At 41.1% G+C, this 144,179-nt stretch overlaps 7 protein-coding genes and 2 long non-coding RNA genes across 10 annotated transcripts in view; 8 read left to right on the top strand and 1 right to left on the bottom strand.

The window, feature by feature from the left end:
* Window positions 1–19,700: 19,700 nt before the first annotated feature.
* LOC134212940 (glutamate receptor ionotropic, NMDA 2B) lies at window positions 19,701–54,323 on the top strand. The gene is made up of 4 exons (XM_062691305.1): window positions 19,701–20,210; window positions 38,558–38,790; window positions 38,875–38,994; window positions 51,785–54,323. The coding sequence occupies exons 1-4, from the start codon at window positions 19,823–19,825 to the stop codon at window positions 54,200–54,202; spliced, it is 3,159 nt and encodes a 1,052-aa protein (XP_062547289.1). The 5' UTR covers window positions 19,701–19,822; the 3' UTR covers window positions 54,203–54,323.
* A 35,721-nt stretch (window positions 54,324–90,044) lies between these two features.
* LOC134212935 (uncharacterized) lies at window positions 90,045–91,277 on the top strand. The gene is made up of 3 exons (XM_062691290.1): window positions 90,045–90,693; window positions 90,765–91,010; window positions 91,085–91,277. The coding sequence occupies exons 1-3, from the start codon at window positions 90,588–90,590 to the stop codon at window positions 91,117–91,119; spliced, it is 387 nt and encodes a 128-aa protein (XP_062547274.1). The 5' UTR covers window positions 90,045–90,587; the 3' UTR covers window positions 91,120–91,277.
* An 898-nt stretch (window positions 91,278–92,175) lies between these two features.
* Window positions 92,176–94,543, top strand: LOC134207218 (uncharacterized protein K02A2.6-like). Its single transcript, XM_062682939.1, has 3 exons — window positions 92,176–92,851; window positions 93,049–94,037; window positions 94,232–94,543. The coding sequence occupies exons 1-3, from the start codon at window positions 92,176–92,178 to the stop codon at window positions 94,541–94,543; spliced, it is 1,977 nt and encodes a 658-aa protein (XP_062538923.1).
* A 3,628-nt stretch (window positions 94,544–98,171) lies between these two features.
* Window positions 98,172–98,853, top strand: LOC134212932 (uncharacterized). Its single transcript, XR_009979376.1, has 2 exons — window positions 98,172–98,524; window positions 98,680–98,853. It is a non-coding gene; the product is annotated as an uncharacterized LOC134212932 (long non-coding RNA).
* Window positions 98,854–104,268: 5,415 nt separating this feature from the next.
* Window positions 104,269–105,242, top strand: LOC134206770 (DNA excision repair protein ERCC-1). The gene is made up of 2 exons (XM_062682496.1): window positions 104,269–104,918; window positions 104,984–105,242. Exons 1-2 carry the CDS (start codon window positions 104,337–104,339, stop codon window positions 105,170–105,172), a joined length of 771 nt encoding a protein of 256 aa, XP_062538480.1. The 5' UTR covers window positions 104,269–104,336; the 3' UTR covers window positions 105,173–105,242.
* An 8,567-nt stretch (window positions 105,243–113,809) lies between these two features.
* LOC134206769 (protein aubergine-like) lies at window positions 113,810–127,458 on the bottom strand. Its single transcript, XM_062682495.1, has 6 exons — window positions 127,314–127,458; window positions 127,117–127,243; window positions 125,231–126,336; window positions 124,972–125,175; window positions 114,441–115,382; window positions 113,810–114,379 (listed from the first exon to the last, which is right to left on the bottom strand). Exons 2-6 carry the CDS (start codon window positions 127,240–127,242, stop codon window positions 114,115–114,117), a joined length of 2,643 nt encoding a protein of 880 aa, XP_062538479.1. The 5' UTR covers window position 127,243; window positions 127,314–127,458; the 3' UTR covers window positions 113,810–114,114.
* Window positions 127,459–128,200: 742 nt separating this feature from the next.
* Window positions 128,201–129,315, top strand: LOC134212924 (uncharacterized). Its single transcript, XR_009979374.1, has 3 exons — window positions 128,201–128,696; window positions 128,777–128,900; window positions 129,111–129,315. It is a non-coding gene; the product is annotated as an uncharacterized LOC134212924 (long non-coding RNA).
* Window positions 129,316–131,843: 2,528 nt separating this feature from the next.
* LOC134212919 (uncharacterized) lies at window positions 131,844–134,793 on the top strand. The gene is made up of 4 exons (XM_062691260.1): window positions 131,844–132,056; window positions 132,385–132,548; window positions 133,042–133,318; window positions 134,043–134,793. Exons 1-4 carry the CDS (start codon window positions 131,904–131,906, stop codon window positions 134,700–134,702), a joined length of 1,254 nt encoding a protein of 417 aa, XP_062547244.1. The 5' UTR covers window positions 131,844–131,903; the 3' UTR covers window positions 134,703–134,793.
* A 6,717-nt stretch (window positions 134,794–141,510) lies between these two features.
* The window catches only part of LOC134212909 (protein aubergine-like), a 9,415-nt gene continuing 6,746 nt past the window's right edge, over window positions 141,511–144,179 (top strand). Inside the window, exons 1-3 of one of the 2 annotated variants that reach the window (XM_062691238.1) lie at window positions 141,511–141,704; window positions 143,497–143,626; window positions 143,687–144,179. The exon at window positions 143,687–144,179 is cut by the window's right edge and continues 610 nt beyond it. In XM_062691238.1, coding sequence (XP_062547222.1) covers window positions 143,501–143,626; window positions 143,687–144,179 — 619 coding nt within the window. In that variant the 5' untranslated portion in view covers window positions 141,511–141,704; window positions 143,497–143,500. Of the gene's footprint in view, window positions 141,705–143,476; window positions 143,627–143,686 lie in introns of both variants that reach the window. The other variant, XM_062691246.1, reaches the window with a different exon arrangement.

The following is a 144,179-nucleotide window of genomic DNA, read 5'->3' as shown; positions in this document are numbered from 1 at the left end:
TGAAGTGCCGAACAGTTCCTCTAACACAATTATGAGATTGGAATGCATAAATAGTAACTTGGCTTAGAAATCTCATAATTTATAACTGTGGAATGCGATGTCAGCAAAGAGAGAGATTAAATTCCGGAATCAATCTTGAAGCATACTGAGATTGAAATAAATAAACATTAGACATACTCTCGTAATTAGGGGACGAATTCAAAGAACGTTATTTTTAATCTGAAAATAGAACAATGCCCTTGGAATGCTTTCCAATCGTATGTTAATGAACTTTAGCGTGAGGGTATGTAAGCGACGCTTTTGCGAGAGAAACCCCGCGAGAGAGGTCACTCTCGTTCACTCGCTACCACCCCATCTGATATGCGTCGCGACACGGACTGGGTGCTGGGTGATTGCAAGCGATTTTCCACTCGCGCACGGAAAACATTCTCTTTGTTTTGATTCTCCTGCTCACCCACACATGCTTGCTCGATGGGACGTCATACTGATGGATTGTTGGATTGAGAGAAAATGGAAATCCCCGCGCCGTGGCGGGGGGTGGTTGTTTACGATTTTAGCGTTGTCGGGGGGTGGCGGCGGGCGGATGGATGTCCTTTTTGCAGTGTGTGTGCTTGTATGCGTGTCGCATATTTTGAGTGAAGCCACGTGCGCGTTGCCGTGCGATTACAATTCGCGCCATCACGTGGCTGCCTGTGTGTGCGTTTGGGGGATTGCGTGCTTATGCAGGAGGACATTCGGTCGGGCGATAACGACGATGATTGTTTGTTGATACAGTTTGGGGCGTCCTCATCATGAAAATCTGGAAAAAAAAATTTAGTTTTGTATACCATTGGAGCGATGATGGCTAAGAGCCATGTATGGGTGAGTGCGAAATGAGACGATGCTGCACATGTTACGTTTCGACTCTCAGGTTTCGACAGAGCTCGATTGGTGCAACATAGTACTGGTGGATTTTTTTATTCCTGGCGAACAGAAACCGAAAGCCGGATGAAATCTTTATCAGTCTTTCATAATAAGCTAGATAGCGTTACGTCTAAATAATATTTGGATAAGCTGTATAATATTTGTCAATTTTCCAACACAACGGGTTAGCGGAACGGATAAACCGGACAATTGAAGAACGTACCAGATGCTTGTATTCGACTCTGGTTTGGACAAGCGATTTTGGGCTGAGGCGGCAGCAACGGTGGCGTATTTGATCAACCGATCATCGACAGAAGGCGAATAAAGTCACACCGTTTTAAGAATTCCCCGGTAGGAAGGCTGATGTTTCAAACCTGCTTGTGTTTGGATCGAATTATATTCCAAACATAAATAGGAAAAGCATTGAATGGCTTGAAACAGGCCACTTAAAAGAAATCATATTTCAGAGATCGCAGTATATTATCGTTTCAAAGATTGGAAGGTGATCATCATATCCATGTACGTTGGCAATATTTTTCAACAATCAAGTGCTTGTTGGCAAAGTAAAGAATCAGTAGAACTCCGAACTCAAAATAAAAGACTTGGGACAAGCCTAAAAGGTTTTTTGGACTGCGGGTTACGCAATCCAATGGCATGGTAGCCATAGATCAGAAACATTACATTGAGGAGCTGTTATAGTGGTTCCGGATGGATGATTCGGATCAGGTTGTCCAAGGCAACAGTAATGCGGATGCCGTCAGAACTCGGCGTTCAATTTATGGATGCGTGTTCATACAAAGCGGTGGTGAAGTTTCTTGGAGCTCGTACCGTACCGTTACCGTATCACTTTTCACTACCGAAGCCGAATAAGGCATTCTCTTCTGCAACCCAAGAAGCAGCTTGGTGGTCAAGAACTCCACCCGAGCAAAAATGAATAACTAATTGGTAACAAATTCTATTATTCGGTTATCTAACATTTTGATAACTAAACTTGTTATCATTTTGGTTGAATTACCGGCCGACATAATAAAAATGATACCAGAATTTTGTTCCTAAAATAACTAAATGACTACACACAAAAAAAAATCGTTGGTAAAACTAAAAGAATTGTTGGTAAAATTAAGAGAATGAGTGATTTTCAGTAGAAAGTATAGAATGCAAAGGCTGTACCAATGTACCAATGCAAAGACTCTACTTCAGCAAACACCAATTGTTTGTCAAAACAAAAGTTTTCTTCTCAAAATAAAATGTGGGTTTCTATTTGTAATTACTAGGGGCCCAACAAACATTCACTAGTTTAACTAACATCAGTGTGATGATTCAGTTCAGCACTGTGTTGAATTATGTCTGTACTATTTCTTATCGCAGCTTCTGTTCAGGCGTTGTTCACACAATTTTGGAGAAGTTATACAGCTACAACATCTCATTTTGAAAAACAACTTTATTACCTGATTCGTTAAACCTTAAATAAGCATTTTGCTTAGCCTTAATTCAACTACATGTAAATTCTTCGAAAAATATAACGCATTGAGAGTAACATGATCAAGATCTCAATTAAACGTATTGTAATTCATATAATCATTTTAAAATTTTCCTAAATCGGGTCTCGAACTGCTGACATTTGATTATCCGCCGGTAACGTTGCCATCCACGCCATCCTTGATTCGTATGTTATGGCTTACTCAATGCAAAACATAAATAATCGTATGGCTGAACATGAATCATATTTGGACTCTTAATCAACAAGTCAATCTGTCAAACTACAGTTTGTTAATAACTGTACAAGATTTTTATTTCAACCATTGTTCAGCCAGTCATAACCATTCAACACTGGAAAAAAATATAAGAAAATAATGTCAAAACGATGAAATAAAATTCGTCTCCAATGATGGGGTTTATGAAAATTTAATGAATTTATGTTCGACCTTTCTCGGATACTCTGAATAATCGATTGCGATATTATTCTGCCATCAATACCACACATGCAGCGAGTAAATAACTACACATATTGACATTTATTTACATATACAAAAACAGCTGGTATATAGGAAATCTGTAAGAGACATGCAATATGGTCGATTTTTTTTATGAATTTATTTGTGTTCGTTTCCTTTTCAACTTTACAACAACTGTATGAATTTTTTTCATTGCACCAGCAATTTAGTTCGTTATAATCTCCAAGAGCTTTATCCTAGATAAGAAATTAATTATGCATCACGAAACTGTTATGTATTGCCCCACGAATATAAAAAGCCCAAGTGTGAATGAGTCCAGCAATGTCTTGAAAATAAATTATTATTTTACTATCCAAATATCATCAATTCAAGCCATCACGATTTTCTTTCAAACGGAAAAAGCATAAACTATTATCATGTTTTCTCCCACTGTGCGATAGATGCGGTAAAGGTGAAATCCAATGGTTAAGAAGGACAACGGTTAAGAAGGATGTCTAATGCTCGCTTATTAATCTACAATTCAAACTCAATTTGACCACCCTTTTAGAGCATCACATCATAGTCGAACAGAGAATTTTGAAAATCATTAGTTCAGCACATTGATGAACTTCCCCCATGTGCTGAAATGTGATAAATCTAAAACGTTAGTTCGACTTCAAATAAATGTGGTAAACAAATAAATAGGCCAAGTCGAATATTAGTTGGACCAAATGCTGAGATGAAATCTGTCTAGCGAATTATTCAGCATCCATTTTATTCAGCTATGAAGATTACAAATAAACAATAATTCGACTTAGATGCTTATTTGTAGCTTGCTGTTGTTTGTTGGGGGTGCTCTCAAAACAACAGGATTCATGAGCTTTCATTTTAATTTAGCATTGTTAATAATACAATGTAACAATAAATGAAATAAACAAATTTATTTTTTAAATTTAACATTTTGTGTTTATTTTTTTCTCGAGTTCAGCAATGCGAAAAAAGTTGGAGGATTATTTCTGACAACTTTCGCAAAGACGCCATTTTGTTTTCAACAAATTTTGGAAAAAAAAATTCTTTCTCAGTTTTAGGTGAATTAATCGATAATAAAATTTTCTCAAATGATACCGAGTTCAGTGCGAGATTTCTCTTGTTTCGGACAGCAGAACGATGGCGCGATCGGCCGAAATATTGTGTTCTGCTTTGCGCGGCCGGTAATAAAAATCAGGTCAGTGCGAGATTTCTCTTGTTTCGGACAGCAGAACGACGATCGCGCGATCGGTCGAAATATTGTGTTCTGCATTGCGCGCCCGGTAGGCCGGTAGTTAGTTTGTACTACTTTTCGCGCCCGATTCATGGCTAGGTAAAATCACTGTGTATAAAGAATGACACGGTCGTATCGCTTATCAGAGTGAATCCAGATCCAACGATGCCTACCAATTAACTGATAATCCTTTCTGTGGTTTTGTGGAGACGCAGAGGTAAACACGGTCTTCAAATAGCAAAAACCTACTAATATTCCTTCCCTCTACTGACTACAAGGACGTGGCCGGCGCCGTTATTGATCATTTGAATTTTAGAGTCACTGAAACTTGCACAATGAGAATGCTTGAACAATCCCAGTCAATCATTCAGTTGATTCTTTGTGCAATTTCACTGATTCTGGTCAATCACGGAGTAGCAACCATAGATATGTGTAGTCAGTCAAAGCTAAAGCTAAGCTAAGCTAAAGCTAATAAAATTTTCTCAAATGATACCCCTTGATGTGTGCAACATACTATGCCATTTAAAACGATTTCATACCGAAAAAGCCTACGATCACGTTTTCGGGATTTTAACCACTGTGCAGTAGACCTCTTCATGTTTTCAAAAAGTATCAAAAATTTAACTAGTCAGCCCAAAATCACAATGCTTATGCTAGAATAAGCCGCCTGTCAAATTATCAGCTAATTCGGATAAAATTTTGAGGTAACTCAAGTCGATTTAGTGTTTTCAGCTATTTTCAATTTTGAAAAATCTAACAAGAGATAAAATGTCAAAAACTATCGCAACAACCTCTATACGGAAGCTTTTGGTGTGCTCTACAAGTCTTGTAAACATTGCGATTCGTTCCGTTCACGTTTTGACCATGTTAAAGTGATTTTCGAGCTTTTAAGTGCATAAAAACACGGTTTCCCCTAAAAGTCGTTGTTCTATGAAATTCTTGAATTCATGACAAATCATTTCTTATTTATTGTATTATTATTCATTTTTTTTCCCTGGACATTTGAGTAATGTAATTGCCAATGTGCGATTTACTGTTAAATTCTTAAAAATCAGAAGCTGAACCTTTCTCATAAATTTGCACGTTAGGATTTCGTCAAACAAGTTGTTCGAATAAAGAAGCTTTGATTTCACTTGTTACCACAGAGAACAGACGTTCATCTTCATTCGCGTGCTTGTGTAAAAGTTTGTACTGGTCATTTTAAAGTATGTCGTTATGCCCCCGTTGCGCGGTGCTAGTGTGCTGATAAATATGGTTAAAATTTGCCGTGTTTTACTTTTTAGCGCTAGTGTTCATTCCGAATTGCTCCTCGGCTCGCTCCTAGGTGGCAGCACTACATTGTTAATGAAGTGTATGCCAACGCTATCACTTAGTGGAATTGAGTTTTTATGTCGGCAGCCTGCGTTGGAGGCGCTGAGGTGCGATTTAAATCTTTACACACGTTTTTAACGAAATTTTGTTAGACCATCCATGTCTGTTTTCTGTGTTGTTACTACGGTGCACTTAATGGTAAAAGCATATAGACATATGGTGAAATGAACCAAATTTGGAAGTCGTTTGTTGTAAGCATCAAATATCATATGATTTGATTTATGTTTTGTTCGAATAACTTGTTTGAAGAAATCCTAACGTGCAAATTAATGACAAATGTTCAGCTTCTGATTTTTAAGAATTTAACGGTAAATCGCACATTGACAATTATATTACTCAAATGTCCAGGGAAAAAAGAGGAATAATAATATAATAAATTAGCAATGATTTGTCATGAATTCAAGAATTTCATAGAACAACAACTTTTAAGGGAAACCGTGTTTTTATGCACTTAAAAGCTCGAAAATCAATGTAACGTGGTCAAAACGTGAACGGTACGAATCGCAATGTTCACACGACTTGTAGAGCATACCATAAGCTTTCGTATAGAGGTTGTTACGATAGTTTTCGACATTTATATATCTCGTTAGATTTTTTTCAAAATTGAAAATAGCCCAAAAACACTAAATCGACTTGAGCCACCTCGAAATTTTATCCGAATTAGCTGAAAATTTGACAGGAGGCTTATTTTAGCATAAGAATTATGATTCTGGGTTGACCGGATGAATTTTTGATGGTTAAAATACTATTATTCTTCCATTTACTTCCACTATTAATTTTTGATACTTTTTGAAAACATGAAGAGGTCTACTGTGCAGCACCACACTGTAAACCGATTTCGGTGCTAGGTTTCATTCAAACTAAACCACAAACTTGCATTTCGCAGTGAAACGTTCCATGTTTTCATACGCATATATAAGCACTGTTGGTCCCATGAAGAATTAATCCGTGAAAAAATCTTGCTATTTGCTATTTACTAATTTGGAGAATCCTTTCGTTAGTTAAATCAAGACATCAGAAACCTCAACTCATTTATGTACAGTTGCCTCTCCACATGCCGATATTGAAGGGACCATCGAGATAAGGAGAGATCGAGAAATGAAAGGAAAATTGAAATGGGCACTATATTGAAAAAAGATCGTTGCTATGAAAAACGACAACAAAACAAATGTCATCTGTTGTTGTTCATGTGTTTGTTATTGTCCAAAAATCGACTATTAGCCTAGAAATATGAATATATCGACATAGGGAGAGAGAATCCTGTGCAAAATATGACCAGAACACATCGAGATAGGGAGGTTATCGAGATGTAGAATGACCAAATGTATGTAAATCGAAGGGACCGAGAAAACCATCGACATAGGGAGAGATATCGAGATATAGAACATCGAGATGTGGAGAGTCGACTGTATATACAGTCAAACTTCTATGAGTCGATGTTATATGACTCGATATTGACTTATGGAAGCATTTCTCGCTTAACTTTTCAAAAGGACCTAAGTAACATTTTTTTCATGAATTAATTTGAATAGCGCAATCAACAGAACAATATGAAAGGTATTGATTGCAGTATTCAAATTAATTAATGGAAAAAATGTTACTTAGGTCCTTTTGAAAGTTAAGCGAGATTTGTTCCATATTAGATAATATTTTCTGGGTTACTGTGATGCAGGACACCTTTCAACGGATATTCTATTCCATATTTCGATATTCATATGAGACGACCATTCCTTCAATATCGACAGATGGAGGTTTTACTGTAGATAACAATCTTGCCGGGGTTTGTATTTTGCATTCAAACCGTCAATAGTTGAGCATAATTCTGCGCACTCTATACATCAACTTCAGTGCGATCATGATTGTTTTCTCCACAACACACCAATAGGGCACTGCACGGACGAATATCTTTCTCTTGCGTTCTTCATAAATTTTGACGTTTACTGGCCTTGGTGTTTTCAAATTTCTTTGAAGTGAGAAAGGGACAAAGCAGTCCTTGCAGTGCCCTATTGCAATGTTTTGATTTTTCGTTAAAATTTTTGATTTTTTGTTAAAATTTTATGCTCCCTTATATATATGAACACTGCGGAACCGAAGATGAATTATATTGCCGTTCGTGAATTATATCCCCTCAAAGCAAATGCAACCTTATTTTCTATATATAGACATTGTCCTGCATAGTAGACGGTTAGTCAAGAGTATTCACCGTTCTTAAACGAGCACATGTCTTTGGACCATGCGTTTCGGAAGTTGCAAGGCAATGTTAAGTACCGTCAACTGGGGGGAAGATGATCATTTTTAGGACAAAACATGCAATAACAATGTGTGTTTACATTTTAAATCGAAACAAATATTTTCAAAACATGTACTGCTATACGTTGCAATAATCAACAACTTTAGTTTTCTGAAATGCGTTCGCATTTATTAAAATAAATTAAATTATCACACATTTTTTTGAGTAATCTGGTTTGGGGTGAAGTTGATCAAGACAGCTCTACTAAAATCATTATGACTTAGTAGCCAAACTGCACTAGGTTATTTGTATGAATGTTGAATTTACTACGTAAAGAGGTCTACGAAATCAATATTTGAAATGAAAATAGCGTCATTTATGACTATCTCTCTTTCTTCCACAAAATACATTTTCATGATTATAATCGAAAAACTCGGATTTCTACCTAGCGGTAACATTACTTGAACGGAGAATATTGTTGACTACCGTTTCATAAAAAATTTTGGCACTTTTGACTGACACATCAAATGATCATCTTCACCTCAATGATCATCTTCCCCCCAGTTGACGGTACTAATGTCATCCGCGAAACAAATAAATTGACTGGATCTGTTGAAAATCGTACCTCGGCTATTACACCCGGCTCTCTGGTCCGTTGTCGAGCGGCCGTCAACGAAGCCGGCTTGATAACTTCCCACGAACTCATTCCCCAAGTAACCAAAAGTTTCATTAAGAGTACGTTTTTCGCTTAAGCAGCTCAGTGAAGCTGATTAAGCGAAAAACGTACTCTTAAAGGAACTTTTAGTTACTTGGGTCACTAATGGTGACAGACGTCGGAAGATGATCTGGGATATCACTTTTTAGGCGGCATTAAGGATGGTGATCGCTCGAAAGTTCTCACACTCCAGCTTGTCGCCTTTCTTGTAGATGGGGCATATTACCCCTTCTTTCCTCTCCTCCGGTAGCTGTTCAGTTTCCCAGATTCTGACTATCAGTTTGTGCAGGCAAGTGGCTAGCTTTTCCGGGCCCATCTTGATGAGCTCAGCTCCGATACCATCCTTACCTGTGCTTTATTGATCTTTAGCTGTTGGATGGCATCCTTGCTGCCTTGACTTTCACTGCCTGTACTCTCAGCGTCATTCAGATGTTCCTCGTAGTGCTGCTTCCACCTTTCGATCACCACACGTTTGTCCGTCAAGATGCTCCCATCCTTATCCCTGCACATTTCGGCTCGCGGCACGAAGCCTTTGCAGAACTTGCGTGTTTCTTGAGAACGGCACAGCTGTTTCATCTCCTTGCACTCCGCTTCTCCCGGGCGGCGTTTCTTCTCCTGAAAAAGGCGGGTCTGCTCTCTCCACTTCCGTCTATAATGTTCCACGTCCTGCCGGATAGTTTTGGGCGCAGTTTAACCATCACCAGATAGTGGTCAGAGTCGATGTTAGCGCCACGATATGTCCTGACGTCGACGTTGATTATGCTGAAGTTGAAGAATCGGCCTTTATCCTTAACCTGTACATTCTCTAATCGATCGGCCACCGCGCGCCTTTGCATATCGCCCAGCAGTATGAAAGCTGTTCCCAGCTCGTGTGTGTTGCCGCAGCTCTGGTAGATGGTATGAATACCTCTAAACGTTCGCACCATTGATCCCTTCCAACAAATCTCCTGCAGCGCTACGATGCCGAATCCACGATCCTTGCGCACATCGGCGAGTATGCGTGTGCTTCCGATGAAGTTGAGAGATTTGCAGTTCCATGAACCGAGTTTCCGATCGCTATTCCCTTTTCGCGAGTGATCTTCGCCGATGGTTCCGGTCCGTACTCTCTTGTTGATTGTTCGTTGCGTGATTTTTTTTTGCTGGCTTGCAGGGCCTGACACCAAACCCCCTAAATTTCCGGAGGACCATTCCTCCTTATTCCCGGTGGACCATGGTGCACAGTTTCACTCGGACGATGATCAGCCGCCCCTAACATGGAAAACAGACGCTGTTGCGAGCCGATCCTGACATGGAGAAAAGACGCTCAGTAAGATTTGCACCTTATATGCGGGCAGCAGGGACTATGTCCAAGGGCTTGACGATCCCTCCCCAGACAATCTGCGAGTTGTGGGGCTTGCCTAGGATGTGGTGGGGTTTGACAGTGTGCCCTGTTAAACCTCTATAAAAAGCTGCATGTATCCGCAAGTAGGCCCCACTAAAGCGACCGATTGCCGCTCAAAGCGCACAAGCCCAAGTCCTGGTGTAAGGTGGGACGCTAAACAGCCCTGACACGACGGCCCTCCGACGAGACAGGAGGTTTGCGCAGGCCCAATAAGCCGCCTAGAAAACCAATCAATACGAACAATATAAGAGATAATGCGACTCGATATAATCGGCAAAGACCTAGGCGACGAATACAGGATCACAATTGGAAGCTTGGAACATGGAATTGCAAGTCGCTAGGTTTCGCAGGTTGCGACAGGATGATCTACGATGAATTACATCCTCGCAACTTCGACGTCGTGGCGCTGCAGGAGATTTGCTGGACAGGACAGAAAGTGTGGAAAAGCGGGCATCGAGCGGCTACCTTCTACCAAAGCTGTGGCACCACCAACGAGCTGGGAACCGGCTTCATAGTGTTGGGAAAGATGCGCCAACGCGTGATTGGGTGGCAGCCAATGTAACATTTCCCCGAATGGAACAATGAATCGCCTGCTTTGAGCGTACTTACAGCGGCACACTAGGAGTTAACTTTCTAAAATCAGTATGGCGAAAGACATCTAAGGTTCGATTTCTCAAAATTAAGCACCTTCATCGAAAAAATATTTGGTAGGTGTAGTAGCGGACACCTTCCTACATAACCGGTACTAAATAGTTTTTCATGAAAAGTTTCTAATTTTGAGAAAACCCTTGTTAGATGTCTTTCACCATACAAATTTCTGATGGTTAACTCATGCTGGCTATTTTGCGCATATACTATAGCGCTTGGATATGGCAGCGGCGGGTAGAAAATCAGCCACTGCTAATAATTCATTCCCCGAAAATAAAATACCTCTTGCAAACACATCTCGCAATCGACTGTATGCGTCCGAAAAAAGCAGCGTTCAAAGATACATTCAAGAGTGTCTTATTGGAGATTATCAGCTGAATAGCCCTTGGTAATATTTGTAGTTCTTGATATCAGAGTACAATGTTTTCTAAGGTAGTTTTTTTTCCTAAAATAGTATCAAACTGCAATTCCGATTGAAAGCCTTTTGATAAATATCATATCATCGGAATCAAACTCCTGTCCTGTATATACAGTGACCTGCATATTAAAAAGCCCACTTGCCGTTTTTCATACCAAATGGTCAACTTTGGAGATCTAGATCTCGATTGCGTGTGAACCAATTTTGCTGAAAATTTGACCAGAGCTCAGATATAACTTGAATTTTACCACACCTGAATCGACCATATTGATTCATAGGGTAAAAAATTATCGCGGTAATACCAAAGCGATTTTTTTGGCAAAAAAATGATTTTATAATATCTTGAAAACTACAACTCTTAGTGTACAAGTATATTCCGCAAACTTTTTTGTATTGCTAAAATACGCGTTTTTGCTGAATAAGTCATCAGTTTACAACCTATAGAATTTAAGATATTTAAGGTGATTATAGAATGAAGCCCGTGGTGAATTTCAAATTCACCACACGTTTATCTATATACATTTCCAAAAGCCCAAATCATGCGTAATAGTTTTCGTACAGTGCCGAAACTCAAATTATGATTGTTCAGCATAACTAAGCAAACGATCTTCCATTATTTCAGCCCCATACTCGTTATGGTTCTTTCATCTCGTGCTCTTGAAAAAATATTGGAAAAGCACGTGGTTTACAAAATGGCCGATTTCTGGCTTCACTCTATAATCACCTTAAAAATAATGTTTTGCCAAAAAAATCATTTTGGTATTACCGCAATAATTTTTCACCCTATGAATCAATATCGTCGAAACTCAGGTGTGGTAAAATTCAAGTTATATCTGAGCTCTGGTCAAATTTTCAGCAAAATTGGTTCACACGCAATCGAGATCTAGATCTCCAAAGTTGACCATTTTGTATGAAAAACGGCTAGTGGGCTTTTTATTATGCCGGTCACTGTACCTTCTTCAAATATATAAGGCAATGGTGAATGTGAATCCTTGTAAACAAAAATAATGCGTTTGCCCGGAAAGAGGCAATGATGAATGTGATTCCTTCTTTAAAATTAATGCATTTGCTCGGAATAATGCAATGGTAAATGTGTGGGTGTCTCATCAGATAATGAATGTTATTATTCGAACTTTAATAACATGTATCTGCCCTGAATATGATAATGGGGGATGTGATGCATTCTTTAAAAGAAGGCATTTTTACAAAGTAAGAAAATGCTAGATGTGGTCCTTCAAAAATAGGCGTTAGCTCGAAATAATGCAAAGATGAATGAATTTAGAATGAAAATAAGGACTAATCTGATCTCTTATTTTGATGCAGGCGAATTCGGCCAGAATAAGGACAAAAATATATATGAGGTCCCTTATTACGCAAAATGTATTGAATGTATTATATTTCACCGAAAAACATTTTGCCGAATTCATTTTCTCAAGATAGCATTAGGCAGTCTGTAACTTTCGCAGTGTGACTTTTGATGGATTCTACCTTTTTCAGAATGACCATTGGAAGAATGCCGTTTTTTCAAAATGTTACATTAAACAAATTAGCATTTTCTTTGATAAGTGTGTTGTAATGTAACAGCAGTTTTAAAACATATAATTCTATCTATCCTCTTTGCTTTATACCGGGTTCCTCAAATGTGTTCATTTGAGGAAGATATTATCACTTCCTTTCCCCTAATACCGGGCGATGCTATCATCTAAAGAAGGAATTATCTCCTACCGTCGTCTTATACCGAACAGACGCGTTTATTTTAAGAAGACATTCGCTTGGCTTTAAACCGGGCAGATGCGTTCATCATACCGAGCAAACTAATTAATTTAAAGAAAGGATTATCTCCTCACTTCGTCTTATACAGATCAAATGCGTACATTCAAAGAAAGCATTGCCTTCTTTCAGCGCATTGCCTTCATCTTCAATGGCTTTACATTCTATGTAAAGCATGGTCTGTTCTTCAACTTAGTGCTCTATTATTTTTCCACAGTTATCGAAAGCTTTCCGGTACCTGCCAGTTGCATGATTGTCTTGTGTAGCAAGCAGAGTGTAAAATAATCGAAAATTTTTGGTGACGTGCACCTCTCTTCACTGGTCAGCTCACTTCCAGACACATTCATAGTCGGCTCCAGACTGTCAATATTCGATTGAATATTAGTCATTGAATATTTATGTACGTTCTACAAATTGATAAATTATCTGAAATCTGAACAAGTTTGGAGTGAGTACAGTAGTTTATCATATAGAACTGAATCCGATTTTCATCCACGAGGCACTTTCAATGGTAAACAGCAATATAAACAATGCTAATAATTTTTTTTCCTACACACAGTAAGCACACTCAGTGACAAACGAATGAATGAGTTAGTGGAGTAGTCGTCTGACTATGTCATTCTATGTTTTGAATAATCTTGCGATGTTTGTCAAAATTCGGACTGAAGTTGCATCATGAAGATGAATATTTTAAGCTCTGGTAGCAAGTACAATGCATATACTGTACTCAAAGAGCCGAAAATGATTCCCACCCTGAAGCATCTTAGGCCGCACCGAGAATTGAATTCGCAACCTCCGGATCGGCAATCATACACTTTTGCTCGCATGGCTTACTTAATACTCATCGCCTTGTGCCACACTCAAAAAGAAGGGAGATGCATTCGGGGAATTGTTACATCTGGGGAAATGTTGCATCTGGGGAATTGTTACATTCGGGGAGTTGTTACATTCGGGGAATTGTTATTCGGGGAAATTGCATTCGGGGAATTGTTATTCGGGGAATTGTCGTACAATCGTGGCAAACGAAGATGGCGGTATGGTGATGGACCTGGAAGAACGCGCGCAGGACATAATCTTACCGGCTCCGAATCTCCAGGAAATCCAGGAGGAGATTGGCCGGCTGAAGAACAACAAAGCCCCTGGGGTTGACCAACTACCAGGAGAGCTATTTAAACACGGTGGTGAGGCACTGGCTAGAGCGCTGCACTGGGTCATTACCAAGATTTGGGAGGAAGAAGTTGTGCCGCAGGAGTGGATGGAAGGTGTCGTGTGTCCCATCTACAAAAAGGGCGATAAGCTGGATTGTAGCAACTACCGCGCAATCACATTGCTGAACGCCGCCTACTCTACTCTCCCAAATTTTATGCCGTCGACTAGCACCAATTGCAAGGGAGTTCGTGGGGCAGTACCAGGCGGGTTTTATGGGCGAACGCTCCACCACGGACCAGGTGTTCACCATTCGCCAAGTACTGCAGAAATGCCGCGAATACAACGTACCCTCACATCTAGACCAACATTTGAAAAGGGCGTAACAGCCAAAATTTATTCTTTCTGATTCCTCATCTACATATAAAGCTATTTATGTAGACGAAGAATCAGAAGGAATAAATTTTGGCTGTTACGCCCTTTTCAAATGTTGGTCTAGACATCATCTATTCATCGACTTCAAAGCCGCATATGAGACAATCGATCGGGACCAGCTATGGCAGCTAATGCACGAAAACGGATTTCCGATTTTGAAATTAATATGAATTTAATATTATGAATCACTATTAATATGAAAAATAATATGAATAATTTGAAAATAATATGAAATTAATATGAAAAATCATAAATGAATCAATTACGCTAAACATGCTGGTTCTCTACCATTACCTGAGCTCTAGCGCCAGTGCAGGACTTTGCCACAGACTACTACTACTTGTTGTGTTAGTATCAATGTCAGCACTAAATAAAAGAATCAAAAAAAGTAATCTATGCTTACAACCAAAAATAATGAAGCTTCTGGAATATGTCTTCGAAGATCCATTAATTGCGTATCGTAAAAAAAATGGCATTTTTATCCTCCCCTTCCCCTCTCCTCTATATTACTCTTTTTGTACGAAGAATTTTGAATCAGAATAATATTTTTTATGGATCGTCACACTTCAGGCCAGGGATGGAAAAAATCAAGTTTTCAAAAAATCGAGGATGATCAAAACTCTCCCGCGATCTTACTATTAAATTAATTATCCAGTGATAAAACTCGCCATCGATTAAGAATCGTTTGAAAATCGTATCTTGATTTGAAGCATTCACCGTTACATTTTGAACTCTTTTTCCTTACTACTATGAAACCATTACGCCAAATAGAAAATATAACGGGACTGTTGACAATTAGCTGATATTAGATTAATGATTGAATAAAAAATCTGTGTTTATTATTGTAATAATATTCATAAGTTTTCATATCCTGACCTTAAGTTTGCACTGCCGTATAGGATGGTCGAACAAACACACACATATGTATAGCTAGCATAGAACTGCGTCACTCTATTTCATAAATCAGTTCAGTTCAAATTGTACTACCCTGCTGTACGCACGTCGAAAATAAAGTTGACCCATACTTAAAACAATTATCGTTTGAGTACAAAATTTGAGAAGTTGTCGCCGGCGACAACTCGCCTACAGTTTTCACGTGAGAAGTTTTCCCATGGAAATTGCAATCATTGTCGTCTGATAATGATTCAGCACAACACTGTTACAGGCAACTGCCTCTCCCACTCCAAGTTTTACGTAATTTACAAATATATGCCCTTTTTTTTTTTTTTTATTTTATTTACGTGGTTTTAATAAATATATGCCCTAATATAATGAGTTATACTTTCGAATAAGTGAAGAGGTCAATACCCTCGAGAATCGGTAGCAAGTCGACGCCATCTATATTGACTTCACCAAAGCGTTGGATCGAGTGCCGCATTTATTGGCTGTTGATAAATTGGACAGAATGGGCCTAAGGGTGGTCGGTATTGGCCATTTTTGTCAAATACCTGTGTTCGGTATTTGATGGAGTCAATACCGGTAATACCGGTATAATACCGGTTTTGTGAAAATTTCAGGTTGTAAAAGAAAAACTTTGGTTTGGAGTTTTGGATGGAAAACATTTTTTGTTGACAAACTTCAAATGTTAAAATCATTGCTTGTTGAGCTGGGCAATGCGAAACTTAAGTAGACATTACGTACTGAGCGACTCATCTCCCAATCCGCATTGGATTTTGTTAGCAATGTTGCCAACTACTGAGAATGCCCTCTCTGGTTCAACCGAAGTAGGACGAATGGTTCCAAGACCATCGAAAATCAGTGTCAAATACTTGCCCAATTCATAGTAGGAGAATTCCTTACGGATTGTATGCAAGGATCCTGGCGTATTTGCCACCAGCAACGCTACAGTCTCTTCACAAGTTTTTCTTTAACCGATAAACCAGAAGAATATCCATAGAGGCATCTTCTTCGTATCGATCGTCAGGTATGGTCGTTGTCTTAGTTACAATGATCGCATCAGGAATGATTAGACCCTTCAAGGTCCTATACGCTTGCTTAATCAAAGTAGCTCTGGATGCCTCGAAGAAAATGCCAAAATCGTTTCTGATTAATCGCTTCAGGGCAGAATTATTGGAAAACGCAAAAATATCGGCGTATTTTTATCATCTCTCTTGGATTCATTACCCTAAAGCATCGAAAACGTGGCGGAAATATCTGTGGCTAGATTTGATAATAGTTCCAACGTAAAATGGAACGCCACGTCGGCTTCATATAGAGGGCAGGACTCACAGTACAGTAGCTCCACAACAGCTTGAACAGGTTCGGGCTTGAATTATTTCAGCGTACCTTACCTAACTCAAATTCTTTTCCGAATTCAGAACGGACATATTTTTGCAGATAATCGTTTTTCACAGGTGATCTCTGGAAAAGCATTATTACGGCTCGTACATTTTTTACAATTTCATACATTGCGAGAAAATTCTCAACGATATCAACAATGTCCATTTAAGAAAACGTCATTCGTACACTTGTCATAAGACGAGTTTGTACAATCCCATTGAATTCCACCACTTAATTGTATCTTGACAGATACGTATTTCGACCTCAACAGTAAGGCCGTCTTCAGTGTCTCGTACTTGACTCGACAGTTTGGCAGATGGCTAAGAGAATGAAGCAACAGATATGATTAATGACGATGTTTATCGATTTTTTGTTGTAGTGTATTAGTGTATATTTGCCCCATCTATGCTGGATTTCCTGTTTATATGGGACTGATATGCGATTACAGGCAGTTGAAGTGATATAAGTAGATGGAAATTATTCGAGATTTTTGATACTGATAGCAACATTTGAAATACCGAAAATACCGGTATTTTTCTTCTCTAATACCGGTATTTTCGGTACCCAAAATTGGCCGGTAATACCGGTATTACCGGTTTCGGTACTACCGGTTAGACCACCCTAGGGCCTACCCACCTGGCTGACTCGTTGGATATATTCCTACCTAATTGAGGGTAAAGCCTACGTGCGCATTAACGGAACCTGCTCCGATCCCTTCGCTATCTCTTCCGGCGTTCCACAAGGAAGTCACCTAGGTCCACTCATATTTGTGCTTTTTGTAAATGATCTTTGCACTACAATTAAATCCCCGAAAGCGATGTTCGCTGATGACTTGAAATTCTTTCGAGTTGTGTCATCATTGGTAGAATGCTGTGCTCTCCAAGCTGACGTCGACGCATTGGTAAACTGGTGCAAATTAAATGGAATGGAAATCAACGTTAAAAAATGCAATGTGATATCGTTCAGTAGATCGAGAAGTCCGTCTGTCTTCGATTATAATATGTCTGCCGCCAGTATCACAAGAGTCAGCACCGTCAAGGATCTTGGCGTCCAGCTAGATTCTAGGCTCAACTTCAATTTGCACATAACTACAACAACCGCCAAGGCGTATGCAATGCTTGGATTTATAAAACGGAACGCTCAGGAGTTTGAAGATATATACTGCTTAAAATCTCTCTACTGTGCCCTGGTCCGCAGTACACTGGAATACGCTGTCCTCGTGTGGGCTCCATATCATGTGGTGCAGAGTAATCGGATCGAGCGAATTCAACGAAATTTCATTCGATTTGCGCTTCGTCGACTCCCGTGGAGTGACCCCGTCCGCCTTCCACAATATGAGCATCGCTGTGGATTAATTCATCTGTCATCTCTGGCTAGCAGGAGAATCCTTCTTCAACGGTTGTACGTATTCGATATCCTGTCTCATAACATTGACTGTCCGACGCTGCTGAGTAATGTCAACATCAACGTTCCAGCGTGATCAACCCGCCATACAGATTTCCTACGTCTTCCAGCACACCGCACCGTTTTTGGACAAAATAACCCGTTTGATATTTGTTGTCGACGTTTTAATGAAGTGTATGTTTATTTTAATTATAACATGACCAAGTGTGTGTTTAAAAGTAGTATAATTAGTTAGTAGTATCTGTCTGTACGATAAGTTCGAAGACAAGTAATAAATAAATAAATAAATAAATAAATAAACCCCCTACAACCCAAATTTTTGTTTTCGCTCATTGTATTCTAATGATTTTTTTTACATTTTACCCCTTAAATTTACATTTGTATATACAAACCTTGCAAATACCAAAAAGAATCGATTATTAACAAAAATCTTTCAAATCGGTCAATCCGTTCGCTAGTTAAATCGTCAGGAAGGAAATTTCAACTCATTTTTATTATATAGAGAAGATGACAAAATAAGATGCAAAAGTAAGCCAAATGATCAATTTAACTAATTTCGGTTATCCCCGATGAAATAATTCCAAAATTGACCATTCAAATTCATTAGGAATTAATTCTGGAAGTCCAACTGCTAGTTTTACGTAAATGTCAGATAAAATTGCAATGCTTGCCTCTAAACGTGTAAAAAAATCTTGTTGGCCTATTTCAAAATGTGGTAAACTGCCTGGGAAAATCAGGTAATCTAACTTACTTTAGCGCTTGGGCCTAATGAACGATTTTTCGCATCTACATTTTTCTACGGATGCCCCCCACTGTGTCCATCATCGTTCCGCTCAAGGGAGAGGGAGCGGTTCGGTGAAGGTGGTTTCGTTACGACTGTTGCTAGCTTTGAGGCGCTTTTCCCTTCGCTGTATGGGTACTGGGCGCGAGTTATGGGTCCACATTATGTTCGGTCGTCGGATGCTGGATGCTGATGCTGCATTCGGAGAGTAGTAGTTTACACTCTTGCTCTCGCTGGCCTGTTGGCGCTGTTAGCGATACTTGACGTTACATAATTTATCTTTTCGCTTCGTCGAAGGACCTTCTTGGCGCTCCTGCAGACGGCGATGGGATTGCACAGCAAATAAAGGCGAAGACGAGAGACGCTGCTGGCCGTTCTCTGTCGTGCATCTCGCGCGGTGCTTTGACTTGGTTCGTCCTAGAGGAAAGACATTTTTGACAACCAACTGATAAGGGAGAGGCCGTCATCGTCGTTTGACGACGGAATCGTGTATATGCAAGTACATCGCTATACACGGGACGACGAGTGTGTGTGGTATGCTTTGAGGCGTTTGCACAGTGTCTTTTCTCAAAGCAGCAGTATTTTAGGCGATGGAAAGCAGGTGGCGTGTGAGACATATCTGACTTTTCGGAGCCGAGAGACACGACGACGACGACGGCGAGTTATCGAAGAAGGAACACTATCGCGCAACCAACGGTACAAGGAAACCCGAGAAGGGCAAACGAGAAGGAGAAATTTTCGCCTTTCAACTTTCTTTTCTCAAGTACACAAAAGAAGATTTTCCTTTTCTCGTGCGAAATTGTGCAGAAAATCTCGAAAAGAAGCATTTTTGTAGTTCCGTTTACGCCTGAAGTCATCGGGGAGTGTTTTCCACCGAGTGTGGTTAGTGCAAAATGGTTGTGAAAATTGTAATCGCAGTGTAGTGAGGATCCATCGTCAACAGCAGTAGCAAATAGCCTACTTCTAGGGGAAGGGAAGTGCAGCCAAGATGAATTTATAAGTGAAAAAGGAAATACGCCCATTTCTGATATTTCCGTTTTTTGCCTATCTCCTCACGGGCGGATGCTGAATGCTGGTGTCGGATGCAAATATAGGTGCCGTTGTGTTGTGTATCGGTGAAAATTGGAATCAAATTAGCAGCGAAAATGAATTTATTGGTTGCTTCCGTGGTGTTGCTGTTCGGTTGCCTAATATCGGGCGTAGAGCAGAAAAGCTACAAAGCAACAACGAACCGAGGCAGTGGCATCAGCATAGGTGGCAGCAGCAGCAAAGGCGCTGGCGATAGTAAAAACAGTGGTGGCAGTGGGACCACTTCCGGAGCGGGCCCAACCCGTATCACACGGAATCAGCTGAACGTCGGCCTGCTGGTTCCGCACACCAATTTCGGTCGACGGGACTATCTGCGTTCGATCAATACCGCCGTGATTGGTTTGCAGAAGGGGCGTGGACCAAAGCTGACCTTTCTGAAGGACCATGAATTTCAAACAAGCAACATACACTTTGACATGATGTCGCTCACGCCAAGCCCCACAGGTAGGTCATTTCGGCGTTCAATCGCGGGTTGAAGGTTGCACTTTTACATGCTTCATTAACCACCATTATTCCCCGCCATCCATTGCTGCCTCTTCCTACCCGTTTCCTGAAACTCCACCTCTCCCAGCGCATCTGTTTTCCACATAACTTGTCAACACATGCTCCCCGATTCCCCTCAATGCATACGTCCCTTACCGCCCCCCTCAGCCTGTGCTTCCGTGCCTCATCTGGGATCCATCTTCGCTCGTCACGAGAATAATTACTCTAATTTAACCTCCCCTCGCTGCGTCCCTTCCGTGTGACCCTTATCAATCTACGGCTCCCTTCCTCCATCGCGATCACACAAAACTAAAAGATTATTAAAAACGGCGGAACAGCACAGGTATGCCTGTCTATGCTTCGTGCACAATGGCGTAGCTAAATGGGGAATATTTATCCCCGTGCTCGCTTCGCCGTCATTATAGAGTTCAACACTAGCCATTGTGAAATGGGCGGGTGTGTGGGGACGAGGAAAAAGCGATGGCAATATTTGGTGTATAGAACAAATATCGGTGTTCGTGATGAGACTTAACGACGGTTTCTCACCACCAACTCAGCGCTGTTCTATGTCGTCTTATTATCGGGTTAATAAATTTTGATTCAAATATAGGGCTGTTACAATTACGCGGAATTTGCGATTTTCGGGGATTAAAACAGATACTTTATGGTTTTGGAGCTTCGTGGCAAATGAGTATATACATACAAATGTAATGCAGTAGTGAACGCACTATAGGATTCATCCTAGACGATTTAAAATGATCATCACTGATGTTTAGAGATGGAGGAAATCATCGCCAGGGGTTTCTCGGAGTGGCGTGGAAAATATTTCTAGACCAACATTTGAAAAGGGCGTAACAGCCAAAATTTATTCCCTCTGATTTTTCCTCCACATATATAGCCATATATGTAGACGAAGAATCAGAAGGAATAATTTTTGGCTGTTACGCTCTTTTCAAATGTTGGTCTAGATTTCAGTCTATAGCAAACCTGGAAAAAAACATGCTCATTGGTTAATTATAAATTCAATGGTCCCTTCTTGGAAAAAATATTTCAAAAATGATGGCAATGCATTTTAATCATGCTTATGCTCATTTTAAAAATGATCGAAAAAATGCGATCTATTCCCCTAAAGAGCTTTTTTGGCCTTTCTAATAAGATTTTTTCAACATATTTTATAATGCACGAAAAAGGCATATCATCAGTGCTAGGTGTATAAATTGGGTTTTTACCTTTCTCGTACAACAAAGTTGTACCGAAAGGCTATATGATTGCTCCAAAAAAGTACTTTTGATAAAGGGCCGGGAAACCCATAGTGTTATATACCGATCGACTCAGATCGACGAACTGAGGTGATGTCTGTATGTGTTTTTTTTTCTTCCTAGGCAATGGAGGGGGAGTCTGCTCAACAGACATCCTGGGTTGTCCATGCAGGAAGTGCGGGGTTAGGGATTACCTCTTACAGCAAACGAAGGAGACAGGACTACATCCCCGACCCGTTAAACCGTTTCTATTGCCGCCAAGCCCATCGTCTCTTCGGTACAACCAGAAAGTAATGCTTCAAAGGGGGGCCAGTGCACAACGCACCCTCGAGGTTAGCTGCGTGTCCTTGCAGCATCGAACATCGTAACTCGCTGTTTTTAGAAGAACACCATGGTATCGTGCCAGTGCATTGCCGGCCTTCCAGGTGGCCTTACCACGCCCTATGTCCTCGGAAGGTGGGAAGGGTCGACTTCGCGCCTGCTTCCCTCTGCACACTGGTATCAAGCATGATGATGCCGCGGGCACCCCAAATTGACCTCTCTGCGATAGGGTCTATTCGCCAACAAACAGAGGGACTTGCCGACGCGGTACCTACGCCTGCCCTGGTTGCCTGCCGAACTAGGTTGTCCGGAGTAGTGTCCAGACCACATGTGGCAAGCATGTGGTCACGCATTGCGCGAAAACATGGGCACCCGAACAACACGTGTTCCGCCGTTTCCTCAAAACCTGCGCACACCAAACACTCGGGCGAGGCCGAGCAATCCAGCTGCGTTACCTGCACTATGTTTTTGCAGCACGCTTAAACGCCGGGCACTTCGAAATCCCCATGGGATGCTTGCTGTTCACAGCTTTGCTGGAACAAATCGAACAATTGGGAGGGTTCGTGCAGCATTGTGCCTTATGTCCCTCCAATCCGCAGCGTCGGTAGATATTGCTTCTGTTAGGGCCTTTGCAGTCCCATTGCTTGTGCCCCGATTCCAGGCACTTGAAGCAAACATCGGGTTGCTTGTTATGCCCACAGGGCAAACCGACCATCCCACCTTGACGCTCCCTAACTTGACTACCTTGGAGGCGTCCGCTGCAGATAGCCGAATCAATGCTACCTGCGTCCCTGCCGGACCTTTCCGTAGCCAAATGGCTATGGTGGGCGTCTCCATTTCCCATTGTCGCTGCAGTGCCGTGACCACTTGACCAGCTCTTCGACTTCGGTGATCTCGTCCAGGTCTTTAACCCTTAGATTCACCTCCGTTGTGAGTGCCCTCACCTTGACCGTCTCGCCTAGGACTTCCTCCGCCAACTTCTTGTAGGCGGCGCCCTTTTGCGAGACGCCCCGCTTCAGCTCGAGGATCATCTCGCCCATCCGGGTACGTCTTATTCGACGTTATTTGACGTCACTCCTCATCGCCTTCAAGACGTCCGAGTACTTAGCCTCGTCCGTCTTGATGACTAGGGCATCGCCCCTGGAGCGATTGGCGCCTACCCTAGACTTCTTGCTACCCTCATTCGCCTGGGCCTTCTTTTCGGCCCTTGACGTCTTCGGTTTCCTCTTGTTCTTGACCAGGGTCCAGGAGGCGTCATTCCCCTCTATTTCCCTGGTCTGGGGCGGCTGAGAGTTCTCAGCCTGCCGTAACCCCTTACCACCGTCTTTCCTGGGTGGACGGACCTTTCCAGGTCCTTCCTCTCCCGGTTTGGGAGGTACCTAGCCGGGGTTCAGCTCCGTTGGAGCACGTCACTCCAGACGTGCCCGCGAATACTTGAGCCTCAGTCTGGGTAGACTTTGGCACCACCGTCTTCGCTGGCACGCCCTCGGTCGATTCGACCTTGCCCGAGTCCGCGAATCCTTGGGCCTCAGTCTGGGTAGACCTCGACTCCACGGATTTCACGGGTTTACACTTGGCCGTCCCGACCGCCCTCTCCAGCTTGGCGTCCAACATTGACTTTCGAAGTTTCAGCAAGCTCCTCTTGAGGTCCTTACTGATATTATGCTTCGATGACGCAAAGTCGATGATGACGTCCAGCTGTTCCGTCGCCACCTCGAAGGCCGAAAGCCCATCGCGTTTGCGGTTCATCGCCTTCACAAGCCATGGGCCGTCTATAACCTCTACCGGCGTAGCCTGGGAGATGGTTAAGTAACCCACGCTGGCGCTGCGCACCGAGCTGCCGACTTTTGCTTCTGGCCTCCTAGGCGGAGACCTGAACAACCCACCTCTTGCGAAGGGGTTGTCGCCTACACTACTACCACTAATTGAAGAATTGACTTGGTTTTCCATTTTGGTCCCACGAGTTGCTCGGGAAAAGAGGTCCAGCACGCCAGAGCCCAGCATGACGCGGTAAGGGACAATTACTGTGCAGGGTGCCCAGGTATCCCACAGGCTCCGTTAAAGGCCTAGCTCATTATTTCACCCCTGGCCATGCATCCCTTGGCACGGATCGCTTAACGCCTTGGGATTAGGGGTTAGGGACGATGGTCGCTGGCGGTCGATAGTCATCGGAAGACCCGTGGAAGCGTAAGATTGGAACTTGTGAGGACCAGAGCTGTGTAGGTCGCTCCTTCCCAGATGTCAACTCACCATTTCGCAGCCCCTATGTGTGTATGTATGTGTGTGTATGTGTGCATGTGTACAAATTTTGTAGACACACTCTTTGGAACTTCGCATTATTCGATTTACAACAAGTTGCATTCGACGGGGAATGCGGTCCCAATGTTTGCTATTGGAAATTCCCCCCGGAAAACTGGATACTGAAGACTCTTAATTGACTCTCAATTGATCAGATTTCGAAAAGGTTTTTATGTTGATCAATAATATGAACTTCAATGCATGTTCAAATGTGGTTTAAAGTCAATTTTCAAACTTTTATAACATTTATAAAAAAATATTGAAAATTTATTATATATTTTATTCCTCCGTGTTTTCGCTCGTATACCTTTGAAGAGTGATATAGTTGCAGTTTAGTATTTTTCTTCAACTAACCTTATTCAATAGAAGGTTATAGTGATGAATGTTACACACAAAAATATTTATCCAACTTATTACATGGAAAATAAAAAATTAACTCTAAAAATTTCAAGAATGTAATAAGTCAGCATTAAATAGGAATTTTCAAACTCTAAATAAGTTTAAAAATTCAAAAAAGATTGCTAGATTCAGAAAAGTATTTTGATTGGATAAAAAACCTGAAAAACAAAATTCTAAAATATCCACACTTTGAAAAAATTGATAATCGATGAAAATTGATAAAATCGCGAATTAAAAATTGTTAATGCCCAAATCGTGTTTAGATCGATTTTAGAAAGCAAAATAGTGATTTTGAGCGGGAACAAAAATTTGGGTTCTAGAGGGTTAAGGGCAAGCCTGCCGGAATCCAAAACTAAATTCCCTCGTGTTTTCAAAGTCACTCAATACGGATGCAACGCATAACTGTCATTTTCATTATTTAACGCAATCTTGTAACACAAACTCGTCTTATGACAAGTGAACAGAAGACCACAGTTTTTCTCCTTTCCTCCGTCACAGACAGACGAAAAAAAAATTAAAAAAAAACGAAATGTGCTCAGTACCTTTCAACATCATTTATTGACATTTGTGTTGCGAAAAACGCGAGGAGAAGGCTAGGACGTTTTGTGGCAGACATTTTGGACTGTATTGCGGTTGTCCTTAATCGAATCTGGTTTGAGTGCATTTTATTTGCGGGCTTGGTAGTCATATGGCTACTGCTTCTGCCTCATACGCAGGAGGTCGTGGGTTAAATCCCAGGTCCGTTCCATTCTCCTACTTTGTATCTTTCTCTTTATTTCTCATGTTCTAACAATCGCTAGAACTGTAAATGGACTTCCATACTGTCTCCGTTACTATTCCTATACCTTCAACTTGAGTATTCTAACAGTAATCTGCTAGAATCGGAAATGAACTTATATAGCTCGTTTCCTACATCCAATTAGAAATTCCATCAGTTACCTTCTCCTATCTATCACATTGGCAGCTCGTTCACCAAGACGGACCTCTGCCTCTCCAACCTAACCCATAAATTCCAACAAATTCCGCATGAACTCGTGGCAAGTGCAGAGGTATATTCGGCTTGCAGTGGGCAGTGATTGCATCATCATTTCCCCCCTTCCACATTGACTTGCATTCTGACGTGGCATGCGCCAGTATGACCTAACAAATGAGATCACCAGTACTTGTACATTGAAGATGTGTGCTAGTCCCAAGCAAACATCTGTTGGTTCCCTGTGCAAGAACAGCAAATCTGGTCATAATGGAGTTGCAACTACGAGCAGTCAATCAAGCTCAAGCTCAAGCTCAAGCTCTGGTTTGAGTGAGTAAGATTTGAGTAAGATTTCTCATGCATTTTCATGATTTATGCACAAGGCTTTCAATATCAGTTTAGCAGTTTTTGAAACTTTTAGGATGTGGAATGCATTTCATACATTTTGTCTCAATTAATACAAGTATACATGGGTTTCTTAATATTTATAAGAGCTGCTTGATATATCGCAACTTGTATTTGAATGCCTGACATAAAAAAAATTAAATCGTAAGTCGTGAACTTTTAACTAAATGATAAAATCTCAGGGTTAAGCTTGTTTTTTAGGCTTACGATAAGACTTTTAGTTATTGCAGAGTATTATGAAATAATAATAAGATTCTTTTCTAGATATTCGAAACTGACCATTGAAAAGATATTTGAGAAAGTATTTATTAGATTCCAGAAGAGATTTCTGTAGAAAAATATGAAGCGATTGTTATAATGTTTTCTGATTCGAAGTGTGATTCATAAATCTAAAATATTTTTCTATTACTTCAAAAACAGTGTTGGGATTGATATTTCTGAGATATTTTAAAGATCCGGAAGGTATCTATGAGTAAATCTTAGAATAGTTTAACTATTTTAGAAATGACTATTCTTTCTTATTCCACAACATAATTTAAATCTGTTCTTCGAAGATATAGGGGCCGAATTATATTGAATCTGGAAAACTAGTCTTCTGGACTTGTAAGGACACTCCACTGGAAATCTGGAAATGAATTTGCGAGTTTTGCGACGTATATAAATAATATCCAATTGACACAAATTTCTAACATCTATTTTGGGAAGGTTTTCAAAAGAATTATCGTTTAAACTAAAGCCGAATTAACGTGCATGCAAATCTGGGACCAGTTATCGCCCACGATTTCCGTATGTTTGTGATCGAAAAATGTATAAACTTTTTGAACGCGACTGCAGTTGGCAACCTCGTAGAACAGAAGCGTAATATTTATTTATTTAAATAATTTTATCTCTGATCTTGGTGTAATTATTTATCCAGAATGTAATCATTCTTCAAAAGAAATACGATTGATGGAAATTTAAATCTGAACATTTTGCGATAAGTTCGATACATTGCCGAACAAATTATCATAAAATTCGTAAGATTATGCCAACATTCAAAATCTGAATGCAGAAATATTGTTACGGTTTTAAAAAAAATCATTGATCTCAGAATAGATCCATGCAAAATTCTGTGCCTTGTTGAAAGTTGTGTTACGGTTTGTTTTATTTTGTTCGAATAATTATTAATTTTCGATTGAGTCTGTGTCATTTGTGTTAGATTTCGTCAGTTTTGTTAGTTGAGTCTGTGTCTGGAATCGAGAAGAAAGCCTCAATTTAGGCAATAAAATGTTAAGTAGTGAGTATTTATTACTTGGACTTATGCGATCAATTGAATTACGCTATCAGTAACGCTTTTGAAAATGCTGGGGATAGCTCGGGAAAGAAGTGTAATCTTTTTGCAGATTTTTTCCAGAAAGTCTATTCTACATTTTCTGAAAATGATCGTGACCGCGACTATTTTGCATTTATCCCAGACTTTTCAAATTATATTGGAGTGAATCAACTATATGTCCAAGACATTTTGCAGGCCCTACAAAGTTTAGATGCTTCAAAAGGTCCTGGTCCTGATGGAATCCATTTTATATTAATGAAAACCCTAGCAGTGGAACTAACCGCTCTATTATTTTGGCTATTTAATATGTCACTTGAATTAGGAAAATTTACAAATATATGTAAAAACTTATTTTTAATACCTATTTTCAAATCTAAAAAAATATTAGACATACGTAATTATCATGGAATAGCCACTATCTCTTGCAGTCCAAAACTTTTTGGGGCCATAGTAAACGAATAATTATTCAAACAAGTAAAAAACCGAATTACAGACGCACAGCATTGCAGGGCGTTCAAGTTCAACTAATCTTCTTGAATTTGTTGATTACACGCTTAATGCAATGGATCAAGGAAACCACGTTGAAGCTCTTAATACGGACTTTAGTAAAGCATTTGATCGCATAGATATACCTATGCTTCTATTCAAATGGAAAAAAATGGAATTGAGCCGGGACTAATTAAATGGCTTGAATCCTACTTACCTGATCGCCAATTGACTATAAAATTTTACAACAATAGATCAAAACCCATTCAAGCCACTTCCGGTGTCCCCCAGGGGATGTAATGTTAGGCCTGGATGCAACGTTGGCTCATCACGCAAATTAACCCTCTACAACCCAAATTTTTGTTTTCGCTCAAAATCACTGTTTTGCTTTCTAAAATCGATCTAAACACGGTTTGGGCATTGAAAAATTTTAATTCGCACTTTTATCGGTTTCACACTTTGATTTTTCAGAATTTTGTTTTCAAGTTTTTTATCCAATCAAATAGTTTCTTGAATCTATTGACCTTTTTTGATTTTTCAACATAGAGTTTGAAAATTCTTATCCAATGCTGACTTATTGCCTTTTTAAATTATCAGAGTTTTTTTTTATTTTCCGTGTAACGAATTGGATAAATATTTTAGCGTGTAAAATTCACCACTATAACCTTCTGTTGAATAAGGTTTGTTGTAGAAAAATACTAAATTATATATTTTAATTTTTTATAATTTTTTTTATAAACAATATTTTTTATAAATGTGTAGAACTTTGAAAATTGACTTTAAACCACATTTAAACATGCATTGAAGTCTATATTATTGATCAACACCAAAAACTTTTCGAAGTCTGATCAATTTAAAATTACAAAAAAAAAAAATCAAAATACCCCGTCTAAAGGAACTAGAGGGTTAATCAATAATTCAACAATAATACATCGTTTTGTAGAAAGATATTTATCAATGCTTCTTTGAATTTTTTAAGCTTTTTTTTAACACACATATTTCATTAAGTTCAACACGGGATTCTTTGAAAAAGTGTATCAAGCCCAATAAAGTAGTTTTTGGAATGGACTTACTTATTTTCGCACATTAGATGAACGGATAACAATCACACTATTTTAGCATTCATATTAAATTCACTATTTTCATTAGTCGTGTCACTACGATTATCCAAAAAAAAATTTAACAACATTAGAACACTCGTTGCCAAAATTCGGCTGATGATTTTCATTTGAAGCAGTGAATAATTGCCTACCTTAACCCATTGGACATTGTCCTGATGATGGGTGACATCGCACCCGAAACCGGTCAACAGATAAGGTAAATTTTAACTTGTTGACGATTGTAAGAACTATAATGCTACGTTTAGACAAGACAAGTGATTTGAGCAAGTCGCTTGAATCGAATGCGAACTGAACGTGTAAACACCTTAATTCAATTCACTTGAACGAAAAGAAAGTTGAACATGTTCAACTTTTGGCAAGTCAATTGAATTCAACTGAGTTGTTCAATTCACTTGCCCTGTCAAAACGTAGCATAAGTGTTATGTCTTGTCTCGCGTCGCGTTTCTTATGAGTGTAGTGTCGTTCTTACGTTAAGCACAAACCATAAAATTTGTCATTGAAACAGTATAGAAGTAATTTTCAGCAAGACGTATGAAAATTTGATATATACTTATGAGAAAGAGTTGTCCATAAATAACTATTTACAAGTTACATTTTCAAAACTATGTGTTATGTTCAATGTAGTTGTTTTCCGAATTAATCAACAATAGTTGAATTTACCGAAAACATGCAAACGCAATGCTCTTTGTATCTGAGTGTAGTGTAATCAGTGTTGTAAAATGTCATTTGCATTTTTTTTCATAATTTTCCCAGAACTTTTTTCAGTAGTTGGCTATCAATTATCAAGTATGGCGAACTTATAGCGCTTAAATATGGCTACAACTTTGTCTAACAAGAAATTGCTGTAAATATGTAATCTGGGGCGTGGGAGGCAAAATGTCATTCAAATGACATTATGTCAAATGACACGTGACATTTTGGAGAGATTTCACACTCTAGCCTCAGATGTTATATTTAGAGTAATGTACATTTGGACAAAAATATAGCACTACTCAAGCGTTATGCGTGCATCTAAAATTTTGAAGTAAATTTGGCTTCCGAAGAAAGTTATGAACAAATAAGTCAAATGACATGCAGATGACATTTTACAAGCCTGAGTGTAATTGAATGATACTGTGGCATAAAATATCTACAATACCGCGTGGAGTAGATGTATTGTACTTCGAAAACAATATTTCGATTAGGTAAATTTTGTTGATGGCCTATGTTGCTGAAATTCGTAAAAAGATCTTTTTGAATGTTGTTGATATTTCTGTTGAAAAATTTAAGTTCTGCGTGAAAAGACACCCGCGTTCAAGTGTTTCTTGCTCTGCGTTGGTGGGACGCCCGCAAGAAAAATGGTGTTATTGTATTGTATTATATCGGAATAATCACAATTCTGCGTGGTGGGACGCTCGCATTTAATATATTCTTCCTCTGCGCTGGTGGGACGCCCGCATTCAGTAGATTCTTCCTCTGCGTTGGTGGAACGCCCGCAAGAAGAACGGTGTTATTTTGGATCAGAATGATCACAATTCAGCGTGATGGGACGCCCGCATTCAGTAGATTCTTCCCCTGCATTGGTGGGACGCCCACAAGAAGAATAGTGTTATTGTGGATCGGAATGATCACAATTCTGCGTGGTGGGACGCTCGCATTCAATGTATTCTTCCTCTGCGTTGGTGGGACGCCCGCATTCAGTACTCTTTCTCTGCGTTGGTGGAACGTCCACAAGAAGAACGGTGTTATTTTGGATAGGAATGATCACAATTCTGCGTGGTGGGACACCCGCATTCAGTAGATTCTTCCTATGCGCAGGTAGGACGCCCGCAAGAAGAACGGTGTTATTGTGGATCGGAATGATCACAATTCAGCGCAGTGGGACGCCCGCATTCAGTAGATTCTTTCTCTGCGTGGGTGGGACGCCCGCAAGAATTATGATTTTATCGTGGATTCGTAAGGTGCTCTTGGAGATTGATTGCATTCAGAAAAGATATCCTCCCATGGTTAAGAACAGTTTGTCGATACTATTCCGGTTCGGTTTAGTATTTATTGCTGGTTGTTTGACATTTATATCTACACATTGAAATAGACGTGTGCTCAAAGAAAGTAAAGGTAGTATTAGTACTGATGATTTGTACTGGTAGCGAAGGGGGGTTATTAAAAATGGTGTTTCCATTGCGATTTACCACTGCACAGGAATGTCTTGGGAATGATTTTCCATATTTAGGTTGGGCAGTCCATAGTGTTTTTCAATTACGAAATTAGACGCTCGCTGTACAATAAGGCGCCGGAAGTGATCGTTTGATTCAAGATGCCTTTTTATCATAGTGAGAGAGTAACCTCATCATTAATAATGTGTCGGTAAATTTACAATGTTATGAAAACGAAGGGAAAGTGGTTACCTCCAATACATTTTTCAAATCATTATCTTCCACATAATGTACATATTCACATATAAGTTTTCATAACATTGTAAATTGATGTCCAAGTCGGGTGGTTTAATCCCCGGAATATAGACCATTAACTTTGATTGGACTGATGTCGATAAAGTAATTTTGTTCCGATGCCAGCCGTTTTTTTTTAAGAAGAGGGGAGATGTGTGGCGTTGGACAGGCCTATAACAATGAACAAGTCTAATATACTGTTCCTCAGTCACAGACTGGGTGCTGCGGATAGAGCCGCTTTTCTGCGCTCAAGCGAGTAGAGGGATATTTTGAAATCATTCCTATAAACAAAATTATTTTGCAGTTAGCCAAGTAACTGTCAAACATTTCTCGCTCTTCGAATTTCTCTTTCCACGCTGCATGAAGGCGCACAAATGCGCTAGACTCTACATGACTTTACGATTGTTTACATACATTAATGCTCCAATCAGCTACTGAATCTCGTGAAATTTCGTAACGAGTGCTTTTTAGTTGCATTCCTACTAATTTCCCACTCGAAATATATATTTTTTTTTCCTTGTCGGGTATATTTTATTACTGCGACCATTTTTTTGATCTATTGTAATATATTCCCCTTTTTTTCTTGCTATGTCATTATGGCGTATCGCTATTGGAAGTGATCGTCATTGTTTGACTAACAGCTTCTCCCCAACACGGCTCAGCTTTTCGAATGAAATGCACCACCGAATTGGGATTTGTTCTACCAAGCTCAAGTGGTTCTATAAGCCCCTTGGTGAAGAACTTTTGTCTTGTTCGAAAAATTGCCGGACAACGGCATAACAGATGCTCGAATCTTCTTTTTCTATGTCGCAGAAGCGACATAGATCATTCTGAAGTTTCCTATAAGCTTCAAATGATATCGACTCGGACAATGACCTGTAATGAGACCCGTATAAGTGCTTAGGTCTCTTTTAGATAATTCTAAGATGTTGCGAGTCATGGAAACATTCGGAGTGATAAAACGTTTCGATTGCCTGGCATTAGTTGCGTTCCTAAAATTGGTTTCTATTTTCATAGATTCCCATACCTTCAGCTCCATACGTAGAGAAGAAGTTGGTAAGCTGCAAAAGGTTCCGGTCATGTAAACCGACTTGATGATCCGAGTCTCGCCAGCATATCGGCTTTTCGTTACCATCTATTCCACAGTGTCCTGGAACCCAATATAGATTAACTTGGTTCCGACAAGACAATTTTTGGAGGGACTGAATGCATTCCCAAACTTGTTTTGAAGTGCATGTTGCCGACTTCAGAGCATTCAAAGCTGCTTGGCTGTCGGACATTACGCATATATTTGAGTGTCTGTACACAGATAAAAATATGTTGTGATTTTAAATGTATTTTCATGCACATATTTGGAGCATGCAAATAAACGTAACATTCAATCGATCTCACTATTCTTTTAAATCGAAATAAATTTAAACGGTGCTTGCTTGTAAAATTCAATCAAATTTAATTGAATATCGAATGTTAATTCGTTTGATGGGGTAACCTGCAGTTTTACACGTCGTTGAATTTTCAAAATTATTTGCTGTGTAGTTCCTACGCAAACATATTACAGAACACTCTAGAATTGCGTGAACTTCCGCTTGGAATACGGATGGCAACTTCCCATGGGAATCGATATGTCTATCCCAGGGCCAGTAACTCGAAATATATAGTAAGAATATTAGTTACAAATAATACAAAACTCAAACTAAGTTTATTTTTATTTTTTCCTTAAATAATAACAATACTTCTCAATATTAGATCAGAAACGAACATAACCACAATCTTCAATGTTTGGCTCCGGCACAATAGAAAATTTTGGCTTCAGTTTGACAACCAAATCGATTCTATCCGCACCACCCAGGTCACAGATATTAGCAGCCATGGCATGCAAGAGACACATTTGAAGTCAGTCAATTCCTTCTTCATCACGAGATGAGTCGCGAGTGCAAGCCATGTAACCATGATGGGTGATTCATATGTGCGATGTTGAATTGCACAATAATCAGCATATACTTCCAATCTTCCACTTAAGTCGCATGGTAGACTGTCCTGGGAGCCAAAGATTATTTAAGCAAAATTCATGCCCACTTAGCTTAGCTTAGCTTAGACTGACTGTACATATCAATGGTTGTTATTATTGAAGCAAAATGCTTGCCCACTGGCTATAAACTGGTATAATTGATCTTAAAAAAAAGTTTAGCATGGTCAGAATCCTCAAGGATAGATTTGTAGCAAATGCCTACAAACGCATAATTTTACATCTAAAATGTCCACAAGGACCTCAGCATCCAGTAATATACAAATTATACGTGGTAAAATACTTCCTTGGGTTCAATCCGTCAGTCATTTGATGAACAAAGAGATTCGTTTTATGTTATCCTTCGTCTTTCAACACAAAATTTCTACTCACCTTTTGTCACATTTTAACAGTATTCCATCTTCCGGGAACCTAACTGACGAGCTCGGTGGTCTAGTGGCTGCCGCTGCTGCCTTATAAGCAAGTGGTCGTGAGTTCAATTCCAGGATCGTCCCTTTCCTTCTTTGTATCTCTATCATACACACTTAGTTCAGCTCGGCATTTTTTGAATGTTTTTCCCGAGATCCGCACAGCCGAGCCCTCGGTTCGTGACTTTCTGCTGATATCTCAACTGGAAAAGCAATTTGTTTACTGCGGCACACGTCCAATCAGCCTTTATTTCAGATAACGAACTTTAACCGCGATTTGCAAAGCCGAGATCGGTGGAAAATTTTAAGTGTGTAGTTCTTTCTGTGTTTCACGTTCTATCAACACGATTCCTACTGTTATAACCTTCCACACTAACGATTCCAAAACCTGCCATGTAGGTGTCCAACTAACCATGCTTCCTCTTCTCCAGCATTCGCAAGGACGTGGCCAGGACAGATCTGGACTATTGCAGAGTGCATTGCTTCCATCTAAGAGATAGTGATTAGTTGAAAAAATATCTGTGGTAACGGATGAAAGTGATGCTACTCTCATACAATAGTCCAGGCTTGTCTTCTTCTTCTTATTGGCATTACATCCCCACACTGGGGCAGAGCCGCCTCGCAGCTTAGTGTTCATTAAGCACTTCCACAGTTATTAACTGCGAGGTTTCTAAGCCAGGTTACCATTTTTGCATTCGTATATCATGAGGCTAGCACGATGATACTTTTATGCCCAGGGAAGTCGAAACAATTTCCAATCCGAAAATTGCCTAGACCGGCACCGGGAATCGAACCCAGCCACCCTCAGCATGGTCTTGCTTTGTAGCCGCGCGTCTTACCGCACGGCTAAGGAGGGACCCCAGGCTTGTACCAACTACGAATTTGTGCGAATTGATCAATGCTAACAAAAACTCTTGTATAGCGAAATGGCAGAAACTTTTTTCTTTCTTTATTAACGTGAATTTTTGACTTTATAAGTTCTTCATTCGTGAATTGTACCAAAACCTGGAGCACTTGGCAGGAGGAGGAAGCACCCTCAGGCCCAACCGTGGAACCTTATATTGGCAAAATTGACTTAAAGTGAACTTAATAATAATATCTTATAACGTAATACTAGTACTTCCAAATTTAATTAAAAAGAGTTAATGAGTAAAACTGATTGACGAATGAAAACTATGGCGCAACAAAACAGGCAACATTGATAAAGTAATGCCATTCCAGGAAACGTAGTACGATGAAATCTAGAAATACTTTGGTGCCCAAGATGCGGGTCCTGATAAAATAGAGTGCGCTGCTCTCCGGAGTTGCTTGGATTGGCTTGAGGCATGACATTTACCCCAGAAGTCGCAAACTAACCTGATATTGCCTTTGATCATGAAATTAGTCTCACTGTTCTGCACAGAAAATCAAGAGAAATATATCTGGACGCTGGTGATCAGCTTTAGCACACTGAATTGTTGGAAAGCAGCATTTTCGGTCTTACATTGCTACGGGAAAGTAAGTTAAGCAACGGTGCCAGAAATCATGAAGTACGAGCCCTCCGCAGCTGACATTGTTGAAATTCGTAGATAATGTTGCGAGGACTTAATAGCTGAGCAGAATGGATACGTTTGCGTGCGTTTTGACAGTTTTTCGGTAGCTGTTACGATAATGAACTGATTCGGGGGGCTACAACCCATGATAAATTTCTTTATATAAGCCCCAATTGCTGGGGGACACCAATTCTGATGATGTATTTCAACTTGTTTTACACAGCTGTGTGTAAAAATATGGTCCCCAATATAAAATGAGCGAGAACAAAGCGTTTTATTAAACCCCATCGCAAGATTTTTTATGTATACAGGTTATCTGACTTGTCAATATCCCCAACTCAGCCATCTTGGATTTTTGTATGGAATTTATGCTCGTTTGTTTACGTTTTGCACTGAAAATGTATGTTTCCCCCCCGCGCTGGTTATTCCCATCTACTGATGAAGTCGGATAACCTGTACATAAAAAAATCTTGCCCCATCGGTTGGGGCCGTCTATCCGAATCATTTTTTTTCCAACTTGTATACAAGTGTGATAGTTTTGTTTTCATGGCTTGTTATGATTCGAAGAGGTTTTTGCCTCTCTTCTATCGTTGTTCGTTATCTATTGAGAGCGATTGCTGCAAACTCTGGTAAACACCCTTAGAAAGTAAAAGAGTCGTTACGCTTTACGATTTCCGGATCGGCGCACACCTTTGAATGTCATGATGAGAGTTATTGAAATTTTCTGCAATTTCGGGATTAGCCAGATAGGGTAAAATGCCCCCTAGTAGCGAAATTTTGCTCTTTTTGTCATAAGGAGTGGAAGTTTTCAACATATTATTTCTGCTTGACATCTAATACCAAGTTCTGCATCTCCTCTTCACGATACATACATAAAACACTCAAATACACGACGTTATTTGTTGAAATTAACATTTTAAAGTCTGACTGAATTCGCCCTATAGTAGACCCCCTGGGGGTCCATAATAGGAATTTGCTTCCCTATAGTCGACACTTCATTTAATTTTTATGTTCCATTTCGAGACATCCTTCTTCCCTATTATGGACCCCCCAAAATATTCCTATAATGGACACTCTCGTGTTTATTTTTTATAGAATTGTAATCATTTAATTTTACTTTCCATAGCATTTCCAATGCATGTAATCAAATCATAGGACTGTAAGGTAGGTTCTCCCGATGGAATTTCATAGCAAAATGTTTACATTTTGCTGTAATAATGCAAAATGGTTAGAGGGTCCACTATTGGTTGGGGGTCCACTATTGGGCACTTTACCCTATGTTTGTTAAGTCCCAACGTCGGTTCCTGCGATTTGCACTTCGGAAGTTGCCATGGAGGGATCCGATTTACCTACCAAGCTATGAGAGCCATTGCCAGTTGATCGATCTGGAACTTCTTCGTGCTAGGAGAAATACCACCCGGGCGATGGCGATCGCCGATATACTACAGGGAAGAATCGACTGCGAATGTATTCTGAAGCAGATAGATTTGAATGTTCGACCAAGGCAATAGCGGAATGCTTAGACCACCACTTCAAAGGACGAATTACGGACTACATGGGGCAATCGGTGGCTTGCAACGCATATTCAACAGAGTTGCAACATTGTTTGACTTCCATTTATCGCGTAATATGTTACGTCGGAGGTTTTTGACTTTTTTTAACACACCTAGATAGCAATTTTACTACTGTGACTTTTTTGGATTGATTGTGATTTCTAAATGTACTTTATATTTTAAGACCATCATTGGGGCCACACAGAGCCTGTTGATGTTGTAAACAAATAAACAAATAAAAAATGTTAACTGTCGCATAAGGCAAAAATACCCATACGAATTGTTGAAATGGAAAAATTATGGCAACATTTGCTTTGCCAGGGCAAATTACCCTTCTCCTCTATTCCATAGTTTATTTGGTCTCGGCGACTGATCCTGTGCAGTTGCTGTGTGTAATGTTCTGATTCCTAATACGAGATGGTTGTAAAGCCTGTCCACGTTAAATTTCGGACACCCACCATCCAATGCGATTTTTACAAACTACTGAGAAGATCAATATACATGACAGCTCAATCTCTGCGCTTCATGTGATAGTTCAGCATGTTTTCATTCTTGTCCAAAGTGATAAAATGGCTACAAATCAATTGGACATTGTCACAGTGTCCGAAATTTAACGTGGACAGGCTTTACCTAGCTGCTTTTCCGTAGATAGTGCTACTTCCAGGTGCTGTGTGTAGTCTTGAATCCGTCTGCCGTAGTCGTTTCAATAATTGGCTTCGTTCGAGTTCGACGCGTACTGTACACCATCTAAAATTTTGAGCACATGTACGTACATACATGTATATTGAATTTTCCATCGTGTAAATTTGATCGATGTAATTTCCGTTTCTCTGTCCAGTGATAGCTATACATGTGGTTGAATGTTTTTGCGAACGAAGAAGATGCTTTGAACTACCATTCCATAAGGGCCTACCAAATGTACGCATCGTTGGCTGTTTTTATTCGATACGGTGTTTAGATTATTCAGCCCATTTACCGGTTTGTACATTTCCCCTCTTCCTACCTGGTTTTTCCTATTCGTTTTTCCATATAATAATTTGGGGATGAACAAAATGCACCAAGCGTACGCGTACCATGGCTCAACCCTTATTTAGCCTCTGACGGAAAACGGTAAAGGAACTGTGAAAAGCCGGAGGTTAAGCACATACATTATGCACTATGCTAATGCATAATGCGAATCCATATGAGTTACTAAACACTGAGTAGCTATTTAAGCGCATGTACCTATTTTCAGCCTCTCTTTGAAACTTACAGATACAAAATAATCATAACTGGACAGCTAGAAAATTATTAATAATTGAGGGGGTCAAACGCAAACGTTTTAAGAAAAATGGGTGTAAAGTTTTTCAATATTTCTTCGCTTCATACAAATTGTATGGAGGTTTAAAAAATTAATCATTTTCTATGAATTTTCACATTTTTTATGAACATCGTACAAACTATATGAACATATTGCCGCAAAGCTCAAGAATGAAAGCATTTATTGCTGTAGTTTTATGATTTATCGACAAATCATCCAAAAAGAAGTTACTTTGCAATAATTTAGTACGATTTTTTTTACACGGTCGTGTAGAAAAATCCGTATGAAAACAGAATTGGGTGTTTTTTTAAATTCCGACGAAGAAGAATTCAAACTAACCCGACGGTCATTTTCGAAAAATTATGGAAGATGATTAAACAACGTAATTGGAGATTCTAATCATGTGATATACATTAAACCTAAAAAAACTCATCGAAAAAATAATGTACCTATTGCATCCAACATTTCTAATCTACGAATCATTTCGCTCCAGCGATCCTCAACACCTTGTGTAAGGAGTTCCTGCACGCGAACGTAACCGCCATCCTGTACATGATGAACTACGAAACGTACGGTCGCAGTACGGCCTCGGCTCAGTACTTCCTGCAGCTGGCCGGCTACCTTGGCATTCCGGTCATCTCGTGGAACGCCGACAACTCGGGCCTGGAGCGGAGAGCATCGCAGTCCACACTGCAACTGCAGCTGGCACCCAGCATCGAACATCAGGTGGGTGACTCACATCCGGACCCCTCCCGTTCCGTGTCGTTTTCGTTATGATGGCAGATAAATTATAAATGTTCTCATTTTCAGAGCGCTGCCATGCTGAGCATTTTGGAACGGTACAAGTGGCATCAGTTTTCGGTGGTAACGTCGCAGATTGCCGGGCACGATGATTTTGTGCAAGCCGTGCGGGAACACGTAGCTGCCATGGTAAGTCACATCTATCTGGAGATTCCGAAACAGCTCAAGAACTAAATTCATGTAGGGACTTATACAGCCGTGTGGCTTCCATAACAATAAGGGGGGCAATTCCTATGGAAGTGAGCTTATCGCCGGCGGCTGTAGTGCTGCTCCTGTCTCGTGCTCGTATGTACGAAACGCTCTACCTACATGCTTATTTGCGTTTTGATTATAAGAAGAGCATTGTGTAGCGCGCTGACTAGAGAAGCTGGGGGAGCTTTTCTTTTCGCAACCTTGCTTTCTTATTAGATGAAGGCTGCCGAGTGCTGGTGTTGCCGTGTGAGCCATGGCAGTACAAAGGGCATTTATGAGAAGAGAACACTCGACCTCGTTTGGATTTTTGGTTAATGTGATTACATTTTTAAAACGGTAACTATTATGATTTCCAGACGATTACTAATTGAGATTTCAAAATTTAATCCTGCTGGGCCTAAGATAGTGTGCCTTTAGCATTCCATTGCATGAAGGACATCTCAATTGCCTTTAAGTTTGGTTAAGAAAATTATTTTGAGCTTTTTAGTGGAATGTCTTCACATGTCATAATAATTCTACCACTTGATTGTACCTTGACAGATACGTATTTCGACCTCAACAGTCAAGTCAAGTACGAGACACTGAAGACGACTTTAATGTTGAGGTCGAAATACGTATCTGTCAAGGTACAATCAAGTGTTGGAATTAAATGGGATGATACAAACTCGTCTTATGCATAAGTTTGGTTTACGTTCGAATGCATTTTCAAACGAAAGTTGATCGACATTCTCTTTTACGTCACCAGAATAAAATAGGAAGACGATTCAGATGAAACTGCTCTGTTGTCCGTAAGAAGCATTAAGGGTAAATGTCTAACTTGTTTGATGGAATATACATGGGAACTCGTTCTGAAAAGTTTAGCGAGAAATATTCGAAGCTGTGACATCACCGTGGCTCTTGTTCAATACCAATCACGGTGTCTTCGGCGGTTGTTCACTATAACTTGTAGCAAATAACGAAGGGCTTCTGAAAAAAAAACTCTTTTGGGATTCTGAGTAGCGTCCGCTCGAGATTCTGAGCAAAATTCGTTTGAGATTCTAAAAAGAATCTGTCTGGAATTATGTACAGAATTCGTTTGGGATTCTAAACATAGCCGTTCAAGATTCTGAAATGAATCCATTCGGGACTCTGAACAGAATTCGTTCAGAATTTTGAACAGAATCCTTTTGCGATTCTGGACAGAATTCCGGTCGAGACCGAATCCTTTAGGAATTCATTTGAAATTTCGAATAGAGTCCGTTTAGGATTCTGTTTGAGATTTTGAACAGAATCCGTTTGAAGAAACAGAAACAGAAACTGTTTGCGTTTCTGAAAAAAATCGATTGATATATTCCGATCAAAACCTGTTGATGGTCAACGTATTTTCTGGAGGTAGTAATCCAGCAAAATTTCAGTTAAATTTCGCCAAGACCTAACTTATTTTGAAAAATAAAAGTATTCTTATTACGGAGCTGGGATTAAATACAAATTTGCTATTATCATAACCCGGGGCGATAACATCGAAGTATATTTGCTGTCGGCCTACATAACATCTATGTATGAAGTTATGAGATTCATTTATCATAATGATGACACTATTCAGGATACTTAAATAGTGCTACAACGTCATAGTGATATGAACTTGACAGACTCCCTAGTTCACCGAGATATTGAGAATGATGAAAAACTTTTCCTAGAATATAATGCTTATCAGTGGCCCACATGTAGTGTATTCTCAGAAAACCTTCGTGGGCCGCAGAAAAAGGCTTAGTAGGCCGCATGCGGCCCGCGGGCCGCACTTTGGGGATCACTGGGATAAAGTGTATTATTTAAAAAATAAAATGACATTTCTAAAACACTCCTTTTTCTTCTATGGCTCTTTATTCCAACTGGAACTTGGCATGCTTTTCAGCTATTCAAGTATTATATTAGCGTTTCCTCAGTTTTAAATTGAATGCTTTCTATGGCCGCCATTACATGACTACATATCTTGTGTGGCAAGTACCAATAAATTGCCAATAATTGCCAATAAATAAATCAGGGTATAAGCAATAAGGGAAGATCCATTAATTACGTTACGCAAAAAAAATAGTATTTTCAACCCCTATGTTACACTTTTTGTATGAAACATCTAATAATTTTGTATGATTCGTCACACTTTGCTCAACCCTTCCTCCTCCTCTAAGCGTTACGTAATTTGTGGACGCTCCCTAAACAAATATAAAAATTCCACAAATAAGGCAAAATTTCCATAAACAATAAAAAAATTTCCACAAAGCAAAAATAAATAAGCACTTTTAGAACAAACAAAAAATGCAATTATAAAAGGAGAATTTTTCATAAAGAAATTAAAATGGTTAAAAGGTTAAAAGACTATTATTCTTCCATTTACTTCCACTATTAACTTTTTTATGTATCAACAAGCAGATACGTATTTCGTTTCCTACTTGGAAACTTCTTGTTCCATAAATAAATCAATATTAGCATTAAACAATTACAAAATCCTCCACAAAATAAATATTTCTTTCCAAAAGTATTAAAAAATTTCCACAAAATAATCAAATAATCAATAAAGAGCAATAAAAAAATAAAAAATACAATAAAGTTGATGAAACGCTTTTAAAGAAGGAGTTATCTATAGAAAAATGCTCAGTTTAATTGCTCTTTTATATTTCTTTACGAAAACTATTGCTCTTTATTGTTTTTTTCGTGGAAATTTTTTTAATGGTTTTTTTTTTGCTAATATTGATTTATTTATGGAAATTTTGTATTTTTTTTCGTTTTGATTTCTTTACGGAAAATTCTTTTTTTTTATAATTGCAATTTTTGCTTCTAAAAGTGTTACTTTATTTTTGTTTTGTAGAAAATTCTTAATTGTTTGTGGAAATTTTGCATTATTTGTGGAAATTTAATATTTATTTATTGCTCATACCTTGATTTCTTTAATGGCAAGACGAGCGCGGTGGTCTAGGGGCTACTGCTTCTGCCTTATAAGCAGGAGGTCGTGGGTTCAATTCCAGGCTCGTCCATTTCATACTTTGTATTTCTATCTTAGTTCTACCGAAAAGGATTCCTACTCTTATAGCCTTTCACACAATCTCAAAACCTTCCGTGGCACCTATGAGAGGTCGTAGAGTTCTCTGCATCTTTCTTAAGTAGGTGTCCAACTAACCATCCTTCCCATTCCTCAGCATTCGCAAGGACGTGGCCAGGACAGATCTCGACTATTGGATAGTGCAAGAGATAGTGATTAGTCCCAAATCAATATCTGTGATAACGGATGAAAGTGATGCTACTCTCATAGAATAGTCTTGGCTTGTACCACCTATGAATTTGTGCGAATTGGGTCCTAAAGCCCTACCTCGTTTATAGCTGCAAACGATAGTGCATCGGTCAAGAATACTTGAACCGATGTTATAAAAAATCTGGTAAAAGTCTAAATCAGTAAAAATAATATTTTTATGTTTATTACATTTTGAGGCAAATATTGGCCTGTGTAACATTTCAGAATGCATCAACCATCAGCCCAAAACGTCAGGCCCATATATTAACTGTCAAAGGTTGAGTCAAGTGCCCTGCGGTGTTTTGCTAGTGCGTTTGAATCCTTACGTCAAACAAGACCGAAAATGTCGAGGAAGCATTTTTCATCTATTTTCAAATTCTAAATTAAACAATGTTAAGCAATGACGCGTTCAGGATGACTAACTTCATTGTTCCCTGAAATAAAATCGAATATCGGTTCTTCATTTTAGGACCCAATTGCTCAATGCTGAAGCTAATGCCAATACCTTGATTTCTTTAATGGCAATTTCCTAATTTTTTAAGGAAAGTTTCTAATTTTTCAGGGGAAGTTTTTATTTTAGTAGGCGTTTCTTCACTTATAAATACATGAGCTGTAAAACCAGGTATTATGAACCGGAATTGCGAAACTTCTTTTCCCAATCTACAGTAAATCGTGAATAATTTTAAACGGATAGAGAATATAATGTTGCTATTTTCAGCAAAATGTTCATTAAAAAATTCGATTATCAAAAGCATTATTATCGATTCCCTTTTTTGTTGGTTGAATAGAAAAATATATTTAAAAAATCCTCATTTCAGGGAATTTGAAATATCAGTACAAAATGTATAGACCTAAACGTATACAAATTTTACCCTAAAGTAAAGGTTCTAGGTGAAATGTAAAAATTACTAAATGGATGAGTTTCATTGAATTTTTTTTTAGTTATAACATTATTTCGAAGTTACCTATACAAATGCACTGTTTTCCGTAAAATGCGTCGGGCCTACCCCTAATCGTCATTTAAAGTAGTCGTAGAATAATTTTTCTTTTGTCATACCCTAAGCTTCCATTGAGTGCCCAACTTTGACCAATTTTGGACACCCTTGAGTATCTTGCGTGGCAAGGCAAGTACAATGGATACACTATTCCCAGGTAGTCGAGAATGTTTTTCACCCGAAAACATCCTAGACCGGATCGAGAATCGAACCTGCCGGATTGGCAATCCTTTGCTTACAAGGCTAACTGGAGACCCCTCTAAAACACTACTACACGAAAATATTGGTTTACGTTTTTCACGTAAGTCCATTTTCTAAATATTAAATCGAGGGCATTTTTCCATACGTTTGTGACTGATGGATCGAAATGGCTATCATTCTGGATTTGTATGGCACTTCAACGAAAAATACTGAAAAAACAATGTTCTAAATCCTTCAAAAGAACATTTTTTTAACCCAGGAGGAGAGTTTATATTTTCGCATAGTCGCTGTCGTCACTGTCCGGAACATCTTTTGTTGGCAAGGATAGGGGATCTAAATGTCAAAATGGAAAAATACATACGATTTGACAGGTAGGTACCCAACATGTTTCGGACAGCAGAACAAAGGGAACCGAAGCGACAATCTTTATCTGGTAACTAAAATATCTTTTGTCTATACCTGATTTTACAGTTCGTGTATGTGTGATAAAACAGCCTACTGTTCCTTACCAATGAAATCGGTGCTTTAATGACTATTATGCAACGTACACACCAGTCAAGCAGTTTGACGAACATTGACTCCGCCTCCAAGAAAACGCTTCGGTTGCTGCTTTGTTTGAACGTGTGTGAAGTTGTTCGAACAACCATTTGACAGTTGGCGGCTCGGTTGGAAAAAATTAAAACGGTTTGATTTTGGTTTGAGTTGTCGGGGGTGGAGTCAAGGATCGCCGAACATGTTTGAGCATTTGTAGTGAAGTTGCACAAACCCCCATATATTTTTTGATGGTTGGTGCTCAAGTTGACGCTTCGGTCGTTCGTGTGTGATATTGTTGGTCGAATAAATTGATTGTTCGTGCCGCTGTTGGTAGAACTTGATGGATGTTTGAATAAACGAGAGGTGGAGTCAATGTTGGTCAAACTGCTTGACCGTGTGTACGTTCCATTACGCAACTCAAATGAGTTGGATGAAATCCATGTGAACACTTTCTTGGGTGTTATAATGAAAAACCATCATCAGAACAGTAGTTACGTGACTAAAATTTGCCCAATTAGCTTGGGTGACTGTTCGAATAGTGTCGTCTACGTCGCGTAATAAATTAAAAGTGTGATGGACATGACCAGGGACATGACATCACAATTTTCCAAAGGCAGGTTCATCCAAGGATGCTACCGATCATTTAGTAATCTGGGTTCGATCATTTAGTAGTTTATCATTTTCAAAATGTGTTGTATGGTGAAGTTCGAGTGCGAAGGTTTCTCTACAACTCTGCTTAATGGTTTGTTGTTTGAATTTCACTAATAAGGGGCTGTCCATATACCACGTGGACTGGTTTTGGTCAGTTTTAGATAACCCCCTCCCCCAGCGTGGACAATAGGGTGCCAAAAAAACACTATGTTTAAAAAGTCATGGTGCTCAAGCCTTAAATGAATGATTTTCGCATGTAGATGTCCATTGCATCTGGAGCATTTCTGTAGAACAATTGTAAGTTCTAATAGTTCAGAGGTTCCGACAGAGCAATATTTAAAAAAAGCTGTTTTTTCGCACTTATTGCCATATATTGGCTATATGTGCCACATTTTAATCACTTTTTCAATCATTAAATATTTTTTGATTTTTCTGTGGATCATAATGAGTATCCTATACATGGGAATTCGGTTGGTATTATGCAATTATATGACATCTAGAACCATTTAAATATAATAAAAATGCAATTTTTTCTATGATTTTCGCAGAAAATCGCCTCGTATTCTTAGAATATTTTTTTCTCATGCTTTATCAAATATTATTCAAAAAGTATTTTTATAACGGAAGTTTTAGAGAGAACAGATTAAAAAAATAATGTAACCGGGCTGAGATATTAAAGTTTTAGTAAACCTTAAAAACCACGAAATTTGCTAATCTATCGAAATTCTACAATTCTCGGGTACTTATTCAAAAGGACGTATGTGATTTTGAAAACAAAGATTCAAATGTCGATTTATCCAATCTAATGGCACCCCCATGCAAACCAACACCACCAACAGGTAGCCGAAGGCTTCCCCTACCTGTCTATGATTATGGTTTGCTTGGGACTACTATCAGATTGGACAAATCCACGGTTGAATCTTTGTTTACAAAATCACTTACGTCCTTTTGAAAAAAGTACCCAAGAATTGTATGATATGTTTTACAACCCGACATTTTGGACATCACATAAATTAGTCCGTTCAACTCGTGGCTAAAGTATTTAATATATACTACTTTTAACATATGGTTTTGCATTCATGTTACATAAAACTTCAGCCTGGACTCATATCCTATTATTTGATGTAAAAAACGTTAAAATTGTTGAAATAAACACCAAACATTGTTGAATTTTGATAGATTGGAAAATATTCATGATTTATAAGGTTTACTAAAACTTGAATATCTCAGCCCCGTTTTCAATCTGTTTTCACGAAAACTTTTCTTATAAAAAATACTTTTTGAATAATGGTTTACAATGCACGTGAAAAAAATATTTTACGGACACTTGGTGAATTTCTGCGAAAATTATGTGAAAAAAAGAGCATTTCCATGATATTTAAATGGTTCTAGTGCTCATAATACTGCATAATACCAACCGCATGGTCATGTATGATACTCATTATGGTCCACACAAAATTCAAATAATAGTACATATACAATTTTTATTTTAGTTGCTCTGTCGGATCATTTAATTTTTTTTTATTTGAATTTTGGGTTGTTTTACATAAATGCTTCAGATGGCTTGAGCACCATGACTTTTCAAACATAGTGTTTTTTTTGGGACACCCTAGTGGACAACCACTCACATAAATTAAAAAAATAATAATGTGGATCGAGGACATTGGCTATACACCTCCTCCCCCCTCAACTGTCCACGTGGTATATTTTTACTCTTATTCACGTAAATTCTAAATTCACGTACTTATTATATCACGTTTATATATAATAACTAACGGCTAAACTAAATGATTGAAATTTTGTTATCATTTAGTATAAGTAATCGCAACTAGCGCTTTACCTCCGTTCATAGTGAAATTCAAGCAACGAATCATTTGACAGAGTTGTAGAAAAACCTTCTCACTCAAAGTCCACCGTACAACACATTTTGAAATTCAGCTTCTGAAATAAAATATTGATAAACTAAATACTAAACAATCGAACCCAGATTACCAAATGATCGATAACATCCTTGGATTCATCTATCGCGTCACGGTATGTCGACTGTCGAGGCACGATAAGAGGTGATTCAACTATGACGTCCACGGTGTCAGGCCATTAGGCCGAAGGCCATTTGGCCAAAAGTCATTAGGCCGAACGGTCATTAGGCCGAATGGCCATTGGGCCGAATTAGAAAAAAGAAGCAGAAAGTGAAAAATGAGAAGTGCTTTCTTCTTCCTCTTTTTCCCTTCTCCCTTCTTGTATCTTCCTTCTTCCTTCTTCTATCTTCTTTCTCCTTCCTTCTTCCTCCCTACTTCCTTCTTCCTGGTTCCTTCTTCCTTCTTCTTTCTTCCTTCTTCCTTCTTCCTTCTTCCTTCCTTCTACCTTCTTCTTCTTCCTTCTTCCTTCTTTCTTTTTTCTTCTTTCTTTTTTCTTCTTCCTTCTCCCTTCTTCCTTCTTCTTTCTTCTGTTTTCTTCCATCTTTCTTCCGTCTTCTTTCTTCTTCCTTTTTCCTTCTTCTTTCTTTTTTCTTCTGTTTTCTTCTTTCTTTTTTCTTCTGTTTTCCTCTTCCTTTTTCTTTCTTCTTTCTTCCTTCTTTCTAATTCATTATTCCTTCTTTCTTCTTCCTTTTTCTTTCTTCCTTCTTCCTTCTTCATTCTTCCTTTTCCTTCTTCCTTATTTTTTTCTTCCTTCTTACTTCTTCCTCCTTTTTATTTATTTTTCTTCTTCCTTCTTCCTTTTTTTTCTTCTTTTTTTCTTCCGTTCTACTTCTTCCTCACTTCGCACTAGTCACTTCTCACTCCCCAGTTCTCATTCGGCCTTGTGATCATTCGGCCTAAGGAAGGAAGGAAATGACCTTCGGCCTAATGATCCAGCATCGATATCCACTACTTTTTGAGATTTTTAGACCCCTCCTCCCCCCTCTGTCATGTCATGGGGGGGGGGATAAAATCGGGATATTCTTGCATCAGTTTCAACAAAGCTACGTATATTTTCGAACATTTTCAGGAATGTTAAAAATATGTTTTACTAGACAACGGTTCTTCAATATTCTTCAGGACTTGCGTATCTGGAAATAAAAAAAACCCTGATTAATCCACCAAGCGGTGATGATGCCTTTCTCGTGCAAATGAAAAATTGTATTTTGGCCGTAACTTCCGAGCCCATAGTCCGATCTGCCCAATTTTCAATAAGAAACAATGGGATAGGATTCTGTGTCGAATGCAATGTTGTAAGCAAATCGGTTAAGGATAAGTGCCTGAAAAATGAGCGACACTTTTGCCACATTTTTTTGAGTGGGTGCGCAGCACAGACATCACCTCAATTCGTCGAACTGAGTCGATCGGTATATAACACTATGGATCTCGGGGCCTTCTATAAAAAGTTTGTTTTTGGAGCGATCATATAGCCTTTACGTATACTTAGTATACGAGAAAATTACAATGACGACGACGTTTGGGGTCTCCAGTAGCCTTGCGAGCAAAGGCGTAGGATTGCCAATCCGGAGATGGCGAGTTCGATTCTCGGTCCGGTCTAGGATGTTTGAAACATGAAACATTCTCGACACCCTGGGCATCGTGTATCCATTGTACTTGCCACACAAAATACTAACCATGCAATGGCGAACCATTGAAAAGCTTTCAATTAATCTGAGGAAATGCTAATAGAATACTAAGTTGAAAAGCAGGCCAAATTCCAGTTGGAATGTAGAGCCATTGAAGAAGAAGAAGGTCAACGATGACATCTGAAGTCGATCATGAAAATTCAGAAAAATGAAATTAGTTACAGAGTCCTTGAATTTGACAAAGGATTCCGGCCCATGAAACGATTTTCTGTAGCACTGAATGATATTTGGCATAAAATTAATTGCCTAGTTATCTTTCTCAAATATTGAGGTTCTCTTTTAGTTTTGTGAGATGCGATCTAAGCTGTACTAAAGTATATATGAGGTGTTTCTGGACCTTACTTGATCTTTGGTAAGGTTCAATAAATCTCTATAGCCATTTCTTGCTTTCTGAAGCTCCCAAGATTTTCTAGAAAAGAAAATAGAAAATTATAAAGAGTCTCGGGATTCTGATAAAAAAAATAAAGCATAAAATATGATATCTTGTGAAACTAAACTTGCATTGCCTACAAAATAAATAAATTAGAAAAACAAACAAATTATTATTCGTTTGGTATTAAGGATGTTATGTCTGAAGTATTTTGCATATAAATTTTTGATATTATTTTACTTCTGATGCAAGGCAAGTTCATACCAATTTCTGTTATCAAGGTCGTCGCTTCTGTTTGGGAAAGGAAACGATTCAAGCTGAAAAATATTGTTTAGTGGCTAATCCAAGAAAATAACAAAGTTAATATTGCGCATTTTGCGCCGTGTTCGACTCCCATGCAAAAAACATTATCCCACCAAAATATGTTCCCACCAGTTTCTCCATATATGGATGACGTCTCCACTACAAGAAAGAGCTTTTGGGGTGTGAAAAAAGGTGCAAGAATGATGTTTTGGATTGTGCTTTCGCTAATTTCTATACAATTGGACGTGTGAGCATTTGTTTTGGTACTTCGACAAATTTGCACGGTAGTCTATTCTTCGGTGAGAAAAGCAATAAAAAGAGATTCTTTAACAGGCGTTCAATTTATTCAGCCTGTTGATTATTTTAGTGTTGATTATTTTAGTACGATTTGTGCATTTATTCGTGTTTTTTCTAATTATAGGTTATTTATTTGCTTATGTATTACAAGTGCTGTAAAATCGAGTTATAATTCGAATGTTTTAAACTTTTTGAAAAAAGGTATGAAAGTTATATGATTATGATTAAAGATTAATGAATAAACACGATAAATGTTTGATTAAGATTGATGATTAATGATTAAATTCAAAACAATTATACATAAATATAATAAATGATAAATGATTAAATGTAATATTATATGATTAACGATTAATGATTTAATCATGTTTTATGTATGATTATGATTAATGAAACATGATTTAAAAAAACCCAAATTTATCCCCAAGTGGTGATTATGCCTTTCTCGATTCGATATGTTGGATTCGAATTAATGTTGTAAATGCTGTGCTAATTGCCTACATCTTGGCGGTTAAAATATTTGATGCAACTCTATCACGCTGCTTATAAATTACTCAATAATTGAGTAATTTTTAAGCAATTATTATGAGAGTAATGGATTGCGTCATGGCTAAATTGATTAATGACTTAAAGTGTGCATGTAAACAGCGTATTTGTTAAAAGAAAAATAGAAATATTATTCAAATCGAATGAGTTATTAGCAAACAAAAACAATAGTGTCCAACTAGGAAAGTTTCTCCGTCGAATGAAACTAGTTGCACTCGAATCGGTCAAGTCCTTCTATATGAAACGTGTTTAACAATAAAAAATTCCCGGGGCTACACACACACACACACACACACACACACAGTCAGACATGTGCTCAGTTTTTCGAGCTGAGTCGATTGGTATATAACACTATGGGTCTCCGAGCCTTCTATCAAAATTTGGCTTTTGGAGTGAAATTATAGCCTTCTGGTACAACTTTGTTGTACGAGAAAGGCAAAAACATTATTCATTAAACATGATTAAATCTATGATTAATCATTAATGCTCTGCTTGGAACACACATGCTTTATCTTGAGCAGACCTTTTTCATTGAGGTGAAAAAGTCATTGGGAAAGTAGGACGGTATGTGGGGCGAGGTCTTGTTTAGAAAACTTACCATTCATTATAACTTCTGAACGCATGGGTCGATTTTAATATTCAACAGCAACAACAAAATCAACCTGGCAACTTGAAGGAAGGAGAAGTCTAGTTTTTTTTTTCGGAAATTCTATTGGAAATACATTTAAGAATTTCATCGAATTTTTTTTTAGAAATTATTTTCAAAAATATTTTCTGTTTTTCCTAAGGAAATTCCTTCGATAGTTTCTCGAAGTTCATTAGGAAATTTCTCCAGAAATTTCTTCGAAAATTTCTCTTTGGTATGAATACACCAAAAAATCATTCGGGAGCTCCTCTAGGAATAAATTAGAAAATTCCGTCAGAAATTCCTTTCGACATTCTTTCAGGGGTTCCTTCGGGAAATCCCCTGGAAATGAAGCCCTTCGCAAAATCCCGCCGGAATGCTTTCGAAAATTTATTAAAGAATGAATTAGAAATTCATAAAAGATTGGAAATCCTAAAGAAATTTTCGAGGATCTACTGAAAGAATTTTTGAAAGAGTTGCTAAAGAAGTATCCCGAGGAATGTGTAAAAAAATCTTAAAGGAATTTACGAAAGGACTCCCGGAAGAAGTTCCGAAGAAATTCTTGAGGGAAATTTTGAAAGAATTCAATGAATATCTTTCTTGAGTTTTTGAGGAGTTTTCTTTTAGAATTTCCTGAAGAAATTCATGAAATAATCCGAAGAATTTCTTAGAGAAATTTCATGAATTACTCCTAAAGGAGTCTTCTTCTTCTTCTTCTTATTGGCATTACATCCCCACACTGGGACAGAGCTGCCTCGCAGCTTAGTGTTCATTAAGCACTTCCACAGTTATTAACTGCGAGGTTTCTAAGCCATGTTACCATTTTTGCATTCGTATATCATGAGGCTAGCACGATGATACTTTTATGCCCAGGGGAGGTCGAGGCAATTTCCAATCCGAAAATTGCCTAGACCGGCACCGGGAATCGAACTCAGCCACCCTCAGCATGGTCTTGCATTGCAGCCGCGCGTCTTACCGCACGGCCAAGGTTGGCCCACAACCGATTTATGTGCTCACAAATCGTATCGTATATCTCTCAACCCTATTGTTGAAGATATGAACGGCTACGCAATCTTCAAAGATTGATAAGATGTATAATTGTATATTTGTCCAACGTTTCGACACGGAGATAGTGTCTTCCGCGTCTAAATGTTGATTGAATATACACTTTGTTCCAGTCCTTGATGACTGCGAAGTGGTTTTCAAATTAAAATTAGAATATATAGTCGATCCTTTAACATGTGTAATTATTATTATATTAGTTTTCGTGACATAACTAATAAGTTGCCCCACATTGAAATCCCTTTGACTAATAAATTTCCGTTTATCTCCCGACCAGGACCACTTCAAATTCACCATCCTCAACTCGGTCATCGTGTCCCGGCCGATCAACCTGGTCGAGCTGGTCAACAGCGAGGCGCGGGTGATGCTCCTGTACTGCACCAAAGATGAAGCGGTTGACATCCTGAAGGCGGCCGAAGACCTCAACATCGTCGGCGAAAACTACGTCTGGGTGGTGACGCAGAGCGTGATCGAGAACATGCAGGCGCCTTCGCAGTTCCCGATGGGTATGCTGGGGGTACACTTCGACACCTCGTCCAGTGCGCTGCTGAACGAAATCTCCAACGCCATCCGGGTGTACGCCTACGGGGTGGAGTACTATCTGAGCGACCCGAAGAACGCCGGTCGGGGCTTGGACACGCATCAGTTGTCCTGCGAAGACGAAGGGAGAGGCCGCTGGGACAGTGGAGAAGTATTTTTCAAATACCTGCGAAATGTGTCGCTGGAGGGTGAGCCGAACAGGCCGAATATTGAGTTCACTGCCGATGGGGACTTGAAGTGGGCCGAGCTGAAGATCATGAATTTACGGCCGAGTGTTAACAGTAAGGGGCTGGTGTGGGAAGAGATTGGTATGTGGAAATCGTGGCAGCAGCAGAAGCTCGATATTAGGGATATAGCGTGGCCAGGGAATTCGCACACTCCGCCGCAGGGTGTGCCGGAAAAGTTCCATTTGAAGATAACGTTTTTGGAAGAGGCACCTTACATAAATCTATCGCCGGCGGATCCGATTAGCGGAAAGTGTCTGATGGATCGGGGAGTGCTGTGTAGGGTAGCGGCAGACCATGAAATGACCGACATCGATATGGGACAGGCTCATAAGAATGGATCGTTTTACCAGTGCTGTAGTGGGTTTTGTATCGACTTGTTGGAGAAATTTGCGGAGGAATTGGGGTTCACGTACGAGCTGGTGCGAGTAGAAGATGGTAAATGGGGAACGCTAGAAAACGGAAAGTGGAACGGCCTGATCCATGAGTTGGTGAACCGAAAGACCGACATGGTGCTAACATCGTTGATGATCAATGCGGAAAGAGAAGCAGTGGTGGATTTTAGTGAACCGTTCATGGAAACAGGTATAGCAATTGTGGTGGCGAAGAGGACGGGAATCATTTCACCAACCGCATTTTTGGAACCTTTCGATACGGCTTCGTGGATGTTGGTGGGAATCTTTGCCATCCAGGCAGCGACGTTCATGATTTTCCTGTTCGAGTGGCTTTCGCCCAGTGGATACGACATGAAAACCGTACTGCAGAATGCGAATAATACCCCTTACCGCTTCTCTCTGTTCCGAACGTACTGGTTGGTGTGGGCAGTACTGTTCCAGGCCGCAGTGCACGTGGACTCTCCTCGTGGTTTCACGTCTCGCTTTATGACCAACGTGTGGGCTATGTTTGCTGTAGTGTTCCTTGCTATCTATACTGCCAACCTAGCAGCGTTCATGATAACAAGAGAGGAGTTTCATGAGTTCACCGGCCTCGACGACACCCGGTTGTCGCATCCGTTCTCACACAAACCCACCATCAAGTTCGGAACGATACCCTGGAGTCATACGGATTCGACCATTTCCAAGTACTTCAAGGAGATGCACTACTACATGAAGCAGTACAATAAGTCCAGCGTAGCGGATGGAGTGGCTGCCGTACTGAACGGTCAAATGGATGCTTTTATATACGATGGAACCGTGCTGGACTACTTGGTCCAGCAGGATGAAGACTGCAGGCTGCTCACCGTGGGTCAATGGTACGCAATGACTGGTTATGGTCTAGCTTTTAGTCGTAACTCCAAATATGTTCAAATGTTCAACAAACGGTTGTTGGAGTTCCGTGCAAACGGAGATCTGGAACGGCTTCGTCGGTACTGGATGACAGGAACATGCCGTCCCGGTAAGCAGGAACACAAATCCTCCGATCCGCTGGCCTTGGAACAGTTCTTGTCGGCATTTCTGTTGTTGATGGCTGGAATTCTGCTCGCAGCTTTGCTTCTTCTACTAGAACACCTGTATTTCAAATACTTCCGCAAACGGCTTGCGAAAAAGGACCACGGTGGTTGTTGTGCTCTTATTTCGCTATCCATGGGAAAGTCTCTGACTTTCCGAGGAGCCGTTTACGAGGCAACTGAAATACTAAGGCGACATCGTTGCAACGACCCACTCTGCGATACGCATCTGTGGAAGGTGAAGCACGAACTGGATATGAGCCGGCTGAGGAACAATCAACTGGAGAAGGCACTGGACGCACACGGAATTAAGCCACCGCAGATAAGGATTGCCTCGACGAACGACATCATCGGGGCTGGTCGGCGGGATAACCTGCACCAGCGGCCGACCATCCTGGGCAATCTGAGTCTGGGCGGTAGTGCGCAGGATTTGTACCGCTGGTCGTACAAAACGGAGATTGCCGAAATGGAAACAGTTCTGTAGAGAGCGGCGGATCGTAACGGAAATGGCATGAGGAATTTAGCCACCCTAATGGGACTACTAATAAGTGAATACTAAAACTACCAACTCTAAAGCTAAACATTCTACCACTTCTACCACCAATGGGCTAAACATACTGCAGAGAACCCACCCCGACCAGTTGTTGTGCGAAGCCAAACGGCAATTCAATACAGAATTCACCGAATATTAGCGATTATACAAGTACCGAGTGGCAGTCATCCCTGTCATCGCTGTACGACGTCATAAATAGAAAACGAAAATGCATTCAATAATGGTCGATGTCATCACGTTCACGGTTAACCAGTTGTTCAAGAAACCAGTATTGTCGCAGGTGCACAATGTAGAACTGAGCTCTAGATAGGATAACGGAAGCGGGGATTTAGTAACGAAGTTAACTGCCAGGAGACGGGTTAAACGAGAACTGAAGTGACCGTAAGACAGGTTTGTGGAACAGGAGTGAATCAATGTGCGTTGAATTTTATCCAACGATAACTTTATTTGTGAGACAATCCGTCTATTACACGGATGAATAAGTGAATTTTGACATGAAATAGCTGTCCTCATTTAAAATTCCTGGCTCTAGCTTGGGCTGATCCACTGCTACGTCTCGATACCCTTCCCTCCCGTCTAACAGATTTCCTGACACGAGTCTTTCTGGTTCCTCCTGGCGTCGAGGGTTGGCCACCAGTGGCTTTCCTTCTGGGATCCTTCTTCAGCTCGAACAGCAACTCACCCTACTGGGTGCGCCTAGTCCTCACCACTTCACCACAAGTCCTTGAGCTATGGGTCATCTCTCACCCTCCCTAAGAACTCTGCGTACGTCGCCTCATCGCTCAATTCGACTATTTAAGCGTCCCCCTTGACTCTCTCCCGAGGAGACCAACGTGTTTCTTTATTCTTCTGCTTCTGTTTCTTCCTCTGCAGCCATGGCTTTTCACGGTCTGCCAATCACCGTCATACCCGAGTAACATTTTAAGTTTTAAAACGCTTTTGAAGACCATAATTTACTCTACAAGAGTGTTATAAAACCAACATAAAACCAAAATGTTACTAGGGTACGCTGGTACAATCTTCCACGTTCCGCTGCTTCCTTGAATCTTTCTGCTCTCTTGGCGAGTGCCTGCCTTGCTTTTCCTTGCGAGTATTTCGGAGGCTCTTTGGTGCCTCAACTGCTGTATTCTCCGCAACTTCTTTCAGCACCTTTTCATCTGCTTTGGCTCTCCTGTTCCTTCGTTGTTTTTGTTGTTTGTTTCCACGTTGCAATGGTATCTACTCTGAGCCATTATCTCTACCTGTTGTGATCCCATGGGTGCCTATGTAAACAGTGAGGTCCATATGAGGGTTGACTCTGGTGCTTTATAGCACCGTGTTCAGAGCCGGATCGGCATAAATCAAGTATGGTACATCTGAACCTACTACCCACCTGCATAGGTGACAGGTTCTGAGCGTTACCGAATGCCTGCCAGGTTGTTTATCGGGACGGAGGAAGACAAACAGATGTAACACTTGAATTCAGTCAGCCACTTTAAGATTTGACTCTTAGTAAATCAAACAACTGAAGCGACGTTTTAGTTTTGCTGGGAAGCCTCCTTTCAAGAGGCTGGGAAGCCTCCTTTCAAGAGGCTGGGAAGCCTCCTTTCAAGAGGCTGGGAAGCCTCCTTTCAAGAGGCTGGGAAGCCTCCTTTCAAGAGGCTCGGAAGCCTCCTTTCAAGAGGCTCGGAAGCCTCCTTTCAAGAGGCTTGGAAGCCTCCTTTCAAGAGGCTCGGAAGCCTCCTTTCAAGAGGCTCGGAAGCCTCCTTTCAAGTAGTTTGGAAGCGTTCTTTCAAGAGGCTCGGAAGCCTCCTTTTGAAGAGGTTCGGAAGCCTCCTTTCAAGAGGCTCGGAAGCCTCCTTTCAAGAGACTCGGAAGCCTCCTTTCAAGAGGCTGGGAAGCCTCCTTTCAAGAGGCTGGGAAGCCTCCTTTCAAGAGGCTGGGAAGCCTCCTTTCAAGAGGCTGGGAAGCCTCCTTTCAAGAGGCTGGGAAGCCTCCTTTCAAGAGGCTGGGAAGCCTCCTTTCAAGAGGCTGGGAAGCCTCCTTTCAAGAGGCTCGGAAGCCTCCTTTCAAGAGGCTCGGAAGCCTCCTTTCAAGAGGCTCAGAAGCCTCCTTTCAAAAGGCTAGGAAGCCTCCTCTCAAGAGGCTAGGAAGCCTCCTTTCAAGAGGCGTGGAAGCCTTCTTTCAAGAGGCGTGGAAGCCTCCTTTCAAGATGCTCAGAAGCCTTCTTTCAAGAGACTCGGAAGCCTCCTTTCAAGAGGCTCAGAGCCTCCTTTCAAGAGGCTCAGGCTTCCTTTCAAGAGGCTCAGGCTTTCTTTAAGAGGCTCAGAAGCTTCCTTTCAAGAGGCTCAGGAAGCCTCCTTTTAAGAGGCTCAGGAAGCCTTTTTCAAGAGGCTCAGGCCTCCTTTCAAGAGGCTCGGAAGCCTCCTGTCAAGAGGCTCAGAAGCCCCTTTCAAGAGGCTCAGAAGCCTCCTTTCAAGAGGCTCAGGAAGCCTCCTTTCAAGAGGCTCAGGAAGCCTCCTTTCAAGAGGCTCAGAAGCCTCCTTTCAAGAGGCTCAGAGCCTCCTTTCAAGAGGCTCAGAGCCTCCTTTCAAAGGCTCAGAAGCCTCCTTTCAAGAGGCTCAGAAGCCTCCTTTCAAGAGGCTCAGAGCCTCCTTTCAAGAGGCTCAGAAGCCTCCTTTCAAGAGGCTCAGAAGCCTCCTTTCAAGAGGCTCAGGCCTCCTTTCAAGAGGCTCAGAAGCCTCCTTTCAAGAGGCTCCAAGCCTCCTTTCAAGAGGCTCAGAAGCCTCCTTTCAAGAGGCTCAGGAAGCCTCCTTTCAAGAGGCTCAGAAGCCTCCTTTCAAGAGGCTTGGAAGCCTCCTTTCAAGAGGCTCAGGAAGCTTCCTTTCAAGAGGCTCAGAAGCCTCCTTTCAAGAGGCTCAGAGCCTCCTTTCAAGAGGCTCAGAGCCTCCTTTCAAGAGGCTCAGAGCCTCCTTTCAAGAGGCTCAGAAGCCTCCTTTCAAGAGGCTCAGGAAGCCTCCTTTCAAGAGGCTCAGAAGCCTCCTTTCAAGAGGCTGGGAAGCCTCCTTTCAAGAGGCTCAGAAGCCTCCTTTCAAGAGGCTCAGAAGCCTCCTTTCAAGAGGCTCAAGCCTCCTTTCAAGAGGCTCAGAGCCTCCTTTCAAGAGGCTCAGAAGCCTCCTTTCAAGAGGCTCAGGAAGCCTCCTTTCAAGAGGCTCAGAAGCCTCCTTTCAAGAGGCTCAGAAGCCTCCTTTCAAGAGGCTCAGAAGCCTCCTTTCAAGAGGCTCAGAAGCCTCCTTTCAAGAGGCTCGGAAGCCTCCTTTCAAGAGGCTCGGAAGCCTCCTTTCAAGAGGCTCAGAAGCCTCCTTTCAAGAGGATCAGAAGCCTCCTTTCAAGAGGATCAGAAGCCTCCTTTCAAGAGGCTCAGATGCCTCCTTTCAAGAGGCTCGGAAGCCTTCTTTCAAGAGGCTCGGAAGCCTCCATCCAAGAGGCTCGGAAGCCTCCTTTCAAGTGGCTCGGAAGCCTCCTTTCAAGTAGCTCGGAAACCTCCTTTCAAGAGGCTCTACTTTCCAGAAGCCTAAAGAAGCTCAAAATAAAGAACAATATATTAAGGGGCTATAGAGACACCCCACTCCTCCCACCTTCTCATCTGAGAAAACCTACAAAAAATCTCATCTGAGGGTAAAAATCTCATTTCCTCTTTTGTTAGCACGCTTCTCCCTTAGACCGCAAGATAAACTGTCTACTTCCTTGGTTCTATCTTTTGAACTTTCCATCTAATTCTTTTTCGTGTCTTTACCTACAGTACTCTACTCTACCAATCTGCTTACTACGGAGAAGAAGGCTTGTTGTGCTGTTGAACAGTCTTGACGTCGGTGTACTTTGAAGTGGCTGGTGCCTAGGCGACTTAAAACAGCTGATTCTTCGTAATATACTCGGTCTAACACCCTGACCCTACTCCCAGAGTGAATTCCCCGGCGAAGAAGTTGGCTCAATGATTCCGATGAAGCAGGGTTTAAGATTCAATAGTATCCTGACGACCTCGGTCTAGCCCCCGGATCTATCATACGTTGACGGAGAGTTCCCCGACGAAAGAAGTTCTCCCAACACCGATTCTTGTTGATCGTTACGCCATTTCCTTTTCAATTCGGATAGTATGCGCGAGACTACGCTGTCGTATGTCGACAATTTTTTTTTCAACGATGTTCTCAAACCAGGTATTTCCTTTCGTACTGCCATAAACCTTAACCTTAGATATACGAAGTGTCCCGACGTCTCTTCAACGTTTCCACACATTGTACACAATGGTGAAATAGTGTGGCCGAACCAATGTAGATACTTCCTGAAGCATCTATGGCCCGACAGGAATTGCGTCAGGTGAAAGCCATACCGACAGGTTTGGTATGAACCGGTGGGGGCCCATCTTCCTTTCTCCGTGCTGTCCCATTCCTGCTGTCACCTCGTCATCGAACGGCTTTTCAGCGCAGGGCGAAGTAAACTTTCACCCGATGCAGTTCCTGTCGGGCCATGGATGCTTCAGGATGTAACGTCTTTTTTACGTTTCTGGTGTCTCTCCGCTGATAACACTCGACATCTTCCTTCAGGGTGGTTCAGATGGGTAGCATCCCAACAATAATGCATACTGCTTCCTATAGGATCGTTCTGTACACGCTTGCGACTCGTATGACCATAAGGCAGAATACACTTTTCAGCTTTGCACGGTTCCACTTGGTCTGCAGTGCATTCCCCCTAACAGGAACCCCACACCGTAGTATCGATAACGAGAAGCTAGCTAGCAGACGCCTCGTGGTAAACCTTGGATCGCCAACGTTTGGCATGATCCTCCCTATTGCGTTCATTGTCTTCGTTGACTTGGCGTAGTAAAAAAAATAACTCCATTCATCCAGTTCTCGATCACGCCTTCATACAGGCTCCGTTACCGACGCCTCCAGTTCTTCGATTATCTTGCCCATTACACGAAAAAATCCACGATTTACACTTTCCTGGGCAGTCGGAATGCCAAATCTCCATCATACATCTCGTTCCAGAGGGTTGGGCCGAGTATGGAATGCTGAGGAATTCCCGCAGTAACACGCATCGACTTTTGCCCTTCGTTCGTGTTGTACAAAAAGACTCTGCTCTGGAAGTAGCGTTTCAAAATACAATACAGATAGCGGGAAACCCGCATTCGGTGCAGCACTGCGTCGATGACTTCAAAGCTGGCACTGTTGAAAGCGTTTTTCACGTCTATCGTATCAATCTCCTCTTCGCTCATGCTTTGACGCTTTCTCAGCACTCTCGAGTACTATCTGATTTGTATCCACCGCCGATACTCCTTAGTTGAATCTGAACTGCATACAGATCCAGTTTAGTAAAGCCTCTTACCTTGGGAAAACCACACCAGACTACGAAGATCTTAAAAACGTCTTAACTTCCGCTCGTCGTAACTAGATGTTGATAGAAACGAGGCTTTGGTGTTCCTGAGTACCTTTTTTGCAAATGAAATAATTTTTCAAATCAGAGGATGAAATTCAACAGAAACAAAAACCAGAACATTCCTGTTCCACAGCATTCACTAATATGTCACAAAACAAAAATAACAAAAAAAATGAATACTGCTGACGTAAATGAAGCATCCACTACTCACCGTTTTACACGTATAAAATCCAAACTGTCCAAAAAATGAATGCAAAAGAACGAGGAAACATGCTAGCTAAAGAATACCAGAAGGAAAACGTTGTTATATTTATTTACCAATTTTACTATTTACCGTTATTGTCATAAGGAGAAAAATAAAGTTTATTATACTAATATACGTAGGAAATATTCGAGTGACATACCGCCAAAAAACAATGAGAGAAAGATTGATTCAATTATACAACAACCACTCAATTTTAAAGCGAAACAATCGTACCATTTATTGATACAAAAGACAGATGTCCCAACGGCCAGAGACTTTTCTCTCGACATGTATTTACTTTCCATCTTGCCAATGAAGCATTTATTTTAACGAGCATACGAGATTTATTTTTGTACGAACCATTTTGATAACCGAAGTACGAAGCAAACACAAAAGCCAAGTTTTTAAACATCGCAGCAACCACGCCGTTTTTGAACGATTCGACACAGCTTACTATATAGGTTTTCGTACATTGTTTTAGAACCCAACCCGAAGCACAATAAGCATCAAGCATCCCCAAAATGGCAAAAACTCTGAGTTGGAATGTCACGAAATGGAAAACAGAATAGAACATTGAAACAGGTGCGTCAACAAATTGAACGGAAAGATAAGTAACTATATTGATGAAAAATAATACTTTGACGTTTTACGCTTATTACATATATAGAGAAAGGAATAAAATAAAATACAACACGAAGGCGCGAATTTAGGAACACACCGATTAATTGCGATCGAATTCCTTAGCAAGCAGACATAGAACGGCAAATTCAGAAGCATTACTAAGATTTAAAGTTTGAAATCTACACTACCGCAACAGATGAAAACCTAATTCATTGCATTGTAATTTACTAAACTAAACAAGATTCACACTCACACACAAATAGACAGAGAAAATTACCTAACTGATATAATTGAGTGGTTTTTAATAAGAGGTAAAAAGTGAAAATAAACAGTTAACTTTATAGAAAACGTATAAATAATTGAGCAAAAAAAATGAATCGACGAAACACTAATCTGGATTGCGTTCAAGCATTTTGAAGATTTCAATAAACGTACACAGGTTATGTTTAGCAAAACAAGGAAAAACATCCTAACTGTAGCGATAACGTGCAAGTGAGGAAATATTAATTATTACAAAAAAGGCCTAATAATTACAGAGAAGAGGATATAAGCCAAAGAACATTTTTTTAACCAAAAAATAAGAAAAATATAAATAAGTAAAAAAAAATGTGTATGAAAAACGAAACCGAGACAAACCGACAAACACGACTTTACGACAACGGACTGGGGAAATGGAACGATGGAAATCGGTGTAACTGAAATCAAAAACATAAAAAACGGAACAAACCAAACCTGACCTGAACAGGAAAGCGCAAACAGAGAATGAGAAAAAAAAAACCGCTCTTCAACTAGAAACTGAAAAAAAATAACCTAAACTTTGTGGGAGGATTTTCCTGAGCAGAATTTGTTTCCTGATTGTTGTGTACGTAAACAGTTACGTTACTATATGATAACGACATGGGTTAACATATTTGTTTAGGGCTACTGCTAATGCTTAGAACATACTTACACAATGCGTGTGAATGTTACTTTTGGTTCTATCATTGAGAGTGTGAGGAATTGTGCGAGCGAGTTTATTATCGACTGTGTATAATTATTAAATATTTATTGTTACAAAACTGTAGATATTAACAGACAAGTAGTGCAACGGAATGGGATGGGTATTATATATGCTCGTTGACGATAATGTGCCAAACAGCAGAGCTGAAATTGCGAACGCAAAACTAGGCATTAGAGGAAAGAAGGTTAACATGACGACATTGAACAAAGTAAACAGCAAGAAATGTAGTGTTTGCAAAAACGCACTTGGGCATAACTACAGATACACACATGTATAGATTGACTTACAATACAATAAACACGAATCACCAATGCAGAGATCAAACAACACACAATACACATTCATGTGCGCGTTTAATTACCAGCTTCGGTTTCATAAGTGTGTTCACTGTAGCGATGAAGAAATGTAACAGCAAAAGGAATAAACAATATCGAAAATGGCACAATAGCCCATTGTGTTTAGTGGACGTTGCGCGTGTTTTTACGCACCTAGAAGACTAAATTTCTATGTAGATGAGAGATTCGACCAATTTCCCGACTATTATTTATTATGGCACTAGTTTCAATTTCCGCTGCCAGATGAACGGAACGGTTTGAAAACTCTAATATTGTGATTGATTTTTATAATGTTTGCTCAAGATACAAATATTTAAGTCTAATACAGATTGAGTTGCAGATGTCGTGATACGAATTAGACTATACAAAAGATACTTTAGTTACAAGATAAAGTTTGTCGCTTCGGTTCCCTTTGTTCTGCTGTCCGATACATGTTGGGTACCAAACTGTTAAATCGTATGTACTTTTCCTTCATTGACATTTAGCACCCTATCCTCGCCAGCAAAAGATATTCCGCACAGCGACGACGGCGAAAATCTTTATCTTGTAACTAAAATACCTATCTTTTGAATCTTCTATCACTCAATTGCTCAATTGCTAGTATTCCCAAGTACAGTATCCCCCCGCTTATCCGGACCTCACTAATCCGACGACTCGTTAGTCCGGATCTCGCTAATTCGGAATTTTCCGGATTAAAAAGTAACAACACCCATTTAAACACATTATGCTGTCAGTTTTCAAATTTGTGCTGTGATTTTGTTTTGGTTCATTTGTATGGATTTGGCAGCCGGATTAACGAAAGAAACCTCGATAGTCCGGTCATTTTTTTTATTACTCGAGTGACCTGTGCAATACGTAAAAGTCTTCTCCATTCAGTTCGGCCCATGGCTGCACTTCGCCAGCCTCGCAGTCTGCGGAGGGTTCGCAAATCGTCCTGACCTGATCGATCCACCTTGCCCACTGTGCACCTTGCTTCCTTGTCCCCGTCAGATCGTTGTCGAGAACCATTTTCACCGGATTACTGTCCGACATTCTGGCTACCTGCCCGGCCCACCGCAGTCTTCCGATTTTTGCGGTGTGAACGAGGGATGGTTCTCCCAACAGCTGATGCAACTCGTGGTTCATTCGCCTCCTCCACCCCAAGAAACAACGACAAGCTACAAATAAGCATCTAAGTTGAATTATTGCTTATAAATAGCTGAATAAAATAGATGCTGAATAATTCGCTAGACAGATTTCATCTCAGCATTTGATCCAACTAATATTCGGCTTGGCCTACTTATTTGTTTACCACCTTTATTTGACATCGAACTAACGTTTTAATTTTATCACATTTCAGCACATTGGGTAAGTTTATCAATGTGCTGAACTAATGATTCTCAATATTCTCTGTTCGACTATCACGTGATGCTCTAAAAGGGTGGTTGAATTGAGTTTGAATAGTAGATTATTAAGCAAGCATGAGACATCCTTCTTAACCTTTGTCCTTCTATACCAGCGGTTCTCAACCTGGGGTACATGTACCCCTGGGGGTACCTTCGCTGGCCCTAGGGGGTACCTTGGACCAAAATGCGTAATGGCGAATGTGTAAAAATTTCAATAAAAACTTTCTGATATAGTTCTGATAATTTTTGATTCTAAGACTGTATTGTACATAATATGTATGGCGTTCAGTAAATCAAAGATTTCAATTTTCCAAGCGACAGTGTATAAAGAGCTGTGGGATAAAAGATCAAAGGCACAAATCGTCGAATAAACAAATTTTAAAAATCTTCAATGCAATCTACCTGATCGAGACAAAATGTTGAATAATATGTTAAGAATATATTTCTGAATTAAAATCAAGAATCTAAAGACGAAAGCCTCCATTTGAGAGACATGAAAGCTTTTTTTCTGGAAAGCTCAGTAGTTACGTTGCAAGAAATTTGGAAGACTTCTCTTAAGAGACTTGGAAGTCTTTTTTTCAAGAGAGCCTCCTTTCAGGGGACATGGAAGCCTCCTTTCACGAGGCTTAGGAGCCTCCCTTTCAAAAGGCTTGGGATCCTCCTTTCAATAGATTCAGAAGCCTCTTTTCAAAAGACTCGGAAGCCTCTCTTCAAGGATCTCGGAAGCCTCCTTGCAAGAGGCTTAAATGCCTACATTCAAGATGCTTGGAAGCCTTGTTTCAAGAGGCTCGGAAGCCTGCTTTCAAGAAGTTAGTAAACCTAGGAAGCCTACTTTCAAGAGGCTTGGAAATTTCCTTTCAAGAGGCTTGAGAGTCTCCTTTCAATAGACTTGGGAGGCTTAGAATTCTTTTTTCAAGAGGCTTGGAAGTCTCCTTTCAGGAGGCTCGCAAGCCTCCTTTCAAAAAGCTCGGAAGCCTACTATAAAGAAACCCGGAAGCCTCCTTTAAAGAGGCTCTCTTTAAGAGGCTTGGGAGTATCCCCTCAAAAGACTTTGAAGCCTCTTTTAAAGATGCTTGGAAGCCTCTTTTCAAGAGGCTCGTAAACCTATATTCAAGAGGTTCGTACGCTTCCTTTTAAAAAACTCCAATGCCTACTTTCAAGATGCTCTCTTTAAGAGGCTTGGGAGTTTCCCTATAACAGACTTGGAAGCCTCCTTTGAAGATGCTCAGACGCCACCATTTAAGAGGCTCGAAAGACTTCTTTCAAGAGGCTTGAAAGTCGGCTTTTAAGCTGATCGGAGAGTTATTTTCAAGAGGCTCAAAAACCTTCTGTCAAGAGGCTTAGAAACCTTGTTCCAAGAAGCTCGGAAACCTTCTTTTAAAAGGCTCGGAAGCCTCTTTTCAGGAGGCTCGAACACCTACTTTCAAATGAGTTCGGATGCCTTCTTTCAAGAGTTTTGGAATTATTCTATCGAGTGGCTTGAAAACCTCCTTTCAAGGAGGTGAGAAGCGTCCTTGCAACATGCTTAGAAGCCTCCTTTTAAGAGGTTCGGGATAACGATCGTTTCAGACAACTTTTTGGAGAACCATATATCCCGTTAGTTTCCGGTCCATTTTGCATATATCTTGAGAGTTACGCTTATTATTTTTTTACGAAAAAATATAGGGGGTACCTCAAGAAATGGAAAAGCTCGAAAGGGTACCACTAAAGGAAAAGGTTGAGAACCGCTGTTCTATACCATTGGATTTAACTTTTACCGGATCTATCGCACTGTGGAAAAAAACAGTATAATAAAAAAAATAGTAGTTTCTGCTTTTTCCGTTTGAAAGAAAATCGCGATGGCTTGAATTAATGATATTTAGATAATATTTTATTTTCATTTAATAGTTTATTAATAATTTATTTTCAAGACATTGTTGGATTCATTGGCTTTTTATATTCGTGGGGCAATACATATTTTTTTCGTGATACATAATTAATTCTTGATCTATAAAGCTGTTGGAGATTATAACGAACAAAATTGCTGGAGCAACGAAGAAAATTCATGCAGTTGTTGTAAAGTTGTGATGACTAGTCCAATCCGTTTAGCTTCACTTTTCAGTCTGATGTAGGCTTCCTCCATCATTTCAAAGCTACGTGCCATGATATCAATGCCGTCGGCGAAACCTGAACGGACTTCGTGAAAATCGTACCACTCGTGTCAATCCCTACCCTTCGTATTACTCCCTCCAAAGCGATGTTGAATAGCAGACACGAAAGACCATCATCTTGCCGTAACCTTCTGCGCGTTTCGAAGGGACTCGAGAATGCCCCTGAAACTCGAACTACGCACATCACCCGATCCATCGTCGCCTTGATCAACCGTATCAGTTTATCCGGAAATCCGTTTTCGTGCATTAGCTGCCATAGCTGGCCCCGATCGATTGTATCATATGCGGCTTTGAATTCGATGAATAGATGATGTGTGGATACGTTGTTTTCGAGGCATTTCTGCATTACCTGACATACGGCGAACACCTGGTCTGTGTTAAAGCGTTTACCCATAAATCCGGCCTGGTACAGCCCCATGAACTCTCTGGCAATTGGTGTTAGTCGGCGGTATAACATTTGGAAGACTAGGTGGCGTTCAACAATGTGATTGCGCGGTAGTTGCTACAATCCAGCTTATCGGCCTTTTTGTAGATGGGACACACGACACCTTCCACTTTTGCGGCAGAACCTCATCCTCCCAAACCTTGGTAATCAACCAGTGCAGCGCTCTAGCCAGTGCCTCACCAACGTGTTTAAACAGCTCTCCTGGTATTTGGTCAACTCCAGGGGCTTTGTTGTTTTTCAGCCGGCTGATCTTCTCTTGGATTTCCTAGAGATTCGGAGCCGGAAGTCGCATGTCCTGCGCGCGTGCTCCTAGGTTCATTACCATAACGCCACCGTTGTCTGCCATATCGCCATTCAGGTGCTCTTCGTAGTGCTGCCGCCACATTTGGATCACCTCACGCTCGTTTGTAAGAAGGTTTATGTCCTTACACATATCGGGCTGTGGCACGTAGCCCTTACGAGAACGGTTTAACTTCTCATAGAACTTTCGTGTGTTATTAGCGCGGTACAGTTCCTCAGTCTATCCCCATCTATCGTAACATTGCTTCCCAGGCGGGCCCTGTCGCGCTCGGTTCCACCCACTAGCTTTGTCTTCGATGCATTCACCACCAGTCCATCTTCTGTTGTTTCAGGCGGGTGTACAGTTCTGCCACCTTTGCAAATGTTCGGCCGATATCATCCGCGAAACAAATAATTTGACTGGATCTGTTGAAAATCGTACACCGGCAATGTTGAACAACAGGCACGAAAGTCCATCGCCTTTCTAGTGGATGGGGCATATAACCCCTTCCTTCCACTCCTCCGGTAGCTGTTCAGTTTCCCAGATTCTGACTATCGTTTGTTCAAGCAAGTGGCTAGCTTTTTCGGGCCCATCTTGATGAGCTCAGCTCCTATACCATCCTCACCAGCTGCTTTATTGGTCTTTAGCTGTTGGATGGCATCCTTAACTTTCCTCAAAGTAGGGGCTGGTTGGCTTCCATCGTCCGCTGAACTGACGTAGTCATCTCCTCCGCTGCCTTGACTTTCACTGCCTGTACTCTCAGCGCCATTTAAATGTTCCTCTTAGTGCTGCTTCCATCTTTCGATCAACACACGTTCGTCCGTCAAGATGCTCCCATCCTTATTCCTGCACATTTCGGCTCGCGGCACGAAGCCTTTGCGGGATGTGTTGAGCTTGTGATAGAACTTGCGTCTTTCTTGAGAACGGCGCAGCTGTTCCATTTCCTCGCACTCCGCTTCTTCCAGACGGTGTTTCTTCTCCTGAAAAAGGCGGGTCTACTGTCTCCGCTTCCGTCTATAACGTTCCACGTTCTGCCGGGTACCAGAATCAGTCTGCACTCTTCGTTGAACCAATCGTTCTGTCGACTTCGTCCCATATACCCGACGATGTTCTCCGCTGCGTCGTTAATGGCTGCTTTGACTGTATTCCAGCAGTCCTCAAGAGGGGCCCCATCGAGCTCACCCTCTTCCGGCAACGATGCTGCTTCAGGTTGCGTCAGTCGCTCTAAGTCGTACCGCGGCGGTCGTCGGTACCGAACATTGTTGATGACGGATAGTTTTGGGCGCAGTTGAACCATCACCAGATAGTGGTCAGAGTCGATGTTAGCGCCACGATATGTCCTGACGTTTGAAGTAACTTTCGTATAAATAGGTTGTTTCGATGTCTACGTGCTTGACTCAAAGTTGACGACGAGTGGCAATGGTTAGCAGAGTTCAAAAATTTACCTGTTTTACCACCGGAGAAAACACCTGGCTAGTGCCAAACTTCTGACCCTTGCGCGACCAGGCTCGCCTTGTAAGGTGTGACGCTTCCATGTTTCGTCCAGCTTGCATTTGAACAACCATTTAGAACCAATGGCCTTCCGTCCAGGTGGAAGAGCTCCTACTGTCAAAGCAGAATTGAGACGATGCGAATGGATCTCCTTCTCTTACTCTCACTGTGGAGCGACACTCTTGTTTGAACGGTCGGATCTTCTCACAATAGTTTCTTCCAATTCTTCATGAACAGACTCGTCACACCGGAGCTAAAGTCTATCGGTTGAGTTTTAGTTTATATCGTTGTCTCCAGTTTCTTCCGAACAGTTTATTGGTTCGACAGGTATTTCTTGACTGACTTCTGGCATTTAGAGCAACGATGGTTGCTAAATGTTTTCGAATGACTTCTCCTTTAGATTGGGAACGGCGGTACCGGGTTGGACGAACTCCTCCTCAACGAAGCGAATATTTCGGCAGACTACCAACTTGTTTGTGGTCTTGTCGATGAACCTGTATACCTTCTAGTTATTGGAATAGCTGACGACTGCAATTTCCTTCGCCTGATCGTGGAGTTTGCTTTATTTTTCCTTAGCTACGTGGACAAAAGATTTGCACCCGAACATCTTTAGATGGGAAACAGTTGGCTCACCAGAGCTCAAACGGCGTGTATGTCACAGCTCGAGAGGAAAGATGATTCAGGAGATAACGGCCGTATTTGCAGCTCCAAAATCTTGGATGCATCCTGGCATCTGGCCACTACTCCGACACATTTCAATAACGTATCGGCCAGGTTGCTTGCAAAAATGATACACGATGAGCTTTCTACAAGCCACTTTCAGTGCTGATCCCCGATTTGAATTTTGATTTTGTTTGCTCGTTTAACATGAGGTGGTGAGTTGTCGTCTGCACGTGTTTCCGGAACCGTTGTCAATGTGTTGAATAATTTGGGCAGCCCCCGAAAGATAAAGGCAACGATATGTTTATTGGTGTATTTGGTGTATTTTCTAGGTCCTCTCCTGTACTGCCCAGTTTCTTGTACAGATCCACCATTTTGTGAGACGGTCGCCCATATTATCACCTTCCAGGGATCGGGATTCGCACATCCGTTGCAGCAATGAAACCCGTGTAGAGGGCGTTGCTTTTTCTAGTGCTTGGCCAACGATAACCACGCTTCGTTTGGAGTCTTCGTAGCTTGGATTGCGCAAAATTACTCGTCAAAAATGCTAAAAGTGGCAGCAGAATTGTAGCTTGTGTTTTTAAGTTACCTTCACCTCATTTTGCCAGGGTACTGTGGGGTTTGAGTAAAATGCCTTTATAAATTCATACCTCAGCGTCTCAATCGGCGCAAGCCATGACTCTGCCTCTTCTAGTCAGATATCCGCGGCGTGCACAAGCATCCACGGAGAGTCGCTGTCATAACTTCGTTCCGGCCATTAATAGGGCCACACATTATGGCGATCCTGCCAGTCTATTTTCCGGAACCTGCCGTTGATTTCATGAGGTGATGTTAAATTCAAGTGGTTGAATTGTGACGAGTAATATATTTTAGTTTGCAAAATCGCAATGTGCGTCTCGAAGACCGTCGGAGAATGGCTTGTGGTTTGAAAAATCACAAGACGCGTCTCGGAGACCGTCGGAAAATGGTTTGTGGTTTGAAAAATCACAGGACGCGTCTCGAAGTTTGTAGTATGCAACCGCCGCCGAACCATTTGGCATACGTCCGTAAACTCTCTCTGATCAACAGCGCTTCGGTAGGAAGCTTCCATGCTTCATAGTTGGAGTTGTTGAGTTTCGTGGAATTCTGCAGATCCATCCTATCGCAGCGAATAATAAATCAACTTGATATTTACTACAGGTTATAACAAAGGAATTAGTAATTTATTATCCTAGGTTTGAACAGATTGCTTTGATAAAAAAAACTATAGGTAAATCGCAGATTTCTGTGAAATTTCACCGAAATCTCAACAGCAGAACTGTTCGGTGAATAATTTTACTGATTTTCGGTAGTTTTGACAGTTGAACAAAGGAAAAATCGCCGAACAAATCTGCTGTTGAGATTTCGGTGAATTGAAGCAAAATTCACCGAAATCTGTGAAATGATCTAAGTGTGTTGGTTCATTTCTTCGATTGTGTAGTTTCGGTATCTCAACAAATTGTCCTTCCAAGCAAATCTCTCAAAAAATCTTAAACATAGTTAAACCACAGTTGCTTAACGGACATTATGCAAATGTAGGCAACATTATAGCAGAAATTTGACAAAACGGACTTTGGATCGTTACTTTTTTCAATTCAGCTGTTTGAGCCGCACTTCTAGCTCGAGCGGAATTGCACATCAAGAGAAAAGCAAATTATAATCACAGACAAACAGACGTAACTCGAAATCGAAAAATCCATCGCCCAACTCCTCTACCACCATCTTGCGAGCATGTTGCACGAAACAATGTTTCGTATGACATTGTCACCAGAAGGCGCTGGAGTGAAATGTCAAACTCGAAGGATTACGACGCTAGCGCCTCTAGTTGTGAAACGCGCAATCGATCAAATTTAAATTGGTCGTTGAAGTCATGGTCGATGGAAATTTCTCTAGTGTTACGTCTGTTTGTCTGTGTTATAATAATCAATATCAATAATTTGAGGTTCTTCAAACAGTTCCGATAGCTTGATAGTAATTCATATTTTCTTGACAAATTTCATTAGAATAGTATTTTCACATTTTTTCCGGTACAACATAGTTTAGTCAACAACTAGCGAGTCCAGAAAAGGATTATGTAGCAAATTCAAGAGAGAGAGAGAACGAATAAGATAAGAAAAAAAAAACAAAATGGTTGTCAATTTAGAAGAGGATTGTTTTAGATTCAATTTTGATATGACTATTTTCCTTGAGTAGCGTATATTGTATTCTCGGTTCGTTGATCAGGAAGAATATCGGTAGCTTCACAAGTAATAATTAAACGAAAAGGAAAAGTTATTCTCATACATGTAAAAACAATAAAATATTTGCTCATCGTAAATTTGAAAATTAAAGCTCAGTGAAAACGAGTGAGTGCACGTGATAGTGTGAGTGCGCTCCAGTTTCAATAGCATTCACATGGGTATGATATGGTACCAACACCTGACATAGACACGGACGAAACGTTCAAGTTATTTATAAAAAAAAATGTGAAATTCACACAAATAGTTGATAAATTTGACAAATAATTTTTATAGCGTAAGACTTTGTTGCTTTTTTCAATGGACGAAACATTTTTACATATTTATTTTAGTCCATTGAACTCCGACGAACAAATTCGTTTTGTCCAATTCCGAAAACGTGAGTGAATGCGACGCAGCTCGTGGGAGTGTTTGAAGTCAGAGTCATTGAGGTCAAAATATCATTGGATCATATTTAGGCGGAGAAGATATTTTTTGGCTAAATGTTTTGATTCCTGATTTGCGATAACAGAAGGAGAGATCATTGGGGGGAAATGTTTCATAAGTGGCATAATATTGTTATTAGATTTATACAAAATATCATTCAATTGCTCATCATTAGTGTGGCCGTTTTGTATTTTGTTAAGTTTAATCGCTCCCATTAAGCAGACAAAAGGAAAACAAACAAGAAGTAATAAAAAAGAATTGTATAGACAAAAAAGCACTTGGAACCTTATAATAAATGTTAACATTATTAGAATAAAATAATATTATTATTGAAATTGAATTAAAGAAGCATATATTGAACATAGGATAATTTAAATAACTAATTTAAATAAAATATAAAAGGAAGGTGTCTAGCGCTGAGAAATGAAGACAAAAAAGAGCGAAATAGGAAAGAAGATTGCAAAGAAAACGAAAGGAAGTAGATGTAATAGTTTGATAAATTGTATTTAAACCAATGAACGAAAACATCGTCAACTAAATAAACAAAAAAATGAGAGAATAAATTAACGTAAACCACACATGATCGACTGCAGTCTTCGTTGGCCGCAGTCGATCACTAATAATCGAAAATAAAGATAAACTATGTTTGTGTATTTAATTAAACCCAAACTTAATAAACGAAATGAACGAATCCGAAGAAATGCAAATGTAATGTGCCGTGTAAAATAATAATACAGAAAACTTTTTTACACGCTCTCAACATTGAAAACGAATCAAGAAGAAATATCAAAAAGCATCAAAGTTCCACAAATCACAAAACAAGACAGGTAACTGGTCTACTAAAATGAATCGATGAAGGATAACAATTAAACCATGTCAAGTGAAGTGAAGTAATAAAGCAATTTGTGCAGGAAAAACGAGGTAAACAACACGAAATTGTATACAAACAGAATTTCCTTAAAGTGGAACCAACAAAATGGGAAATCGAAGAGCCATCTCCCCCTCCGGAAAAACAACACGAGGAAAATATACACCCAGAACTAAAAAAAAGAGAACAAACACACATACACATACACACACATTGAAACAACAACAACAACACATTTGAGATGAAATAAATGAAAAATAACATATAAATGTTAACTGATTGGCGTTCGAGTGGATTTAAATTCCAATGAAAGAAAATGGATCTACGACCAATAGTCGAATTAATAAATTAGGCCGATACAAATATTAAATTTATTTTATGTCACCCAATATTGTCTAAGGGGGGGTCTGAGGGGGCGAAAAATTTTTTTTTTGCGATTATAGTTTTGCCTTTCTCGTACAACAAAGTTGTACCGAAAGGCTATCATTTCACTCCAAATTCGAACTTTTGATAGAAGTCCCGGAGACCCATAGTGTTATATACCATTCGACTCAGCTCGATGATCTGAACAAATGTCTGTCTGTCCGTGTGTGCGTGTGTGTGTGTATGTGTGTGCGTGTGTGTGTGCACAAAATGCCATAAAAAACATTAGCCAAATTTTCACATAGAAACTCTTAACCGATTTTCTTGCAACAAGTTGCATGCGACAGAGACTAAAACGCTGTTGATCACTATTGAATTTCATAATAATTGCAAATTGCAAAAATAGATAATATTAAAATAATGATGAGACATAGTCACATAGAACAATAATGTGTTATGAAAAATGCCTTGCATCTATGAATATTTATGAAGTTTATCCGTGGCTTGCTCCCATTAAGAGTTTCATCGTACTATAAAGATGCTCGTGTTGCACGCATTTAGGCGTAAGTATGCTCTTCGTTCAGTTTCATAGTACCATGAAATTGTCCGAAAGTCAAAATTCGAACATAGGAAATTCGAGAAACTTTTGGCAGCGCCATCTGTCGTCTACTAGTGTAAATTTTCTATCATAACATTAGACGGTGTAACTGTTTTGCCTTTCTTGTACATCATCGAGGTGTAAGCGTGAAGGCTACATTTATTACCTTTTTACGCGAGAAAGGCGCCATCACCGCTAGGTTGATTAATCTGGGTTTTTTTTTTAAATTTTGAACATGTTTTTATCTTGGTACGAAATATGTCATTTATAGGCTATACATTTGTCATCAAGAGTATTTCAAATGAAAATAGCAGCATTGGTATATATCTATCGGCATAAATATTCTATATCCTATCCAGGTCACGCATATTAAAGGGACTCTTGCTTACAGATTCCGTCTAAGCTCCCTTGCAATATGTGGCCTACCCATTTCTACATATTTTTATCGGCATTTGATGGTTTTTATGTTGCTCGGCACATGGCATCCAGCTGAATGGTCGTCCGAATTGTAAATTTTAACCATCATCCGCAATATCTTTGCCTATGTATTCAACACGTTTCAAGATCGAGTGCTACACTCGAACTTTGGTGCGTGAATCAATCCGGTATGGTTTCCAAATATTTCGATAACTCGCAAAGTTATCCCCGGCTTGTGGTACCATGTCGATCCCAATTCCCAGTTCGCTATCTGCTGATATCATAACACGCCCAAATTGATAAAAATGGTGACAAATCAATTGGACAGTACCTAAGTGTCCGAAATTTAACGTGGACAGGCTTTATAATATCGTTTCGTGATCATTAGCCAATACTTCAAATTGTATGCCTCGGATGGGTGGTTTTTGAATAACACTGGCTGAGACTTGAAGACGCTGTTCGAAGTTCTCGAACCAACACTTCAGCTGTCCAAGGCAAAAAGCGATTGAGGCAATAACCTCCGGTTGCTACAATCATCCTTTCTTCATCGGTCGTCCACCCATGCCCACCTGTCCTGTCTCCAGCAGCGCCCGACTCCCACTTACAGGAATACATACCGTTGGCGGACTCTACTTTACTTCTCTGATTATTCACTTTCCTCACCGTTTGCTTCTCTACGCTCCTCAATCATCCGTCAGGTTACATCTGTAATCCATTATTTTCGCTGATTGAGCAGCTCACCCAAGTTTTTCTCGCCGAATTCGATAAAAGCATTCTTCACTGCCCACTTATCTTCTACGCTGCCACCTTCCAGAACATCCACTACCCGAGTTCTAAGATCTTCAACGAACGATTTCTTCACAGCTGGATCTTCTGGACGGTCTATTTTGATTCGTCGCCCGAGCCTCTCCTGATACCGCTGAATCTGAGCAATGCGTTTTCGCCAATTAGAAGATGATAGTCAAAAGCGATGTCAGCGCTGCATTTATTACGGACTCAAGAAGGCATCGTCTCCGTTTTCAGCTGATCCATTTCGAGAGGAACTAAATACTAGTCCTGCCAACTAAAAGCGGGTCTGGAAGTAAGTCAAATGCTGCTGCCTGCAAACATGAGAAGCGGGCGCAGGAGGACCACCCGGCCGACGATGGTAGGAAACCCGCAACAACCGGCGATATTCATTCCCATTTTAATATTTCACGACGCCTGAAGGGAGCAAGGACAAATTCGTGGATGATAGATAAAGACGCGACATGTCAGTCACTCATCGATCCAGCTGATCAGCTGAAACGTTAGCTCGACAACTTACAACAACTTCTTTAAGTTTTGACAACCTCTTCTAATCCAGATATAGAGAAAGGTTGATAATTCTCCGACGGCAGCAGGCAGGATTCCGCCTCGGACGATCATGTGAAAACCGTTCTGTCACGCTTTGCATCATGCTGGAGCAGGTCATTTAATTTCAAGAATCCCTCCATTTGGTACTGATTGACCACGGAATCGTGAGTGAGTACAAGAGATCCAATCTGTCCAGGCAATGCACCAAACCTCGAATACTCAACTCTAACATGAAATCTGTGATGTTATATATCAGTGAGACTTGGTGCGTATTGGCAGAGATCACATAGATTTGCAAGTATTCATCACCCGAAGTCTATGTTTTACAGCTCGGGCCTGCTGGTGGGCTCACAACTGGATCCCGAATACTGAGCCCCATCGACGATACAATATCAACTCCACAGTGTGAATGGGCGTAGGCCGGCCACAGACAACGTTAGAGCAGAGACGAAATCTGCAAGCAAGCGCTGGAAGCCGGCAGGACATCGCAGCAGAGGCAGACCCAGGATCGCCTGGCGGAAAAACCCTTACAGAGGAATAAACAAAGTTGATGAGAATGAGACCTGGGCTCAAGTCAAGGATGGAGATCCTTAACATTTGCCCCATGTACTCTAAAAGGTGTTCAGAACACAAGAGTGGGTGTGTGAATGCCACATGTACATGGGTGCTGAGAAAGAAACCAATCCTAGTGCTGTATAGCCTTTGAATTGTGTAACTTTGATTAGCTAAGTAATAGAGATTTATTTTCGTGAGGGCCGATCTACGACGGATCAAAAGTTTACTCTGAGACAAATTGTTACCGTTTTCGGTACCAAGGATCAGTACATTTGCGTGGGTACCAATAAAAAAAACATACTAACCATTACTATTGTGAGACTTCGCATGCAGTAGCCAAAGGTAGAATAGGTGTACACTTTGGAAACGCCTATTCTGCCTTAAACGTGTAAAACCAACTAATTCCGTGTGGCTCAAATCTCGTGGGCGACGATGGCACCCCTATGGTGGGGATGAAGAGAGAAAATAGAAGATAGCGAGGAGATCGTATCGGGTCACGAGACGCGGCAGTCGGGAACCAACCAAGCAAGGAAAAAGTCGAAGTGTCCGATAAATCGAGTTTTTTCCTGTCAAGCAAGTGATCAAGGGTCACCACGCGGTGAGGCCGAAGTAAAGCTATTGCCGATTTCCTCAGCGGGAGTTCCAAGAACGGTGTCCAGTGTCACGGTGCTTCTTCGCCCGAGTTCTAAAGCGCGAGACGTGGTTCTGAAGTATTTCTTGATTGGCGGCCCGCACCGGATTGCAAGTATTACCCGGTCGGGGCAGTTTCCGGCCAAAGCAAGCCCAGCCTGTGTCCCGAACCAATTTGGTCCCGATCCAAGACGTTTCGCGAACCCATCAGGAAGTTCCTGGCTATTCGTGGTGCACCAGAAATCATAAACCGTGAAAGTTCCGCGCCGACAGGCACCGCTACGTCCCTAGCCTTGACGAGGTAACCTCAAACGCCGTCATTGTTCCGTGGCAAACTCAACGCAAGAACACCACCAGGTTTCTGCGACCGGAGATAGCCCGGACAAAATCCCGACACTCTGCAGTGGCCCCATCGGTCGCACTCCCTCAGGAAGACCCGGGACCGGTATTTGCGGCAGACCGAGACGACGCGTCGCCAGCACCGTAGAGGACGAAAAATTAGTCAAAGCCATCGGGGAAATCATCGGCAGGACGTGGCGGACAGAATCATTGCCCACCGGACTCCAGATCCCCACGCGAAGCCCATGCGAAATACCGAAAGCCTCGGATACGATGAGGATAGACGCCTACCTGAAGCCGGGAGCAAGCTCCGCTACCCGTACCGTCCAGCAGTAGGCCGTATGTGCATTGCACCCAGAGTTCGCGGGCGAGCCCACCTTTGCCATCCCCCCTTTGTCGCATCGCCACAGGTATGTTAGGAGCCTGGTCTCCGTATTTGGCGAAACGCAAAACACTGAACTAGGAATGTAATTGGTAAAAGTTTTCATTTGCCAAGGTTAGGTTAAATTGGAAGTGTGAATTAAATTAGAATTAAATAGAAATCTAGAATATTCGAGGTTGTATCAAAAGAAGGTTATCAAATTCTTGCGAAGAACAAAATCTATTACTATTTACAAGAGATACTCTAATACATACTTATTCTTTCGGACATATGTGTTGAGGAAAATAGACAAAAGGCGGACCATATCGCCGATCCAGTCTAAGAAACACACAATATTTTCCAGATAGAATGAGAATATATTATCGAATGAGTAGTAAACATTAGACCATTTTCTGCAACCACAATTTACTTGTTTGACCTCAACCCACGTTGTGAGGTAAATGAACCCACTGATAAAATTGAGAAAATAAACGTATACTCCAATAAATTATATACAGACTTATAGGCTGCATAGCTCCATCCAGAGCTAGTTAAAAGTTCTGGTCAATTTGTGCTTCATTTCAAATGGAACAACAGAAATATTTTTTACAACTTTCAAATTAATAGCAAGATTGATATGATTAAATTGTTTGCAATCGACCCAACTATGACCCAACGTAATCGGCAATACTAGTGACCAAAAATAACACATAGTGTTCCTGAATATAAATTTGGGACAATAAAAAAAAACAGTGCAATGTAACCAGAAAAAGACAAATTTTTGTGGTAAAAATGGGAAATAGAACCCAATTTGCCTTATATCAACTTCTTCAATTAATCTGAGAAGTTACAAACAAATCAAAGTTCTTCAACGGGCTAAGTACACTCGAGTCAGTCTGACTTGGTGTACATTTCTCGAGACGGAAAGCGTCTAGAGATTCTATATGGTTAGGATGATTTACATTAAACTCAAACTAAGATCAATAGAATAACATGCATGAAAAATTGAATGAATGAGTAGGGCCCAATGAATGAGGATGTATAAGTGGGAAGGACGTCAGAGAAACTAGCATAGTAAATTACGAATTAAAACAGGGAAGTAGTTTGTCGTATTCCAGCCGAAAACGGCTGAATGGAATCCGCCGTTGAAGAGCGGTGCGACTGTTCGTTTTAAAATTCGACAACAAACTGACGGTGCAATCTTCGTCGTTGCTACTCAACCCCATGGCGCTACCAACACCATCTCATACTGCGGTGGCAGCAATGCGCTAGCATTGCCATACCCCGCCGCGCAACCTCTCCCAGCCCCTCACAAGCTACCGATTCATTGGCACACGCTTAAATGAAGCAAAGTTCGTCAGAAAATTCAATATGTTGCTCTCCATACTCTCAAATACTCAATCATGCACAGATTCTTTCACGATAGTTAGCGCATATGCAAAATTGAGAATTCGAATCAAGTCTAATGTAAAACTTGCCACATTGTACGGTAAATTGGGGCACGTGAAATATGTGATTTCACGATTGGTATATTTGATTGCTTATGTTTAATGTACAATCCGCAATAGCAGAATCAATTCATAGTCTAGAATCACTTATACAAACTAAAATCATTAGCCGCTTGCTCTGAATACTACATCTTTCTCCTTCCCTACTCTTTCAACTTTGTAAGAATATGATTTCAATTTTATAAATATTTCATTATAATGAAAAATCGTACCTAAATTGCTTCAAAATAAATTAAAACAATTCATAACATTGTAATACCATCAACATCTAATGCAAAGAAGAACAAACTTGATATGTTAAGTACAGTGATCGTTCGCTAATTGGGGCACGATCTCACCCCAACTAGCGAATGCCGTTCGCTAATTGGGGCGTTTTGACAAGCGTCAATGTTGTTTACTTTTTGCTTTGAACAAAGGAAAATTTTACGCGCCAGAAAATATCGATCCCGCCAAACACGGAAACAAAACGTCAACGCGTTTTTGACATCACACTCTGACGTTTAGCTGCTTTTAATTGGGTTTCACCCCAATTTAGTTAACCCCCAACTAAAAAGCGCCCCAACTAGAAAAGCCCAATTGACGAACGTTCACTGTACCGTCATATTTTTGCTAAAAACTAATTATGATTGTGGGTCACATTTTAATTTTTTTTTTCTTCGGAATTCTACTTGCTCTTGCACAATTCGGAATACACAAAAAATGCCTCGGAGTCCTGCTCGGTACTCGCAAAGAGCAATCCTCTATAGAACTTGCAAACGTAGTCCTACGTCAACATTCTTTGGAGTTCTACTCACGTAATCCTACGTCCTTCTATAGAATACCCAGACGAACATGTCTTGGTGTTGCATCGAAGTCCTGCTCTGCATTCGCAAAGTATACTCTTCTATAGAATACACAAACGATGTCCTACCTCAAAATGCCTTGGAGTTCTACTCGCTCCGGAATAACCAAAAATGCTTTGGAGTCCTTCGCATTCGCAAAGTGTATTCTTCCATAGAATACACAGACGTATTCCTACGGCAAAATGCCTCGGATTTTTACTCGCTCCGGAATGAACAGAAAATGGAAAAGTGTGGTCCTCTATAGAATACCCAGACGAAGTCCTACGTCAATATGCTTCGGCGTTCTACTCGTTCAGAATAAACACGAAAATGCCTCGAAGGTAGGCTCGCATTCACAAAGTGTACTCCACATAATACACAAACGTAGTCCAGCGTCAACATGTCTCGAAGTTCTACTCGCTCCGGAAAAGAAACAAAAAATGTAAGGGGATATTGAAATGCATTCGTAAAGTGTAATCCTTTTTAGAATATCAAGATGCAGTCATACGTCAAAATGTCTCTCATGTTTGCCCGCTCCGAGATTAAGACAAAATGCCTTTGAGTCCACCTTTGCATTTTCAAAGTGTACTCTTCTTTTGAATACACAGACGAAGCCCTACTCCAACATGCCTCGGAGTTCTACTCGCTCCGGAATAAACATGAGAATGTCTCGGAGTCCTTCACATTTGCAAAGTGTACTCCTCTATAGAATACACAGCCGTAGTCCTACGTCTACGGAATGAACACAAAATGTCTTGGAATCCTGCTTCGCGTTTGCAAAGTGGTCACAGACGTAGTTCGACGTCAACATGCCTCGGAGTTCTACTCGCATTCACAAAATAAAATGCCTCGGATTCTTACTCGCTCCGGAACGAACAGAAAATGGAATAAACAAATTTTTTCTCGGAGTCGTGCTCTGTATTCGCAGAGTGTGGTCCTCTATGGAATACCCAGACGTAGTCCTACGTCAACATGCCTCGGAGTTCTGCTCACTCCGGAATAAACAAAAATGCCTCGGAGTGCTTCAAATTCACAAAGTGTACTCTTGTGTAGAACACACAGACGTAGTCCTACGTCAATATGCTCCGGCGTTCTACTCGCTTCAGAATAAACACGAAAATGCCTCGAAGGTCGGCTCGCATTCACAAAATAAAATGCCTCGAAGGTCGGCTCGCATTCACAAAATAAAATGCCTCGGAGACCTGCTCGCTCCGGAATAAACAAAAAAATACCTCGGAAACCCGCTTGTTCCGGAATAAAAAAATGCCTCGGAAACCTGCTCGTTCCGGAATAAACAAAAAAAAAATGCCTCGGTAACCTCCTCGTTCCGGAATAAAAAAAAAATGCCTCGGAGACCTGCTCGCTCCGGAAAAAACAAAAAAAATGCCTCGGAAACCTGCTCGTTCCGGAATAAACAAAAAAAATGCCTCGGAGACCTGCTCGCTCCGGAATAAACAAAAAAAAAATGCCTCGGAGACCTGCTCGCTCCGGTATCTTTTATTCGATCCTCGGGAGACCTGCTCGCTCCGGGATCATGTTTTAAAACACTCGAAGACCTGCTCGCTTCGGTTTTTTTTTCTATGATTTCGGAGACCTGCTCGCTCCGAAATCCACAACATAACACTCGAAGACCTGCTCGCTTCGGTTTTTTTCTATGACTTCGGAGACCTGCTCGCTCCGAAATCCACAACATAAAATGAGAGCATACTTACCATTTAGTAACTAGCACATTAATGGATGTGGCAAGCACCATTTTCATGCGCTAGTTACAAAAATAAAAGCAAACACTATTTCTACCGACTGCGACATGTCGTATTCCAGCCGAAAACGGCTGAATGGAATCCGCCGTTGAAGAGCGGTGCGACTGTTCGTTTTAAAATTCGACAACAAACTGACGGTGCAATCTTCGTCGTTGCTACTCAACCCCATGGCGCTACCAACACCATCTCATACTGCGGTGGCAGCAATGCGCTAGCATTGCCATACCCCGCCTCGCAACCTCTCCCAGCCCCTCACAAGCTACCGATTCATTGGCACACGCTTAAATGCAGCAAAGTTCGTCAGAAAATTCAATATGTTGCTCTCCATACTCTCAAATACTCAATCATGCACAGATTCTTTTACGATAGTTAGCGCATATGCAAAATTGAGAATTCGAATCAAGTCTAATGTAAAACTTGCCACATTGTACGGTAAATTGGGGCACGTGAAATATGTGATTTCACGATTGGTATATTTGATTGCTTATGTTTAATGTACAATCCGCAATAGCAGAATCAATTCATAGTCTAGAATCACTTATACAAACTAAAATCATTAGCCGCTTGCTCTGAATACTACATAGTTATGTTCCTGTTGAGATTCTAGAAAAGAGTATAACATTACATTTCTTCGAAAATCAACCATAGCGAAAAATAGTATAAAGTTTATCGCGAAGAAAAGTAGTCGAAGCAAAATCATAAGAATACTAATCTCAATAGAGGTGAATGCAAATTGGCACGAGTGTTTAACTTATTATGGATCCAAGTCAGCGCCTAATTTGAATAGTATCTTAGATATCGTTAGCAAGAACGTTTTCCTATGAATCAATAGAGCACTGAAAAAAAAATTAAGTCATCTTGTAGACTTAATTTTTTCCCCCGAAGGAAGATAATTGTTACCGTTCACGTTAACAATCTGACAAAACGAATTTGACACACAGATACTATGCTACTATCACTTATCTACTACTTATTTACTAACTATCTACTTAAAACTCCCGAAAGAATATTGTGAGACATTGCACGTAGTTTGATTAGATTTTAAATTATTTAATTAATCGTGTAAATCCTGATCGGCTAACATCTCTCTAATTGGAAAATTCGACGGAGGCACCACCATGTCGGGAGCCGGTGGTACATGATTACCGAAGCACAAATGAGGAGAAGGGGAAAAACGAGTTGAGTGGACGAGGAGATGGGGTATGGGGAGGATTGGAGATGAAAAAAAAAACGATCGACGGGAGAGTAATGAAGGAGCTCTGGAATAGAGAAGACCGAATACGGTTTCGGAAGAAAAATCAAATTGACAGAATTTCAAGCGGCCAATCATAATCGGGCCACAGTTTAATGTGCCGGGAAAAAGTTGAAAAAGTCGTCTACTAGTTAATCGTGAATTCGTATGGCTCGTTGGCAGAATTCTTTGGGAGCCTTCTAAAGCTGCCGGGTAAACACGTGGCGTCCGTAGGCCTGTTGTTCAACGCCTCTCCGCCGATATCCAACGTGAAGGTGCAGTTTGGAAGTGACCGGTTTTCACGGGTGCATTCGGTAGAAAGCTCGGAGATATGTTCCTGGACATGTACACTGGAATTGTTTAATGGCATGGTGCTCCGACGACTATTTACTGCCACCAAAGCCAGTGTCATCACTGTGGCTGGGTCAAGCCCACTGTCCAAAAGACCTATGATCATTCCGTCAAGTCGCCCGAGGATCGTACCAACGTGGTGCCCATTATTTCGAGATGCACCAAATACCACCCACACCTACGTAGGATACAAGCGAATGCAAGCCCCCCCAGATGTCAACGCACGTGAGTCATTCATGAAAGCTGATGCAACCTCGTCACATGTCCTCATGTCATCAATGGGCCCCAACCGATCGGCCGCAACATTCGACTAACTTACACACTCTAAAACACTAACCCTAACTTAGAAAAATGAAAAAATATAAAAATCACTAAAACAAAACACAACAACAAAGCCTTAGTATGTGTGTTCTTCTTGTTTATTTTGTCTGTGTTATGTCCGCTTCGTAATGTGAGTCCCCTGAGCAGATCGAAGAACGACCCTGAAATAAAATCTGAAGTGAGCTGGTTAAGGGCGTAAGGACGTCCGCTCCATAGACGTAGGGACGTCACAGGAGATAGTTACAAAATCCTTGATAAATTCCGGGAGTACAACTTGCAGACACATCATCTGTTTATTGATTTCAAGGCTGCGTACGATTCAGTGAAACAGAGTGAATTATAGCAAATTATGCTTGAACATGGTTTTCCGGCGAAACTGATACGGCTGATTCGTATGAAGTTGGACGGATTGAAATCAAGTGTAAGGGTTGCGGAAGAAATATCGACGTCATTTGTTACCTTAGATGGATTAAAGCAGGGTGATGCACTCTCGAATCTACTGTTCAATATAGCCCTCGAGGGAGCGATTAGGAGAGCTGGTGTGCAAAGAAGCGGTACCATTATCACAAGATCGTATACGCTCCTGGGATTTGCGGACGATATCGACATTATCGGGATCGATCGCCGTGCCGTGGAAGAGGCTTTTGTGCCTCTCAATAAGGAGACAGCGAGGATTGGACTCACGATCAATACCAGCAAAACGAAGTACATGGTTGCTGGCAATCAACGTGGGTTCAACGTGGGGATGGTGAAAAATTTAAAGTGGTAGAAGAATTGATGTATCTAGGAACACTAATGATCTGCGATAATGATGTTACCCGCGAGGTGAAAAGGCATATTGCAGCTGCAAATAGGGCCTATTACGAACTTCGTAACCAGCTTAAGTCTCGTAGTCTGCAAACAAAAACAAAACTCGCACTGTATACTACTCTGATTCTTCCGGTGGCTTTAAACGGCCATGAAACATGAACGTTAAAGGAGGCTGATCGACGAGCTTTCGGAGTATTTGAGTGTAAGATGCTGCGGACAATACTCGGCGGTAAACAGGAGAACGGTATCTGGCGGCGTCGCATGATTCACCAGTTGTACCAGGTGTATAAAGGGCTGGATATTGTTAAGCTTATACAACACGGCAGACTACGATGGACTGGACACGTTGTTCGTATGCCGGAAGAACGTCAAGCGAAGATAATATTTAGTAAAGAACCCGGAAGAGTCCGCAGGCTTCGTGGAAGGCCGCGTAGACGATGGCTTTTTGCAGTTGAAGAGGACCTGTGGGCGCTCAATGTTCAGGGCGACTGGAAGCGATTGGCCCAGGGTACTGGAGAAGGGTACTCCATTCGGCGTAGGTTCATCGAAGAGCTGTAGCCCATTAAGTATGAAGTATAAAGTAAGTAAGAGATTTATTTTAGAAGTTGTTTGAAAGAATGTTTTATTTTTCATAAAACAAGTGGGGCGTAACTCAAAAAAAAAAAATTAGTTAATCATCAATCGCACGTGTTTCAGTCTAAATATAATGATATTGATGATGAAGTAGGAAACTCTAATGAAAACGTATTTTAACTATAATGTTGCATTAGATTTTGAGGATTATTTAGTGAAAGCCTCTAAAACTGCAGTAAAAGGCCAAAGCGGGCCGCAGTTTAGAACCGTTCACCAAGCAATCATCAAAAATTCTCTACTCACAATTTTAATCACTACATATTCTGAACTTCATTTCGAGAAAACCCCGAATACTATCATTGTGGGCTACGATAGTCCTCGACAGCATCGGAATTGCCTCCAAACAAGATTCGACAGTTCATGAGCTTCAATTTGATGATGGGCTTAGGAAGTCTTATGATTGATCTCCACGTCTATGTTTCTATCGTCAATCTTTTCGTATCCTGTCATAATTATGTCAAATGTTTAGTACGGTGTCATAACGTCTTACAAGTTTAATTCTATCATTGTGTCTGTCTTAGTTATTACATGTTTCCTACGTTATTCAGTTTAAATCTGTGCTAGTTGTAGATTATGTTGCGTATAGATGTCAGTAAATTGCCTCCATTTGTTTATCACTAAAGGTCAGGTTTGCTTAGACGAAAAACCTAGTTAAAGCGTTATGCGAAGATGAAGAAATGGTCTCTAAGTTGTCTAATTGTCCTAAAGCCTTAAAAGCAAGCGTAACTATAATTGTGTGGGTCGTGGTCAGAGCTATAGATTCACTTTTCGGTGGCAAAGTAAGGCTTCATCACGCCTATTCCCTATCTATTAGTAAAAATTATCGAGAATGAAGCCATTATAAGATAGTTTGCATACCATCGTTATAATTTGTGGTATTTTTAATTATGGTTCTTCAAAGTGAGCCATAACAGAAAAAGGCGTCACTTTCCTAGTTTTGATAAAACTTCAACTCAGTGAATCCAACAGTCAATTCCCTATTACCGTCGATAAAATTGATCACACTCAATAAAAATAAGTACCTATCTAGCTAGAATTAAGCGCGGCTACGACTCATCATAATCAGAGAACGCTTCAGAAAAGTATTGCAGAAAAGAAGAGATCTACCACCATTATCACTGAGGGATGAGATCTGCCTGACTGCACTACCATTCAAGGCTCCAAGACTCGATGTCCGTTGGATCACATCCGTAAGATCAGTGCGTCAATGCCAGATTATGACGCGGCATTAAACAAAAATAGTCAACATGTGATACCACCACGACAGGATATGTCTTTGGTTGCCATATCAGTGCTAATGGCGTAAGCCCACCCACCGCGGCAAGGTAACATATCCAAGGGGAAAGACTTTCCCAAGCTTAGCTTAGCTTAGCTTTGACTGACTACACATATCTATGGTTGCTATTCCGTGATTGACCAGAATCAGTGAAATTGCACAAAGAATCAACTGAATGATTGACTGGGATTGTTCAAGCATTCTCAGTGTGCAAGTTTCAGTGACTCTAATAATCAAATGATCAATAACGGCGTCGGACACGTCCTTGTAGTCAGTTAGGAAGAGGGAAGGAATATTAGTAGGTGGTTTTTGCTATTTGAAGACCGTGTTTACCTCTGCCTCTCCACAAAAACCACAGGAAGGATTATCAGTTAGTTGGTAGGCATCGTTGGATCTGGATTCACTCTGATAAGCGATAGTGATTTCACCTAACCATAATTCGGCCCCACAAAGTAGAACAAACTAACTACCTGCACACCGAGCAGGAACACGACCAAACGTATATCTATTGATTTACTTCCCGACCGCACAAACTACAACGATACCAGATCGTTCGACGTGTATATGAACCGAGCATGGACAATAGTCACCATGCATGCCCGATGGCATATGCAAACTGTATAGGATCGAGTTTTTGACGACCGAACCGACGTGCAGTATTCTGTACTTACTTGCCCTTACTTAACGCTGGTTTACAGTTCGGAAAACGTGTCCGCGGAATTTGTTACGGGATTTTGCTCCGGGTTTTATCAGGGAAAATTTTCCGCCGATAAGTCTCCACTGTCAAAACATTTTCCGTGATTGGGTTTACACTTCAGGATTTTTCTTCGGGATTTAAGAATCTGCGTATCCTCGCCCGTGCTTGAGTTTACACTTCGGGGTTTAGATTCGGATTTCTTTATACAAGAGTTGGAAAGATAACGAGAAGAGGGAGATATAGTGAGAGAAAGGGAGATAATGAGTGAGAGAGAGCGATTGAGTGGGAGAGAAAGAGGTAGTGAGTGAGCAAGTGAGTGAAAATGAGTAAGTGAGAATGGGTGAGTATTTCAAAGTGAGTGAGTGAGTGAACGAGTGATTTAGTGAAAGTGAGTGAGTGAGAATTCGTGAGTAAGTGAGAATTCGTGAGTAAGTGAGAATGAGTGTGTGGGGTTGAGTGAGTGAGTGAGAATGAGTGTGTGAGGTTGAGTGAGTGAGTGAGAATGTGTAAGTGTTCGTAGTTCAGTGTTGAATGTTTTTGATACTTTGTGAACTTTACGTCGTGAAATGTTTAAGCCGAATGAGTAGTGTCCGCATATGTAGTACAGTTTTCTCCGTATTTTGGTATTTTGTCCACCCACTGTGTAGTACGCAGCCTTCGCTACCTTATGGGTTTTAAAATCCCACCACCAGAGTTCGCTACGGACTCCATATTGGTAGCAACAGGATGGCAAGGAATACGCCATGATGATCTACGCTTGGCAGGTGGGGGGATGGGAGAAGAGAAGAAAGGGAGTAACACGGTGATGGCGAAAGGTAGAGGATCGTCCTCCTTAATCTACCGAACGAGATAGTAAATTCCGGAACTGTAGAGTGCACCGCCATTCGGTGGTACAAAACCAAGTTGATGACCCCCCCCCCCCCCCCCCTTCCCTTGGGGACAGTTCCGGAGATTCAGGCCGACGACCGAGTCCGTCAACATACTCGGCAACATAAGAGGCTCCTGGATGGCGCATGAGTCTGCAGAGGACGCCATTGCATCCTATCACCAAGTTTGAGTGTGGAGGAGTGCTAGCCGCTAATTGGCGGAAAAGGAGTGTCAAGTCGGGAACGGCAGTTCCATCGATACGAGCCAAAGTCCGAGTCCTTCAACACGCTTGGAGAGGCCCCGGATGGCGTACGAACCTGCAGAGGACGCTATTAGAAGGACCGAACCCATTCCGTTGCGTGAAGAGCCGCTGATTGGCGGCAAAGAAGCGAATACCGTGGAACTCAGGTTAGCGTAGTATAAGAAAGTGGGACAGTGTGGAAGAGTGTCGGAAAAGTCCGAATAAATGTAGCGAACGAAACCAAAGAATGTGAGTTTTTCTGTGCTTCCGTGCGGTCATTCCTTGTATCTCGAATCTTCCCGTTAAGCATGCCGACCCTGAGGTGTATTGATGTCAGGGAGTTTCAGGAAGGCTCCCCGTTGAGCAACCGGCAGTTGCAAATGAGTGTGTGAAAGTACGGGAATGAGAGAGAGTGAGTGAGTAAGAAAGAGTTAGTGAGTGACTGAGTGCGAGTGAATAAGTGACTGAGCCAGAGTTAGTGAATGTGAGTGAGTGAGTGAGATTGAGTGAGTGAGTGAGATTGAGCGAGTGAGTGAGAATGTGTGTGTATGAGTGAGATTGAGTGAGTGAGAATGAGTTAGAGCGAGTGAGTGAGAATGAGTTAGAGCAAGTGAGTGAGAATGAGTTAGAGCGAGTGAGTGAGAATGAGTTAGAGCGAGTCTCACTATGCACTATTTCTCAAATATCACTGCTCACTTTTCACTTCTCACTTCTTAGTACTCATTTCTCATTTTGCTCTTGATTACTTCTCATTCTCAATTCCAACTTCTAACTATTCATTTCACTTTTCACAACTCATTTTTTCACTTATCATTCCTCACTTCTCACTTCTCATTAGTCACTTTTCACTTTTCTTTTCTCACTCTTCATAACTCACTTCATACTCTTCACTTCTCGCGCCTCATTCTCACTACTCATTTCTCACTACTCAACTCTCACTTCTAATTTTACACTTCTTACTTCTTATTCTCACTGCTCGTTGCTTTCTTACTCATTTTTTCATTTCTCGCTTATCATTCCTTAGTTTTCTCTTCACACTTCTCACATTTCTCACTTTTCGCTATCTATCTATCTATCTATCACTTCACTAAATTCTTCCCATAATAAATTTCCGTCATAGATTACACATTTCCCGTGCGGAATCAATTCAAACGGAATTGTTTCCCCGCGGGATTTGCATCTCTACACATGGGATTTTTAACCGTACACTTTTCCCGCGATTGGGTTTACACTTCAGGAAAATATTTTTTTCGTGTAGACTTCTGCTCCTGTCACGGGAAACGCAAATCCCGCTCCCATTTAAATTACATGGGAGACCAAATTCCAGGACACGTTTTCCGAACTGTAAACCAGCCTTTAACCGGAACAAAGCGCATTATCCGTCGAATATCAAAAAGATATTTTTTTTCTCCGGCTCGCGACGAATAACACACGCACTGTACTTACTTTCCCGATGGCTACTGCAAGCTATAGAAGATCGCACTTGTCTCGACCGGATCAAAGCGCAATACCTGAAACACGAGAAATCACGCACTAAACTGATTTTTATTACCGGCCGCGCAATGCAGAGCACAATATTTCGGCCGATCGCACGATCGTTCTGCCGTCCGAAACAAGAGAAATCTCGCACTGAACTCACCAAGGAGAGGGAGTTTCCCAAAAAGAAAAACTAAAATTTCTACGGAAATAAATTCCAGTATTTTTTTAATTATATAAAGTTTGTGCTAAGTTCATTACTGAATAAATATATTACAAATATTCATATTCTTTGCTTTCTCTTAACATTCTTTGCTATCATTTTCCATTAAAATTCCCAATTTTTCATGCAATTATTCCCATTTTGGATTTTTTTTCGTTTCCTTGTTATTTTTTTTATCCCCCCCCCTCACGTTTTCTAAGAACTGTCGGACATAAAATAAATTTAATATTTGTATCGGCCTATACAAGTTTTGATTACTACACGTGCATATATGCAATTTTTGATTTTCTATGGAACGTTTTTATATAAGTCCATCTAATTTACATATGACCGACATTAGGAAATCATTCATCCCAATAAGTTCCCATCATCATATTATTGATACTGCCTTCACATATTCTCACCGTCCGTCCCCAGCCACATCACACCAACCAAGAAGTTGTAAAGAAACCTGTCCATTGAAATTTTCCCATGCCAACCCCCTGTAAGGTCCAGTCGTCGCACTACGGCGTGCTTATGCATCAATGGCATCGACTAAGCGCCAACACGCGTCTCCCCCTCCATTTGGAATGTAAACAAATGCAAATGATGGGTAATTGTTTTTAAATGCGCGCGAAGTCATCTTTGCTCTTGTACACTTTTCCGTTCCGCAAGTGTGATTGATTAGGGTGTTCAAAAAACATCGATGATAAATACTCTTCCCATTCTGCTATGGCAACAAACCCGTTCGAGAAACCGATGGAGAAATATTTTAATGCTACGTTTTGACAGGGCAAGTGAATTGAACAACTCAGTTGAATTCAATTGACTTGCAAAAAGTTGAACTTGTTCAACTTTCTTTTCGTTCAAGTGTGATGAATGAAGATGTTTAGGGCCGATGTCCACGTAGCGGTTTTCTACGCTGCGTGCTCGCCGCGTTCACGCAAGGTACCCAGCGTCAAATGGAGTAATGCACACGTAACCGTGTGCACGACTACATTTGATGCTGGGTACCTTGCGTGGACGCGGCGTGCACGCAGCTTGAAAAAACGCTACGTGGGCATCGGCCCTTAGACGTTCAATTCGCGTTCAATTCAAGCGACTTGTTCAACTGACTTGCTTTGTCTAAACTTAGCATAATGTTACGTTGAGACAGTTTAAATGAATTGAGTTTTGTTTAACTTTGTTGAGCGCCGGTTTTTTTACGAGCAATATACAGTGCACACATCTGAAGTCAATTTCGGTATCTATCGCACCCATAAACAGTAAACAATAAAGTTAACAACTCATTCCCAATATCTAATCCCTTTATCTAATGGAAATTGGGACACCCTAGTAAATTAGCCACAGAAATTTACAGAGGAGCGCATCACAATTCCAGTCGGTAAATCGCAAATGTTACGACAAACGTAGATGAATAACTTTGATGTTTTGTCCCCTTCTGGACGACCTTCGCACTACTTAGGCACCATCAGATATTGTTTTCGAACGTTTGAATTAATTTGTCTCTTTATTCCACCTGAATTGTGACTAAGCTTCAAACCTATCCATCGCAGAAAAGGTCGATCACTTTCATTCATGCTCACGATTCTTAAGTTCACACGTTCACCGCAACCAGCTGCATGGGGCCACTCTTCACCGCCTCTTCAGCAGGTGTCGTCGTCATTCATCGGCAGAGAGAAATCTCCCGCGCACGACTGACTCGACTCAACCGCTGCTGTATAACTACGTACCGTCAGCATGCTGGCCTTTTGCCATCGTGCCACCCACCTTCGCGCGTAAACAAGCTTCATACGTATGGAGAAAACGGGTCCGGACCTCTGCTGTTCATTTCAATCCAACCGTCAAAGATAGTTTCACTTGTGCTCTCTCGAAGAGATCACCCCAGTTTTGGCGCCTCGTTTACCAATCGCGTGAACTAAACGCCGTTCTAGTGCCGAACCCGGCTGATAATGGAAGTCAAAGTGATCGCAATTGTACTGACGGCACTTGCGTTGGTCACCGTCGACGCAGGTCCCATGTACTACAAGAAGATCGCCGGACAAAAATACGAACCTGGTAAGCTGTATCGGAAACTGTACGCAATTGGTGGGGGGTTGACTCATCGCTTTTCTTTACGCATCACGCAGATTGGGTGGCGGTGTCATCGACGGTCATTCCACTGGCCGAGTACCGTGTGAGCGTGGGCGGAGGCGGTGGCGAGCAGAGCTCACTGGTGGCCGATGACGAGTACAGGAGGGCATATTTGCGACACAAGCAACTATCAGCGGCCAACAATGGCCTCGTCAAGCTGAAGACAACAGCCCAAGGCGAATCGGGTACTGGTGCGGGTGCGGCGGCTCGCGTTCAGGAGGATCCGGACACGTTGATCACAGGTGGGTGGTTAGATTTCGAGTGATGCGATCTATATATGAATGAATGTTTGGTATTGATTCACTTTTTTTTGCAGCGAAAAAGAAGTTTTTCGATCGAAAAGGCCAATGACGTTACGGTGAATCGATATATAACAAACGTTAATTACTTACTAAATTTGAATGATGAGGTGCCAACCTAATAGGATTAATGATCATGTCGATTGAGGTAGTTAGAAGCATTTTGATCAAATTTCTGTAAATATAAGTAAAAACTTCTTATCTGCAGAATGTAGTAATCAATTAGCCATGGGGATGAAGCCTTTATAGAGCAAATTTAAGACCTGTGCAAACTATTTAAGTTGAGTTGAAGCGAACCTAATGGGCGTATTATAATTATAACCTAATGCATCATATTGGGGTTCTTTTTAGCTTTATTTCAACTTTTATTATGGATTTATAGTCTGCATAAATATATCTTAAACATGCAATCCATCTTGCTTCTGCCTCATGCTTACTTAGGAGTTTTCTTGCATTTGCAGCTTTTTCATCAAATTTCTTCAATTACGATTAAACAAAACACTAACAATAATTAAAACTGTTTTCGATGATGTTTTCTATAGATATGATTTATACTGATAATAAATCTAGACCAACATTTGAAAAGGGCGTAACCGCCAAAAATTATTCCTTCTGATTCCTTGTCTACATATATAGCTATATATGTAGACGAAGAATCAGAATGAATAAATTTTGGCTGTTACGCCCTTTTCAAATGTTGGTCTAGATTTGATAAGTGTTTCACTTAAAGTTTTATAAATATTAGAAAATTTATTAATCCAGAAAGATCCCAAACAACTGTTATACACCCTGTTATGTTTTCTTGGGTTGCGGTATAACCTGAATCCGCCCCTGGGTAACAGAGGTAAGGAAGGAGAGCGGTGTACAACAGAAAGGAAAAAGAATAAAAGCGTGATTTGTAACTTCGTATTAAATTCGTATTTAATTTCGGTAATTAAAGTGCAATTCTAACATTGGCGACGAGGATAGAATTCGCGGGCGCGTGCGAGTTTAAAGTAATTGGATTCGTGATCGAGAAACGGTGATTGAATTCGTAATCGAAGTGATTTCTCTATGTCAAACTTAGCAGCGGGCGAGTTTTGAGGAAGAGGAAACAACAACAACAAAGATGAATCCTGCAGCAGGGAGCGGAATGTTACCATTCGATCCAGACGACACGACGAATGTTAGTTCGAGATGGAAGAAGTGGAAACGTTCTTTCGAGATTTTTTTGGACGTCAATAATGTGGCTCTTCCGAGCAGAAAGAAATCATACCTACTCCACTTTGCGGGGGAAAGCGTACAGGATATATATGATAGTCTAGTGGGCGATGGAAATCAGCCAGTGCCTGTAGGATCGGATGCTTACCAGGAAGCTGTTGGAGTGCTAGACGGTCATTTCTTGCCCATGAAGTGCTTGCCACAGGAGCGCCATATCTTCCGGAATTTGCAGCAAGAACCTGATGAGAAGATTTCAAAGTTTGTTCTCCGTTTGCGAGAGCAGGGTAATCTATGCGAATACCAAGATTGGCTGGAAGAAAACATCAAAGAGCAGATCTTTGAAAAGGGATCATCCGACGAGCTTCGAGCGAAAATACTGACGAAACCATCAATGACCTTGACAGAAATTATAAATGAAGGCCGTTCGCTCGAAACTATCGAAAAAGTACGACAGCAGTTAAAGCGTTCCGCAGATATAAACAAACTTTCAACTTCCAAGAACGAATGTTTTCGATGTGGTCGTGTTGGGCATTATGCTAACGAGGATTGCTGCCCGGCGAAGGACAAGAAATGCGAGAAGTGCGGTCTTTCGGGACATTGACGATGCTGCAAAACAAAGGAACGGAATATCGACAATAATCGTTTCAAGCAAAGGAATAAGCGGATTCGGCAGGTTGGAGAGGAAGCATCAGGTGGACAGGAAAGTACATATGACTCTGACGATGAAAGCACGGATGACGCAACAGAAGTGAAGTACGTTTTTGCCGCGGATAACTCACAGGCAGAGAAGGTAGTTTGCAGTATTGGGGTGTGAAGATTAAGTGGATCGTGGACTCAGGAACAGGAATCAACGTTATTGATAACAACACATGGTACTATTTGAAGAAGCAGAACATCGATATCCTTTCACAGAGCAAAGGATCCAATAGAACCCTAAAAGCATACGGTAACAATCATCTGCGCGTTATCGGAAAGTTTACTGCAGAAATCGCAACGAAAAATCGCAGTGTGGTGGCAGAGGTCGTCGTTGTGCAAGACAAAGGTGCAAGTTTGCTGAGTAGGGAAACGGCAACTCAGCTCAATATTCTGAATATCAACACAAATGTCTGGAGAGTAAACGACGAATCCAACAGAATTGGCAGGATAAAAGGATTTGAAGTGACGTTGCAAATCAACGATACTGTGAAGCCGGTTCAACACACAAAATGCCATGTTCCGATTCCACTTCAGGAAAAAGTGCAACGAGAAATTGATCATCTATTGGAACAAGACATAATTGAGCCAGCCCCAAGAGATTCACCGTGGATATCTCGTCTTGTCGTCAGTCCCAAAGCAGGTGATACATCCAGCGTTCGGCTTTGTGTGGATATGCGAGCGGCAAATAAAGCGATAGTACCGCAGCACCATCCCCTACCTACTTTTGATGACATCGTGCCTCATTTAAACGACTGCAAGTGGTTTTCGAAAATCGATTTGGTCAAAGCATTTCATCAAGTACTGTTGGCAGAGGGTTCCAGATTCATAACCACTTTCGCAACGCATCAGGGGTATTATCGATATAAAAGATTGACCTTCGGAATGAACTGCGCATCCGAGGTCTTTCAAAGCATCATTGAGCGTATTCTGAAGGGAATCAAAGGTGTGCGGGTCTTTATAGATGACATAATGATATTCGCGCCAACAAAAGAACAACATGACGACACGCTACGTAAGGTTATGGATCGCCTAGATGAGTTCGGAATCACCATTAATCCGAAAAGTGCGAGTTTGGTAAGTCGGAGGTAACCTTCATGGGACACGTGCTTTCAGCGGAAGGTATCAAGCCAACGTTGGATAAGGTGGATACAATTCGCAGTCTTCGAGAGCCTAACACTGTTGAAGAAGTACGCAGCTTTTTAGGAACCATCACGTACCTAGGAAGATTCATACCCAATCTTTATACAATGACCACTCCACTTCGCCAGTTATTGCGTAGGGATTCAAAGTTCGTATGGAGCCTTCCACAACAAGAAGCATTTAAAAAAATTAAGGATGTACTAGTGAAACCGAAGTCACTAGGATACTATTCTCCGCATGACAAAACAATTTTGATTGCTGACGCCAGTCCGACAGGCCTTGGAGGTGTCCTTTTGCAGGAGAAGGATGGAGTAAAAAGAGTAATATGCTATATAAGTAAAGGTCTTTCCGATGCTGAGAAGTCGTACGCCCAAAATGAGAAAGAAGTTCCGATCGAAACAGCGTTTGAGGGCAAAAGTATGGTGGCCATCGATGGATAAGGACGTTGAGAAAGCAGTTAAGAATTGCTTGGATTACCAAATAGTCGGAAAGTTGGCACCACCGGAGCCAATGGAAGTGCGCCAATTGCCAAAAAATCCATGGGAGGTTTTACATATGGATATGCTAGGTCCCTTGCCCACCGGCGAGTCATTGCTGGTAATCATTGATCCATACAGTCGATACAAGGCAATTGAAGTCTTGAAACAAACGACTTCGAATGACATTATTAACAAATTGCGTCCGTTATTCATGAAGTTGGGAATTCCATATGTATTGATAACGGATAATGCCAGAAATTTCTCGAGTAAAGCGATGGCGGACTTCTGCGGCGAGTTTGATATAAAGCTTCGTCGTACTACGCCATATTGGCCGCAGGCGAATGGCGAGGTTGAACGCCAACATAGAAGCATCTTAAAGATTCTGAGAATCGCCGAGCTGAATAAGTCAAACTGGAAGCGAGACCTAGAAGAATACAATTACGTGTATGCTCTGACGCCTCATCCGGCAACGGGATACTCACCGGCGGAAATACTGTTTGGCAGAAAGTTCCGTGATTGGATTCCGCATCTATTTCAAATGGATCATGTTAAGGACGCAGAAGTCAAAGACAACGACAAGGCCTACAAGACCAACTCCAAGACATACTACGATGAAAAAAAAGGAACTGTGCATTCAAATCTCGAAGTTGGTAATAAAGTCCTCATGAAGAATTTAAATCCAGCGAATAAGCTAGCAGCAAACTTCCACCCAGAGCCAGCTATAGTTGTTCAAAAGCAGGGAAATTCTGTGCTCGTTGAAACGCCAGCAGGTGAGAGATATCGGCGAAACTCGTCTCATCTTAAGAAGGTGCTTGATGAAGATCGTAATGTGTCCGACAATGATGATCAACCCTCCAAATCAACAACGTGATGCAACTGAATCAGATCAACAATGTTACGGGTCTGCTATCAATTTTAAGGGCATCATTGATCCTGTTAACAGAAAGCCTCGACGGAATGCCAGGAAGTCATTACGGTTTGATGACTATGTTCTCGATGTGAATCAAATGACAAAGTAACGAGCTTACAGAAAGGGAAATGTGTTATGTTTTCTTGGGTTGCGGTATAACCTGAATCCGCCCCTGGGTAACAGAGGTAAGGAAGGAGAGCAGTGTACAACAGAAAGGAAAAAGAATAAAAGCGTGATTTGTAACTTCGTATTAAATTCGTATTTTATTTCGGTAATTAAAGTGCAATTCTAACACACCCAACCAGTGGATGGCAGATTTTAATACAGTTTTGCATAAGAACCTTGCATTGTTGTATTGAAATCTCACAGATTTGTATTATTTTAATACAATATCTGTATGAAAATCTTACAGAATTGTATATGCCAAGATTTTAAACAACAATTGTCAGATTTGTTTTTTAGGTGTAAGCTTAGAAAAAGTATTAGAAGCCTCAAAACTCGATAAAATCGACAGCCGAATCTTTTTTCACAATATCTCATGAAAAACACTTTCATGGCAAACTTAAGTGTATCGAGATTGAACCTCTTTTCATAACTAAAAGTATCAGTCGTTATCAAGGATCCAAGGTATAGATGCATCCCTCGACTACCTCAAAGGTATCCCCGTCTATCGTAGCACTACTTAACAGGCGGGCTACCCAACTAACAATTTTGGTGCTATAAGCTTCATTTTCAAGCCTTAGGCTGTATAATATTCGAATAAAAGCAGCAAATCTTCTATATACATAAAAATCTGGGAGGGAGAAACAGATTCAAAAAATGTGTGTGTCAAGCCGAGCCGAAATCTAGCTGTCATGACATGTCAGTGTGAGCCGAGAACAAAACTCTCGTCAAGAAAATTTTCTAAGGCAATATAAGAACAATAACACACAAAACAAAATTTGGTCTTTTTAGGTGGCGCCTACGTTGATTGTTTATTCTTGTAGAAAATTTGCTTGTTGCCTGACGACAGTATTTGTTTATTTGATGTGTAGTATCGAGAGCTCCCTCCCAGATAAAAAAGAATTTCTGTCTGTCTGAACCTTATAGACTCCGAAACTACTGAACCGATCGGCGTGAAAATTTGTATGTAGAGGTTTTTGGGGCCGGGGAAGGTTCTAAAAATGGTTTGAGACCCCATACAAATGGAACAGGAATTTCTACATAACTCAAGAACTAATCATAAAATAAATCAATTTTAGGCGAAACAAAGTTCGTCGGGTCTGCTAGTGCTGAATAAAAAGTAAGCCTCTACAATTTACTCCTTAAGGTTCAACTTGACTATTACCCAAATATTTTCCTAGCTAGTCCGTTTGTGCCGAATGTATTTCACCTTTCATCGTTTCTGCAGCTTCCATATAGCCATAAAACAGCTTTGTCTGATTTAGCAACACAGCTAATCGATTAATAGATCATGTATGTATGCAATTGTGTTGCTTGTTGGATTATTACGGTGAGTAGTGTAGGAGTAACAGCAACCAGTTCAATTTATTGCAGGTTTAAAAATATGTAATGTTTAAAATTGAATAAATTGCATAGCCTTCCCAATACTATGCAATCGTATGAACGTACGTCTGACAACTACATCGTATGTCCGGCAATTGCGAGCGTGCTTGAACGTATGTCTTCCGATTGGGTATTTGGGACATCGTTTGCACATCACTATCAGACCATGCACTTATTGGGCATAAATAGCCGTGCACAGATCGTAACAAGTTCCAGTTTACTAACGGATGCAGACGGACAAACAACCCCAGCAGCAGGAAAGGAGGACTATAGCACCGACAACCAAACCGAGGATGGCAGCAACCTGGCGGAGGATGGCATTAACCAGCCGAGCAAGCAGACGTCGGGCGAGATGCAGAGGAAGGTTTTCGATGGCTCATTCTGGCCGTTGGCGTCCGCAGCGAAGTTTTGAAAGAGTTTTCTTCGCTGCTGCCAAAAGGATGATGCCAAACAGCAGCAGCGAGACCAGGGCACCCACGGCTCACCTTCTACGGATCGTACGGAAGACTAGAACTGTCATCAGAGAGGCCATCATATTGGCCGGTCGCGACAAGTAGCATTCATATTCAAATCGCTTTCTCTCTGGCTATAACACTAATAATATATAGCGTAATGTCGCAATAAACGAACTAACGAAGCTTTTACGTAACTTCTGTATCCTTGATTAACGTTTAAATAAGCCTTATAATGCTTTTTCGAGATTAATTTATTGGCTTTTTTCGGTGATAATTATTAACACAAAAAACAAACATGGTTTTAAAGAAAGATTTGTACTTTCTTCTTGAAAAGTACATTATTTTCTTGAAAATGAAAATGAATCTGGTCTTAGTAAAAGTTATTTTTTTATTTAAAAGTTGATTTTTTGTTGTTCCTTATTTATATTTAAAAGTTCTTCCTTTCAACCTGAAAATTGTAGAAGTGTCAAATCAATCACCGATAAACCATTGAGCAAAAAGAGAAAATGAAAAAAATACTCAGTGCTCCTCTCAGTTCCACTATGGAATACATGAAGTGGTTAAAAACCAAACCAGCTCATTTATTTAGATAGTTAGCTAATAAATTATTAATTTGTTGTTAAAATAGCAATACATTCGGATTAAAAATGCTATACTTATTAAAAAAAAAAGAAAGAAAATATATATTTTCGCATCGATTAAAATTATTTTTGACCATTAATTGATTCAGTGTCAGTCACAGTGCGCTCTAAACATCGATAGCTGATTTGGCTCTCCTCTCATTCGCGTACAATAACAAAACAAAAATATTATGTTTTCCAACCGAAGCAAACAAGAGTGACCGCAGGATCGTAGAACAAGAGTCCGGTGTTGGCGATTGCGGAAAACTGGTGGTGCCGAGTGCTAACAAAGTGCAAAAGTGCCTCACAAATGTCCCATTTGGATTTCAGGCTTGCTGACCAGCCCATAATACGCCGCAGAAATGTCAGACCATCAGGCACGACATTGCTCATCTCTCGGAGCCAGCAAAAGGTAAGGTAAAACATTAATATAAAAGGGATCTGTAGAAAGAAATTGGTACCGGCGTCGCGGTGTTTCAATGACGAAAACAAACAAACAAAGGCGCTATTTTCGCTGGCCGAAATTTTTGCATATCATGGTATAAGATTTCTGTTTTCTGTTTCCAGATAATCTTCGTATTTCGGAGGTCGAAAAAACGGAAAAATGGTGTATGTTGACGACTACGATGCACACTCCGATGATTGCCTACATTGTTCTGGTGAAGCGGCCACATTTCAGTATAAAATACTGGAATAATCTCCGGAATAATTTATTACAGCAATAAAAAGAAAAAAAAACTATTCATTAAGACATAATTTAATTTGGAAGAAAAGGGTTAATTGATGGGGCTTACTCGGGGGTTTAGGACGTACTTTTTGGGATAATGAATAATTAGTTTGGGATTGAAAATAAATATACCACTCATATTTTTCACAGTGTGAACATTTAGATTTGACAGTTCAACAGTTTTGGTTTGAGTATTCAAACTTTTAATTTTAGAGTGATACGCAGCTTTTAAACCATGGTTGCCGTAAAAGTTGGCGCACTTTTATTTCAAACATACACAACTCTCTACGAAAAAGAACCAACGAAACTTTTTATTTTAACCAACGGTTTTCTTAATTTTATTAATGATTTTTCTTTCTGTGTACTACTCAAAGCGAAACAGAGTAGATGAAAGTGATGAAGATACAGATTCGAGCGAGTGGGCAAGTGTGAAATGAATAGAAACTGAAGCTTAGCAGAGGGCCATATGAGAGAACAAGCATTGTTGAAATCGCTGTAATCGCTTTAGTAAAACATGGGAGTTTGCGAAGAAACACATCCATAATTTTCTCTGTTGACACTGTCGCCCAACCAACCGTAACACTTGACAGAGCAGCAACCAATGAATCCGTAGATCAAGAGGTAGCAACAAAATTGGAATTTCAATTTTCACAAAAAACAATAATTAACTCCGATATTTAATTTCTGTTCTCAAATAATATTTAATTAAATTAAATTTGGTGGCTGTTATTTATTTATTTATTCAGACTAAGGCCGAAGTGGCCTGTGCTGTATATAAGAGTTTACTCCATTCGGCTCGGTCCATGGCTACACGTCGCCAACCACGCAGTCTACGGAGGATCCGCAAGTCATCTTCCACCTGATCGATCCACCTTGCCCGCTACGCACCTGCGCCTTCGTGTGCCCATCGGATCGTTGTCGAGAACCATTTTCACCGGATTACTGTCCAACATTCCTTCTACGTGCTCGGCCCACCACTGTCGTCCGATTTTCGCGGTGTGAACGATGGATGGTTCTCCCAGCAGCTCATGCAACTCGTGGTTCATTCGCCTCCTCCACGTACCGTCCGCCATCTGCACCTTACCATAGATTGTACGCAGCACTTTCCTTTCGAAAACTCCGAGTGCATCGTCCAGGTCTCGTGTCCGTAGAGGACTACCGGTCTAACTGTCAGTTTGGTACGGCGGCGAACTCTATTCGATCGGAGCGTCTTGCGGAGTCCAAAGTACGTACGATTTCCAGCCACTATGCGTCTCCGAATTTCTCTGCTGGTATCATTTTCGGCGGTCACCAGTGAGCCCAAGTACACAAATTCTTCTACCACCTCGATTTCGTCATCGCCGATGCAAACTCGAGGTGAGTGGCTCACATTGTCTTCTCTTGAACCCCATTCCTATCATGTTCTTCGTCTTCGACGTGTTGATGACTAGTCCGATCCGCTTAGCTTCCCTCTTCAGTCTGATGTAGGCTTCCTCCATCTTCTCAAAGTTACGTGCCATAATATCTATGTCGTCTGCGAAGCCAAATAGCTGGACGGACTTATTGAAAATCGTACCACTCGTGTTAATCCCTCCCGAGCAGCACAAGACAGACAAAAATGGTTACAGCAACTTGATTGTGACTGAATCTGGTCACATATGAGTTGCATTAACCTATGTGGAACAAGCGTGCTGCTAGGGCTGCTCTTCGTTTTACCCCTTCCAAAGCGATGTTGAATAGCAGACACGAAATACCATCACCTTGCCGTAACCCTCTGCTGGTTTCGAAGGCACTCGAGAATGCCCCTGAAACTCGAACTACGCACATCACCCCATCCATCGTCGCTTTGATCAACCGTGTCAGTTTATCCGGAAAACCGTGTTCGTGCATTAGCTGCCATAGCTGGTCCCGATCGTTTGTATCATATGCGGCTTTGAAGTCGATGAATAGATGATATGTGGGCACGTTGTATTCACGGCATTTCTGCAGTACTTGGCGAATGGCGAACACCTGGTCCGTGGTAGAGCGTTCGCCCATAAAACCCGCCTGGTACTGCCCCACGAACTCCCTTGCAATTGGTGCTAGTCGACGGCATAAAATTTGGGAGAGTACCTTGTAGGCGGCGTTCAGCAATGTGATTGCACCGTAGTTGCTACAATCCAGCTTATCGCCCTTTTTGTAGATGGGACACACGACACCTTTCATCCACTCCTGCGGCAAAACTTCCTCCTCCCAAATCTTGGTAATGACCCAGTGCAGCGCTCTAGCCAGTGCCTCACCACCGTGTTTAAACAGCTCTTCTGGTAGTTGGTCAACTCCAGGGGCTTTGCTGTTTTTCAGAAGGGCGATCTCCTCCTGGATTTCCTGGAGATCCGGAGCCGGTAAAATTATGTCCTGCGCGCGTTCCCCCAGGTCCATCACCATACCGCCATCTTCGTCTGCCACATCGCCATTCAGGTGTTCTTCGTAGTGCTGCCGCCACCTTTGGATCACCTCACGCTCGTTCGTAAGAAGGTTCCCGTTTATGTCCTTACACATATCAGGCTGTGGCACGTGGCCCTTACGTGAACGGTTCAACTTCTCATAGAACTTTCGTGTGTTATTAGCGTGGTACAGTTGCTCCGTCTCTTCACGGTCTCGATCTTCCTGCTGACACTTTTTCCTTCGGAAAATCGAGTTTTGTCTGTTCCGCGCCTGTTTATATCGTGCCTCGTTCGCCCTCGTGCGGTGTTGCAGCAATCTCGCCCATGCTGCATTCTTCTCTTCTACTAACTGCTCACATTCGCCGTCATACCAGTCGTTTCTCTGATCCGGGGGCACCGTGCCAAGTGCAGCGGTTGCGGTGCTACCAATGGCGGATCGAATATCTCTCCAGCCATCTTCAAGAGACGCTGCGTCTAGCTGCTCTTCCGTTGGGAGTGCAACTTCCAGCTGCTGCGCGTATTCTTGGGCTAGTCTACCGTCTTGTAGCCGCCCAATGTTAAGCCGCGGCGTTCGACTTCGACGCGTGTTGTACACCGTCGAGAGCTTTGAGCGCAGACATACTGCAACGCGGTAGTGGTCGGATTCAATATTCGCACTGCGGTAAGTGCGGACGTTCGTGATGTCGGAGAAGAATTTACCGTCGATTAGAACGTGGTCGATTTGGTTTTCCGTTTCTTGGTTAGGTGATCTCCATGTGGCCTTGTGGATATTTTTGCGGGGAAAGAAGGTGCTTCGGACTACCATTCCGCGGGAGGCTGCAAAGTTTATGTATCGTTGGCAGTTGTCGTTCGATACGGTATGCAGACTATCTGGTTCGATGACCGGTCTATACATTTCCTCCCTTCCTACCTGTGCGTTCATGTCACCGATGACGATTTTGACGTCCCGCAGTGGGCATCCATCGTATGTCTGCTCCAGCTTTGCGTAGAACGCTTCTTTCTCGTCGTCGGGTCTCCCTTCGTGTGGGCAGTGCACGTTGATGATGCTATAGTTGAAGAAACGGCCTTTAATGCTCAGCTTGCACATGGGATTTATATTTGTAATTAAACAATATTAACTATTTCTTATACGTTTATTCTATCCGTCTTACACACCGTCTCCGGCGCTACACACTCTACCTCTGTTCATCGGTTATGTATAATCTTGACCGGGGACGACAGTTCGGTGTTTTAAAAAAGCACTAACACTAAGTTTAACAGAAACTACGATTATTCACTAATTAAAACGCGAACAGAAGTAATCACGGTCGCCGATAAAGAAAAACTGAACAAGCATGCCGGGGTTGAAGGCAGTATGTATGATATTTCCCGAGTAGCACACTTGTCAAATGCCAGTTACTGTGACTCATATGCGACCAAATTCAGTCACATTGGAGTTGCTGCAACTAAATTGATCTAGACTGTGCTACTAGGGTTAAATGCTGATGCGGCACATTGATGCACCTCGTCGATGATTGTCTGATGGGTCGATCGTCCGATATGTAGAAATGATGACTGCTGTCCTTTATGGCTGATCTGGCTCTAGCAGCAGCAGGACGTCAGTCATAGCGTAATTGTATGTTCAGTCGTCCCCGCAGCCCGGTGACATCCCTTCTTCTTCTTCTTCTTCTTATTGGCATTACATCCCCACACTGGGACAGAGCCGCCTCGCAGCTTAGTGTTCATTAAGCACTTCCACAGTTATTAACTGCGAGGTTTCTAAGCCAAGTTACCATTTTTGCATTTGTATATCATGGGGCCAACACGATGATACTTTTATGCCCAGGGAAGTCGAGACAATTTCCAATCCGAAAACTGTCTAGACCGGCACCGGGATTCGAACCCAGCCACCCTCAGCATGGTCATGCTTTGTAGCCGTGCGTCTTACCGCACGGCTTAGGAGGGCCCTATCTCACACAATAGGTTTGTTTTGCAGCCAACATTGCGTGACCGTATCCCACTGCCAGTTCTGTATCCTAATGAGAATCAAATGTGATGTTTGTAAACAAAACACATACCATCATGAATTTTACACTGAGATGTTGGCTACAGAAACATGGCGTCGTGCCAGGTGGCTGCGTCCCCGAGAGTAGTACTACGGTACCACAGTATGTACCTAACTGGCAAAACGTATGTATTTTTCCTTCATTGACATTTAGATCCCCTATCCTCGCCAGCAAAAGATGTTCCGTACAGCGACGACAGCGACAATATTTATCTGGTAACTAAAATATCTTTTGACAGACCATAAAAGCTTTTAAACGTAAGTTTTGTTCTCAACAACATTTGCTACGCAAAGGAATAACAATCATTATCAATGAACTGTCAAATTGCACTATCGCGTCGCATAGCATCAGTTGATTCAAAAGTTAAAGATTGCCTCGAGATTGCTAATGCCGTTCCTGTTCGCGTGACTAACATCTAGGTTACTTCGACCTGGCAGCCAAAGTACCGGTACTACCTACAAGTGTCAAACCGATGTTGGTGATAAAACCAAACATACAGTACAGCATGATGCATAAATTATGAAGCATAATTTGGCAAAATAATTAAAATGACTACAACGCCACTAGCGTTCTAGTACTTTATGTCTCTACTATCGTATCGCGTTATCGATTATACTCTGGCTTCACCCTAAAGTTAACCACCAGAAATTTGTATGGCGAAAGACATCTTACGCGGGTTTTCTCAAGATTAGGAACATTTTACGAAAAACTATTTGGTAACAGTTAATTCATTGGCCCGTGGCATTAAAACGTTGGGCATGTCTGATCGAAAATAAAAGTGTTCGTTACCAAATCAAATTTATTAGCGTGTATGTTGCACGAAAGCTTTCGGATACTTTTAGGTTAGCTTTCAGAAGCGGTTATTTAATATTCATCATGGTTTGTGTATCTGCTTATGCTTTTGCTTAGAATTCCAAAATCGATTCGATGCAACGGATAACGTCGCTCATGATTGACCCAAATGTCATCATTTAATCATTGCTGTAACACCAAAACAATCAGTGCAGTTCACATCTGATCCATTACCGGTGTATTTGAATGTAATTAATCATGTCGATTCCAAACGATTCCCTGGACGATGACGATCTTTTGGCAAGCCTGGAGCTACCAACTCCGGCCAAGCAAGCAGCACTAACACACGAGCCCATTTCCGCTACTGAGGCACATTCCACTGAAGGCACCAGCGCTTCAACAGCAACCGTCGTTCGTTCCGTCAATAAAGGTAACTGTGTGCTGGTCAACCCGAAACAGCGGGGAAATCCCCTGCTCAAATCCATCCAGAACATCCCGTGGGAGTACGACGACATCGTTCCCGACTACGTGGTCGGGGCAACGTCCTGTATTTTGTACATCTCCCTGCGTTACCACAATCTCAACCCGGACTACATCCACGGCCGGTTGAAGCAGCTGGGCAAAATGTACGAGCTGCGAGTGCTGCTGGTACAGGTCGACATCCAGGAACCGCACAATGCGCTGAAGCACTTGACACGCATCTGTCTGTTGGCCGATTTGACCCTGGTGCTGGCGTGGAACGCCGAAGAAGCGGGTAAAATCGTCGAGACCTACAAGATGTTCGAGAACAAACCACCGGATTTGATCATGGAACGAGCCGAGCAGTACCCGTATCAGAAGGTAAGGCAAAATTTTAGAATTAGATTCGGTATAGGGAGACTACACATTATTTTTAATCATTTTAGCTGGTCAGCGCCTTGACGAATATCAAACCGGTTAACAAAACGGACGCGATGACGCTGATCCAGAACTACGGAACGCTGGCTAACATGATTAACAGCAGCGAGGAGAAACTGTCGCTTTGTTCGGGGCTGGGCCCTCGTAAGGCTAAAAAGTTGCACAAAACGTTTAACGAAAACTTTTTGAAATCATGAGTGAAAATTAGTATTGTTGTCATAATGGTTAGAATTTAATATTTATTGGTAAAAAATTAAAAAAATTGAACTTCTTTGAAGGTAAATTTCTACCAGTCTTTTTCTTATTTACGATCGTGACGATGTAGTATTATCATCTTATTAGGTGGATTCAATTCTCGTCTGAGTATTAGCTATATCGTTCAGCTGTGTTGCCAAAACGGAGCCGTAATTTTGAGTCGATTTTCTTTAATATAGGGTAACCGGCGGTAATGTTGGCCCTGGATGTAACATTGGCTCATCACGCAAATTAATCAATATTTCATCGATAATACGTCGATTTGTAGGGAGATATTAACCACTGCTTCTTTAGAAAAGTGTATCAAACATATATCTGCCTTATAACTCTAGATTTATACACTTCTTAAACTATTAAAAGCAATTATCTTGCGTGACTCGTGACACTTTGACCCGGTTTTTAGCAGCCATGTTTCGTTGACTTATGCAGGCTGGCTGTGCTAAAGTTTTTCTTTTGCCCAATAAAAGAGTTTTCTGAATGAACATACCTGCTTTCGCACATCAGATGAATGGATAACTGAAGGAGAAGTCGAGTAGGCGACGAAAAACTACTCCTTAGAAACTGTTTATATTAAATAAATAGAAAAAATAAATTTTCATTCCATGTTTGTTAATCATCCAATACAGACGTGTTTTGTTACGACTACTGCCTCATATTAATAGTCCAATAGGTTATGGGCCTTTATTGAGGAGTTTGAGATTTCGAAGAAATTGGTCGAAACTTTGGAACCGCTCAAGATGGACACAAATAAGGTCATGATGGAGCGTCTGAATAACGCTAATTACGAAGCCTGGAAATTCAGGATCGAAATGCTATTGATTCGTGAAGGATTGTGGAAGCATATCTCAGAGCAGGTCCCAGATCCAATGACGAATGACTGGAAGCAAGGAGACGATCGAACGAGGGCAACGATTGCACTGTTTGTTGAAGACAGTCAGTACTCCATTATCCGAAATTGTCAAACTTCCAAAGAAACCTGGGAGGCTTTAAAAAAACATCACCAGAAAGTTTCACTCACGTCCCGAGTAACATTGCTGAAGAGAATTTGTCAATTACAATTCCGTGATGGTGAAGATATGGAACAACATCTTCAGGAAATGGAAGGTCTTTTCTTACGCCTATCAAATGCTGGCCAGAAGCTCGATTCGCAGTTGATGGTCGCTATGGTGCTGAGAAGTCTACCAGAAACCTATGATACCCTTACAACGGCACTCGAGAGCCGGTCAGATGACGAGTTGACCATGGACCTCGTGAAATCAAAGTTAATGGATGAATCGGTGAAACGAAGAAGGAATCCGTCGCGTAATGAGTCAATCTTGCGAGTTGAAACGTCGAAGAAGCAAATCATTTGCCATTTCTGTGGAAAACCAGGCCATGTCAAGAAGGACTGTCGGCAGCTATCAAACCAGAAGGTGGAAGAATCCCGTAGGAAGTTCAAACCGAAAGCGAAGGTAATGAAAGAAGCAGGTTCATCCTTTTGTTTTGCGGTGTATGACAAACCAAACAAGACAACCACCTGGGTCGTTGATTCCGGTGCAAGCGCTCATATGTGCACTGATAGAAGTTTTTTCAAGTATTATGAAAACCAATCAGGATTAACTGTTGCGTTGGCAGATGGAAGTGAAGTAAATGTAGCTGGAAAAGGTTCCGGAACTCTATGCTGCGATTTAGATGATGAAGAAAAAGAAGTTACACTCAGTGATGTTCTGCATGTCCCCGAATTAGATACAAATCTGGTGTCAGTTGGGAAGTTAGCCGAGAAAGGAGCTGAAGTAATGTTCACTGGATCAATTTGCAAAATATCAAAGAGCGGACAGACTGCTGCTATTGCTGTAAAAAGAGCTGGACTCTATCACCTCCAAACAGCTAGAAGAAAACCGAAAGCTGGTTTAGCGAAGCATAATGAAAACTGCATCCATCATTGGCACCGTGTACTTGGCCACCGTGACGAAGAAGCAATCAGGAAGATAGTTCGCGATGATCTCGCAACAGGTGTCAAGATCGAGAAGTGTAACGTAAACGATGACTGTGAATGTTGTATGGAAGGCAAGATGACACGACTACCTTTTCCTAAGCAAGCGAAAACACAATCAAATAGAGCACTAGAGCTGGTGCACACTGATGTATGTGGTCCTATGAATACAGTTACCCCAGGAGGAGCAAAGTATTTCATGACAATTATTGATGACTTCACAAGATATTGCACAGTGTATTTCCTGGAACGAAAAGCTGAAGTTGCTGATAGAATGGAAGAGTTCGTACAAATGACGGAGACGCGTTTTGGGAAACGACCTGCCATCGTTCGTTCAGACGGCGGCGGAGAATACAAATCAAAACGGCTGGAAAGATTCTATCGTGAAAAAGGGATCACACCACAGTTTACAGCCGCGTATAGTCCCCAGCAAAACGGAGTGGCAGAACGCAAAAACAGAAGCTTAGTGGAGATGGCGCGATGCATGCTAATCGATGCAAGAATGAGTTATATATACTGGGCGGAAGCAGTCAACACTGCCGCGTATGTTCAGAACATGCTACCATCCCGTGCTACCGAAAAGACACCATTTGAATGCTGGTATGGGAAGAAACCGAATTTAAAACACCTGCATATTTTCGGATCCAGCGCTTTTGTCCATATTCCTGATCAAAAAAAAGAACCAAGTTGGATTCGAAAGGCATTAAACTTACATTTGTGGGATACTCGAATAATCAGAAAGCCTATCGTTTGGTGGACCTGACAACCAACAAGGTATACCACAGCAGAGACGTTCGTTTTATTAATGAAAGTAAAACTTTGCCGAAAATGTCAAAACCATCCGAGTTTGTGGAATATGATATGCTCCCCCAAATGCCACGTGAAGCTGTTGATGAGCCGCATTATGAGATCGTCAATGAGGAAGAAGATGTTCTATCATCCTCAGAGGAAGATAATACGTTTCTGGATTGTAGTCAAGGGACACAAGCAGAAAATTCATCAAGTGGAACAGAAGAAGAAGCAGAAACACCAACGAATGTCAGGAAATCGAATAGAAGCACGAAAGGGTTGTTGCCTGCCAGATATCGTGAAGCCGTTGGAATGGCAAAATCAAATATTGCAGAACCACGTTCATTGAAAGAAGCAGTCGATGGTCCGGAGAGTGAATTTTGGAAAGCTGCTATCAAGGAGGAGTTACAGTCTCACAGCGAAAATGGCACATGGGAAGTTGTACCTTTGCCACCTGGACGCAAAACAATCGGCTGCAAATGGATCTTCAAGCGAAAGGAAGACGAAAAAGGTAACGTCGTTCGATATAAGGCACGGTTAGTTGCCCAAGGATTTACTCAAAAATTTGGATCGGACTACGATGAAGTGTTCGCGCCTGTTGTTAAGCAAGTGACATTCAAAACTCTACTATCTATGGCTCACCAACGGAAAATGCTCATCAAACACATCGATGTTAAAACAGCGTATTTGAATGGAGAACTTCAAGAAACTGTTTTTATGCGGCCACCCCCTGGCTGTGTTTTTGGAGATTCCAAGCTAGTTTGTCATCTGAAAAAAGGAATTTATGGACTAAAACAAGCGGCAAACATCTGGAATAAAAAGCTAGATTCAGTTCTACGGAAACTTGGATTCAAATCATCTGACAACGATTCTTGTCTATACTCGAAGCATAACAGTGATGGAACAATCTCTTACATTGCCGTTTATGTTGATGATCTTGTTGTTGTCTGCAATTTTGAGGAGGAGTATGCAACTATTGTCAGAAGCCTAAACCACTATTTCAAGATAACGCCTTTGGGAGATATTACACATTTTCTTGGTATTCACGTTACTCGTTATGAAGATGGCATATCCCTGAATCAGAAAACTTATATTCAAAAACTGTTGAACAAATTTTGTATGCAAGACGCAAAACCATCAAAAATTCCCCTTGATCCTGGATACATACAACTGAAGGAGGAGAATGTTGAACTACTGCCGAACAACCATCAATTCGCCAGTTTGATCGGAGGATTGTTATACATCTCTGTAAACACAAGACCAGATATATCCGTTGCTGTATCCATCTTAGGACGAAAAACCAGTAATCCATGTCAAGCCGACTGGGTGGAAGCGAAGCGTGTACTTCGGTATCTAAAAGGAACCATGGATCACGAACTTGTTCTAGGTCGCGACTCTTCACAACTTGAAGTTTTCGTGGATGCAGATTGGGCTGGTGATACCGCTGATCGAAAGTCAACATCTGGATTTCTTTTTCGCTACGCAGGAGGTATGATCGGATGGAACGCAAAAAAGCAAGATAATGTTACCCTGAGCAGCACAGAGGCTGAATATGTAGCTATGGCTGAATGTTGCAAAGAGCTGAATTGGATACTTCGTTTACTCGATGACCTTGATATACAAACTATACTACCTGTGAAAGTGAACGAAGATAATCAAAGCTGTATCAAACAACTCAGTTCAAGTAACATCAACAAAAGATCAAAACATATCGAAACAAAGTATCACTTTATTCGAGAACTCAAACAAAACGGTATCATTGATCCACAATATTTGACAACCGAAGAAATGATAGCGGATATGTTAACAAAACCATTATTGAAGACAAAACTTTTGAAGTTTCGCGAGTTAGCAGGAGTTATCTCGTCGAGGAGGAGTGAAGGAGAAGTCGAGTAGGCGACGAAAAACTACTCCTTAGAAACTGTTTATATTAAATAAATAGAAAAAATAAATTTTCATTCCATGTTTGTTAATCATCCAATACAGACGTGTTTTGTTACGACTACTGCCTCATATTAATAGTCCAATAATAACAACCATACTATGTCAGCTATCATTTTTATTTCACAATTCCCATTAGTATAGCGACATAATTAACCAAAACTTTTTTGGACAATACTGGGGGCACCCGTAGCCAAATGGTGGCATGCGCTTTCGATTTGTAGCACTACGTTAGTATAGGTGAAACTATAAAATCAAAACATTCTCACCAATAACCCGTACTGGAGAAAATAACCGAAAGCTGCAGATAGAATATCCGATGCTTGCGATTAGGTTGCTAAGAATTTTTGTAAAAACAGGTTAATCCTCTCAGCGGTTAAGTTTCATTCGCAAATTACATAACGCTAAACTAAACCCACACCAAGCCTCTAATAATGCTTCACGTATGGTAGGGTTCTGAAATTTATGAAGTCCTTAACGCTCAGACAAGTACCCTCCCACGACCTAAAACGTTATGTAGTTTGTAAATGGGCCCTCATGATGCTTTTCTCGAATCACGATATAATCGCAAAACATACCAAAAATAATTTCCTACCTTACGGCTTTCAAACACGATTCAACCTTTCATGGTTCGATACACCATTTTCTTCATAATTTCGCAAATACATGATTCAATAAGTGTAAGAACATTTATTTTAATCATCTTTCGCACGAATCCTACAAACATTTTCTCATTTAATAATGGAAAGATACAATGGATCGTATGTTTCATTAGATAAACTTACAACGTCATTTCATGTGAATAATTTCAAGTCAAATTACTTGACAAATACCTTCATCATAATTTACCGTGACCTGCCCTAATTCCGCGCATCGCCTAATACCGTGGTTTTCATAAAAAATCAGAACCTGGCTATCATGGACATCACATTATTTGGTGAAATGTTCAAACATAATATGTTTGAACATTTCACCAAATAATACGATGTCCATGATAGCCAGGTTCTGATTTTTGATGAAAACCACAGTATTAGGCGATGCGCGGAATTAGGGCAGGTCACGGTAGATTTATTATTGCTTGCAAAAAAGTATTTTGATCTGTAAAATGATACCGAAAAAGTATTCTTTCAACTCGGGAAGTTGAAACACGTGAGAGTTTAGAGAGGATTCACAACAGCTGATCGATATAGAGAGGAGTGGAATCAAACGCACGTACCAATCTAAAACTTCAATGCAGGTAGAGTTAAAAACAAGCATCCAACAATTGTATTTATGAATAATTGTGTAATAATATCAGGTAGTTGGCACAGTTCTAACTGTTTATGCACAGTACAAAGCAAGGAATTGCCTAGAATAAGTTTTACAATTGACTTTCTTCAGTAGTGCGTTATGCATCATCCCCACCTAAAGCATTGTTTACGTTTTGGAAAAAAGTTTCTTTGAGAGTATCGCGAGAGCGAGAGCAACACAACTGCCATGGTTTCAACTAGCAGTAAATCTCAAAATTATGCGGCAGCCAATAATTATTAACGTATGCAATTTGTTTGAAGGCACAACACGAGGGCTAGAACATGTAGTCTTTTTGCAATTGCAGTTTTTAATACAGTTTTCATTTTTCTAAACTTCTTCACTTGCAAATATGGTAAATATTTGGGAAATCAATGATTCATATAATACACTGAGGAAAAATCACCTATGACCGTCATAAGTTTTGCTTTTGAAATGGGGACATAAGAAATAATTATGATGTTCATAAGAGCGTCTTATGATTTGCAACCGCAATGAGAAGTATATTATTTTCATAATAATTCGCAATGTGGTTCATAAGATGCACTTATGAATCAGCATTGGGAATGGAACTCTCCGCTTCATTCAATTCCATTAGTCTATCTTATGTTTTTCAAAACAATGAGATATGAATCTTATTTGGCATTTTGATGTTGCATGAAGAAGAGGAAACAGAAAGATGATATTGAAAAAAAGCGAAGACATTTTTGAAAATTTTCTCAAAAATTCTAGAAGCAATTTAATAAAAACGGTAAGCAGTACGGGGTTGAACTTTTCTTCTACTGCATAATAAACAAAATATTTCGGTTTAAAATTTTATTCTTTGATATCACATTAAATACACAGTATAAGAAAAGTCCGTACTGTTTTCCGTTTTCAGTTGAATTGCTTTAAGAATTTTTGAGAAGAGTTTCAAAAATTTCTTCGAATGGTTTCCCTTGCGAATATTTTTAGATATCATCATTCTGCTTCTTCTTTTTCTTCAATAAAGCGCCAATAGGAAGTATCACGATAATTATCATGAAAAAACAAATCAGAATAGGAGGAAAAAAGATGAAAGTCAGAGTTGGTTCCAAATATTTATTTTCAATTATTGATGAACAGATACACATTTTGAACCTATATACATTAACATCATCAATATGTTTGCAAGCAATTGATTTTTTGATTTTTATTTTTAGTATTGCTCCGTTAAATTTAAATCCATGAGTTTCGTCTTAAATTGTTTTGTAATGTGTTTAAGATTGTTACTATCTTTTACTTTGTAAATTAAAGTTTTCGTTAATCACTTCACAATTTTCACTTTTTATATTTTTTAAATCACCATCGATTTTTGGCATGTCGATCGATTCTCTAAATTTAGTATTTTACTAAAGTTGTCATGTTCACTAGAATTCACGATAATTCGCATATAACATATTATGTTTCATTGGAAATATGTCGAAAAACAAAACTATTGCGACTAGCGAGGAAAAGCATTCCGACGGCATATAGTATTTCGTCCTTGAAGAATGGCTGTGCGGCATTTGGCGTTCGAATTAATAACAACAATCCACATCAATCGGTGCATGTCCGGATAAGAATACAGCTAATTTGAAATATATGTTTTTTGGTGAGAAAAATTGTATTTGAACATAAAATATTATTCTTACCTTAATGTGACAAAATCTGTAGACAGTAATGGAGCACGAAATTAAATATTGTTTAACCATAATTATTAAATAAATCGAAAATTTCAATCAGGAGGGGGAATAAATCAACGAGCGGATCGCCATATTTCTTTTTTCAACTGATGCGACATGTCTTTTGAGATTTTTTTCACAATGAATAATAAATGAAATTCATAAGCGCTCTCTTATGATTATGCTACTTTTCTGCTCGCCGATTCATTCAACGTAATTCATAAGTGCTCTTATGGCAATCATGATGTTGCTATATGAAAAGCTGGTTGGTATCTTATGAAGTTTGTTCGCAATCGTATACAATGCATAAGAGTCTTATGAAATCCGGAAAAAGCTAAAAAAAGTTCGTCCATAAGCTGATCTTATGAAAATCATGCGAGAATTTTTCCTCAGTGTAGTATTTTCGTTAGCATGTCCTTGGTAAGCGTGCTATTGGGGGAATCTGAAACGCACTCTCACAATCAGTGTGGTAGTATTTTACATGCAACCAATCAGAATTCACGCTCAATAAGATGATTTGATTTTCTCTATTTGTTTGCATGCTGCCTTTATTCAACGCAAGCAAAATGACTGATACTATAAACAGCAACCCATCTTTATCTCTCGTATGCTCGGAATCAACAATCACTCGTCCCAAGTGGGCTGAAAAATTATCCACCTGATAGGGACAAGGATGCCGCCATTTTGTCCATTTCTCTTGAGACTTTCGCTGGTTTAAATGAGATATTGCGGACATTCATCGTCGTTTTTTGCTATTTGGCGTCAAAACCAAATGTAAGCAAGCTGGCTGGTGGAATAATTCTGGTTGGAAATGCAATATATGAAGATTTATAACGATAAATGTGCTCAACCGTAGCATAATGGGCCAAGGTTTGAGCCGTTACCTCTAGGTAATAACCACAACCATCGATGATCATATTAGATGTTTATTATCCGAATTTTGAAATGTCAACCAAATAAATAGTTCTTATTTTCTAAAGTTCAGTGTCAAATTAAATAACAAATATTTGAATGCTACTTTTTGAATTCAATAAATATATGGAATATTTCACATTTCCTTAGTTTTAATACTAAACTTTAGGCCTTAAATAATTCCTGGTAAAATATTCGCTGTCAAATTACATGCAAATCCCATAGTGCAAAATTTCAACAAATTGTATACATAAAAATGTAAAAAAAGTATAAAAATATGCAACATTGCTCCATATGCGTCTCATAAAAAATACAGCTTCTTCTCGAGCATATTGCTCGGTGCCTGGTGGATAAACTGACCGATCAGGAAGGCCAATTTGTGGGCGTACTGGCAGACAGCTGGCACCCGCGTCGTACCGGACCAGTTGTAGTACACGTGGCACTGCTTGTACGACAGCAACTGCAGATGATCGATCTTCAAGCCGGACGTGTCGTAGAGGACGTTGTATGCCGTCGGCGATACCGTCCCTTGGCGGACCGATTGTGACACCAAGTAGAAGTCAGTGCTAGGGGGAGGAGAATTGTATCGTTACGAATCGAATACAACTGTAAAGGAAAGATACTCACCATTCCGGAAGGGTGATTACGTCGTCCACTATCGTGCCTGGCCTGGGGTTCTGCTTATGATCGAAAATCCGTGTGTTGATGCGCTTGTTGACAACAAAATATGTCAGCATCGCGTCCTGCGTCGCGCCGGCGGATTGGTAAATTTGGTTTAGTTTTTCCTTGATCGATTTCACTTCGTGCTCGTACACATAATGCAGTTGACCCTCGCCGACGCCGTCCCGATAGAAAATAATACGCGTCGGGAGTTCGTTGTACTCCTTCCGGTACTCGTTGAGCGCTTTCACTGTGTTCAGTGGCAGATAGTTGCTGATTTCCTCGCCGTGACCATGCTGACTAACGGCGGAGAAAAACTTGGGGGTGCTTTTGTTATCGTGTTCCATCATGGCTACCATGGCCCCGTAGGACTTGGACTTGTCATTCGTGTCGTGGCAAACATCGAAGCCGATGATCAACAATCCATTGAGTGGAATGCGAACCTTCCACGGAACACCGCCCAGCTTGCAGTTCATCTGAATGACGACTTTGGTGGCCACGGACATCAGCGTGCGCACATTGCCTCCTTTCGGGGTGATCGTTTTCTGGCAGATGACCTGCGTTGGAACAGCGCGATCGACGCAACATTTCTTCTTGATGGCCGTGTACCGATCGGCTTTCTGATTCGACACAACGCACATAATCAACTGGGGATCTTTATTGACCAAGTTCTCCAGGGTGCGGATATATGTGGGAGGACTGTCATCTGGAATGGTGACAATTTCGCATTGGTTCATCTCGAAACGCATACCGCGGGCAACCTGATTCATGCAGCCCAGAAAATCGTTCGCCTCACGTGAAGCCCTTTGCGGTACTACCACAAACCAGCGTTGCAGACGGACTGTGGACAACATCGGATTGTTACGGAATATCATAGTCCAGTCAGCGTTTTCACCCGTTGGCGTTCCCCTGTAGGTAATGAGGTTTTTTAAAGGGATGAGATTGGTTAAATTTTCTTAATTTATGTTCATTGCAATCAATCGAAGCTAAGCATTGATCATCTAAAGAATAGACACTACGAGCACCATATGGCTAACAAAGCAATTAATGTATCCTCAGTCATCGACTCTTGAATCCACTCTCCTTATCACTAATCATCCCGAGGGTAGAATTTAAACACAGATTAGCTATATGAAGCATAAATCGATGGCATAATGAATCAAAAATAAACAGAGCGCTGGTTTCTCAACCATCACTGCCAGCCAGTGGTGGACATCTGTGAATCTATTCTATTCCACCAAATGAGAAGTGGGCACGAGTTGTCCACTAGACCTATTCATGTTTTTAAAAAGTATCAAACATTCAACCGGTCAGCCCAGAATCACAATTCTTATGCTGAAATATGCCTCCTGTCAAATTCGGGTAAATTTTCGAGGTGGCTCAAGTCGATTTAATGAATTTGGGCTATTTTAAACTTTAAAGATAAAAACGTCAAAAATCTTCGCAACAACGACTTTTAGGGGAAATAGTGTTTTTTATGTACTTTGTTCACTCGTTACTAACAAACTAAGATTACGGGCCCAGATTACGCGCCTTGGTTAAGGTCGAACAAAGTGCAAATTTGAAATCAAATATCGCTGTTGCGATCGCCTATGCGTAGATAAGCCAAATTTAATTCAAACTATTGAATCAGGTGTACTAGTAGAATAGGTAGAAAATCTCCAACACGGAACGGCTCGAACATCGAGAGAAATGTTCCCGAAGTTATCACCAGCAAGTATATTACCGGCGGTATATTACCATTGCATTGGCAGAGCGATAACGTGGTCAAGGAAGCTATAGCTCATGGGCCTTTGGTATTAAGATGGTGCTCATTTGAAAATTGAGCTGGAAAGCCACCACCACAAACGATCCACCGGAGGAACTGTCGAAGCACGCTCTTGCGACAATATGTTTAAGCATTGATCCTGTAAACTAAAGCTTGATGCAGGACGCGACGACCGCGAAGCATGGAATAGGTAGTTTGAAGGTGGCTGTTGGATAATTAATTCATTTTCTTTGCGAACCACTGTATCAATACGCACTAGATACGAACTGGTCAATGGCCAGTGGTTTGTTTCTCATCGTTTGCCACACGATAGCCTCTCTCGACCAAAGGCCTTCAGAGATGATGCTCGCAGCATCCCGGTAGTCGGTAGACGTAGGGAGTATAGTTTTAGTTCTATCTCGACCGCCGGTGATACCGATCGTCGGCAGTGCGCCGCGTGTTATATCAATAATAAATACAGTCCACTCTAAAGCAATAAACGGTTGTAGTTTGCACGAAGTGCGTCAATAAATTTATTCATTTGTGACCGTATCACATCGGTAGTTTCGCGCTTGATCCGAAAGGTTGATTCGCGGGTGCTTTCGCTGAAGTGCGAACCGGGAGTATCCCACATTTTGGTCCTTCGAGCCGGATTTGCCGTGAAGACCCTTTGTTCGGATAATCGCGCGTCGCTTGGGTTCGATAGGTCATCGAACAAGTGTATAATAGACCAGTGCGGTCTGATTGTTCGTCACTGTAATGGCGCAGTGAATAATAGGCGCAAGTTCAATTAATCGTTTTTTACCGGCTTGGTAAACGCCGAATAATAAAGTGACTGGCTCGGGCTAGTGCTTCTCCGCGGATGAAAAGTGTTTCGGTTTCAGAAAGAACAACGACAATCCGTTGAATAATCGCGGGAGAAAACGATTAAACACACGCTGTGGGAAGTGCTTAGTGATTTGCTGGCGTAGTGAAGATTCCTGTTGACAGGGTTTCGTTGCTGCACAAGTGGTGCAGCTACCAACGTTTGGTGCGTCGAAGGATTTCGGTCATCTGCTGTATGCGTCACCATCGAGTTTCGATTCCCTAGGACACCAGGAGTAGGTCATCGCCGGAAAGCAAGCTAAGTACAGTGTGTGTGTGAGAGAGAAATTGTGTGGTCGAGGTGGATTGGATCGGTTTGTGCATTGTGCCGGCCATTCCTGAAGCTCTATGAACGGTAGAGAAAATTTCAGCTCTGATTGAGATTTATTTGCATTGTACTCATCAGTAGCATTCTGTGGAGAAGGTGTTTGAGATTCTCCGGTTTGTTGATTTATTGCCTTGGGTGCACTTTGAGATTGCATAAATTTGATTTTACAATTTGGCCTGTCAATTGTCAATCGTTCGGTCGCTTAAGGTCTCGGGAGTGAATAGTTGTTTGTGATTCACAGTGTTTGGTAAGTGATTCTTCAAAGATGCCGGTACCGGATCTGAGACAGCTGGTGAAGCAGGAGCGCCATGCTAGAATTTCGCTCGATAATATAGAGGAGTTTCTGTTGTACCAAGAAGATCGTGATAGAGGTGCCGTGGATCTCAGAGTGAAAAAGTTGGACGAAATTTATGAGAAATACTGTGAAGTGAGAGTTAGTATAGAGGTGTTAACCGATGACCTGGATGTTGGTGAAGGACCATCTGACGACGGCGAAGAGGATACTTCGAGACAATCTGCCATGGCCGAAGCTCGCCAAAGAGAGAATGAGGAGATTTTCAAAGAATTTGAAAACAAGTATTTTCGTCTGAAGCAGGCCCTTCTTTCGAAGGTTAGTATACCTACCGAAGTAGGTGTTTAGCGGAAACCGGAAGTGTCCCAGTCGTCATGACACGATTTCCGGAATTGAAGCTTCCAACGTTCTCTGGAAGATTGTCGGAATGGATTAACTTTCGTGACAATTTCACTTCTTTGATTCACGACAACGCCCAACTCAGTACGATAGACAACTATCTGCGTGCTTCCCTGAAGGATGAGGCTCTTCTTCAGGTAAACCAGATCCAGGTCACTAGTTCCAACTACACAATCGCTTGGGGAGTTCTGGAGTCGAAGTTCGAGAATCACAAACTAATCGCACAGGAACATTTGAAAGCACTGTTCGCTGTTGCTCCGATGAAGACTGAGAGTTTTCAAGCACTTAATCATATCTTGATGACGTTCAAGATAAATCTTCAACAGTTGGAGAAACTGGGTGAAGACACCGAGCAATGGAGTACACTGTTAGCTTTCATGCTATCCCAGAAGCTGGACGATGATACTCTTCGCCAATGGGAAACGCATCATAGTTCCAAGAATATTCCATCCTATAAGGCGATGGTAGAGTTCCTAGAGAACCATTGTGCTATTCTACAATCAACATCGTCGCGTAAGAGTAGTGAGTTCAAGAAATCGTACAAAACCCCCGTTGTTCATGCTGCCGTATCAACTGGAAGTTGCATAGTGTGCAATGGTGGATCACATTCCGTGGAACAGTGTACGAGTTTCGGGAAAATGAAAGTTGTGGACAGAAAAATGCTTGCCAGGAAACTTGGATTGTGCCTAAATTGTTTGCATTCCGGGCATTTCGTTGCGGAGTGTTCGAGGTCTACATGTCGTAAATGCGGACAGCGGCATCATACGCTGCTCCATCCGTATGTCAACGTTGCTGGTCAAGGGCAGAATGTGAATCAGTCATCCTCCCAGAAGAACAACAGAGGACCTCATGCCAAGAAACGTCGGTTTCAGCAATCGAATCAGGCCCAAACCCGGAACAACTCTCAACACCTACAGACTACACCAATCCCAAGCATATCTTCGCAATATGCACGTCCGCCACCTCCCACCAATCCTTCCACTGTACACCACACTGCCACACCATCCAAAACACACCACCACTCAAAAACTGCACTACTGTCAACTGCTATTGTGAAGCTCGGTGATCGTCACGGAAATACCGTTCTTGCACGCGCTTTGCTGGACAGCGGGTCTCAAATATCACTAATAACAGAGAACCTGTCTCAACGTTTAAATTTCCGTCGACTTCGTGAGAATTTGCCTGTTAAAGAAGTGGGTGGTTCTCTATCTGTTGCTAAACAATCAGTTCTAGCAACAATACTGTCTTGCAACTCTGAGTACAAGTCTTGCGAGGTACAGTTCTATGTACTGTCGAAGATTACGTCAAGCCTGCCGCAACAGCACATCGATACTTCGTCGTGGAATCTGCCTACAGGAGTTTGCCTTGCGGATCCGAATTTCAATGAGCCTGGAGCTATCGATGTCATCTTGGGTGTCACAGTGTTTTACGATCTGCTGCTGAGTGCACAACTGAAGCTCTCCAACTCTGGTCCGATTCTACGTGATACCGAACTTGGGTGGATTGTGGCAGGGGAGCTACCTGAAACCGCTTGCGTCAGCTACAGTACAGTAGCATCGTCTTCAGTAACCGCAGAGAAAGTTTTTGAAGAACTCTCGAAGTTTTGGGAGTTGGAATCCTGTCACACGAAGAGCTGCTTATCCATCGAGGAATCTTTTTTTTTTTGTGTCTTTATTAAGGAGACTTTCAGCCCGAGGCTGGCTCGTCTCCGAACCGAGGAATCTGCTTGTGAAGCTATATTCGAGGAAACAGTTGCAAAGAGTTCTGATGGGAGTTTCGAGTTCAGTTACCGAAGAAAAAAAACACGTTCTGGAGAAGTTAGGGAGTTCGAGGGCGATAGCGAAGAAACGCTTCTTCTCTATGGAGAGACGGCTGGATGCCAATTTGCAATTGAAAGCTATGTACACGGCATTCATGCATGAGTACGTTAAGATGGGACACATGAAAGAGGTACAGGCGGACGACGAGGACTCGACTCCGGAATACTTCATTCCCCATCACTGTGTGCTGAAACCAGACAGCACCACAACCAAACTTAGGGTGGTTTTTGATGCATCTTGTCCAACGGATACGGGTGTGTCCTTGAACGACGTATTGATGGTTGGGCCGGTCGTTCAAGATGATTTGCGAAGCATCTTACTGCGGTTCCGGATGCATAGGTACGCGGTCGTTGGAGACGCAGAAAAAATGTACCGAATGGTATGGCAGCAAGCATCGGATCAGTTGCTGCACAAGATTTTCTGGAGGGATTCAAGTCAGGAGCCACTAAAAACGTATAAGCTCACCACAGTCACCTACGGCACATCATCTGCACCTTATCTTGCTACTAGGTGCCTGAACAACTGCGCGGACGAGGGTGCGGAGCGCTATCCTGCAGCTGCAGCTGTCGTTAAAAAGTGTTTCTATGTGGATGATATGCTGGCAGGATCACACACAATAGAAGAAGGGAAGCAGCTATGCAAAGACGTGCTAGAGCATCTGAAAGAGTATGGGTTCAACCTCAGAAAGTGGAATACAAACAATCCTGCGATTCTGGCTGAAGTTCCTCCCGATCTAAGAGACGAGCGCGAAGTTCTTGATCTGGATGAGAAGGCTACCGTGAAGACACTGGGTCTCACATGGGAACCGGCAGCAGATAAGTTTTGGATCAAGGTTCCCTACTGGAAGCCTGAAGGGCATGTTACCCATCGGATTGTGTTGTCCGAAATAGCACGCCTGTTCGACCCTTACGGACTAGTGGGTCCTGTAATAGTTCAGGGAAAGATATTCCTACAAGATCTTTGGAAGGCTAAATACACTTGGGATGAACTGCTGTGCGCCGATCTACATTTACGTTGGTTAGAGTTCAGAAGCAATCTAGCTGACTTAGACGCGGTGTCAGTTCCACGATGGATTGGCTTTGGTAAAGACGTGATCACTTGTGAATTCCATGGGTTCAGCGATGCTAGCGACAAGGCCTACGGAGCTGTCGTCTACTTACGCTGTGTGAACTTGGACGGAAGAGTAACGGTCAATTTGATGATGGCCAAGTCAAAGGTTGCACCATTGGAAGATCTCAGCCGCAGGAAGAAGAAACAATCCACACCTCGCCTGGAATTGTCGGCTGCATTACTGTTGGATTCTGTACGAGAACGTCAAAGGCAGTCTGGAGATTTCAGCGCCTGCTTTCTTTTGGACAGATTCAACGATCGTCAAGTACTGTCAAGTATTGGATCTCGTCACACCCATCGAGGTGGCAAGTCTTCGTGAGCAATCGTGTGTCGGAGATTCAGCATGCCACGAAAGGTGGCGTCTGGAATCACGTTCCGGGGATTGAAAATCCGGCCGATATCATATCGCGAGGAGCTACACCGGCGCAGCTAGTGAGTAATGCCCTATGGTGGCATGGACCGGATTGGCTTAGAAAGGATGTTAGCAATTGGCCTTAAAATATACTGGTCCCCGAGCAGCAGTTCGACTTGGTAACTCTGGAGGAGAGGCCACTTGTGTCCGCAGCTCTTCAAGCTCTTCCTCCAAGTAATGTATTTACACTTCGTTCTTCTTTGTTGAACCTTGTTCGACTGACCGCCTGGATACGTCGATTTTCTACCAATTGTCAACAAGGAAACAGCCAGCAACGGAGAACTGGATCACTGAATGCTGAGGAACACAAGTCGGCGCTGCTATCGTTGGTGAAGCTAGCTCAATCGGAATGCTTTCCACTAGAATTGGCGGATATTGTAGCTAAAAATGAAGTAAGACAAACTTTGAATCTATACAATCTTCACCCTGTTATGATCGATGGGATAATTTGTGTTGTTGGCCGGCTCGGAAATGCTCCGATCTCATCAGGTGGCAGACATCCAATGATCTTGGATAACCATCACTCGTTAACTAAGCTGATTCTGATTGATTATCATTATTGACTACTTCACGGATGAACTCAGTTGAAGATAGCGTGCGTTCGTGAAAGTTTTTGGCCGCTGAGCGTCAGGAATTTCGCCATGAGGACCCTACACGAGTGTATTAGGTGTTTTAGAGCAAGGCCACGCGTGCATGAGCAGTTGATGGGAGACCTTCCCCTCGAACGAGTGTCACCAGCGCCTGCATTCCAGCGCGTCTGCATAGATTAAGGTCCATTCGAGCTTCAACCGGCAACTCGGAAAGGGGCACCGGTCAAGTGCTACCTTTGTCTATTCGTATGTTTAGCCTGCAAGGCCGTGCATATAGAGGTCGTTATGGATCTCACCAGCGATGCTTTCATAGCCGCACTCAGGAGGTTCACCGCAAGACGTGGAAGGCCAGTCCTTATACTTTGCGACAACGCTACCAACTTTGTTGGAGCACGAAGACAATTGTACGAGCTACACAACATTTTTCGGCAAGATCAGTTCCAGGATCGAGTTTCAACGGAAGCGGCTCTAGACTCAATTGAGTTTAAGTTCATTCCCGCCAGATCTCCCAATTTCGGCGGCTTGTGGGAAGCCGCAGTGAAGTCGGTGAAAGGACATATGCGGAGAGTAATCGGAAACAGAATGCTGAAGTGCGATGAAATCCAAACGGTTGTCGCACAGATTGAAGCTTGCCTTAATTCGAGGCCGTTAACTCCAATGAGCAACGATCCTACGGATTTGGAGGTTCTAACGCCGGGGCACTTCCTCATCCAGCGACCGCTCACTGCAGTGCCTGAACCAAATCTCAGTGAGCTTCCAGAGAATAGGCTTAGCAGATGGCAGCGGGTTCAGCAATACAGCCAGGTGATCTGGAAACGTTGGTCGACGGATTATTTATCAAGTCTACAGAGTCGCAATAGATGGACGAGAAGCAGGGACAACCTCACTGTTGGTACAATGGTACTCTTAAAAGAGGATAACGTTCCACCGCTGAAATGGAGGTTGGGACGAGTCACGGAGGTTCATCCAGGTGCTGACGGGAACGTAAGAGTAGTCACGGTCCGTACGAAAGATGGGTCATATCGCAGAGCAGTGTCGAAAATTTGTATTCTTCCCATTCGAGATGGCCAACCGGCCGCAGAAGGACAGTAGGTCCTGAACAAATAAGTATTATCGCCCCCGTTGGGGCACTTTGGCATCATGCGGTGTTACCCGCCGCTATCGCCAGGGGGCTAACCCCAAGTTACGTATATTCTCTTCTGTGTCGTTAGAAACAAACTGATCTGCTCTCCTTCGATAGTCGCTGTCTGCTGCACGTATGCCTGGACAAGCCAACATCCATCCGTCTACAACAAACCAGAATAAGTATTTCCTGCCCCCATTTGGGGCAACCGTTGGCAATCTCGTGGCTAGCCAGTCACATCTGCCGAGGGGGCCGATACCTGAGTTACGTTTCTCCATGTTAGAATGCATATTCCGGATCCAAAGCGTTGTTATTCTTCAACAGATTTGGATTCATCCGTAGTACACCGTTATGAAGTTATCACCATGATCAGCGAAGATCAACCCTATCCGTCAACAATCGTCGTTCGTCTCCAAGGATCTTTTGCAGAAATAAGGCTAAGTATGGCCCCATTAGGGGCACCAATGGCAGCTGACGGCATTTCATGCCGCTTTCGCCAGGGGCCGCTCAATAAGTTATGTTTTCCAACAGCCCATGGTTTTCCGGATCCCAATCGGTTTTTCTATTTAACAGAAAACTTCGTCGAAGACTTCAAAGTTACTTTGCCGTACCACAGCCATTCCAGCACTGCGTTGCATGCCCCCATAGGGGCAAACTTTGGCAGAATGGAGATCTCGTCCATTATCGCCAGGGGGCGATCGATAAGTTAGGTCATTCCATTTGTTCTTATGTCTCGGATTCAAGTCGTCTCGTTCTTTGGCAATATTCGCGTCTGGAACACCCACGGTTGCAACACCACGGTAGGTGGCCGATATGGTGATCATCTAGGAAATCGGACGGACAGAATTTGGATTCCAAGGAGATCGACGTCGACGAAAGTGTTGAACTAATAGAATTAAGATTTTTGAAATGTTAGTAGAATTGAGTGAACTCAAGGTGGCCGGTATGTTGGATAATTAATTCATTTTCTTTGCGAACCACTGTATCAATACGCACTAGATGCGAACTGGTCAATGGCCAGTGGTTTGATTCTCATCGTTTGCCACACGATAGCCTCTCTCGACCAAAGGCCTACAGAGATGATGCTCGCAGCATCCCGGTAGTAGGTAGACGTAGGGAGTATAGTTTTAGTTCTATCTCGACCGCCGGTGATACCGATCGTCGGCAGTGCGCCGCGTGTTATATCAATAATAAATACAGTCCACTCTAAAGCAATAAACGGTTGTAGTTTGTACGAAGTGCGTCAATAAATTTATTCATTTGTGACCGTATCACATCGGTAGTTTCGCGCTTGATCCGTTGAAAGGTTGATTCGCGGGTGCTTTCGCTGAAGTGCGAACCGGGAGTACCCCACAGTGGCCTTTCAAAACAGCTGCCGTGACGTCGGGATGAAATACTTCTCCGAGAGTTTGAGGACCTCTAAAAAACCTAGTGGTAAATCCGCAAATCCGTCTAAAAACCGACTGACCCAAAAACTTTTTTTTTGTGTTTTCTAAGCTTTAAAAAAACCGTAAATTTGTTTAAAAAACCCGCGACTCCAGCGTAAATGAAATAAACAACTCAGTTTTGGGTAAAATTTAAAAATTACCAGAACAGCTTTCACGCCCGTCCTCACGTAATCGGAAACGAGGAGTGTTGTAGGCAAAGGCTTTTTGATATCAGTTTTTTCGACGACAAACAGCTTGGAAGATTCACTGCTAGAATCAAAACCGTGTTAGATGACCCAGATATTTTTTTAACTATTTAAAAAATGATAGTTCTTATTATATGTTATACTGTCGTCAGCAAACCAAAGGTTGTACATAAAACTTACTTGGCGGTAGCGGAACACAGGATTATCTCTTCCGGTAATAGCCGACCGGGCAGCTCAACCAGACGCTTGTCAAGTTCCATTTGCCAAACCTTAAACACCTCCATGCTATCCGGTGTGGTCTGCAGTCGACGATTGAACGTTTCCAGCCGTTCGATTCGTCGATCCGGATTGAGGCGCGTGTGGTCCGCCATGGCGCGCATCATTCTGAAAGTTATAATTACGTTACTAAACCAAACGTTAATCTTGATTCGAAGCTTACCGGAAGTCACTTCTCATTTGTTCGGTCAATCCCGTCATTTGACAAAGCTCCGGAACCAATGCCATCAGCTCGTTGCCACCTGCTCGTATATCGCGCTTCTTGGCTCGGGAAAGCAACATCGGCTGATGGGGATCCCGTATCTTGATATTGTACTTCTGTTTGTAATAGTCTACAAACGAAATCATTCCATTTTTTGTCTCGAAAGTGCTGGACGGAGTCGTGTCGAATGAAATATCATGAATTGTGTAGGTCTTGTTGTTGTATCCGGTCAGTACAACGACCCCGAGAACGCATCGTGTGAATGCATCCTTGTAATTCCGATCTTTGTTCTGGCAATCGCGCAGAATGTCGTAGCAAGTCTGCATCCGCATGGTCTTGTGAGCAATTTCACAGCAAACCAAGATATCCTGTTCGTGCTGTCGGATACTGGTTACGTATCCTGGCCACAGTTCAATTTGGTATTCCCGAATGGCAATTTTGGCTGCAGCGTCGAACAAATTTCGTCCAACCAACTGAAGATTCAATCCCCCCATGGCGCGGCGAAGGATCAAGTTGAGAACCTGGATACCGGTTTCGTTCGTCATGTCGACGGTGCCGGTGTGGACGATCTTGATTTGATACACCTCTCCCGTCCGTTCGTGGCGACATTCCAACGACAGCTGTTCGCTTCGAAGTTTGTTCACCATAAACAGCTGCGTTCCATCGAACAAGTAACCACCGAACGTTTTCTTATGCTGACTGATCAATCCTTGCATCAAACGAATACTGTCACAAGCCGGAGCGAAATCTACCCGATACTGATACAACGTCCACTCAATGCGCTTTAAAACTTTGAAATAGTTGGCCTGTAGCTGCAACGGTTGGCCAATGGCACCTTGCTTCGAGGGAGCATTCGGAGCACGAGTTCGTAGTGTGTCAACGATAGTACGCCGACCCCGACTTGCTCCACGGCTTGTTGCTGTCGCTGTAGCACCGTTGCCGCTGCTGTTTGAATTGCCGTTTCCATTGTCAGCGGAGGTGCTCGAGGAAGTCCCACGACCTGCTGGAGCATCACCGTAGGACGTGGCACGGCCACCACCTCCCGGGTGTTGTAAGGACGGTCGAGGCTGAAAGAGTGGATATTATTCGCTTATTTTTTTTTACTTTGTTGTTTTAGATACATATCTCGTTCGCTACGACGTTACTGTGTCTACCAAAAATGTCCTTTTCCAATTATCTTCCTTGACCTGATCTAAAGTTTTGTAACCCTTGATAAATAAAATTACAATTATCTCAATTCTCCAGAGTAAAACATTTTTCTTTAAATAATTTCCTTGATCTGTACTACCTATATGCTTTCTAACAAAATACAAAAATACTTTCCTTGAAGTCAAGTTCCGTTAATTAAATTTTAATGGGCTCGATTCGTCCGCATATTATTTACTGGTATCATGGATAAGTTTAAGATACCCTACATTATTACTAAAACCTAATATGTATATGTAGTGAAGAGAATCGAATAAATAAACTTTTGTTAAACATCACAGTTAATAGCGACTAACATATTTTATTTATCTGAAATATAATTTTGTATTATGATATCACCTAAATCATTAATGTAATGTATTCAAATATATATGCATATATGTGTACATATTCGACCAAATCAATCAAATTAAATAAAACAAATCAGAATGATTGATTACCGTTTTACACTACATAGCATGGTCCTGCTACATGATCTATCTAGTTACCGTTGAGTTAGATCAAAGATGATTCTTCAAACCGTTTTTGCGACTGAAGGTCGTGTTTGTTTGGTTGTCAAGGACTGAAAAGCAAATCGGCTGAAAATTTCAAGATCCGCCGAAAACCAATTTTAGTTTACCACAGTATACTTAAAAACCTACCCCAGACACGGCAATTCCGCTACCACGGACGGGGGCCTGCCCCCGACCTTCAGGCGCACTGTGCGTCGGATTGACGGCTGTGTAGCCTCGAGCTCGGGCCCGTCTTACCGGCTGACGATCTGCCATTCTGGAATTAAAAAATAATGGAATCACAGCAAGGCAGGAGATTTAAATTTGGTTTTACAACGGAAACGTACCTTTAATGAACCGATGTTTTATGAAAATCACTGATCCAAAAATTGTTGCAGCCAAACGGTAATAATCATGCGCGTCGTTCGAAAAGTGCTAGGAAAAAGTGTAAATTGCATACCGGAAGTTGATGATTTAAATATACTCTTTTTCAGTTTTGCCCCTTCAGAAATTCAGCTTTTCAGAACGATTGGCTTGAAATAAAAAATCTCTTGAAAAATTTGTTTGCAAGCCTCTCGGCTGCAGTACACTGAACGAAAACATCTGCCTAAAATCAGAAAAGTTATTGCTCTGAAATAATCCACACACTGTAAACCCGACAATACTCATTAAAGAATAAAAAAGCCCCAGTTTTTGCGAATATATGAATCTGTCAAAATAATGGGTACTTTATTTTTTTTTTGATAATGTGTATTTTTTCCCCATTTTAATGTTCAAAGCTGTTACCCATTAAAGGCCAGTATCGACTTAAAAAGTAGAGAGGTATCGGAATTTTGTTCAATATTACCAAGAGGAATTTTGACAACTGATCTGCATGGAGCAAATTGTCACTTTTACTTACGGAATAATCGAGCAGAATATTTTTCCGGAAGTAAAGTGACAGCTCCCATTACTTTGCGTGGGAACCTTACAAATGCCAATTTTGTTGTTTGTTCTTTTCATGTGGATACTGCTGTAAGAATTTTGTTTCGATTCTTTACTTTTCCGATTCAGTGAACGGAATTTAACATGTGATTAAGATAGAAAAAGAAATTTCTTTTGAACACGATACCAACCTTAATGGGTGAAAAACAACTTGATTACATTGTTGGAACAGAAGAATCACATAATGGAGGCTGAAAATATTTCCGCGTTAAGGCCAGTATCGACCTAAAAAGTAGAGAGGTTACGGAATTTTGTTCAATATTACCAAGAGGAATTTTGACAACTGATCTGCATGGAGCAAATTGTCACTTTTACTTACGGAATAATCGAGCAGAATATTTTTCCGAAAGTAAAGTGACAGCTCCCATTACTTTGCGTGGGAACCTTACAAATGCCAATTTTGTTTTTTGTTCTTTTCATGTGGATACTGTTGTAAGAATTTTGTTGCGATTCTTTACTTTTCCGATTCAGTGAACGGAATTTAACATGTGATTGAGATAGAAAAAGAAATTTCTTTTGAACACGATACCAACCTTTAAACTGTCAAACTAACCAAACACTTTCTTGTTTGTTTTGGCTAGGTTTTGCCTTTGCCATTTTTTGCCGCAATTATCTGCTGAGTGCTGACGAGCCGGGAAAACAAAAATCGTGCCAATCACCTTGTGATAAATAATTAAAATTAGTTTGTGTCACAAACTCTTCGAATGGAATTTACTCGCTGGCGATTTCATCGATTTCTAATACAGGTAGGTTATTGGTAAATTACACTGCATGTTGTGTCTTTGTTTCATATTAAACTTTGCTTCAATATTTATTTTTATTCTAGAACCTATACGATCCTCCATCGATGAATGCAAAAAAAAAGCCCCTCCAGGTACGCGTCTCATGGCGGGATGGTTCCGCAGGAGATAATTCATTTCCGGGCTGGCACAGTTCCTCGAAATCGAAAGGTAGGTCTTATGTTTATTAAAATTATGTATTCGAAAAAGTACCGGGACGTAAAAGATACCGGTGTGAATTTATCTCACTTGAAAAACAGCACATGCACAACTCCCAGTTCAATAGCGTGAAGCTGCGGTGCTGTTTTTACTTGTTGAAATAAAGACACAATATAATCATAAATGTTACTTTATAAGCTATTCGATGATTTTTTATTGTAGATATAACCTGGCATTCCTAATAACGGCGAAAACAAATGGCGCGATATTTGGATGGCTGCGATGCGAATCCTAAAAATGAATGAAACATGTTCACCCTATTAAATCCGGTTTTGGAAGCTCGGATAAAGCAATGTTGAAACGACTCCTTGATGGGATGTTTTTTCACGTTTGTGTTTGTGGTCCATAAATAATAAAATTTTGAAATATAGAGAAAAAACTAAAATTACGATTAAATGTAATCCAAGAGAAAATCATAAATGGAAAGTTGGGGGTGGGAGATTTCGTTTCCAAGTAAAACATTTCCATTCTTATTTCGTTAGTGCTACCATTTTGATTTGACAGTTCTATACTTTTACCTCGACTTTCACTTTGAATGTTCAAACTTTTAATTTCAGAGCGACACTCAATTTTTCAACCATGGGAGTAATAAAAGTTTTCCTACTTTTATTTTGAACACACGCAACTCTCTACGAAAAAGAACCAACGCAACTTTTTAGTTTTACCAACGATTTTTTTAATTCTAATAATGATTTTTCTTTCTGTGTACATATTTCAGTAAAGGCCAGTATCGACTTAAAAAGTAGAGAGGTATCGGAATTTTGTTCAATATTACCAAGAGGAATTTTGACAACTGATCTGCATGGAGCAAATTGTCACTTTTACTTACGGAATAATCGAGCAGAATATTTTTCCGGAAGTAAAGTGACAGCTCCCATTACTTTGCGTGGGAACCTTACAAATGCCAATTTTGTTGTTTGTTCTTTTCATGTGGATACTGCTGTAAGAATTTTGTTTCGATTCTTTACTTTTCCGATTCAGTGAACGGAATTTAACATGTGATTAAGATAGAAAAAGAAATTTCTTTTGAACACGATACCAACCTTAAGTATTAATTTGAATTTATTGATGTTTTGATAATGTAATGAAATATAATTTGTGTGATATTTCAGCTGATAGAAAGTTCGTGAGTATTTCGAGAATAATACCGGAAAAGAGAAAATCGGCCACAACGGGTGCCGACGGGAATCGAGATAATGACGGGGGAGTGCACCCAACCTGTAAGGACCATCTTTGAGACAGGATGATCCATCGGTATATTGCTCCTGTTACCGACGGTATCGGAAACCAATGTCAGCACCCAGAAACAATTACCGATCGCCGACAACACAGGGAGCAACTCGCTAGGCTGGTGTTTATTGCTGAACTAACGAAATATGTGTTTATATTTATAATGTATGTTTACAAATGAATAAATGCGATAATTTTGATGCCAAATATAAATATTGTAGATCCAGTTGAAAACCGAACTGATGCTCTCCCGACAATCGAGTTTTCTCCCATTACCTGATGTCGCAAATGCATCGCGAGTAGTGCGCATTTATGCTATAGCTATGCGCACTACTCGCGATGCAGTTGCGACATCAGGAAATAGGAGAAAACACGATTGTCGCGAGAGCTCAGTTCGGTTTTCAACTGAAACTACAATATAAGGTCTTCGTACAATGATTTAGTTATTAACGGATTCAAATTTGTTACACACTCAGTTTTTATTTCTGCAGCTCGGCAAAAATCCGCACAGCCGTGCGCCAGCAAAATAAATAACTGATATTCCGGCAAAAATAGCGTTTGTTAGCTGATTTTCGGCAAATTATTTGCTGATTATCAGCAATTTTGACAGAAATCTCGGCAAAAAACATGTTTGCTGGGGCACGGCTGTGCGATTCTCGGTAAAAGTTCAACATTTTGCTGAGATACCGGTAAAAAAAATTAAGTGTGTATAATATTTTCGGGAATACTTTTCCTAAATAATAAAGAGTGGTTTTTACACATTTTCTCAAAATGGGTTTTTGAAATAATGGGTAAAAATCACTCGGTGATCTGACGTACGAGCGGTTTACCCATTAATGAGTAAACGCTGTTTACTCTTTTAATGAGTTGAACTACAGTCGACTCTCCACATCTCGATGTTCTATATCTCGATATCTCTCCCTATGTCGATGGTTTTCTCGGTCCCTTCAATCTACATACATTTGGGTATTCTACATCTCGATAACCTCCCTATCTCGATATCTCTCTATCTCGATGTGTTCTTGTCATATTTTGTTCAGAAATCTCTCTCCCTATGTCGATGTATTCATATTTCTAGGCTACTAGACCATTTTTGGACAATAACAAATCCATGAACAACAAGATATGACATTTGTTTTGTTGTCGTTTTTCATAGCAACGAGCTTTTTCCAATCTAGTACCTATTTCAATTTTCCTTCCATCCCTCGATCTCTCCTTATCTCGATGGTCCCTTCAATATCGAGATGTAGAGAGGCGACTGTATTTAAGTTCAAAACAAACAAATCACTCGCAGCGAGCATTTTGCTCGCAGAAAGTGACATATGTCAAATATTTGCGTGTGTGACTACACTAAAAGTGATTGCATGCAAACAAATGACAACTCGCAAGCAAACGCTCGCATGCATTGTGTGACTGCAAAGCATTCAAAAATTGCAACTCGCAGAAACCACCAGAAACTAAATTGCGCCTGCTTGTGCAGCATTAGCAAATGTTTCGCTCGCAAAAGTGAACATGTTTTTAGGTTGCAGTGTTGCACTGCAAAAATAGAAATGAAATCCACTCATCGTAAAGGCTGGTTTACAGTTCGGAAAACGTGTCCCCGGGATTTGGCACAAAAAATTGCTTCGGGATTTGGTTCGGAAAAAGTCACGATAAATTTGTCTCCACATTTCTCCACACCCTAATTTGACGTTTCCAATTCTATGATGTATTTACAAATAAAAAATGGCTGGTTTTGAAGATTTGATTCTAATAGCTGCATCGGTTTTGACCATTGGGTTAATTATGAAGAAAAAACGTTATGTACGGAGTAAAAGAAGTTTCTGGGTTAATCCGTACTTGCGACAGAGGAATAGCAAGGGAAGATTTGTAGAAGATGTAAGTATTATTTCTCTAATAAAAGATGGAAGAAACTCGTAAACAAAACTTCCACTAGTTGATTATTTAAATTTTTGATGATTCGATTAATACAAGTTCAAATATTGTACTTCCAGTTGAAAACCGAAGTGAGCTCTCGCGACAATCGAGTTTTCTTCCGTTTCCTTTTGTCGCAAGTACGTCGCGACTAGTGCGCATCATGGCGCACGACGGTGGCATAGATGCGCACTAGTCGCGATGCAGTTGCGACATAAGGAAATAAGGAAAAACTCAATTGTCGCGAGAGCTCACTTCGGTTTTCAACTGGAAGCACAATATAAAATTTTAGTTTTACGATATGCGTGAGTGGAATGACGAATTCTGCCAAAATTTCCACATGGAGCAGAAGGAATTTGATATATTGTATGAAATAGTACGACCTCATTTGGAGCCGAAAAGGAATACTCGTCCAGATGGTATCAGCGCGAAACAACGATTGGTGTACACTTTAGAGTAAGTATTTAATTTATGTTTCACAATAAATTTCATCAATAAATACCGTCACGAAAGTTAAGAATTACCTACTTATACTCTTGTTATTGTTTAGGAGGAAACTTCCGAACGAATTCGATTCACTTAAATTGTTTTCCCATTATATTTTGCTAAACGAAGTCGATATTGCGCACCAACTTCCGTTCGAAAGCGTATACGAACGGAATAGCTTGTTCAAATCACGATATTTATTACATGATATCATATTACGTGAAAAATATGTATGTATAAACATTCTTGTAAACATTGATACTGAAATACTGTTTAATAAGTTATAAAGCTCGTATTATCGATAGCATTTCGCTTAGATTGTTAAAAGTTTTATTTTATTTTACTCATTTTATTTTCATATGATATAACGAATAAAAACTATATTTTTTCTTGGCGTAGTCTATGGATGATGCATAACAGATGTACATTTTGAAATAAATCAAATATTTTATTTTATTTCTAGATATCTTGCTGGTGGACCCTTTTTTGAAAGATATGCGGCTAGTAACTATCGTATCAGCAAGGCGTCAAGTTCAATCATTATCAAGGAGACATGCCAAATAATTTACGAACAGCTGGCAAAAACGGAATTCATGGAATATTCGAAAGAAAACTGGTTAGCGGTGGCGAATGAATTTGAAAAGAAGTGGAACATGCCTAATTGTCTAGGGTCGTTGGATGGTAAACATGTGCGCATCAAGTGCCCGGCGAATGCGGGTTCCTTATATTACAACTACAAGGTAATTGAACTATGTACTCTATCGCACAACGGTAATGCTACGTTTGTTGTGAGTTGGTGTTCAGACCGTTTAGACGTTCAGTTCAAGTGAATTGAGCAAGTCGCTTGAATTGAACGCGAATTGAACGTCTAATCACCTTCATTCAACTCAGGAGAAGAAAGTTCAACTTTTGGCAAGTGAATTGAACAACTCAGTTGAATTCAATTGACTTGCCAAAAGTTGAACATGTTCAACTTTTGGCAAGTCAATTAAATTCAACTGAGTTGTTCAATTCACTTGCCCTGTCAAAACGTAGCATTATTGTTCATCCTGTTCAGCTACCTAGGAAATATGTCTGGATTTCCTAGGGAAATTATTCGAGGTTCCTCGGAAAATTATTCAGAATTTTCTCGAGAAATAAAATTGTTAGGAATTCCCTCGTGAAATGCTTAAGAATTTTGATTTCTTTTTCCTCGGCAAATTTTTCTGATTTTTTTTTTGAATCCTCTGGAATTTTCTCAGGATTTTTAGGAAATTTATAAATTCTTTGAATCTTCATCGGGATTTTTTTTTTATTTTTTGTCGGAAAGTTTGTTCGAACGGGAAATTTTTCGAAATTAACTCATATACAATTCTTGCAAGCAAAATTCTTCAGAAATCCTACGGAAAATTCTTAATCTGCCAGTACAGACTTATTTATTTTCTTTCTCCTTATTATAGAAATATTATATTTCTTTAATTGCAGCGTTACCATAGTATCATATTAATGGCAGCAAGTGATGCTAGTTACCGTTTTACTTTCATCGATGTTGGGTCTCCGGGAGCAGATGGTGATGTTAACGTTTTCTCAAGGACCGAATTCGGAAGAAATATTTTAGAAAACAACTCATCTTTGGATTTCCCACATGACGCTCCAATCAATGGTGACGATACGCCGTTCTTCTTCATAGCAGATGACGCTTTCCCTCTGTCAAGCAGAATTATGAAGCCTTATGGAACCTGCAACGATTTTACAAATGATCAGCGTATTTTTAATTACCGACTGTCACGGGCACGTCGCACCGTTGAAAATGCCTTTGGAATCCTAACGATGCGCTGGGGATGCCTCAGATCCGAGTTTCTGTGTGGACCAGATAAGGTCAAAATTATAGTTGCCGCATGTTGTGCTCTCCACAATTTTTTATTAAATCGTAATGTATCGTATGCCAAGGCAGCAGACCGATATGAAAAAGACGGACGAGTTATCGAAGGGGAATGGCGTACGATGCAGCAAATGGATCAAATTAATGGGCAACGACGAGGACGTCCACAAGAATCTGGCAGCTTCATTCGGGGCAAATTAACCGAATACTTTAACAAATTCGACATTCTTCCTTATCAATTTGAACGTGCTAATTGCGTTTAAAATCAAAATTCAAAGTAACAGTTATTCCACATGAAGCACTGATTCACCCAGCGATTTTTTTCAACTATTAGAGTAGAGTGGGGCAAGAGTGCGCGTGGGGTAAGAGTACGTTTTCGATTTTTTGAAGTAATAAAAAAAGATAAACTAGCAGCACTGCATCAGTTTGACAGGTATTCTGGCCAACTATTATCATGTGTAATTGTAAACGATTTGAATAAACAACAAGGGAGATATGGAGCTAGATAACTTTTTGGTCATTTTGCTAAAAATAATTGGATTTCCGCAACTAGTATTTCTTTGCCATATATACGTTCAATCAGGTGAACATTATACCATTTCGATAACCTATTGTATAGAGTACTTTATGGTACAGAACACCAATCCGGTTGGTTTTCCAAGAAGTCAAAACCATTACTTGAATAATTTTTGGGACTGTGGGGTAAAAGTACGCAGGAACCGGTGGGGCAAGAGTACGCATATGAATTCTTAAATTATGATGTCAAACCCGTATCTCCGGTCGAAATAAGACTTCTTCCAAAGCGTTAAGATCCACAACTAAGAAAAAAGGGACAGAATTCGAAATTATCACAAGTTTTTAGGATAAGTTAAAGTAATTCGGTGTTAGAAAGGACTAAGCGAACAAAGCACTGAAGCGAAATAATGAAATTGTATTAGGACTTGTTGTACACCTAAACATAGCACGAAAACACAATTTCATCTAAATGATAATTTCATTTAATCAAAAGAAACATTCATAAATTACGCAACGTTTAGCTGGGAGGGGTTGCAAGATGTGTGACGATCCATATAATTTTTAGAGGATTCATACAAATAGTGTAAGATAGGGGGGAGGCGTGATGAAATAGCCAAATTTTACGTTACGTGATTGATGGACTTTCTTTAAGGAAAATGCCTTTGTATACGCCACGCGAAACCTGATAAATATTTTTACCTCTGTAGTTTTTTGTATATATAAAAAAACAATGGTTTTTCGTATAAAAGTGCACATTTTTAGGACCCCCTCCCCCTTTAAGAGTTACGTAATCTTTAAACATTCCCTAATATATGTTCATTAAACATCAATTAAATGTTATTAACTCTTATTTGTGTTAATATATACTTAAATCACATGATTGGATAAATGCGTACTCTTACCCCACCCGATGCGCACTTTTACCCCACCGGTGGGGTAAGAGTGCGTTTTTCACTTGTCTTGCAATAAGGGTTCTACTAAAACGAATCTCAATAATTTCAATATTTTTTCCACTGGGTAACATAAAGGAAGAGTATATGAATCATCGACACAGATTTGATATGCAGAAGCTTGCTTCATAAGGGCCACATGATCGATTGAAAACTAAGTGCGTACTCTTGCCCCACTCTACTCTAATGCTTAATAGAATAACAAGCTAAACTCAAGAATGATTATTTTATGTATATTCTTTAAAAGATTAATATTAATTTATTCCTTATGCCCAATAACGTAAAACAAAAAATAATGACATTTCAATATAAAAAATAAAGATGCGGTTTCAGAAAGAGTATTTATTTACATTTTTTTTTTAATCTAGGCGTACAGTAGTTTGCGGTGCTTTTACCAAAACAATAAATTCAAGCAAAGTAACATCACTGTGGCAATTAATGAAAGCGATTTGTCTCTCAATTTACTGGCACCTCCTACATCAGCACTACAAATTATTCCTCTTACTGCCGGACCGCTAGCGTTACCGCTTGCATTGTTTTAAATATCCTTTCTTTGGGTTAAATGGGTCGTGGGTTCCAGGTGGATCCAGGAGAAAAGCGTTCGTCATAATTGTTGCTGCTGCTGAAGCATTTGCGGCTCCCGACCATTCTGACTATATATAGCGATTGCCTCGGCGATGGCAATCTGTTGAAATGGCAAATTGAATTTGTAAAATATTTCGGGAATGATCCATAGAAGAGAAAACTTACCTTACCCGGCGGAAGTGCGGAAGAAAAAGCATCGTCCATTATTTGAGTTTTTCAAACCTTACTGCCAAACGTGGATAAAGCCCAAGATGAAATCCCATCACAAAAAAACTTGAAATGCAAATTAAAGAATATATCGCAAGAAATCATTGCAATGCATACAATTTAAGCAAAGCAAGTCTAAATAGTAAGCATCAATAAGAATATAAATCGAAAAATGTTGGAAGAGAATATACTTACTTGATACTTGATGGGCTACAGCTCTTCGATGAACCTACGCCGAATGGAGTATCCTTCTCCACTGGACTCGATCCTGGGCCAATCGCTTCCAGTCGCCCTGAACATTGAGCGCCCTCAGGTCCTCTTCAACTGCAAAAAGCCATCGCGTACGCGGCCTTCCACGAAGCCTGCGGCCTCTTCCGGGTTCTCTACTAAATATTATCTTCGCTTGACGTTCTTCCGGCATACGAACAACGTGACCAGCCCACCGTAGTCTGCCGTTTTGTATAAGCTTAATAATATCCAGCCCTTTATACACCTGGTACAATTCGTGATTCATGCGACGCCGCCAGATACCGTTCTTCTGTTTACCGCCGAGTATTGTCCGCAGCACCTTACGCTCAAATACTCCGAGAGCTCTCCGATCAGTCTCCTTTAACGTCCATGTCTCATGGCCATATAAAGCCAGCGCAAGAATCAGAGTAGTATACAGCGCGAGTTTTGTTTTCGTTTGCAGACTACGGGACTTAAAGCTGGTAACGAAGTCCGTGATAAGCCCTATTTGCAGCTGCAATACGCCTTTTCACCTCGCGGGTAACATCATTATCGCACGTTACTAATGTTCCAAGATACACAAATTCTTCTACCACTTCAAATTTTTCACCATCCAGCACCATTTCGCTACCACCACCACTAATGAACCCACGTTGATTGCCAGCGACCATGTACTTCGTTTTGCTGGTATTGATCGTGAGTCCAATCCTCGCTGTCTCCCTCTTAAAGGCACAAAAGCCTCTTCCACGGCACGGCGATCAATTCCGATAATATCGATATCGTCCGCAAATCCCAGGAGCATATGCGATCTTGTGATAATGGTACCGCTTCTTTGCACACCAGCTCTCCTAATCGCTCCCTCGAGCGTTATATTGAACAGTAGATTCGAGAGTGCATCCACCCTGCTTTAATCCATCTAATGATTAAATGACGTCGATATTTCATCCGCAACCCTTATGGGCCAAACACAATTGATACGTTTGCGTGCGTTTTGACAGTTTTGCCATGGGAAAACTGTCAAAACGCACGCAAACGTATTCATTGTGTTTGGCCCATTACACTTGATTTCGATCCGTCCAACGTATACTAAAGACACACTTGCGTGGTACAAGTACCACAAGTACCAAAAATATTTGTGATTAGCATTCTGACTTTTGTAAAATATGTTACTTTTTCCATCTACTTGCCAAGACACCACGTTGCCTATTGAATTTTCATTAATTTAGCTACGAATATCATCGTTTCGTCGCGAGTGATCCGTTTATTCTCCTTTTTCTCCCGTGCGAAAAGTGCACACGGTTTACGACCGCTCACTAGCCCGTTTGGTGTATTCCGAAACAGAAATGACTGCAATTCTTCCTCAAGGACAATGGCTACCACATCCACAGAACTACGGCCATATTATTGGTTCCCGCTTCGAATCTATGCCAAGCCTTTGGATTACCCCCACATCCCGGAAATGCCGTTGACGGTGCTTAGCAACAATCATAGCAATATGCAACATTTTCACACAGTGGGAAGACCATCCAGGCTGTTCCAGCCAGCTACGCGGGAAGGTTCTACTTGGTGGTTTACGTGGATTTATATCGGCACGTGAGTATTATTTTGGTAAGCCAGCACAATTTTTTGGAAATTAATTATAGACATCAAATTCACTTTTTTTTAGATCGTCAGATCGTCGTTCTCGGAGAAGAACAACTATGCACGAGACAAAACCAAGCCGTGTACATCCACTTCCTTTGCATCGAGTGAACCAGATCCCGTTTTTTACCAGATCATCGAGCTCCACCATCCTCGGTGAAAGACATCCAAGCTCAGTTCCAGTCAGTGAGTCAAATAGCCCCGGTTCCGTTCCTCCATGTGATGTTCTAAGCGATCGCATATCATCATTATAACACAGACAAACAAACATAACACATTGAACATTCACTCATCAATTTAATCGTCATTCAAACACTAACGACATCTGTTGATTTCAGTTAGTTGGGCAAATCACGAACCAGATGGCGGTCGTGCGCGCGCCACGAGTGATTGATTGGCCAACTAATGATTATTTGAATCGACCAGTAAATCATTGAACGATGGAAATTTGACGAGTGTTATATCTGTTTGTCTGTGATTATAATATCAAGACCTGGGTGCTGCGGATAGAGCTGCTTTTGTGCTCTCAAGCGAATAGCGGGATATTTTGAAATCAATCCCATAAGTAAAATTATTTTGCAGTTACTTGGCTGTCAAACATTTCCCGCTCTTCGAATTTCTCTTTCCATGCTGCATGAAGGCGCAAAAATGCGCGAGACTCTACATGACTTTACGATAGTTTACATACATTCCGGCTCCAATCAGCTGCTGAATCTCGTGAAATCTCGTAACGAGTGCATTTTAGTTGCATCCCTACTAATTTTCCACTCGAAATATGATGTGAATATTTGTTAAGAAGAATGCAAAACTCAAACTGAGTTTATTTTTATTTTTTCCCCAAATAATAACAATACTTCTCAATATAAGATTTAAAACGAACATGACCACAATCTTCAATGTTTGGCTCCGGCACAATAGAAAATTTTGGCTTCACTTTGACAACCAAATCGATTCTATCCGCACCACCCAGATCAAGAGGTTTTTAATAAAAAGAATTAAAACTTTATTGCCGATTTCACCAATTTGAAGAGTTATGTGTAGATTGTGATTTTTCCGCTTCTTTTTCTCACACGCACTCTCATTTCGGGTTGATCGATTTTTGTTACTGAAGTTTACCCAATTATAACCCATTACTCGTTAGTCACATGTAAGCGTGTACACTAAATCGATTCCCGCCATGATTTGACGTCTATTTGTTTTCAGATTGAGCACTCACACATAAATATTATAAACGGAAAATCAAACTTTTTTGAGTGTATTGAGTGTGAGAAAAAGATGACTGTGAGAAAAAAAAATCTCGCAAAACTCTTATAAAGTGCAAAAAGCGCAATAGTTTCATTTTAATTATTTTTCCAATTTTCAGAAAAAATAAAAACAAATGTACATAACCTAGGAACAAAAGATATTTTAGTTACTAGATAAAGATTGTCGCTGTCGTCGCTGTACGGAACATCTTTGGCTGGCGAGGATAGGGGAGCTAAATGTCAAAGAAGGAAAATCCATACGATTTGACAGGTATGTACTAGCAACCCTATAACCAGAGACCGGCGGAGTGAAAAACTGTCGAAATGGCAACGTATGAAAATGCATGAAATCGTGACAATGATACTGGCAGCACTTGAAATTTTTGCTTGCTTCTTATGGATGCAAAAAGTAAACAAGTCGAAATGGAACCGCTTTTGACGGTTCAATTGGAAACAAGATGGCGTCTTCGCCGATCTCTTATTCTAGTATTTCTAGTATGTACCACACATAAGGCTATCTGACGTTTATCATCTTTCTCTTGCACGCGCACAGGCGGGATAGGGTTTGTTTTCATACGGAAACGCTTCCGAAGCGTTTCCGTATGAAAACAAACCCTATCCCGTCTGTGCGCGTGCAAGAGAAAGATGATAAACGTCAGATAGCCTTATGTTCCGGACAGCAGAACAAAGGGAACCGAAGCGACAATCTTTATCTATGGTAACTAAAATTTTTTTTTCTAGGAACCTACCATCAAATTCAAAATAAACTAAACAATAATAAAGCTTACTTATACCACCGACCTGGGACGGGACTTGCAAAGAGGAAAAAATGTAACTTCATCTGCAACCAGCAAGCGCTGTCACGAATTGTCAGATGCAACCAGCACCTTTTTGTGTGAAAGTATTGGTATCCCTCGAAAAGTATTCCGAATGATTTTATTTTACGAGTACTTTTTCACTTTGAAAAGTATTCTACAATAGCCGGACAGATTATTATTGAACAGTTATAAATACATGTTTTATTTCCGATAGGAAAATCTTTATAAAAATAAGTTTACAAATTCGGAAATTGCAAACACGTTTATTGTGCTCAGAAGATTCTACCCGGGATTTAGGTGAAACACTCAAGGAAACAGTTGAGAATTGATGATCAACTGTGATGAAAAGAAGAACAAGTGTCAAAACAAGGAAAAAGAAAGCCGTCTTTGCAGGTCTCGTCTCAAGCCCCAAACGCAATACAACGGAACGGCGACGGAAACGGCAAATTTGACAGAAAATATATGGGCTAACTGTCAAATTTTCCGTTTCCGTCGCCGTTCCGTTGTATTGCGTTTGGGGCTTCAGCCACCGACAAACCGACGGGCCTGTCTAATTCCAAAATTGGCAAAATAATTGAACGCCGTTTTACTTGCAGTGTAGTAACTCGGTCTGTCACTGCTGACATAAGCGATCATTTGACAAAAGAATCAAATGTAGTCGTGCACAAGTTTACGTGTGCATTACTCCATTTGATGCTGGGTACCTTGCATAAACGCGGCGTGCACGCAGCGTAAAAAACCGCTACGTGAACATCGGCCCTAATCCTCTTTTTTCGCCCTTATGAAATGTTTATGCCGATATGGCGGGTGATTTGGTTCAGTGTAGGGGGATGCGATTTTGAACGCTCACAGGGCAGTTCTGTACGTCACGCATTTTTAGAAACTCACATGCGCGTTTCCGGTTTTCAGTTTTGATTTTGAAGTGCGCACGAGGCCATGCTTGCCTGGATTTGAGTAGCATTTGTTTTTCAAAAAACGCGTTTTGATTTGAAAATATAAAGAAATTGTGGGTGAACTAAATATTTCATACTTTCGTGTCTTAAGTAGAGGACTTGAGCGAGTCAATTCGGATTTCGGTAAGCTGTTTACTTTTTTTTCTTTCAAACTTTAAATTTTACAATACACTCGATTCTTTTTTTGCCTTTCTCGTACAACTAAGTTGTACCGAAAGGCTATCATTTCACTCCAAATTCGAACTTTTGATAAAAGTCCCGGAGACCCATAGTGTTATATACCATTCGACTCAGCTCGATGAGCTGAACAAATGTCTGTCTGTCCGTGTGTGCGTGTGTGTGTGTATGTGTGTGCGTGTGTGTGTGCACAAAATGCCATAAAAAACATTAGCCAAATTTTCACATAGAAACTCTTAACCGATTTTCTTGCAACAAGTTGCATCTGACAGAGACTAAAACGCTGTTGATCACTATTGAATTTCATAATAATTGCAAATTGCAAAAAATAGATAATATTAAAATAGTGATGAGACATAGTCACGTAGAACAATAATGTGTTATGAAAAATGCCTTGCATCTACGAATATTTTATCCGTGGCTTCCCATTAGGGGCCGTACACTTATTACGTAAGCAATTTTTCTGGGTTTTTCGAACCCCCCTCCCCCCATGTAAGATTTTTTCCATACAAAAGATTTTTTATTTACATGGCGCGTAAGATATTGACAGACCCCCCCTCCCCCCATAAGTGCTTACGTAATATGTGTACGGCCCCTTAAGAGTTTCATCGCACTATAAAGATGCTCGTGTTGCACGCATTTAGGCGTAAGTATGCTCTTCGTTCAGTTTCATAGTACTATGAGGTACTATGAAATTGTCCGAAAGTCAAAATTCGATCATAGGAAATTCTAGAAACTTTTGGCAGCGCCATCTGTCGTCTACTAGTGTAAATTTTCTATCATAACTTTAGACGGTGTAGCTGTTTTGCCTTTCTTGTACATCATCGAGGTGTAAGCGTAAAGGCTACATTTATTACCTTTTTGCGCGAGAAAGGCACCATCACCGTTAGGTGGATTAATCTGGGTTTTTACACTGGCGTTCCGTGCATGCGTAAAAATGGTTGATTTCTCGCCGAATCATCCAAAATCAAGCAATTTTGCAAAAATTTTGTATGGTTTTTTTTTTACACGGCCGTGTAAAAACTGAATCGGGTCAAGTCACGCGGCGTGCAGTCTGCAGTAGAAATATTTACTACAATAAGTTATAGGGTGGCTAGTCTGCAGGTGATGTCCACCTGCATTGTTTTGGGCCCGACGCCCACGTAGCGTGTTTTCAACGCAACGTTAAAATAACGCAGAGGTGCATCGGCGCTGCGTTACCGCTTTTTCCCGATGCACATCTGCGTCTTTTTAACGATGCTTGCACGCATCGTTGAAAACACGCAAAGACTGCGTCAAAAGGAAGCATCGTGGACATCGAGCCTAGGCTCGCAACAATAAACGCTTTAGGGCCGATGCCCACGTAGCGTTTTTTCAAGCTGCGTGCACGCCGCGTCCACGCAAAGTACCCAGTATCAAATGTAGTCGTGCACACGTTCACGTGTGTATTAAGGCTCCCCAGACCGAAGCGATTTCATCGCCGCGACGGCGACAACTAGTTGTCGCGATTCTATCGTTGGGTCGCTGCAGGCAATGTTCTATCTATGCTTCCATACCAATGGCGACAGAATCGCTGTCGCCAAGCGATAGAATCGCGTCACGACTGTCGCGTCGCGTGTGTTTGGGGGAGCCATGCTCCATTTGATGCTGGATACCTCGCGTTAACGCGGCGTGCACGCAGCGTAAAAAACCGCTACGTGGACATCGGCCCTTAGATCCCATTCATGTTTATCCAATAGTTCATTTTCCGCCATTTTAGTAAAATGTCGGACCGCCAATCTCAGGGACGTGCCCGTGCACGCGGCTACACTGCCGTCAATCTGTCACATGAAGTCCGGGAAGGCCGAGGTCAAGCTCCCGTCCGCGGCAGTGGTGTTGGAGTCACGGGGGTGAGACGAAAAGTTATCTTTGGGTTTTTCTTTGAAACTAATACAAATTCTTTGTTCCAGCCACGCCCTACTTTCCAGCATCCGGGTGCTGAAGGACGTGCAACGTCCCATCGCGATGCTGCCGGCCGTGGAGCAACTGGTTCCCCCAGTGGAAGTGGAAGTGGCAGCGGCAATGGAAACGATAATGGCAACGGTGCTGCTGCAGGACCAAGTCGGGGTGCAATGCGTGGTCGTCGCCCTGTAGCCGATACGCTCCGTACTCGTGCCTTGGATGCTCCTTCAAAGCATGGAACCACAGGACAACCGTTGCGTCTTCAGGCCAACTACTTCAAACTTATGAAGCACATCGAATGGACGTTGTACCAGTATCGGGTGGATTTTGCTCCGACTTGTGACAGTATTCGTTTGATGCAAGGATTGATCAGTCAGCATAAGAAGACGTTTGGTGGTTACTTGTTCGATGGAACGCAGCTGTTTATGGTGAACAAACTTCGAAGCGAACAGCTATCGTTGGAATGTCGACACGAACGGACGGGCGAGGTGTATCAAATCA

This window comes from Armigeres subalbatus, chromosome 1 (assembly GCF_024139115.2).
Source record: "Armigeres subalbatus isolate Guangzhou_Male chromosome 1, GZ_Asu_2, whole genome shotgun sequence".
Classification (NCBI taxonomy): Eukaryota; Metazoa; Arthropoda; class Insecta; order Diptera; family Culicidae; genus Armigeres; species Armigeres subalbatus.
This window is presented reverse-complemented; position numbering and strand designations above follow the sequence as displayed.

Coding starts and splice junctions, on each gene's coding strand:
- LOC134212940 (XM_062691305.1), top strand. CDS start 19,823: ATGAATTTATTGGTTGCTTCCGTGGTGTTGCTGTTCGGTTGCCTAATA. Junction 20,211..38,557: donor GCTCACGCCAAGCCCCACAG/GTAGGTCATTTC, acceptor ATTTCGCTCCAG/CGATCCTCAACACCTTGTGT. Junction 38,791..38,874: donor CACCCAGCATCGAACATCAG/GTGGGTGACTCA, acceptor TCTCATTTTCAG/AGCGCTGCCATGCTGAGCAT.
- LOC134212935 (XM_062691290.1), top strand. CDS start 90,588: ATGGAAGTCAAAGTGATCGCAATTGTACTGACGGCACTTGCGTTGGTC. Junction 90,694..90,764: donor CGGACAAAAATACGAACCTG/GTAAGCTGTATC, acceptor CGCATCACGCAG/ATTGGGTGGCGGTGTCATCG. Junction 91,011..91,084: donor TCCGGACACGTTGATCACAG/GTGGGTGGTTAG, acceptor TTTTTTTTGCAG/CGAAAAAGAAGTTTTTCGAT.
- LOC134207218 (XM_062682939.1), top strand. CDS start 92,176: ATGAATCCTGCAGCAGGGAGCGGAATGTTACCATTCGATCCAGACGAC. Junction 92,852..93,048: donor CAAGAAATGCGAGAAGTGCG/GTCTTTCGGGAC, acceptor GATAACTCACAG/GCAGAGAAGGTAGTTTGCAG. Junction 94,038..94,231: donor ATCCGAAAAGTGCGAGTTTG/GTAAGTCGGAGG, acceptor CCACTTCGCCAG/TTATTGCGTAGGGATTCAAA.
- LOC134206770 (XM_062682496.1), top strand. CDS start 104,337: ATGTCGATTCCAAACGATTCCCTGGACGATGACGATCTTTTGGCAAGC. Junction 104,919..104,983: donor AGCAGTACCCGTATCAGAAG/GTAAGGCAAAAT, acceptor TAATCATTTTAG/CTGGTCAGCGCCTTGACGAA.
- LOC134206769 (XM_062682495.1), bottom strand. CDS start 127,242: ATGGCAGATCGTCAGCCGGTAAGACGGGCCCGAGCTCGAGGCTACACA. Junction 126,337..127,116: donor GCGGAATTGCCGTGTCTGGG/GTAGGTTTTTAA, acceptor CCACTCTTTCAG/CCTCGACCGTCCTTACAACA. Junction 114,380..114,440: donor GTAATCACCCTTCCGGAATG/GTGAGTATCTTT, acceptor TCCTCCCCCTAG/CACTGACTTCTACTTGGTGT.
- LOC134212919 (XM_062691260.1), top strand. CDS start 131,904: ATGGCTGGTTTTGAAGATTTGATTCTAATAGCTGCATCGGTTTTGACC. Junction 132,057..132,384: donor AGGGAAGATTTGTAGAAGAT/GTAAGTATTATT, acceptor ATAAAATTTTAG/TTTTACGATATGCGTGAGTG. Junction 132,549..133,041: donor CGATTGGTGTACACTTTAGA/GTAAGTATTTAA, acceptor TTTTATTTCTAG/ATATCTTGCTGGTGGACCCT.